Below are 114266 nucleotides of genomic sequence, written 5' to 3' on the forward strand. Positions count from 1 at the left end.
AGTCCCCGATTCCCGCAGGCTTTGGCCGGGGAGGAGGCAGCCCTGCTGCTGGCAAGATGTAACATGAGCCCTGCCAAAAATATAAAGCCGAGACGTCCCATTCATCCTGCTGGGCTCTTTCCATTTCTGAACTTACCCATCATGGGTGGTGCAGCTGAGACAGGCTGAAGACATGAGCCAGGCGTAAATAAGAGTTATAGGAAGAGGTGGTGGAGTAGCTGGGAAATGCAGAAGCAAGCCTTGGGTTCGTGAATCCTTCCGGAAGCACAGAGGGGATTTTTTGGGGTCAGCAAGCTGAAGATGAGGTTAGCGTGGGGCAGATCTTTTAAGCAGGAGCCGAGCAGTTGGATGTTGCAGGGTTGATGTTGCTCTTTCCCCTCCCTCAGCTTTGAAACCCAGAGGAACGGGCTAGTGTTCATCTATGACATGGCGGGCTCACAGTACACCAACTTTGAGCTGGACCTCAGCAAGAAGATCCTCAACCTGCTGAAGGTAATGGCCAGGGGTGACCCGGTGTCTGGGGATGTCACGCAGGCCACTTGCTCACCGACTACGTGAAGTCCTGTGGTTTTGGCATAAATTCTCGTGCCAGACCACACTGGCCACGTCTTGGCTGAGGAGCACCAGCTCCAGCCCCGTAGGACCTCAGGAAGGTGTTGGGAGCCTGCCAGGCCGGACCCGGCCGGGACTGTGGTGTCCCGCGGGTGGGAGGGGATCAGCTGTCCCTGCGCCGGATTTCTCTCGCAGCTGCTGGCAGTGCTTTTGGGAAAACAGATGCAAATTATTTTTTAATCGTGCTGGCATTTTGTGCCTCCTCCCTTCTCCGGAAAAAAGAAATAACAGTAAATATTGGCCGGGGTGTGTTCTCTGCCCAAATCCCAGCTCCCAGGCTTCACCTCTCCCCCGCAGAGCCAAACCCTCTGCCTACCTAATTCCAAGGAAATAATTTGTTTCCATATTGGAGGATAAAAATAAGCGTGGCCATGGGCCATGGGCTGTGTGTGAGGCACGCTTCAGATGCGGCATTGCAACCTCGGCGTCCCTTTGCTGGTCGTCACCTCTGCCGGGACGTGTCCCCGCCCCCAGCAGAGCACGGAGAGGGGCAGGTTCCTCCCCGGCAGCGTGGATCTGACTCCCTCCTGCCCGCAGGGTGCCTTCCCAGCTCGGCTCAAGAAGGTTTTCATCGTGGGAGCACCCATGTGGTTTCGCGTGCCCTACTCCATCATCAGCCTGCTGCTGAAGGAGAAGCTGCGGGAGCGGGTGAGCGTGGGCCCCGCCGGCATGGGACCATCGGTGGGGAGGGCTGAGGCTGTTTTCCCTTTGGGACGGGGTGGTGCAAGCAGCCTGTGCCCCTCAGCCCTGTCCGATGGAAGCTGCTGAGCCCAAATCTGTGGGAAACGGAGGTTTTCTCAGCCGGTTTCATAGGGGCCAAGCTGTTTCAGTATTTTCAGCAAATATCTTGAACCCCTTTTGAAATCGCCTGCAATTTCTTCCTCTGTGGTGAGGCTGCCAGCAGCAGCAATGGAGGCAATGGTAAATGATTAAAAGGAAAGGAAACCTGCTGAGCACACAGGAGAAAAGGGAAACTTAAATACCTGTGCTCGGGCCCTATCTGTCAAAGCTAAAAATACCTAAAACAGTATCCTCAGTATCAGCGGTGCCGCTGATAGAGCCAGTTTCCAGCCCAATGTCTCCCTGGGCTGGACTCTGCCCATGTGATTTTGGGAGGAGCTCAGAGCCGCTTGCAAATTCAGAGCTGGGTGTCAGTGTGGGCTCCCACCCCAGGTACATGAGGGAGCCTGCCCCACCGCTGGTGTCCCTCCCGGGGCAGGGGAGAAAGGGGGAAGACCCTGATGCTGTTGGGGGAAATCTCTGGGCTCCGTTGGGACCGTGCCAGACCATTGGCATCCCTGTTCCCATCCCCAGTGAACCCTCTCCATCCTTCTGGGAGTCACCCCTGCTCCTCCTCTTCCTCCCACAGGTGCAGATGGTGAAGATGTCAGAGCTGAAGGAGCACCTGCCCCGGGAGTGCCTCCCTGAGTACCTTGGAGGGTCCCTCAAACTGGACCCCCTGAGCTGGAACTGCCGGTTCCTGCCCCAGCAGAACGGGCACCCCGACCCCCTGGATGAGCTCATCCTGGTACCGCTGGTGACCCCCAAAGATAACGGCTCTGTCCACGTCCCTGGGCCCAAGTCCGTCACCCTCCAGGAGCTGCTGGATCACGTCAGCCACAAGCAGAAACGGGGCATCTATGAAGAGTATGAAGACATTCGGCGTAGGAGCCCAGCCGGCACCTTTGTCTGCTCTTTGTGAGTTGGGGGGAAAGAGACGGGTGTGGGCCAGTGTGGGGGTCGCCTCTCTTGCTCAAAAGCAGCTGGGTCCCCCCCACGCACACACTGCTGCCGCTCAGTGGCAGCCCCGCCACCTCTTTGGGTTGCCGTGCTTTGGGTTAGTAATGGAGACCCCCAGCGCAGTGATGCTGTGAGCCCCCTTTGCGGCTCTGGCAGCCCCCGAGGGTCGGCGGGAGCCACTCGGGGGACAGCAGGGACGAGGACCTGGCCGGGACTTTGCTTTCCGAGGCTTTGGCCAGGTGATGGCAGCAGAGCCCAGGCTATGGGTGCCTGAGGCTTGTGCAGAGGGAGGGATGCTGGCTTTCCCTTCCAGCTTGGAAAACATCCCTGCTTCCCTCTCCCCTGCCTCCCAGGGCACCTTACAACCAGGAGAAGAACCGGTACGGGGACGTGCCCTGCCTGGACCAAACCCGTGTCAAGCTGGCGAAGCCGTACAGCCGCCCGGAGGTGAGCCAGCCTGGGATGGAAGCTTGAGTCCCACCTGGAGCTGCTGCAGCCGTCCTGGCCACGGGGCTCTGCAGGGCTCATGCTGTGCGTGCTTTTCTCCCTCCAGCTGACCGACTACATCAATGCGAGCTTCATGGATGGCTACAAGCAGAGGAATGCTTACATCGGGACTCAGGGTACAGCCCCAAGCTCCTGTGGGAGCCACCAAGGGGGTTATTTTGCTCCTGATGCACACGGGCTTCACCTCCCTGCCCAGTATCAGGCACTGTCTGCACGGGGGGATAGCCTGGGAGGAGGGCACTGTCCAGCAAGTCCCCCTCCTCTCTGGGTGTATTTACTCCCCTCCTGGTCTCCAGCTAGGAGGGACCAGAGGTGCTCCTGGAAGAGGGTAAGTGGGTCCATCATCCTTCAGCCACCTCCCACAAGTTAGGTCCTGGGCAGACCAGACCCCTGCTATCAGTGGCGATGGCAGCCCCCTCCTCCTGCCCCGGCTTTGCCCTGTCTCCCTGGGGAGGGAGAAGCAGGGAGCAAAGATGGGGAATCGGTGCTGAGCCATAGGGATTCGGTGCTGGGGGCGGGGGCAATCGGTGGCAGCTCCAGGCAGGACTGGTGGATCTGCACTGGGGTCGGTCCCCACAGGAAGGGGCTGTGGTCCTCTGGGGAGGGCAAGGGGGGCTGGCAGAGGCTGCTGGGTGAAGGGCCTTGCCCAAACCCATCAGGTTTTGGGCTGATGTGCAGGCTGTCCCCGCAGGGCCTCTGGAAAACACCTATGGTGACTTCTGGCGCATGGTGTGGGAGCAAAACGTCCTGGTGATCGTGATGACGACCCGGTGAGTGCCCTGGGCAGGGCACAGCCCTGTTTTTCTTTGCAAAATGTTGGATGAGCAGCGCTGTGCTCTCTGCAGCAACCCTGCAGCCATGGTGCCAGCCAGAGCCCTGCGGGGTGGGGACACCACATCAGGGATGGACCATTTGGTCCCTGCAGGGTCCCCAAGGGACCAAGGCCGGGTGGCATGGGGCATGTCCCTAGCAGGGCAAGGAGAACATCACCAGCTTGTTCTTCTCCTGCTCCCAGGCTGGAGGAGGGAGGCAGGAGAAAGTGCGGCCAGTACTGGCCCCTGGAGAAGGATTTCCAGGTGTGCTTCGGGGCCCTGACCATCACCAACCTGGGCGTGGAGAACCTCAACCATTACAAGAAAACCATCCTGGAGATCCACAGCTCTGAGGTGTGTGGCTGCATTTGCCTGGCAGGGGATGGCACAGGGGCACTGGGGGTCCTCTGTGGCCAGGGGCAGAGGAGGGGAGAGGGTCTAACCCCACTGCTTTCCCCCAGACCAGGGAGCGGCGGCTGGTCTCCCATTTCCAGTACCTGAGCTGGCCAGATTACGGCGTCCCCTCCTCCGCGGCCACTCTCATCGACTTCTTGGGGGCCGTGAAGCAGCAGCAGAGGGTGGCAGTCAGCGCTCTGGGACCTCGCTTCAAGGGTCACCCTGGGGGACCCCCGGTTGTGGTGCACTGCAGCGCCGGCATCGGCAGGACAGGTAACGGGGTAACCCTGCTGCTGAGGCAGGGGTCTTGTGGTCGTGGGGCAAGTCCAGCCTCCCCCTGGGGCATTTCCATCCCTTGGACCCATGGTGCATCTGCAAGCCGGTTGACCAGGGATGATTGTCCCCAGGACTTTCTGCAGCTATCAGATCTGGGAGAAGACTCTGCCACGCTTCTGCCGATGCCCGTGGTCTTGTGCGGGAGGTTGGTGGGGGGCTGAGGACCACTGCTGCCCCACTCCGGTTCTCACAAGGGGCAGTGAGGCTCTTTGGTGGCTGACGCCATCCCCATCATTGTCCCCAGGTACCTTCTGCGCGTTGGACATCTGCCTGTCCCAGCTGCAGGACGTGGGCACGCTGAACATCTACCAGACGGTGCTGCGCATGCGGACCCAGCGCGCCTTCAGCATCCAGACCCCCGAGCAGTATTACTTCTGTTACACCGCCATCCTCGAGCACGCCCAGCGCGAGGGCCTGCTGCTCGCCAACCACAGCCGTGCCGGCCAGGAGAAGAGCTCACCAGGACACTGAGACCCGCCACCTCCCCGCAGACCCCTCCGCTTCCCATCCTCCCAGGGCTGTGAGCCACCTCCGCACCCACCGGGACTCGGCAGAGCCATCGGGGCGGCGGTGCCGGAGCATGGAGGTGGCTGCCCGTCAGTGGCAGGCAGCTGCCCATCCTCGACTATTAGCACTGCTATCGAACTGTGCCTTATTCAAACCAAATGGTGGCTGCCGCTCGCTGGGGGGTGGAGGACGGCGCGGGAAGAGGCTCTCGCTCCTCTCCGCGGTATTTCTGTTGGGGGTTTGGTTGTTTGGGGAGGTGGTTTTTCTTCTCTTCGAGTTGGTTTTTTTCTTTCTTTTTTCTTTTCTCTCTTTTTTTTTTTTTTTTTTTTTTTTTTTTTTTTTTTTTTTGTTGGGACCATCTGAAATGTATCTAGAGGAGGGGTTTTGCAAAGCCCTAGGAAATGTATTCCCAGTCCTGCCCTGGCCTGGGGCTTAGGAAGAGGCACCTACTTCAGTCTTACCTGCCACTAAGTCTGTGTGTCTGTATGTATGTGTGTATATAATATATCCTTGCTGTGCCCAACCCCGGCTATTATATAGATACATATATACAAGCACCCGTTTTAGCAGCTCCTGTGGGTCCCCACTGTGCTGCCGTCTCACCACTGTGATCCCTGGAGCGGTGAGTTTGGTCCTGGCTCTGTCTTGTCTTCCACACCCCCCCCTTTTTTTTTTTCCCCTTTCCTAACCCCCCTTGCCCCTCACGGGCAGCATTGGGACCTGGTACCCACTCCCGTGCCCATCCCATGGGAGACATGGCGATGCTCGGCAGCATCCCCTCGCCCCCCCCCCCTCCCCCTTTCCTTGTCTCCTCTTCCCCATCCTTGTCTCCTGCTGAGAGAGGGCAGCTCTGCTCCTAGGAGGAGGATCTGGAGGATTTTTGGCCATGGCAGGCGGATCAGCCAGGGGGGCGAGGAGCTTGCCCGCGTCCCCTGCCCCTTGGGGCGCAGCTGTGGGAGTCACTAGGTACGAGGTGATGGGGACGGATGGGGACCGACCGGCTCTCCGGGTTGCCCGGCTTTCCCAAGCCGGCAGCGGGAACCTGCAGGTCCAGCCCTGCCCCTGCGGTGAGTCACAGGCTGGAAAAGCGCTGAGCAAAAAAGCCAAAACCCTCAGGAGGCAGCGAGCTGACCTCTGGGGCAGCAGCACCTGCCGGGGACAGCTGCCCCGTCCCCTGCCACCACCCCGTCCCTGTGCCCCTCGGTGCTCCCCGGGGAGGTGGGACCAGCAGCACCTGGGCCTCGGTGACTTTATACTGTAATAAGCTCTTTGAATGTGTATATTCTTATTTTTTTATAATCTGGCAGGGGGGGTGTTTTGGTTTGGGTTGGGGTTTTTTTTTTTTTTTTTTTGGTATTTAACATTAACTTGATCCAAGCCAGAGCCAGAAGTATTTGTAAATGTTCCTATTTTGCTCTTGTTCAGAGAAACATTTTTGTTGTTGTTCTGTTTTGGGTTTTGTTTTGGTTTTATTTGTATCAACATATAAATATACTACCAGTGACAGGTCCTCAGCTCTTGTGGTGGAGTTGGTCAGGGGCAGGAGAGGAGAGGGAGGGAGTTTAGGGCTTTGCACAACCTGTGGTCCCCGCGAGTGAGCTGGCCCCATCCCTGGGGACACACTTCGGGGGCATAGGGCTGCATTTAGGGCTGCGCCGGGGAGCACGGGGTATGACTTGCACGGGGCTGGAGGGCTGAGGGCAGCAGCCGTAAGAGCTGGCCAGCCTGCTCCTGGGTGAGGCCCTGCGAGAGATAACCACGATGCAGGCAACTTTCCTGGGCAGGCAGGATAATGGCAGGAGGGAAGGCAGCAAGACGGGCTGTGCCGTACACAGCCCCATTAGCTGGCAGGGGATGAGCTGCCCCCCTCCGAGCTCCTGCCTCTTTTCCCAGGGCCTCGCTGAGCCCCAGAGCATCGGTCTCCTGTCCTGCTCCAAGCAATGGGCTCTTCAGAGCCTCTTCTTTGTATAGTCCCTTTCCCCAGCTGTCACTTTCTTCCTCTCTATTTGTATTAATAATAATTTAGAAAGTGCCCAGGGTGCATTGGGCACCCAGATGACCAGGTCAGGGAACCAAGCCTCTGCCTGCAAGGAGTCTCTGGGTCCCGGCTGGAGAGGCAGCGCTGTGCCCTGGATGGGGAGGCCGAGCAAGCGGGGCCGGCCGCGGGGTCTGCCTGCTGCCGCCCACACCTCACGAGGCACGGTGATTTTGGGGCGGCTGGGAGGGTTTGCCTCTAATGCAAATGCTGTCAACAGCAAAAGGATGGGCGGCTGCTAATTTGAACAAGACACACTTGATCCTATTGCTGCTACATGTAATGCTCAAGGGATGGAAGCGGAGATTAAAGGAATGGAGTTTGGGCACTTCTGGTGTTATTTCCCTGGCAGGTACAGCCATGGTTTGGGGAGTGTACACTGTCTTCCCCTGTTTTGGAGCTTTCTGCAAAACTGCCCCTGTAAAATGATGGCAAGCATTGGGGAAAGGCATTTTGCTGCTGGATTTGAGGGTGAGGGCATTGCTTCTGTGCTGCTGGACCTGCTCTGAGCAGGCATGTAGGGTACAAAAACATGTGGGCACAGCTGGGGGGAACATGGCTGGGCTGTCCGTGGGCTCCCAGGCTGACAGCCAGCCCCAGCACCTTCGGGTGCAAGCGATGCCAGTCCCAGAGCCGCAGCCCGAGGCTTCAGGGCGAGGGAAGAAAAGAAGCGGCTGGTGCAAATCAAGCCCTAGAGCCAGCGGGAGAGCACGTGCCCCAGAGCAGAGCAGCCGTCCCCAGCGAGGCTCCTGGGCAAGCGGAAACGCTGGCGGGTGGGAAGAGCAGCACCTGTGTTTGCTCAGCTGGAGTCTGAGAAAGCCAAGGAGGCCAGCGCCTTTCTGGGACTGGCAGAGGGGGAAGCTTTCCCCTGTGCTCGAGGCAGGGACAGGCTTGGCCGTGCCGAACTGGAGCCAGACGCATGGGCTGGGTGGCTGGAAAAGAAACGGAGGCAGCAGGGCATCCCTCTTCAAGGGACGCGTGCCCCAGCGCCCGTGGCTCTGTGGGAGGTGGGTGTTTTTAGCATCCCTGGAGCTGTGCATGTCCTGCCTGTGGAGCGGTTTTGTTTCAGCTGGAGCGTCCCGTTGTTCTAGGTACCACTTTCTGCCCTGCTGTGTTCCTCGAGCAGCATCAGCCCGCGCAGTCTGACCTGCAGAGCAGCTCCTCGGGCTCAGGCTGGCCTCGTTTCCCTCCCAGCACCCATTGCAGGGTGGCTCCAGCATCCGAGGGAGCCCCTCATCCTCAGGAGGAAGAATCCCGGGGCCTTCCCTCCTCCCTGCCAAACATGTTCTTCACCCCAGCTGAGCTTTCTTTTTGGCACACGTGCAGGAAGGGGGTGTTTGCAGCTTGTTTTCAAGCCTGTGCTGTTGGCAGTGGCTCTCCCTGGCTCAGCCGGGCTTTCAGCAAGGTGTCGGGTCCGGAGGCGAAGGCTGTAGGTGTGCCCAGCGTCCCGCATGGCCCCACAGCTGTGCCCGGGCCCTGTCTCCTTCCACAGGCTGCGAAACCCCAACCAAGCCCGCTCTGTGGGCCTGGGCAAAGGTGGTCACCCATTTTAGCTTAATTCCGTATGATGTGGGCACAGAGAACTGAAACATTTCCGAGGAGACCCATGTCCCGGATGTCTGTCAGTGTCACAGCAGGAATGCCAGGCAGTGTGGCACTGGAGGGTGTTTAATCAAAAGGCACTTCAGGTTCATATTAATATATTTTTTTTAAGCTTAATTTTTCTTTTTTGACTTTTAAAATAGTTTCCTTTTCAACTCTTCTTGTGCTAAGATCGGCTGTCAGTGGTTTCAAACTTTAAACTTGAGGTTTGGGGATTTTTAACCGGTTTGGTGGCCTTCAACAGACAAATGACAGCAGAAGATGGGACAGAGGATTTCTCCGGCTGCCTCTACCCATCGGGCTCACACTGGGGGGGCAGCATGGGGCGGGGGGGGGATTAACCCGGAGAAAACTGTGCTTGGGTGAAGAGGGGAGGGAGGGAGGGAGATCACCGGCTCTGAATGGGAACTGCTTGGATGTGCTGCTGTCGTAGACCTCGGCAGCTCCCTTCGAGGAGGGATGAAGGTCCCATCTGTGCCAGCAGCGGAGGAAAGGTTGTAAGCGTTTTCCATAGGAAAACAACCCAACGCTCACCCCCCACGACTATTTCCAGGGCTGTGTTTCTTGTCAAAGCCAGCGTTTTCAGTCCTTTTGCAAGGTTTTGATCCATCCTCTCCTCCCCCCGTACCAGCAGGTCCCGCTCGGCAGCAGAAATAGGATTTCTGTGGAAATGTCCGCTTCACACGGAGAGCCAACTGTTACTGAAAACTAAAACTTTGCGTTGGCTGGAGAGCGGCGGGAGAAATGGGCTGCTGAGTGCCAGCAGCAGGTTTGCCTTGCCCTGCCTGCAGCATCTCCCCTTCCCAAGTGCCCCAGGGCCAGGGGAAGGCTTGGAGGTATGGGGGTCAATTGCCACAGGCAAAATTCACAGCAGGGACATCCTAAAACAAAACAAGCCCAAGGATGAAATCCAAAGCGCTGGTCAAGGCTGGAAATGGGATTTAGAGCCATCACAGGAAAACCCCAATGTAGTGATGCCATCCCTGTGCCCACCCAGCTCATTTGGCTTTCTGGGTTTCTTGGCTGTGTGCACACCACCTTGCTAATTACGATTACTTTAATGCTTGTAATTTGCCCAGCACATGTTGAGCCCTGGGAATTTGGAAACAGGCTGGCTCCGGAGCACTTCATTTCTCAGCCCTCCTGCTTCCTTGCCACCAGCTTCCTAGACTCAGGCTCGATCCCCAGCAGCCCATGCAGGTTCAAACACCCCTGGCCAGAGGCCTTTTAGCAGCTAAACCAAGCTGCAGCTCCAAGCCAAAAAGGTGAGAGAGATCCTCCTCTGCTCTGCCCGCATGTCCTGGCCTCATTGCAGCACCCGGGGTCCGCCTGCTCCCTGCCCTGGCTAGAGGTTGGAGCTAAGAAAGGGAAAAGCAGCTGTAAAGAAAAAAACGCAAGAGGTTTAGACCTTGTTTGAGTGAAGATGCTCGAAATATACGTATTTTAATAGAACTTCAGAGTGGGTGCGTTTTTATTTTTCCTCCTCCTGCATGTGCTCAGGATGACCAGACGAGGAGCAGGCCCGCTGACAGCTCATCCGAGGCCAGGCCTTGATCTCGGGCAGGCAGGGGGCCGGTGCCTGCAGCGGAGGGGAAGCCAGCAACTCCCTCCGCAACTTTGTAAAACCCGGGAGAAAAACAAAACATAAAAACAAAAAAAACCGCAGCCGCCGCCCCACCTCCAGCTCGCGTTTTATCGACGGCAGAGGGGACTGGGTAGCGCTCGCCCACCCCGGCGGGGGCAGGGTCTGCCGCAGGGCCTGGGGTCAGCTCCCTCCCGCCCTCCACGCTGAGGCCTCTCCCTCAGCGCCCCCCTCCGCCCTCGCCGGTGGGCGGTCCGGCCGTGACGATCGCCATCGCGGGGCCAATCCGCCCCGGGGGGAGTTCCCCTCCATTCAGGGCTCCTCGCCTGCGCGTTGAGGGTATGTAACAGCTGCTCCCCCCCCCCCCACGCCTCCCGCCTCACGACAGACCGGGATTTGCTTCCCCGGGGGCGGGAGGAGGCCCGGGCGCCGCCGCCGTCGCCGTCGGGCTGAGGGAAGGAGCGACCCGCGCGCTTCAACGGCCGCCGGCGGGAAGCGCGCGGCGGGAAGCGCGCGGCGCTGGGGGTGTGGGGGCGGGGGGGGGGGGGGGGGAGTGAGCGAGTATTGGAGGGGGGGGGCGGCCGCCGCGCCGGCCCCGCCCCCCGCCCCCATTGGCTGCGAGGCAGCGGGCACGCCCCCAATGCGCGCGGGCTTCTCTCCCTCCCTCCCTCCCCCCCTCCTCATGCCCCCCCCCCCCCCCCCGCGGTGCGTGCGTGCGTGTGTGTGAGTGTGTCCCCCCCCACGTGCAACCGACCCGCCCCACGTGGGGCGCTGCCATCCCGGAAGTGAAGGGGTCGGGGACAAAAGGCAGCGTCGCGCCGTGTCCCACCCCCCCCGGGCCCCGCCGCCACCCCCCTCCCCCGCCGCCAACCGGCGGCGGGGGAGGGGGGTGGCGACGGGGCCCGGCGAGCACGTGGGCGCGCGCCGTGAGGGGGGAGGGGGCCCCGCGCGCGCGCGCGCGCGCGCGCGCGGGCCGCGGCCGATGTAAACATTCCACAAAAGGGCTCCCCGGAGAGGGGGCGGGGCCTCGTCGTCAGAGGCGGGGTCAGTCTCGCCGCGTGGGCGGGCTCCCCGCCGTGACGGTCGCGCTGCCCGCTCCCCGGTTGGCCGGCGCTTTTCGCCCCTCGCCAATGGGGCGGCGGAAGAGGCGGGACGGGGGCGGGGCGCGCTGCTTCTACGGACATTTTTCTTCGGCGGTCGCTCTCCCCCCCCCCCCCCCCCCGCCTTCCCTCCCTTCCTCTCCACATCCCCTTCCTGGGGGCCGCGGCCAATAGGGGCGGGCGAGGTGGGCGGGACCAAGGCGGCGATTGGCCGCGGAGCTGACGGGCGTGTGGCGCGTCCAATGGGCGTTCGGGGCTCCCCCCCTGCGCGGGGAGGGGCGGGATTTCCCGGGGAACAGAGAAGCGGGCAGCGCTCCGCCGCGGCGGCCGAGAGACGGTTACTCCATCTTACCCCCCCCCGCCCCGCCGAGCCCCCCCCCCCCTCCGCCCGGGGCCCCGGCGCCGCCCCCGCCCGCCCGCCCCCCCCCCTCCGGGAGGAGGGGTGCGGGGACCCCCCCCCCCCACCTCACCGCACCGGGGACAGCCCGCCCCCGCCGCCCGCCCGGGAGGGGCCCGCCGCGGCCCCGCCGCCCCCTGACCCTGAGGGAGACTCGGCCGCTGCCAGGGCCCGCTTCGAGGTAAGGGGGGTGGGGGGGCGGACGGGAGGGAGGGGGTCGCCAGGCCCGGTGCCGGCCCCCTCCGGCGATCCGTAGGGGGCGGGGCCTGGCGCCGGTGCCGCGCGCGGTGGCGGGGGGGCGGGAGGAGGAGGAGGGGGGCGGCGGGGGGGGGTGGGCCGGTGCCCGCGGCGCGGCTCCCCGGGGAGCCCCGGCCCGCGCGGACGGGCGCGCGTCCTCCCGCCCCGCCCCGCCGGGCGCGAGGGGGTGTCCCGGCCCCGGCATGGCGGGAGCGGCGGGCGGAGCGTGCGGCGGCCGCTGGGCGCGCTGCGAGGCGGGCGCCTCCCTCCGCCCCTCCTCCCGCCCTCCGCCCGGTGCCGCTCCCGGGCTGCGGCGGGACCGCCCCCCGCCAGCTCTCCCCCGCATTGCACGCCCCCGGTACCGGCCGCATTGCGCGTTGGATCCTCCGCCGGGCCCCCCCCCCCCCCCCCCAGCGGGGAGCTCCTCCCCACGCTGCCCGGCCGGGGCCCGGGGGGGAGGCCGCGGGGCTGCTCCGGTGTCCCCCGCCCGCCCCAACTTCCCGGCGAAGTTGCCGCTAGGAAGCGTTTCGCCGCTCCGTAGCCGCCCGGCGGGGGCCCGGCCCGCCGCCCCTCGTACCCCTCCAGGGGCTCGTACCCCGTCCAGTGCCTCCCGCTTCCCACGGGACCGATCCCCGCTCCCCGTGTTCCCTCCGGAGCAGCACCCGGGATCGCCGAGGCATCCGCCGTCGCTTCTCGGAGCCCCTGTTGCAATTTTTCAGCTCAATACCGCAGCGATCCGTAAGGACCTGTTGGAGCAACGCGTAGATCTATGGAAACCGGAGAGCTCCTCTTGCACGCGTTAATTTGGAAGCGTTTTTCATAGCGAGCTGGCATCCTTTTTCACGCGTCCTCGCTGCACGGTGTTGTGCCTTGAACTTGTCGGAGACTTGCGCTTGATGTTTCAGCCCCGGTTTTTAATTCTTCAGACTGCTGTAACATCCATAGAAACTACGTTAGGTTTTTTTTCCCAGGACTGCAGGAGGCCGGCTGTGGGGTTCGGATAGCGTTAAAAATACGAGCATGCTTGGTGTCGTCTACTTGGCTAAATACTGTCTTTTCTATGTTTTCTGGCCCAGGCTCAGAATGAGTTTTTATAGTCGTTGTTTCTGCAAATAACACGTGTGTTGGTGCACTGATGGAAAGGGTACATCCCAGAAGAAATGCATTTATTTGCACCGCTAAAACGATACAAAACTAAAAAAATAATTTGTTTAAAATAGCACTGGGACAAGTGATCGAAGGCACCTTGAGCTGTGCGTGGATTTTTAATCTCGCACGCTGTCCAGAGGAATCAAAACCTGGTTGGTGCGCCAACGTGTAGCTTAGGGATCACCTAACAGCTTACGTTTCTTTTCTAACTTGTTGCTTTTATATTCATCGGTCGTGCTAAAAGGTGTGGGGTCAGTAGTGGGGAATGCCCACCTTATTTCAGTACGGCTCTATCTGCACTTCAGTCTTCTGGTCCTAACTCGTAATTTTTTTTTTTTTTTTTAAATACAGTGTCAAAGAGGTACACATTGTTCTAAAATATTGTGCCATTAATACTATATAATAAAATGGCACCTTATGTTAACATAGTAATTTTAAAACACCGGTAGAATTCCTTCATCGCATGAAAGTGCCTGGACAGCCTAGTGTCAGCCTGTGCTGAACCTCTGGGAACAGAAAACCACTTTTAGAGTCTTTTCTTCCCTGCCCAGGTGAAGTTAGCAGTTTTCAGGCCAGTGCACTCTTTGCAAAAGGAAGCCGTGCTTTCTCACCTCGAAGTATCTCGCCCCTCGTCCCTTCCACCTTCACCTACATGGTCTTGGCGTGAACTTGTTTGAAAAGCTTCAACGTGGTAGTTCACCCAATAAAATGGCAGTAATTTGGTAAAGTTTGGGGAAACTCCGGGTGATTTAAACTGCTTTTGGAAGCAGGGTGGGAAGGGGGATGCTCTCCCCGCCCCAGCCCGGGGGAGCCCTCCACGCAGGCTCCTGGCACGTGTTGGCTTTGGAGCCGGGAGCATCGTGTTGGAATTGGCAGGCGGATCATCTACGTTTCCAGGATTTATGAATCGTTTTCTGTCCAGATTGCTGTTCTGGTCTTCTCCAGCATTGGAAAGCTTTTATGGCTGTTCAAGCTGGAACAGAAAAGAGAGTCCCGTAATAGCTGTCATTTCAGCCTGTTAGGTGGGGGGGTGCGCTTTTGGGGACGTGCTGCTTTTTTCCAACTCTTGTGAGGTCTTCTCTCTTTTGGGTTTGTTTTTTTTTTTAAATTAAAAAAAAAGTATTTTGATAATTCTCTCTGTGTGTGGGGAAAGTGTACTCAGGAAACTGGGCAAAACGATGCTAACCTCTGTATTGAGTGTAAAGCTCGGTTTGGATCGTCTCTTTGCAGGGGAGTTTAACACCCAGGCCGTTTGCTGCTTTGACAAAGCACAGATCATTGCCATACCAACTTGTTACCCATCTGAACGGAGATGAATGGGGTTTACTCTTGTCCCCTCTGCCTCGTGGTGGGTTCTGGCATGTAATCCGCAGGCTGTCACCGTGTCACCTTGCAGAAAACTCTCCTAACTGGTCCAAAAGCTTTGCATACTGCTTTTCCAGCACCTTTTTCTTTTGGATACTTCTCATTTCATTTTGGAATGACTCTCCAGTCATGGATGCGCCTCTCTGCACAGCACCCCTCTGCGGCGGGGCCAGGGGCTTATTCCCACGTTACAGGCAAGGGATCCGGGCTGTGTGGCACTGTGCGAAAAATATACCAGTGACTGCTGAACAAGCTGGGTCATGTTCTGGAAGTCGTGTGGCTGGGTTAGTGCACAGACAGCAGTGCTGCCGGAACCTGAGCCGGCTGCTTTCTAGCAGGCACCATGATACACGGTGTTGGAATCCTATGGGGGACTTGTCCCGCAGGACATCTGTGATGGCTCCAGGGTTGGAGCCACCCCTCTGGGGTCCAGAGCCATAGCAGAGACTTATGTTTGCTGCTCCTGAGTTTTGAGTCCTTTCTCCCTCAAAAGGAAACCTTTTAAAAAGCTCCCGCATGCATTAAGCATGTCATCGGCAGCTATGTGATTTCCCTGCCCTTTTTCAGAAGGGTCCTCAGTCTGCAGGGACCAAAATCCTCTCTAGTAGCACTTTCACAACTGGTTCGTGAAGACAGTGTTTATCTGCAGGCGTGTTGTGGTTCCAACAGGTGCCAAGGAAGCAGACCGTCCCGATTTGCTTTCTTCCTATTCTTTATTTGCCTTTTTCTTTTTGCTTTTGATTCTGACACCTGTTTAACAGCTGATCTCCAATGCCAGAAGACCCTGCTTATCTGATTGGAAAACCTGAAATACAAAAAATGCCAATTTTTGAGATCTTACTTGGTAAAAAGCTGGGGAGCAGAGCTGCCGCAGGAGAGGCAGTTGGGCGAGGGAAGAGGAGGGTACCTGGGCTCTCTTGCCTTCATTGCTCCTGTAGAGGAGTGAGCAGGCAGGAGGGGAGCCGGGTGTGAGGAGGGAGCTGTGCAGTGCTCTACCAGCTGAATCTAGCCTTGTCCCCGCTTTGTTCCTTCTCTTTCTGTGTCAGCGCTGCTGCTCCTCTCCCCTCTGTGATACCAGAGGGGAAGGGATGCGCTCCACTTATGTTTATCGGTCCCGGTGGCTTACGTGAGGCAGATGGATGGGAAAATCCTCTGACAAGGTTGGTGGGGTAGAATTTCATAATTCTGGTGGTGTTACTGAGATACAGCATACCTTTTTAAAATTTTTTTCTTGCTTTACCGGCCAACGATCCTGCGTGCATTTGTGGTATGTCTGCGTGATGCACTCTACCTGTAGCACTAAGCAAAGCTGGTGAGCTGAAAGGTGGCACGCGTGGAAGGATCAGAGGTGTGTTCCTCTGAGGAGGAACCTCGGAGGGGTGTCCTTTCCCTGAGAAGGGGAACACTAAAAACCTCTGAAAATTTAAAAAAAAAAAAGTATGTAGTTTTCATCCTCCTGTAGGCAGAATGTAGTGTACTCTAACTGAAGGTAAAAGATAGTTTGGGTAGAAATTATGCTAGGGAAAGGGGATGCAATTCTCCATGGACTGCATAGAGTGGGACTCAGTCTGTTCAGTTATTGCTAAGCTCTCCTACATGCCTTGGGTTAATGCTTTTAATGAAAGAAAGCACCTGAAGTTCGTGACTTGCTTTCAGTCTTGTGCAGTCCTTGTTGTATTTTTGGGGCTTTTTTTTTTCACCCCCAAATTAAGATTACAGATGATGCAATTTGAATTGGGCCTTTCTAAGTCTTAGCATCAAAGTTCTGTAAGGGGATGCCAGAGGTGTGTGCTACATTTGTGAGAAGGCAACATAAAATAAGCTTTGTACTGTTTGCAGTGTTGCCTCAGTGGAGGGTGGCTAGCTGATACAAGTCTGACACTGATAATTGCAATTGTGTATTTATCCTTGAAACACCTTTCCACGTTAGCTGGGTTTTGCCGTCAGCAAGGGTGCTGAGAGAAATCAGTTGTCACTGAGGGTGGAAGTGAGTGGAACTGCCCCTTTGAGCAGCAGACTTCAGCTAAATCAGTTTAAAATGACATGTCTAGTCTTGGGTTTCATCACAGCCTTTCTTCCTTATCGGCCGTCTGGCATGCTGTAGGAGGGGTAGGACTTGCTGTGCAACAGATCTCTCCAGCTTTTGAATGGGGAAGATACTTGGGAGAGGCCAGGTGAAGATCAGCAGGACTCAGTGAGGAAATGAATGCACTTTGGGAGCATTCAGCATCATATTTTCTTCTGCAAGATGCAGACCAGTTTCTGCTATGGTGCTGGTTTGCTTGCCCCTCAGTGCTTTTCCCCTCTCTGTAGAGTTCTGGTGCTGGTGGATGCACAGAGTTAACATCACTAGTCTTCATCTAGGTACAGCAGAGTATCGAGATCATCTCTCTGCTAGGATTAAAAAAGCCTGTGAATTAGTAATCTTTAAGTGGTGGTCTGCTGTGAGCCACTCTTACACGGCGGATGCAGACCCTAAGTAGGAGTTTAGCAAGGTGTTATCTAGGAAGATTGATTATTGCCTATAACATTGACTCTCTCTCTCTCTCTCGAATATAATATGAAATTTTAAAGTTGAAGCAGGTACAGTGGAAGCAGCATCCAAGCTCAGTTAGCGAAGGTGAGGGGAATTCAGAGGGAAAAAGAACCTAGAAAAGCTTTAATTTTCACTAAACAGAAGCTTTAATGTCGACCACACAGCAAACTAGGTTTCTGGAAGATTGTTCGCTTGGTCTGCAAGAATTGGGAGCTTCAAAAACTGATGTTCGTGCTGCTGGTGTGTATGTGGTAATGTATCCTCAGTGCTACAACGATTCCTATGGCCTCACAGGCTGAGATGTTTGGTGGCTCTACGGGGAAAAAAGCTTCTCAGTCAGCCTAAGGTGGCGTTTGAATCCTCATAAGGGCACGTGAGTCTTCCAGCCATCTTCTGTCCTCAAACAGCCTCTGCTTTAAAGGTTGGTTAGTCCATCCAAAGCAACAAGTGTGGAGTGTTGCTTTGGGTGGTGAGACAAAAGGGTGGGACACGTAACAGCCGCCACACCACATACACACCATGTATACATATTTGTATTTATATATATGTACACACACACACACACACACACCCCTTATCACAGACAGTGTGTTAAGCCTGCTGGAACCGTTTCACTTTTTTATAGCAAATCACATGTGAATTTTTCTTGAGAATATTCCTGATTTGTGGATATTACGTGTACATGTCTGCAAATCAGCAGCTCTTGGGTGTTCCTGTAGGGAGGGAAAGCTGTGGCACCATTGAGAGAGTAAGGGGTGAACCAACCTCAGAGATCAAAAGAAAGTGGAAGGACTGGCTGGGGTACCAGTGTTTAGAGCAGAAGGGTATCCAAATTTGTGAGTGGGTTATAAATAGATGCCACCAAAGCTTTGCCCAGACTTTACTCATGCAGTCAGCCATTGTCATGCAAAATCCTGGCTAGCATTGCTCGGTTTAGTCCCAGTCCTATTAGCATAAAACTGTACGTTTCTACAAAGCTAAATGCGGGCTGTGCTTGAAGGGAGTAGCTCGAAGTTAACCTGCCTAGCTCTTTATTTGTCAGCAGAGACCAGCTGAATGAAAAGACAACCAATGCAGGCACCATTAGCAAAATGAGCTCCTGGAGTGTGCTCCTCTGCTTTCTGAGTATATGCTGGAGGTCAGACCTACTTAGGATTTGTAACTTGTAAATAAGATCCAGTTAGCAAGCTTTCTCCTTTACTTGGGTTGAGGAGTCGTCCTCTGCCTCTGCCAGCTGTCTTCTACCTGCCGGGTGCTTTGGGGAACCTGATAAGGGACTCTCTTCTGCGAGGTTAACCTTGAAGAGCAACTCCAAAAAGAAATGAAGTCATCTTCCTTCTTGTCCTACCCCCTCCAAGTGAAAGGAGAGACTGGTAAAGAGGGACATGGAGGGGAAGACACTTTGTTGCACAAAGCCTGTGTTTTCGAGCCTGCGCTGATCTATTCTGAACCTCTGTGCTGCTGGTTCCTGTTTACATATTTGATGTGCACTGAGATATTGGTGAATGATCTTTGGGTTCTCTGGTTAATGATGGATTTAGACTGTGAAGAGCAGTCCTGACTTGGTAGATGAGAATTGGCTTAGTTGGCTCTTGTACCATTATTCCGGGGCAGCTTTGTTCCTTCTTGTTTATCTCTGTGTCCATGTTAGCAATGAATGTGTTTAACTGTGCTGGAACTGAAAAGGAATTGCTTTGGAGAGGTCCTGAGGAATTAGAGGCTGAAGCGGGTGGATTTCACATCAAACATCTTAATAAGTTGCATATGCTTTTGAGCATCCAGTGGTTTGATGAACAGCAGATAACATCTCAAGGATGACAATCGATGCATAGAAAACAGCATTGGAATTTGCTTGCAGAAAAGAGTAGGTGAGTATTTCAATCAGAGTGAAGAATTCATGACACTTTTAGGAGTGGGACAGTGGCAAAATGACCTGTCAGAGTTGAAGTGAAATGAATTTGCATAAAGACAACTTAGAGTATGGCAGGAACCCGCCTGCACGTTGGAGAAGAAAAATACAGCACAGTAAGTGGGAGAGGTGCTGATCAGTGCTTGCCTGCATCCCTGGCAGGCATGTAGGATGCCAGCCACGGTGCCTGCTAGCACTGTTCCGCTTTGCACTCTTCAGCTTGGTGCTGGTGAGTGGGGCCAGGATGCTGAGAGAACCATGGCTGTGTGGCATATGGTATCCAAAGTACTTCTGGTGTAGTGGGTTGATGGGTTTCACTGAGGTTATGCATGTCTTATGTGTATTAAATGGAGAACGCTTTACTTTGGGGTTTTGTAAGTGATTTCAAAATCTGACTATGCATCCTGCTTTTTGCCGCCTCCTTCCCCCCTTCCTCCCACATTTTTAAAGCATCTCTCACAGCTGGCTGTCATCCTACCTGCACTGTCCAGGAGGGGTTTTTTTCTGCTTTCAATGTAGGCAACTTTGTCCAGGCTGTGTGTAGGTAATGCACCCTCCCCCAGTCGTTTGTGTTCAAATACTGCATTCAATGAGCTTTGCATTGCTCAGGGTCTGCGTGTGCTTAAGATGCCCATGCTAGCACCATCCTTTAAGTGAGATTGAAGAAATCATTAACTTTTAAGCAGAGTATTTTATTTCCAACAATAAGGCTGTATTTTTTGTGATAAAACACAACTGCATATTTCATGCAGAAAGCTGAATCTCAATTCTACTTTCCTATCTTAAGATATCGGTAACCTAAATGAATAGACAGAAACTTGCCCTGCCCGCTCTTGGTGAACTTAGCGTCCATGGTGCTGGCAGAGAGCAATGAATCAATTGAGTTTGTTAATTGGTCTGTTTTTAACAGGTTTTGTAGTGCTTCCCGAGCATGAGTTCAGAATGAAGCGGCGATTGGATGAGCAGGAGTCACCCGTGTATGCGTCGCAGCAGAGACGTATCACCAGCAGCACCGAAGCTTTTCAACACCAGCACCGCGTGCTTGCCCCGGCACCTCCGGTCTATGAAGCGGTTTCGGAGACCATGCAGTCTGCCACGGGGATTCAGTACTCAGTAACTCCCAGCTACCAGGTGCGTGCGCTCGTCCCTTAGCTGCATCTCGGGGGATCAGCTGTGGTCCTTCTGTGTGACCAGCCAGCACTGTGTCATTTCACGGTAGAATTCTGTATTTGAGACAAGGTTTATTTTAGTAACCAGGGCTTCCTAAAGAAAAACCAACATTGGACAATGTGCTGATCATACCTCTCATTTTAAGCACTTGCTTTAAGGCTATCGGCTTCATTCCTGTTCAGAGCTACCTGAACAAGTGTGGTGTCATTTGGCTTTTTTGAACACGATTCCTGTAATGATTCTCTCAGATCATGGTCTCTGAATCCTAGAGGCAAATGTATGCAGGCCTTTTTCTCCATTTTTCTTTTCTTCACCGGGAAAAGTTTCTTCTTATGGTTGCTCTGTCACAGGCATATGATATCTTGGGTGATCTTAAGCTTAACAGACTGGATCGGATCAGCATTTAGATAGACGCTTTCAGAAAAATTGAGAAGTTTCAGAAAACATTACCCCAGAGTCATTAGGTGGCACTCTTCCCTCTCTTGCCTCCTTTGCAAAGAGCTGTCAGCTGGGGAGAGGAAAAAATGTGCTTTGAGTGCACTGGAGATACCTTGCAGTGAAAGACCAGGGAAAGTCTGTTCCTGCGTTACTTGTCTTTGCCATGTTTTTGGTGTGTTGCATCTTCCATGTTTGTGTTGCTGGTGAGCTGCTGTCCCTGTCTAGAACCTAATTTTACACACAGCTTCTTCCTTACTTCTGCAGAAGGGGTGTTCACGCTGGTAGTAGCAGCTGCAGAGCTGAAGAGCCTGCAGGCAGACACTTGCAGGGACTGGAAGAGAGTGTGTTTATGCTGGCAGTCCTTTCTAAAAAGAACTTGGATGGACCAGGAACCAAATAGTTTCTTGTTCATGAGAAGGATTAAAAAAGTATATCCCATCTAAAAGAGGCTTAAATGGAAAACTAAGTTTGTGTAAAATGAAAAGTAATTTACATTTAAAAAAAATTTTTAAAGGCTCTTTTAATGGATTTTCCAAATTGAAACCTTTCTGATTTAATGTATGAAGGAGACATGAAAAGTGCATGCCTTCTGTTCCTGTCCCTGTTTTTCTAGGGGAGATACCAAGTTGAGTTTTCCCCTGAGTGAGGTGGTGCCAGAGAGACACAATTTGACTTCTAGTACCCAAACTGAATGGCAAGAGCGTAGAAGCTCATAAAGATTCATTCATTCAGATTATTGCTTGTGACACGTAAGTGTCGTAGAGAAAAGAGAGAACCTTGACTCTGTCAGACTAAAAATCCCATTTTATGTCCCTTTTGCCAGTCTTTATGTTAATGTTAGTGACCAGACAGCCAGTGAGTCTGCAGGCTGGGGAGAGCCTGTGTTTGTAACATGTTTGCAGAGAGGGCTCTCTTATATTTGGAGTACAGGATGAGAGTTGTCTTGTTTCGTGTTTAGGTCTCTCTAGGTCATTGTTGAAGAAAACAAAAGATATTTTTTGAGTGAGGTTGTTAGCAGTCAAGGTTAAAGGTCAAACTGACTGTGTTCTGCTTCCTTAAAATTTTACTTGTATACCTGGGTCCGGGAAGACTGATCTTGCTCTCTGCCTGTGCAGCGAGCAGAGGTGGCCGCGAAGCTGTAGCCATATGTGATGTCCTCTTTGCCTTGCCAGGTGTCAGCCGTGCCGCAGAGCTCAGGCAGCCATGGGCCAGCCATCGCAGCTGTCCACAGCGGCCACCACCACACCGCACCGGTGCAGCCTCACGGGAGCCAGGTGGTGCAGAGCCACACTCACCCCACCCCGCCTGCCGTGCCTGTGCAGGGCCAGCAGCAGTTCCAGAGGCTCAAGGTAACGCTGAGCATTGCTGCCTTAAGTAAACTAACCTCTGCCTAAATCCTTGGGCAACTGGGGGCCTTTTTCTATTCGGTCTGTAGGGGAGGCCTCCCTGCGAAGCCAGCTGGTGACCTCCTAAAAGCTTTCTTGTCAAGGCTTAGATGCTTCTGTTTGGAAGACTATTGAATGCAGAAAGGGACTTCTCTTTCTGCTGAAACCCTGTTGTTTCAAATACCGTAATAAAAAATTGACTTGCTAAGAAGAGATTGGGGGCAGGGAGGAAAAGGAAGAAGTATTGCTCAGAGTATTTGTATGAATGGGTTAAATTACCAAAACATTTGGTGCTTTTCTGAACACATGTCATATGTGGGTGGTTGTGTGGGAGTAATTTGGGAGTAAGGAAGGCTCTATTCTCGGATTATGTGCTGTAAAATCCTTAAAAAAAGAGAAAACTCCACCAAAAATAACCCCTTTAAGTAGCTACATTTGGTTCAGCTCTAGCAAGAAGGCACATATAATATATGAACTGATGCCTGTTACTTGGTCTCTTCCAAATATGGTGCAAGTCTCTTCTAGTTTTGGTGGAACCTGTTGCCTTGTTGGGCAAGAGGCCCTTTCTTTTTGCTGAATGTAGGACACTTGATTTCTAGAGACCTCTGAAAATGGTTTCAAAATGTGTGGAAATTTCTCCCAGTGAAATCGATGGTAAATCCTCTGCTGATGTGAGATTGGGGCTACATGTAATAGTCTTTCTTCCTTTGCTGCTGTTTAATTTCAGACAAAAGAGAGATCCTGTGTGTAGCTCTTGCAGCTGATGAGCATGTGGCCTGCCTGTCAGAGGTGATAGGGACACAAAGAGCTCTCGCTTTAAGCTGTGGCTGTTCTTTCAATGCATCTGAAAATTGGATGTTGGTACATGAACAGTTCATAAACTTCTTGCTGTTTGAGGTGTAAAACAATTTACCGCCCACAGTTGCCATTTTCGAAATCCTTATATGTTGAACTGAAATGTCTGGCTTTTTGAAAAAAGTGCAAGCGCGTACCTGGCAGACATCTACTACACTGAATATGTCATTTCCACTTTCTGCTTATTCTTAGACTACCATAATAATTTCCACATATGAATGCAGGAAAAATACTCAGTCTAGTTCTGTTTATCCTAGCAGTCACTTCAGTGATGGTAAATTTGGAGTATGGGGTTTTTTTTCCCCTCTAATTTTGCTGATCCATGTTGCTTTTTTTCCTTTTTGTTTCTTTTTGGTACGGTTTTACCTTGTGAGCCAGGAGTGGGGAGTGAGTATTTCCTATTCAAATGGTGCTGGTAGTACACTAACCAGGCTCATGATCTTTTGCTTCTTAATCCCCTGCCCAGGCTCAGGGCTACCAGCTGTGTTTTCAAATAACGTGTGTTTTGCAGAACAATGGGAGGTGAAATAAACTCTTCTTTGCTAATATAACCTGTCTTCTGTCTCCAGGTGGAGGATGCATTGTCTTATCTTGACCAGGTGAAGCTGCAGTTTGGTAGCCAGCCACAGGTCTACAATGACTTCTTGGATATTATGAAGGAATTTAAATCTCAGAGGTAATAAGCTGCATTTTGCTTCTTCCTTCCAGGTTAGAAAGAGTGTATGTGGGCATGGGAACACAGAGCAGGAGCTGAATTCTGTCCTTCCACGTGCAGAGTAACACCTCTAGCAGTAGTGTAAAAGCAGTTGTGTGCTTTCTTTCCTGAAAGTTAAATGCATGCCTTCATTTTTACTAAATCTCTGCATAGAGTGGGAGTTCACAAGTTCAGCCTTGATAGCTGATTCATCTGGCTGTCTGGTTGTCTGCCCATTAATAATGGTCAGATTTAGGACTAGATCTCAGAGATATAAAATGCTGTCTGGGCTAACAAAATAATTCTAATGTCATTCTTAAGTTCAGTGGTGTATTTAGAGGAATCAGTTTTCATTGTTTCACAGGTTAGAGGTGTAAGGTAAAAATTCTAATGGAAAATTCTTGGGTGGAGAGCTTGGCGTACCACTGAAAGGGTCTTCAAGGATCATGATGTTTTGATCTTTTCCTTCTTCAGTATTGACACTCCAGGAGTGATCAGCCGTGTATCGCAGCTCTTCAAGGGCCACCCAGACTTGATCATGGGTTTCAATACCTTCTTGCCGCCTGGTTACAAGATTGAGGTGCAGACGAATGATATGGTGAATGTGACAACACCAGGGCAGGTTCACCAGATCCCCACTCACGGCTTGCAGCCACAGCCACAGCCCCAGCCGCAGCATCAGTCGCAGCCTTCAGCGCAATCAACCCCAACACCAGCACAGCCAGCGCCGCAGCCACCGCCTGCCAAAATCAGTAAGGTAAGAGACTTTGAATGACATACACTGATAACACGGGGATCCTGCTGCCTCCAGCTGAAACTGGTATGGAGCTAGAGAGCAAAAAAGGAGCTTCCACACTGCTTTTTCATAGTATTTGTGAACCTGCATGTGTTGTGCTTCTGCTGGATTAGTTTTTCCTTTTCAAACTTCAAGATGTGTCCTAGTTGACAATAATTCAAATAAGCCACATTAAGGGTTTGGAAAGGCCTTGTTGCAGTGGGGCCTGAAAGCAGTGGGGAACTGAAAGTTGCTCAGAGCGTCTGGTAAAATGTGCACGTGTTATTCAGGGTGTGATCCTGCAGCCCCAGGAAAAAGGCCCCTGAAATGCGTTTGACTTTGCAATAAGGGCTTCCTAGTTAAAGCACTGGGCACATGTTGAACTGCCTGCTTTTGTGTATATTGTCTCAGAATAACTGAAGTCCCAATAAATTCCCCATAAAACAGAAGCTGTGATAAAGATGTTGCTCTTGGTGTGAAAGGGTGCATGTGGTTTGAAATGCTTGGGGCAATTAAGTCTTTAGAAGAGCTTGATTATTAGTTATTTGGTAGATTCTGCATTGCTTGAAGTCTTGTTTTCAGATTGGATGTTTTTTGTACAAGAGGTCTAGTTCAGCCATCAGCTCGATGGGTGCAGGAGTTACTGGCAAAATGTAAAGTGCAAGAGTTCAGGCAAGATGACCATGATGTTGCCTTTAGGTATCGGTTCATGCGCCTGAAACTGAGACCTTTCAGTATCAAAGAATTCAACTTTCTGCTTTAGATATAATCCAGATGCTACTGTCCAACAGATGTATTGTATGTGATTCAAAACAGAATAGGATAATATAACAGGCACTCAGGGAGCTTACTCTAGATAAAATACTATGTATTTCAGACTCAAAATGTGGAAAGATTTGAGAGCCTTAAGGATGGAAAGAATCCCCAAAGTTTCAAGGGTTAATCTTTAAACTGTACAAATAGGCTGGAAAAGGGGGGGAAAAGAAAAAGAAAAAAAAAAAAGGAATATGCAGTTAGAAAGCAGCAGGATTTAAAATGTGGCAATAAGATGATCTCTAGACAAACATTGGGTGGGACTTGCAAACTCCTGCTCAGAAATGGCAAAGAAAAACGTGCTAAAAGATTTGCAAAGCTGAAAACTGCAAAGCTAAGGCATTCCGGAATTAGCTTACCTATGCCAGATTTCAAGGCTTTTTTCCGAAGTAGTAGTACATGCTCTCAGTGAAGAGGTAGCAGTCTCTCTCATCACTGTGGGCTAAGTGCTTTTCTCCCTGTGTCAACATCCTGCAAAGAGTTGAACTATTTTTACTGAAACTTTAAAATAAACCTGATAGATATTGAGGTGAAATTTCCTTACCAGACAGGTAAAGTTGTAGGTAAACAAGGCAGGATCTTGTAATAGGATGCTTCTGGCCATCCTAAGACAGTTATCTACACTGTCAGTAGTGAAAACTCTGTGTAATACTTGTTTTGAAGTTTGCAAGATGCCAGGAATGAATACTTCCACTTGCGTTTAAAATTGCCACCTCAAAACTGCTGCTAAATTTTCCTGTGGCTGTTAGGTGTCTATTAAGAGTTTTCAAAATAATTACTCTGAGAGCCCTATCTGCCTGCTCTTTGTCTCAATATTGAAAGAAATTCTAGTTTTCCCTTGCTGTTGCCTTACTTTATGCATCCGAGAATTCTTCACTAGGGGCAAAATAACTTGCAGTGTTGGAGCAAGCTATGCCTGTGCATTTCGGCTCTTAAATTTTTGAGATAGTATGTTTCTCTGTCAGATTCAGTCAAAAGCAATTAGCAAGGAAAAACAGCTGTTAATAGCAACAGCTTGAATAGTCTGGGTGTTTTGTCTTCCTGATGAATTGTAGTATCTACTGGCCCACTGAATATTTATATATTTATTTGCTTTGGATAATAGTTTTGTTCTGCGTAGTCTACCTGAATTTGTGCTTCTGTTAATCTTCAAAGCCCAGCCCTGACTATGCAATGGTACTTCTTAATTTTGACTCTTAACAGCAGTTTCTGCTTAGACAGCCACTAGGAAATGTTCAGTTTATAAAAAATATTGTTAAAATTCCCTAGACCTGTGAAGGGAATAATTGTTTAGTAGCAGTTTTAAAAGACCAGCCTTTTTTAAGGAAGTGCAGCAGAAGTCGTCCAGGGCCAGTGTATGGGAAGAGGTTGTTTAACTGGATGTGGTAGCAGGAGAATTCATCCAGTTGTGATATTCCAGCTCAGAGGTATCTCTATTGAATCCACATTGTTCCACTGTTGGCATCAGATACAGTTATATGTTGGGTTGTTTCCTCTGGATATGGTCCATATGTGTAATAAAAATGCCTTTATTCCAAACATAAAGGAATCTGCTAATTTCTAACATGGCTTCTTTTCTTCTTAGCCATCACAGTTGCAGGCACATACTCCCGCCAGCCAGCAAACTCCCCCAATTCCACCATATGCATCACCACGCTCGCCACCGGTCCAACCTCATACGCCTGTGACAATCTCTCTGGGAACCACACCATCCCTGCAGAACAATCAGCCTGTTGAGTTTAATCATGCCATCAACTATGTCAACAAGATCAAGAATCGGTTCCAAGGACAGCCAGACATCTACAAAGCCTTCCTGGAGATCCTCCATACATACCAGGTGAGTGTTAACAAGGCAGATTTGAGTATAGGTATGGTTATTTCCCTTTCTTTGCCATGGGAGCCAACTGTGCCTGTCCAAGACTTGCATTTGGGTCTTCTGCTGGATTAACATTGGCTAGCAAGCTAAACAGAGTTCTTACAAATTAGAAGATTATGTAGCAGCATGCAATAATAGGTTTCAGTCCATCGTCTTTATTTGCAAGGGTCTGAAATGCCTTTTTAAAAATCATATTTGGCGTTTTCCTGTGAGTGTGGGTCAGGAAGAGACAACATGGCAGGACTACTATGTTAAAAGTAAAGAAACTCCTTCCTTGATCAGTGTCCTACTAGTCCAGGGCCAGCTGGGCAATTAGTATATATTTATAGTATATATATGTATTTAGTGTATTTGTAAGAATCATACTATTAGTTATATATTATTAATATAGTATGATTCTTATATGTAAGATGCTGAGACCTTTGCTGTTTCAATTCTTTATATCAGTGAGAAATAGAAAATACATAATTTTTGGTTTTCTTTGTCACTTAAATAGTTTGTGTGTCCTTTCTTCTGATGCTTCTCCTCTTTCCTATGACAGAAAGAGCAGCGTAATGCCAAGGAGGCAGGAGGTAACTACACGCCGGCTTTGACAGAGCAGGAGGTGTACGCGCAGGTGGCTCGCCTCTTCAAGAACCAGGAGGATCTGCTCTCGGAGTTCGGGCAGTTCCTGCCTGATGCCAACAGCTCTGTGGTGAGTCTTCTTGGAGATAGACTGGAACTGAAATACCTAGTGGAAAACTGTCCTGTATGTAGCCAGAGTTCAGAAAATTATGCTTTTGCTGTTTGTTTCTTGGGGGGAGTGGGGGGGTGGTTGAGTGATCTTTTACTGAGTGTGGGAATGGGGTCAGGGTGATAGACTGTGTTTTCTGGCCATAACTTGTCTTTTAAATACAGTCCCTTAGCCTAAAAGGGCTGTTCCAAGACTGCAATAACTGCGGTAAAATACATTGGTCATCTAGAGCTAGGAGGAGCAGGCATATTTTTTTGCCTGGATGCATGGAACTCAGCTCTAATGGTCTTATGGGTTTGTCTCTAAATAAGCTGTTAAGTAAGACAACTGCAGAGAAAGTGGAATCGGTAAGAAATGATCACGGTGGCACTGTGAAGAAGCCACAGCTCAACAACAAACAGCAAAGACCCAACCAGAATGGCTGTCAGATCCGACGGCACTCAGGAACTGGAGCAACCCCTCCGGTGAAGGTAAGAGCGTGTGCTGCTCTGCTCGTTCAGCAGCCCTGTTTTTCCCAGGAGGCTGTGGCAGAGCGGGATGCGTTGTACAAGTCTGTGTGATTTTTTTGCAGCACGGGCTGCAGCTTGAGAAAACAAACTAATGTGTGTTTTTAAAGGAAGCTTTTTGAATTCCTTGTTTCTAAGCACAAGGCTTTGTCTCTGATTTTCACAAACTTACGGTGTTATCTGTACCTGAGAGTGGTAATAGTTACTTTACTGGCTTGGGAGAAATATGGTTTTCCCCACTTTATTAGGATGCTGCAGAACACGTGGGAGTAGTTTTATTGGTTAATAAAACAGTGTTTGGTGATGAGGGGGAGATGTGGGGTGTGGAGCCAAAAGTCTCAGTAAAGTCACAATATAAGTTTGTCTAAAATTTGTAGCTGTGTTTCTAAGGCATGTGGGAAGATAAGCTGAGGGAAAGCAAGCTGTGCCCGAAAGCTTCATTATAGTAGAACTTGGAGCAGATGCAGTGGAATCCTGTTTGCGCATCTTTCCTATGATAAACCTTAAAATACAGTGATGAATGATTATTCTCTTGGCAGAGTTTGCCCTTTTCAAATGACATATGTTTTGAGAGAGCAAGGCTTTATTAAGTTTTTATTTTTATTTTTTTTTTTACTTTTATTAAGTATTTATTAAGTGTAATAAAAATGGTCTTGTGGCCAGGTGGTTTAGTGTTTGTGCATTAGGGACAAGTTCACCTGCTTTATTTGAAGGTGGTGTATCTTGCTTTGTGATGAAAAGCATTAGCACACATAACTGTATCATTTAAATCCAGTGATTTACTTCCCCTTCTGCCCTTTCTCCTCCTCTTCAAATAAAGGGCAGCAAAATAAAACAAATTTTGGAGGCAGCTTTTGGCCTTTCTAAGGATGTGGAGTGCAGTGCTGGTATGGGGAAAACAAAGGGTCTTGCAGTCGAATGCAAGAAATAAAAAGGAATACAACAATTTTAGGGAGGTGTAAGACTTAAAAGAACTGGGTGAGTGATAGGAAGAAAACAGATTTATTTTGATAATTCTGCAGACTAGTCAGAAAAATGAGATACTCTACAACCAGTGACTTTCAATCAGCTACTTACAGAAAAGGATGCAACAGTGTATTAACAATATTTGGAGTTCTGTGCTACTGATTAACCTTTAATAGATTAACTTGTGACACCTACATGCAAGTTTCTTTCAAAAAAAGCCACTTTTCTTTTATTTGAAAGCAAATGGTGCAGTCAGGAAGCTGAAACCCTTGTGTGATAGATAATCAAAATACAGCAACTTGCTCTGCTGAACAGCCCTTTTTTTTTTTTCTTCCTTGCCTTTCTGTTTTTTGTTAACAGAAGAAACCGAAGCTGCTTGGTTTAAAAGACCAGTCTTTGGCAGAAGCCAGCAAACATGGTGTGGGGACAGAATCTCTCTTCTTTGAGAAGGTGAGAAGTGAGATTCAGAGAAAGCCGTCTCGCGTCATTGATTTATGTTCTTAGCATGTATACATCCGGATTTTTATCACAGTGAAGTTTGTGATATATATACCACCCTGATAACATTTGTCAGCTTGACCTCAGATGTATCGTGTGACCTCTAAGTCAGATCTATTGAATTTTTTAAAAGGCTAGTGATCTTTTTTTCGTGGATATTTGTGTCTTTTCCCCAAAGGTCATTTCTCCAGTTTTTCACCTGCTGCTGATGCAGTTTATTTGCAGGAATGGGAATTTTTTCCTGTAACACACACTCCAACTTTTCTTCACCGTTATGAAATCCCTGTACAACCGATGATGTGCATGGCATGTCTTGCTGTGTTGGCACAGCTTGCTGTACCCATCCGCAAGCAGCTGCCTGCAGTGTGGGAGCTCAGTTTACAAAGCCGCTGATTCATGTTGACATTGGGGTTTTTTGGTTGGGGGTTTGTGTTTTTTTTTTTTGTTTTGTTTTGTTTCCCTGAGAGATGAATCTAATTAATTGCACAGTTGTTACCTGTTGCTGGTTTACTGCACAGAACAAATGAAGGATATGTGGGATGTTTCCAAGTGGTACCTTGGTGTCTTCCCTAAGATGTCCATACATTTCCTTATGGCTCAGAGGGGAGTATATAGTGAATGTAAACAAGCCTTTTAAGTAATATTCATGTGTCGATGAAAGTCTTGGTTGCTCCCTGATGATGTGGTGCGTTTTGCAGCATGCTGTAGACCAGCTAATGGTAACTGGGAACCAATCTATTGCTCAGAGGATGTGTAGGTGTTAACATGAGTAAACCTAGAAATCCCTGCTGTAGAATTATAACTGTAGTGACGAATATCTTAATGATGATAGATCTCAGTCTGATGTGTAGATGCTAACTGTTCTCGTGGGAAAGGTAATAGTGTTGGGATGAATTGTTCGGTTTCCTCGTATTGTGAAGATAAGGGTTACAGAAGCTGGCTTATCTGTGATAACCCAAGCTGTAAAACGCAGACAGAGGCTGGAGCGATATTACTCAGGGCACAGGTCTCTTACCCCTGCTCCCTCCTTGCAATATTCTCTGGTGTTTAAAGGCAACCTGGGTGGGTTTGTGGTGCTGCAGTTATAACTGATGTCCACGATTTCAGCATTTTGTAATCCAGGTGTTAGGGTGTTCTTTGAGGGATTTAATTCTTCACTTGGAACTCCTTTCTTTAGAGTAATGCACCAGGTGCTGATGTTGCAGGGCATACCCAGCACAGAGATGGCTCATGTCGCTATCTGTTTGTCTGGCCCTGTGTACGGGATGAGTTACCCTCTGTTCAACTCGCTTAAATACTTGCGTTCTCATTCCACATGTAACCTCCGTGTATCAGTGGGAAGCACAGTGTTGAATCCAGGTCTCTTGGACAGCAGTACCCTACACAGCTTGATCTCACCCTGACAGAAACTGTTTTCCTCTTTTGTTCTCTCTATAAGGTCCGCAAAGCTCTGCGTAGCACAGAAGCATACGAAAACTTCCTTCGCTGCCTGGTTATTTTCAACCAGGAGGTGATCTCCCGTGCTGAGCTTGTGCAGCTCGTTTCTCCATTCCTGGGGTAAGTGGAGCCTGTTTCCTTACATGAGATGAGAAGTTTAATCCACTTAGTCCGTTTCTGTTGCAAAGCCAGGAAAGAAACACTAACCTTTGTGGCCATTCAGGGGGATGCATCTCGTGTTGTTGCGTGGCACAGAGGAGGAGGAGTGCCGCTCTGGGAGCCGGGTGGTGGTTTCCTGGGCCACAAAGTACATCTGAGATGAAGTCCCCCTCCGCCGCCCACTTTCTCTGCTGTTGGTTGGCTCAACTTTTATCTGGATAGCCTGCCACTACTTAATTGTCCACTAAAGGACTGCACGAGTTGCTTCTGTGGCAGTGCATTCTCTGATCTACTATTTCCTCCAGCTCAGCCTCAGTGTCACAAATGTTATGTGGTAAGGTGCCACGCGCTGTTGTATGGGCAGGAAGATACTGGTGATTCTTGGAAGTCCTTCAGTGGCTAATACTGTGCAGGTGCCATGTGCTTTAGGCTTTTGGACTTTTCCTTTATTGGAGCAGGACGATAAGTGCCGTGCTGCAGTTTTCCTTCCAACTTCATGCTCTTCTGCACTGCCCTTTTCTATTCCTTATCCGAGGCGAGGTGAGAGAGGGATTCCTAGCTATGTCTTGGCAGGCAGGCAGCATTCAAGAGCAGTGCTGGTACTGCTTGCTGTGTTTCTTCCTTTTTCAGAAGAGCAAACAGAATTATTTAGCAGCATGTTATTGCAGTCTCTTGCTCTGGAATCATGGATTATTTCACTCAAGAAAAGATTGGCTGTCTAATTACATAGGAAATGTCCCCTAAAAAAGAGTGCTGATACAAACTCACTAAAATTTAAAAAAAAAACAAAAAGCAGCTGCATTCTGTCCTGTAGCCAAAAATAATGAGGAGTACTATAGTTTAAACAGAAATTATGACTTCCATAATTGCCAGTAGTGTACAGAACAACTCTGTATTAATCAGCTAAAACCAACCGATATCTTCTCATCAACTTTGGGCAGCAAGATTGATGTTCCTTCTTCCTGTGAATTGAGTTCCTGGTTCTGAGGGAGGAGGCAATAGCAATGTAAATTGGGTTCAGGACCCCATTACACAAGCCACAGTGCAAAGAAACTGCCCCAGGGAGATTCCACTCCTTCTGTACCTCCACCAGAATTAGTCAGGCATCAGCAGGATGCTACCTTTAGCTAGGAAATGTGAAGTATTCAACCAAAAATTTGTGGATTTCTCTCGTCTACCATCTGTGCTCCTAGCTATATGGGTGAATATCTGTATTGGGAAAGGTATAATATAGTTTTCTTATTCTGGAGTTGGACATTATCTTCTGTCATGTAATGAAAAAGCAATAAATGAGCAGTGATTCAATTAGCCTCAATAACAGGCTCAATTCCTCATATTGCTGGAGCTTTGCATGAGATAAGGAGTTGGACAGATGCACTATTTTAGACTAATAAATTCTTCAGAAAACTTTTCTCTACAAGCAGGCAAACTTGGGCCCTGCAGGCAAAGGCTTCTTCGCAATTTGTGCTGGTCTCTGTAGTCTGGGGAGACGGCACTGGTTGAGGCAATTGCTCAGCACTGAAACCTTTTGCCATGTAGTTACAGAATCGCTTTTCAGTTTCTTCTTGCTGCTTTTGGAAAGGAAAGGTGTGTTTTAAGGTTAAGAACATTGGCAAACAACTAGGGATCTGGCCTGAGTTCACTATGAGGGTAGTGTGGGAGACCTAGATGTGACTGCAATGGGTGCTGCCCCTGCAGTGAAAGCTGTGGCTGCTGTTCTTTACTTGTCTTGTGGGGACTGTACCCACGAGGCATGTGAAGGATGTATTGGTGCTTGTCTGTGTATCCTTGGCAATATGGGAGGATAATACTAAAGCACCTTAGTTGTACTGAGGGAGCAATCCACCACCTGATCAACAAGCAGGTACTTGCTTCCTGTTTGATCGGGCTCTGTGGAAGTGGGATTGAGCAGGGAGGGTCCTCTCGCCAGACTGATAATTCAGAGGGTCGTCTTGGACACAGTCTGTCTGTAGCAATCAGTTCTAGCCTCAGCATCACAGCTCAGCAGTGTTTGATTTCTACTTAGCTAGTTTTTCACTTCATTCATTTTATTTTTAGGAAATTCCCAGAATTGTTCACTTGGTTTAAAAACTTTCTGGGGTATAAAGAGTCTGTTCACATGGAGACATATCCAAAGGAACGGGCTACGGAGGGGATTGCCATGGAGATAGACTATGCCTCCTGTAAAAGACTGGGCTCCAGCTACCGAGCCTTACCCAAGAGCTACCAGCAGCCCAAGTGCACGGGGCGGACTCCACTGTGTAAAGAGGTAAGATGCTCTTGGATGGGAATTGCATGGCAGAGGAAGGCTATTCCTGGCCTTCTCGGAGGGATGGAGCAAGGACGAGCGGAACAGAAGAACAGGATGCAGACTTTATTTTGTATCCCTGCGCTATGCTGAAAAGGTTTCCGGGGGTGTCAGGGCACGTCCACTCTCATGCGGCAGAGTTGTGCTGCTGCCTGTGCCCCAGAACTGGTGCTGGGCATGGAGCTGGGGCCAGGCAGCTGCCTGTTGTGGTGGATTTGGTTAGCACTGATCCGGCATGGAGCCATGCTGCTCCTGCACCCAGGCATGTGCAGGCATACCGTCCTGGCTCAGGATCATCGCGGTACGTGTCGGAGCCCAAGGTGAGCACACCCTGAGGTGTTCCTCATGGCAAGTGAACATTTGGCACTCCTGCAAACATCTGGACCATGTTCAGAAGCTATTGCACAGGGCGAGGCGTCAGTCTAGGAATGGGTTTTGCTGGAAGCTGGCTGGGAGATGCGATACCCACGTGGCTTTGATGGTTGGCATCAGCTCTTCTCCAGTGGTGCTTGTGAAAGGGTTGCATGAAGCGTTGCGGGGCAGCTGGAAAAAAACCCCACCAAATAGTTGTGATGTTTAACTAATTAACTAAAATGTAGGGGCATTAGATACCTATGATGTTTTACGTAGTATAACATGTGAAAAGAACGTTAAGATTACAAACTTAAAAACTCTGAGTAGGAAATGGCAGAACTAGTTTTCTGCACGGTCTTAATATGATCTTGGGGATCTTTTACAAGGCAGTACATAATTCAGGATTATTGCTACCTTTTTAACCAAATTCCTACTTAGTCTGCTTTCAGAGTTGTCTCTAGTTCAGTCTTAAAAGAAAATCACATTTTCTGTAGACAGATTTCTCCCACATATCTTTCACATGCTTCTTCCTTTTTACCTGAAATGCTAAGAAAACCTCTTGTCTTCAGAAATGGTGCATTGCTTCGGGAAATTGGCTCCCCACAGGGAAACAGACTTCTTGGTCAAGAGTCAAAGCTGGTCTCCCAACAAAGTCCTGCAGGATCAGATGTACTCATTGAGTCCTTTAATGAGTTGTAATAACCTTTTGATCAAAGTAGGAATGGTACTGGCTGATCCTGTTCCTTCACTGGTGTTGAAGATAATCTTTTGGAAGTGAGTGAGCAGGAATCTTGCTGAAGGCCAGTTAATAAACACGCCACTTAAGAGCATTCACTGGAGGAGGGGAGAGCCCCAGAAATCCCTTCCCTGAGTGACTGTAGTCAGCAGTGGCACCCGCAGCAAATAGTGAGGAGATTGCTATTTGGGAACATAACGGGTTTTGTGTTCTTACGCTCCTTGAGAGATGAGGAGGACGAATGTGGGTGACCAAGTCATGCAGTTAGCGGTGGTGATATGTGTTCAGCTGAAGTGGTGGCAAGATAGTGAAAACAACCTGAGCAAGAGACAATTGTAAGGTTTTTTTAACCTAAGTCCTGACATGTCTCTCAAAAGTGTCTTGTGTGATGCAGTTACAAACTTTTCTTCCTGTGAGAATCTAATGACTCAGTTGTTCAGGCTTCAGGTTTATGAAAACTGGGCCTGACTTTCAAGACTGCCTGCCAAAATCCTTGTTTCTTTGCCTTTGGCCTGTTTGAGGTTTTTTTGAACGTTCTGTTCCTGTTTTGGAGGTGGTGAAAGCTGCAGGTGCTCAGCTGCTTTGTCAGGAAAGGTGTTGCTGGGGTATGGATTTATATTCCCAATTAGCCTTATTTGGAGGTAGAAACCACATACTATCTAATAGTCATGTCTGATGTGATAACCACCCAGGGTTGTCGATGGTGAATCACACACATGATTTACCAGCTGGTTGCAGTTGACTAATCCAAAGTAACAGAAAAGCTCCTTTCACCTTTCTTTTTCTCTTCCCTTGCAAGTTTTTTCTCACAGCTCCAGCTAATGAATTTTTCAGACTGCCTGGATGTTTGATTTCTGGCTGTTTGGAGTTACCCCGTGAATGCTGGTCTTTGGAAGGGGCATACAATTTTTGCAACTGGGGAATTATATCCTTCCATCAGAAGGCTGGGCTCAGCCAGATGAGTCTGACTCCCTCAAAGACTGACCGTGAGTCTTGTCTCCCCCTGTCTCCCTCAAAGGTTTTGAATGACACCTGGGTCTCCTTCCCGTCTTGGTCCGAAGACTCCACATTTGTGAGTTCCAAGAAGACGCAATACGAAGAGCACATCTACAGGTGTGAGGATGAGCGTTTCGAGGTAAATTGTTTTTCCTTGATTCACGTCTCGGAAGCTTGGGGTTTTGTGAACAGTTAATTATCTTGATATAATTATACCTTTAATACTACTGCTTAGAATCTGGTTTTATTGTGTCTGTCACCTGTTTTTTTGCATAACATCTTGCATTCTCTTAATGCAAGACGCAGAGGCTGCATAACAACCTCTCGCTCCAAGCTATCACCCCTGCCCCTCACTTTTTGTGCAGAGCTCTTTGTTTGCACTGCTCCAGATGAAATTGTTCAATGGCCAGCATATAATCGATGCATCTTTTCTGTTCTTGTTGCCCACGTAGCACACGAGAACATGCATTCCCCTGTAATAATCTGAAAAGCGATACGTTCAGGATGTTAAATGATTGACATTTTGACTTGAAATGGAAGTTAGCTTGGCAATTACCTGAATACGCTCAGATTCAGCATGTCCTTTTGTAGAGTAACTGTCAATTGTGTTCTGTTCCCAGGTGGAAAATGTAATTTCCTAACAGTGTCGTTCTGGTAGCCTTTAAATTCTTATGCAGTATTATCTAGGTAGCAGAGAAAATATAATTGGATTATTTTAGAGCAGCCGAACATGGAAGCCACTGCTTGAGAACATCTTGTTAAACATGCATGGCTTCTTGTTTCATGTCACTTAAATGTTAGCCTCTATGAAGTATCATGTTTTATCTGTTCAACAATGGCTAACACACCGTTCACTTCAGCTGGATGTTGTCTTGGAGACCAACCTGGCAACGATCCGCGTCCTTGAGGCAATCCAAAAGAAACTCTCGCGCTTGTCTGCTGAGGAGCAGGCCAAATTCCGGCTGGACAACACTCTGGGTGGCACTTCAGAGGTGATCCACCGCAAGGCTCTCCAGAGGATATATGCTGACAAAGCAGCTGACATCATTGATGGACTTCGGAAGAACCCATCCGTGGCTGTTCCCATTGTACTGAAAAGGTACTGACTGCTCTAGCACCCTGCCTCGGGGGCTCTACCAAAGGATAATGCACCATACGTGATCTAGATTTATGTAAAAGTAGCTAATTTCTGCCCCTAAAGGGTGTGGCCTCCACAAGGCTGTAATTTAAGAAGTGCATTTTATGTTCTAGTCAGTTGCTGTATTTCATAATAATCGCCTAGGAAGAGGGAATTACCCTTCTGAAACAAAAACCTTACCAGCTCATCTAGAGGGCTGTAGAGCTTTTTAAACCTTATTTCTTCCCCCGTGTCAGCATCGTGTGTAAGGTGAGGAAACTGTATTGTGTGGATTGATCCAGAGCTAAATTTGATCCCTTTCCAAATCCCACAGCTGTATGTGTGACCGTGGGCTCAGATTGCGGTGGCTGTGGTACGCTCAGATTCCCAGTCCGGTTTCTGTTGTCAACCTCCCCTTCCTCGGTCAAGAAAAGGGAGTGGATCCTGCAGCTCCTTGAGGAAGCTCAAGGAGATGTGTAAGGAGGGGATACTCTTCCCCAGATGCTTCCCATCTCTGTCACTCCTGTGTCTCAGGGCTCTGAGAGCTGGGGGTAACAGCCTTACCCAGGATACCTGCAAGGTCACAGCTTCCCCACCCTGCTGCAAGGACACTTTTCCTGTGAGCTGGGTCTTGAGCTGCATCAGGTGCTTTGCTTGAGATAGTGAGTTGAGGTTCAGGAGTCCATTCCCAGGAAGCTCAGGTTGCTACAAGGCCGTCACGTTGTTAATCATCCAAATGAAGCTACTCCTTTTCAGCAGCTGGAGCTACACAACTTTCTGGGGATTTCTGAGAGAGCTGGGCCAGCTCTTGTGGCTTTCCCATCCCTTCAGCCTCTCTCCCTGCTGCAGACAGTGGGGCTACTCCTTTTCAGCAGCTGGAGCTACACAACTTTCTGGGGATTTCCGAGAGAGCTGGGCCAGCTCTTGTGGCTCTCCCATCCCTTCAGCCCTTCTCCCTGCTGCAGACAGTGGGGCTAGAGGGACACTAAACCCTCTAGCTGTCCTGGCATGCCATGGGAGAAAGCACAAGCCTTCAAGCTACTTTGTTTCTGAGCTGTGTTGCTTAGACATGAAAGAAGTCCAGAGGGGTTTATTCAGAAGAGTGTGTGCAGGGTGCCCCTCCTGTAAAGCCCCATTCTGTGGGACGGCTTTTGTTTATGCCCATTTCGTAAGGAGTTCAGTGCTTCGCAGCGCTGGCTGGGAACCACAGGCCTAGGTTTTCCTCATACGCTCAGAGTGGGACCTTTATGTCTCTTAGCTCACCCTTGTTTTCTTGATCCAAGGTTAAAAATGAAAGAGGAAGAGTGGCGAGAAGCCCAGAGAGGATTTAATAAAGTCTGGCGAGAGCAGAATGAGAAGTATTACCTGAAATCCTTGGACCACCAGGGCATCAACTTCAAGCAGAATGATACCAAGGTCCTGAGGTCAAAGAGTCTCCTCAATGAGATTGAAAGCATCTATGATGAGGTAAGACGGTCACCAATCGTTTCCTTCCCTCAAGCTTATGTAGTTTGCAAGTGCAGTTTCAGTTCCTGTTCCTCACCACTTGATGAGGGAGGAATTCTGTGCCGCTGGCAGAGCTTTTGGAAAGGCTCTGGGGTGGAGAGAAGTGTTTGGGACTAATTTTTATGCTGTGTTTCTCATTTGCAGAGGCAAGAGCAGGCTTCAGAAGACAATGCTGGAGTCCCCACAGGCCCACACCTATCACTAGCCTATGAAGACAAGCAGATTCTGGAAGACGCTGCCTCTCTCATCATCCACCACGTGAAGCGGCAGACAGGAATCCAGAAAGAGGACAAGTACAAAATCAAGCAGATCATGTATCACTTCATTCCAGACCTGCTGTTTGCTCAGCGAGGTGAACTCTCAGATGTGGAAGAGGAGGAAGAGGAGGAAATGGATGTGGACGAAGCTACCGGGGCTGCAAAAAAGCACAATGGTGTTGGGGGCAGTCCTCCCAAAACCAAGCTGATGTTCAACAACACAACAGCCCAGAAGCTGCGGGGCATGGATGAGGTCTACAATCTCTTCTACGTGAACAGCAACTGGTACATATTCATGCGGCTGCATCAGATCCTGTGCTTGCGGCTGCTGAGGATCTGCACCCAGGCTGAGCGGCAGATCGAAGAGGAGACACGGGAAAGGGAGTGGGAGAGGGAAGTGCTGGGCATAAAGCGAGACAAGAGCGACAGTCCTGCCATCCAGCTGCGACTGAAGGAGCCTAGTGAGTGACTTCTGGTGGGAGGCTGGGGAAGAAAGATGCTTCTATTCGTAGTGTGTTGACAAGGGCTTACTTGGTGTCTTCAGGCATGTTACAGCAGTGACCCTTTAAAACGGGACGATCTCTCTTATTATCGCTGGCCATCACTGAATTGAGGGAGGAGATGAGAAGGTGTGGGGTATGTGGGACTCGAATGGCAGAATGGTAGTATGCGGCAGTTATTTCATAAGAGCTTTCGTTTTACACTTGCATATCTAAAGTATCCTTGAGTTCCCTAACTAAAAGCTTTTTAAAAAGTCTTTCAGAAATAAAGACCTCATGGAGGAGGCTAAATCTAGAAAGCAAGAGGTTATGAAAGTACCTGTGGCTATATGTCTATAAAAGACCAACTTAAGTCTATTCCAGTAACTTTTCAGCTTGACTGCATAGTCTGAGGACCAAAACTCAAAGCAACCCTTCCTGGTATGTTCATCTCTCCCATTCTCTGTTGTTGCAGTGGACATCGATGTTGAGGATTATTACCCGGCCTTCCTGGACATGGTGCGCAATCTCCTGGATGGGAACATGGACTCGTCGCAGTACGAGGACTCCTTGCGTGAAATGTTCACGATTCACGCCTATATTGCCTTTACCATGGACAAGCTGATCCAGAGCATTGTTCGACAGGTGATTGCCAGCAAAAGCTGGAGGGTGGATGGTTCAGGGTAGAGAAAGCAGCCGGGTTGTTTGCTGCGGTGAGAGCCCAGGCCCACATTGGAGGGGGAGTGTTGTATGCCTAAATGGGGAATTTCAGGGGTGAGCAGGTAAGTTCTGGCTTTTTTTAACCCAGCTCTAACACTGATGTAAAGAAATGCGATAAAAGGTAATTTCTGATGTGTTTAAAGTATTGAGAATATCCTCTCTCTGCATATAGAGTTCTCCCTTTGTCTTGCAGAAGTTTTAGGATATAAGTATTCAACTTCAAAGTGTCTCCAGAGCTAATCTTGCTTTCACTTTGAAAAAAAGAATTAAATAGCATTTAAATAATTTCTTTCCTTTTCACTAGTGTTGTAGGAGCAGTACATGCCTTTTCTAAAAAGCTTTGTCTCTTTTATCTGGCTGTTTAAGTAGCTCATTTTGGCTGTTAAACTCAAGTCCTTTTATTGAGCTGGTAGGAAGAGTGTGTGACCAAGGGAAAAATTCTTCATGTGCCTTTTTGTAGTGTAAAGAACAAAAACAGACACAAGGGGCTGGAAGTGGAATGGCTTGAAAAGCCTTTCCTCTTTCAGAAGAGTAGAGCTGTTTTTCAGAAGCTCTGTACTTCAGTCCAGAGATTAACTGAATTCAAAAGACAGTCGAGCGACTTTTGATTTTTAAACTTGTACAAAACAAGGATTTCATACTAAATCTCCCACCCTTCTCCTCAGGCACAGCAGCAGCGCCTTGCTGTGGAGGGGTTATACTATGTCATGGTGCTCTAGCCCTTCCTCCCCTGCGGCTGATCAAGATATTCACTGCCCGTAGGTTTTCTCTGAGTGGCTATACTTTGCCACCTGCTAATTTTTTTGAAGATACTGTGGGGTTTTTTTACATAGCTGCAGAGATCATCTGCAAGTGGAAGAAGCTACTAAAAATGTAGCCTTAAACTTATGCTTTTTCAGCTTTTTTTTTTTTTTTTTGGTCTTGGGCTTAAACCCATGGTTACACCTTTGTTTCTTTCTGTTCTGTGCTGATGGGCATGCAGCAGACTCCCTGATGAACACCTTTCCCATGTTCTTCCTTTTTGCAGCTCCAGCACATAGTAAGCGATGAGATATGTGTGCAGGTAACAGACCTCTACCTGTCAGAGAATAACAACGGAGCAACAGGAGGTCTTCTCGCTTCGCAGTCTTCTCGTACTCTTCTGGAGGTCGCGTACCAACGCAAAGCTGAGCAGCTCATGTCAGAGGAGAACTGTTTCAAGGTAAAGCCAGGCTGCGAAGCATGGTGTAAAAGCAGCAAGCAGTGAGGGGGATGCCTTTTAAGAAGGGAGAGGCACCAGTCCTTTAAAAAAGGAGTCTTTTTTAGGTACCCAAGAGCCCTGAGGACTTTCTGTAGCTCTGAAAGTTGAAAGGAAAGTTTTGGTGGCGTGTCCCCAGCTTTTGGCACGTAGGGTGATGCTTCTATAAAGGGCCCCTCAGAGATTGAGATTTCAAGGAGAAATATATTTCCTGGAACAACAGTGAATGAACGTCTTTAGGTTGCATCATGTTGACTGCTTTGCTGTCACCAGTTTTAATTTGTTAGCTCAAACTCTCCCATTTCTCTTGTGTATCAGTCTTTGTCGACTATGGGGAGATCTGCTAATACTGACTGGGCATTAAATCATTGCTGACTGCATACATTGCTAAATAAACCTGGTGCACTGTGCTAATCAAATCCATGCTTCCTTTGCCTAAGATGCAGGAAGTGGTCAGGCCCTTTCTGAGCAAGTAAAGTACTTTGGATAAAAGCCTGTGTGTATAATCTCTCTTCCCTTGCCCTCAAACTTATTTTGGGGGCTCAGGAAGGACCCACTCCACTCCAAACACAACAACAAAAAGAAAGATTTTCAAAAAGCTTTACAATTCTTCTGTTCCTCAAAGATTGTGCAATTTGGCTACTGTTTTCCCTTTGCTGTCAGGCATGTGGGAAGCACAGGTTTTTTTCCCTTAAAACTATGCTAACTTGCTTCATTCTCACTTTGCCGCAGTGAGAAGTGAAGATTGTTTCTTCTATTTGAAACATCTTACTGAAATCCCTTCTACCTTTTCTTTATAGCTGATGTTCATTCAGAGCAGAGGTCAAGTTCAGTTAACCATTGAACTGCTGGACACAGAAGAGGAAAACTCTGATGACCCTGTAGAAGCAGAGGTAAGAGCAGCTTGTCCAGAGAGCTGACTGTGATGGTCAAGGGTGCACTGGACAAGGGTGTCCAGTTGACTGTTGTTGTGGTCCATTAGCACAAGATAAAGAAACATCAAGGACACGCTGTAGAGCTTTCAGTGATATGAGTAGGCAAATCCTTCTTGGTTTATTTTGTATTAGAAAATCCTCAAAACCATATAGAGAAACATACCTGCCCTTTTGGGGATAAGATGCACAGGGCCTTCAAAAGTGACCTTGTGTTCATCCATATAACTTCCAGCTTAGCTTCCTTAACCATCTCATGTTGTTTGGTGAGAGGGCAGTGGCTGATCTGTGCTCTGTACTCATTTCCAGCGCTGGTCGGACTACGTGGAGCGGTATGTCAACTCCGATTCTACCTCCCCTGAGCTCCGGGAGCACCTGGCCCAGAAACCGGTCTTCCTGCCAAGGTGAGTGGCCAGGCTGTGCTGTGAACCCTACCCAATGGGCTGCATCTGGCCATAGAGGACAGAGCGACTGCGCTCCATCACAGTGCTGGATGGTCAGTCTCCCCTGTATTTTAATGCTACGACAGAAGCCATTACCCAGGCAGTGTGGCATAGAGGTACAGTGCTGCTGTTCATCCTAAAAGTCTGTGGGTCCACCCCAGGCTCCTGCTCTCCCATGACAGAGATAGCATGGTCCACAGGTGGCAGAGAGGGCGAGGGCTGGTGAATTGCCAGATTGGGTTTTTTGGCAGTCCTGCCTTGGCTTATAGTAACCCTCTACCTGAAAACAGCGGGTGCCATGTTGGGGCTTTTCTTGAGCAGGGAGTTGATTGCACAATAGCTGTAATTTCAGAAATAAGATAAACCCAATGGTCTGACTTGTTGCAGGCATCTGAGCCTGAGTGACTGCAACAGGCAGTTGTGCTCCAAGCTGTTTGCCAGGCTTTTGAGGAGCCAGCACAGATCCACCAGCTATGTCCAGCCTAGTTGTGCTAGAGGGTGAGCACTAATTCCAAGAGGGGTTTTCTGGTTTGCAGGAATCTGAGGCGGATCCGTAAGTGTCAGCGTGGTCGGGAGCAGCAGGAGAAGGAAGGGAAGGAGGGAAACAGTAAGAAGTCCATGGAGAACGTGGAGAGCTTGGACAAGCTGGAGTGTAAATTCAAACTGAACTCCTATAAGATGGTGTACGTGATCAAATCGGAGGATTACATGTACAGGAGGACTGCTCTGCTGCGAGCTCAGCAGGTAGGAGCAAGCGGAAGGACTGGGGTTGGCAGCTGGTGTTTCCTGGGGCCCCCTGCTCCCAAAGGTCAGATGGGGAGAGTCAGATGAAACGTCCTTGGGGATCCCAATCAGTAACATTTAGCAGTCTTTGTGTTGCCAGGAGCATGGTGTGCTATTTTGTCTTCCCAAGGCACTAAAGATCTTCTGAATATTCCGAAGATGTAATCTTTTCTTCTTCCACCTCTAACTGTCATCGTCCTCCCACCTCTCCTCCCTTCTCTCCAGAGAGTTTTATTATGGTAGGGCAGTGGTTTTGACTGTAAGCTCTCAAATTTCCTCCAGGAGGTACTTTCCCATGGGTGGTGTTCCCCCTGTTTTAGGGAAGACCTGTCTTCTGCATGTTCTTGTGGTGATGTGTGAGAGTACCTGTTCTTCCAGGGCTTCCCCAAAGAGGAATCAATCAGAGTGCAGAGCATCAAATGCCTTCTGTCCCTGTGGATCCCTCTGGGTACCATCCCCTCATCTTTTCCTGTCCCCACAGTCACAGAGAGCGGGAGTCCTCAGGTCGTTCCTGCACAGCAGAGCATGGCCCACATGCGCAGCAGCTCTGGAGAAGCTGGTTTTGTGGCAAGGGTGGGAGCGGTGAGGTCACCCATACAGAAAAATCCGCATGGGTATTTTTCCAGGGCTTGGAAGTCCCGAACCCAAGGGTCTGCGACATCTCACATCTAGCAGTCAATGCTTATGATTGACGATTTAAATTGGAATTTGACTGTTTAAAGTTACTCAAACTTGCTTTTGGTTCTCTGTGCCAAAAGTAACTGTTGGGGCAGGGGGAGGAGGAGGTGACTGGGATAGGTGGGGAGGCAGGAGAGCGGAGATACAGGAGGGGAATGAAGTGTCAGCTCTCCAGCTGTTCTTGAGCTATAAAGGTTGGGGTTTATTCAAGATGAAAACAGCATGTGACTCCAGATCAGCCAAATTCAGAAGGGTTCAGTTGGAGAAAGCTGATTTGGTCTTCTGAACGCTTTGATACTCAGTTACTTATGGGAGTATTTCCATCCAACAGAGGAAACCAGGGAGCTTTAACAGCAAACTCCAGTTCTAGTCTGGCTATTTAGACTTGAGGTTTGAAATACTTCACTATAATTTTATTATAATCTGTTTGAAACAATGTTAAGCAGAATGCCATTGCATAGAATGTGGGGGGAAAAAAAAGTGAAACCTGCCAGATTCAGGCAAAAGTTACTGACTTAAGCAACTAGAAGCAGAGGTACACGAGAGGCTCTGTCAGCAGTAGTCTCTTCTGTAGCTGCAGAGATTGTTTTCGGTTTATTTAATTATTTGCTTTTCTGAGCAAACTACTGATCACTGAGAAAATTCACTGGGAGATGAGGGAGTGGGAGAGGTGCATGCTGCTTCCTGCCTAGTAAATCATCCTTCACAGCTCCATTTTAGTCATGTATTTGGACTTATAAAACAACTACTTACCATCTCTTCCTTGCTAATGAAATACGAACAATGGTTTTATTTCACTAGTCATGTTTGACAAAATTACTTTACATCAGATGAGAGCGTTTTATTTCAGTAGTGACTCTTTAAAATGCCAATACTGAGGAATCTGATTGAATTCTATTTATCCTATCCAACTGGCACAAATCTCAAGGCAAAGTTGTATCATAAACAGGATACTATGTTCCAGTGTTTGTCACAGAGAATCGGAACATAAGTCACATTACTGAACTTTTATAGCATGCATTATAGCCCCTCGGTTACTGAAGTACACCGAAGGAGTTGCAGAAGCTACATTGAACTACAAATCTGTTGGATTTACAGTTAACACTGAGAAGCAGTAAGTCTCTGGGAGAAGAGCAAAACAAATAATAAAATACGTAAGTTTTAATCTTGAGGCTTAATTATATTTGCTGTTTTCAATTATGACTGGTGATGGTTTTCAAGCCATGGTTTTAAACCATCTGTCCTGGATTTTACATTCCTTAAGCAGATGCTTTTACTCAAGATGTGTGCAGTTTTTCCTCTCCTGGTGCTTCTGTTAAGCCAGTGGTTCTCAGACCGTTTAGACCTGACCTGGTACTTAATTTTCTGTAGCAGTTGGGTCCCTCAACATGTGTAATTCATGTTGAGCTTGCTCTCTCCTGGGACCATGCCACTCCGCAGGAGGCGAAAGGCAGATCCCGAGGGCTAGGGAGAGGAGGGCTTTCCTGATCTGGGGTCTCTTGGCTGCTTGAGGAGGAGGAGGCAGCATCTTTTGGGTAATGCAGAAGGGATGTAGTGCTGATGAGTTTGTTTTGCCACCGTAATTGCCTTGGAGAGGAGACCCAGGGGCCTTTGTCAGAGCTTTTCCTCTGTTGTTAGCAAGGGCTGGTGTCTGTGTTACAAATTCCCTCTGGCTGTTGATCCCCTCAGTTGTGTCGACTGGCAGCCAAGATTTGCGTAACACTGTGGTTTGGGGGAATGAAGCTGCCTTTTTGTAACACCTCTTCCTATTTCTGTAGTCCCACGAAAGAGTGAGCAAGAGGCTGCACCAGCGGTTCCAGGCCTGGGTGGACAAATGGACCAAGGAGCACGTGTCCCGTGAAATGGCAGCCGAGACAAACAAGTGGCTAATGGGCGAAGGGTTGGAGGGCTTGGTGCCCTGCACCACCACCTGTGACACAGAGACCCTGCACTTTGTGAGCATTAACAAGTACCGCGTCAAATACGGCACAATATTCAAGACACCATAAAACTCCCCTGGGGCGAGGGAAGAGCCCGGGAGATGTGTGTGTGTGTGCGCGCATCAATGAAAGGAGGAAGATGCCTTTCTCCCCTCACTGTGTATCTCCGTAACATGGCCACTTGACTAGTGCGTGGCTGGTACAACCTGTCACCAGCGGGATTCCCTGTAGGGACGCGGATCTCTGCTGGGACCGCAGGCCGCCGGCCCTTTGACTTCAGCCCGTGTCCCCGGAGGGCGGGAAGGACCCTTCTCTGAACTGAGCCATCCCAGAGAAACACAACGAGCTCGTACACACCAGCAGTGTTGAGGCTTTGACTCCCCAGAGGCCCTGAGCGGCGAGGGAAGAGAACTGGAGGCTCTCCACAGCCGGACCGCTTGGATGTGTCCCGAAATCCCCAGGTGCCTGTCGCGACCGGATTCTCCTCCCTTCACGCTGCCGCCAGCCAGCGGGGCTCCTGCGCGGGGCCGTGGGGCAGCCCGCCGCCGCCTCACGGGAGCGGACCCTGGGTTCCTCTCACCGCCTCCTCCTCCCTCCCAGGCTGGACTCACCCCGTGCAGATCAGTCTGTCCTTTCTAGTGCCAGTGGAACTGTTTTTTTTGTTTGTTTGGTTTTTTTTTTGTACCTGCTTGTTTACTAGTCTCTCCTAGTGCCATGCACCAGCTTTTCACACACATGTACGTACACACACACAACAGAGAACAACACGATTTTAACATGTTCCCCTCCTTTTTTGTAAATAAATGTACAAATTGTCAATTTTTTTGGTTTATTTTTTGGTTTGGTTTGGTTTTTTTATTAAAGGAAGTATGCTTGATGTGCTAGCATAACTGTACTAGCTTCTTGTGTACCACAGTACCAGGTGGCTTGAGAATTAGTACCGACAGACAGACTGATGGAGACATTTATTACACTTTTTACCAAAGGGAGTTATCATTGTAGTGCTTTTGTGTGGAAACTTTTTTCTCCTTTTTTTGTAAATAAAAATAATGTCTTTGTTCTTAACTGGAGGAAGACACTCGCTCACCCACAGCCCTGTTCCTGGTCTGAAAGGCACCATGCAGCATGCAGTTTTTGGGGTGGGGAAGGGGGCGGGGGGAGGGGGCGCACATCCCACCATTTTATATGATTGGCTTCACAATCTGAGAGGAAAAAGCAGAGGCAGTGTGTGCGTTTTACGGTTAACACAACCGAGGTATAAGCAGTCTGTTAAGATATAGAAATATATATTACATAATTTTAATTTTTTTAAAATTTTTGTTTTTCCTGGTGGGTAATTTTTACCCACCTAGTCTTCCAGCTCCAAGGACCTTCACTTTTGGGAAGTGTTGCTGAGCTACTTAGCTAGGGTTGATTGTGCTGATGTATTTTTCCCTCTCAGTATTGGAGAAAACATCATTTGAAGTACCAAACCAGTATTTGACAGAGGTGCTCTGTGTGTGTGTTTGTGTGTGGTGCGTGTGTGCGTGCAAGAGAAAGGTGAGGGGGTGGGGTGGGTCTCGGTGCATTTCACTAGTGAAATCCACATATGGGATATATATTTTTTTAAGTATAGAAGTTTAGCACTGGCAGATATTTAAAACACAGGGGAAGATTCTGATTTTAAAAAGAGAAGTCAGTACGGACTTCGTAAGCCACGACAGACACAACTGCACTGTCTCTCCTCCTCAAAGGAGGCAGCTTTCCTTGCACAAACCCACGCTGCCAGTCCTAAGCACCCAAAACAGCTTCCGTTGCCCCTGGCTGGGGAGCTGTGAACAGGGCTTTGCTGCTGCTTAAACCTCTACCAGGGATTGATTTTTTTCAAGACAGCAGGTCGTCTCCTCCCGGCACCGGAGCTCCCCTCCCTTCCGCAGGCAGAGAGCTGGGGAGAGGCTGGGGAGCGGGTCTGGAGGGGGACGCGTGCCTCACCGGCCCCTCTGCAGCCGGGAGAGCCGGGGTGGAAGCGTGCAGCCCCGAGGGGCCACTAACTCATTGGCAGCCAATGTACAGCAGGCAGATCTTGAACGGGAGCCTCCTATGGAGAGAGGGAAAGAGAGGGAAGAGCCCAGCGGGGAATATTCACAGTTTGCCAGCAATAAGTTACCCGTCTCATTTCTCCTCCTTTGCTCTAACCAGGCGGGAAGGGGCTCTTGCATGTCCTTTTCCATTTCAAAGGTTTCATGCGTGCTCCCCCGCCCTCTATTTTCCCCTTATTTTTCCTGTTGTATGCTCAAGGTGATCTGGAATCAAAAATCTTGGGTGATTTAGACTTTTGACCAGCTTAGAAGTAACAGCTGCTGCTGCTGCTTGGTGGGTGTCTTGTCCCAGGAGTCTGTGCCTGCATGTCATTGAGCGCAAGGGGGGCTGGCGCGGATCCCCGGGATACGCCGCGGGGAGATCTCTGCCTTCCGCGGCCGGCCACCCTCCCTCCGTCTGACATCCCAGCTCTGCTCCCAGCCTGTACAATAGCAGAGGTTTGGGGTTTTTTTTCCTTTTTATTTGAACTTGCTTTTTGTATTCTGTAATGTGATCCTCGGCCCACAATCCATGTGATTTCTATACAAATGTTGTAAACTTGATTGTAGTGCAGTATTTCCATTAAAATATCAGGGCTAATCATTGTGTTACAGATTCTTCCTTCCTGATCATACACGATGTAATTTTGGGGTGCTTCTGAGGGAAAATGGGGATAGGGAGGACAAGAAGCGGGTGCAGGATTGCTTAGACTGAGAGACAAGACTCACACCTCTGCTCAGGTTCTGCCTCTGGTTTCCAGTTAGCTTACTAAAACACGCAGCGTTTCGCTGTGGCTGGAGGTAGTAATTAGCTGTTTATTCTCCTCCTGAAGCCGGGAGGGAGGGGAGTCAGCAGAGTGAGTAACGCCGTCCCCGGGAGCGCCTTTCCAGACCCACCGGGGGAAGGGGCGAACAAGGCCGTTCCTCAGGGGCACGGTGAGGGCCCGCCACCCGCGGACGCCTCGGTGCAGCCAGGCAGGCCCGGCCATTTCCCGGGACACGCCCTCAGCCCAGCGAAGCGTCCCAAGCCCCCCGGAGCGTTGCCCCGAGGCGGGCGGGGAGCCCCTGCCGCAGGCGGCCGCCTGGAAGCGGGGCTGCCGGGCACCGGGCACCGCCCCCCGCCCCGCCGCCGGCTCCCGCAGGCCGCAGCCTCCGTAGCGGGGCCGCCCCGCGCCCGCGCCGTGCGCCCGCGCTGTGCGCATGCGCCGCACACGGGAAGGGGGGGCGCGCACAGGGCCGCGCATGCGCAGAGCGCACGGGGCCAGCTATCATGGCCGCCGTGAAACACAGGCGCACGGCGCTGGAGCGGGTCGAGAAGTTCCTCTCCGAGACCTACTTCACCGACTGCAACCTGCGGGGCAGGTGGGCGGCGGGGCCGCCCCCCATCACCTCCCCGGGCCCTTCCCGGGGCGCTGGCAGCAGGCGGGGCGGGCCGCGCCGGGCCCGCTCTCTTGTGTGTGTCCCCCAGCTCCACCGCCGGCCCCTCCGGGGAGGTCGTTCCTCCCGGGTCGCTGCCGGCCAGGGCTGCGGGGGCTCGAGGGCCTCAGTGAACAAAGCACGCATACACCCTGGCCAGCCTGGAGCTTTGCTTCAGGGTGCCGCTGGCGCAGTCGCCTCTGCCTTCCAGCTCTCCTCGGTGGGGCTGCCCGCGGGGGGACGCTGCTGGAGGGACGGCTCCAACAGGCCCCTTCAACGGAGCAAATGATTACTCTGTACTTAAGTTAATACTGTGAGGGTATTAAGTGACGGCAGGGTGAAACAGCCATGCTGGGAAAGCACGGTGGTCCCTATCCCTGCCCCCACACTGGTCCCCGCAGGACTGGCTTTATTAATCATGTCCTGGCTGTCTCTGACTGCAGGCTCTTTGGGGATCGCTGTCCACCGGCATCTCTCTCCTGCTTCCAGACCCTGCAGCGCATCCCGTACGATGAGGCCGTCGGGCAGGAATTCACACCTGCTAAAGTGGGAGACTCCTTCGGGCCCACGTGAGTACCAGGTTTCGGTGGTACCCTGAGCGCGGTGGGGCTGGAGCTCACGTCTTCAGTGTTACTTGTGTGTGTGAATCCTCATGAGCGAAGAAATGAGATGATAATATAATAATAATCCTTCTCCCTGTTGGATGCTTTAGGTAGAAGGTGTCTACCCAGAAGCCCTTAGGGAGATTTTATGAGGAAACAGTCTGAGATGTGTCTGTTTCCAAGTAGAGTGAAGACCTGGGTTGATCGATCCTTTCTGCTGAGAGCTCGTGTTCATAGTCATAGTTGTGACCCTGATGCTTCTGCATGGAATCTGCATGCTTTGTCAGGGCTGGGAGATGACTGGAATTTTTTCCTAGCAGTGGTCAAAGACTTGATGCTACTGCCTGTTTCTCTGGGGTCCCAGAAGAGGCTGGGTTGGGGCCAGCACCACAAGGTTTGTGTGCTGCCTTCTGAGCTTCCTCACCTGCTGGGGCTGCCATGCCTCCTTGCAGCCTGGCCATGAGCCTGCCCTAGGGGTTAAGGGCCATGATAAGAAGGGCCACAGGTCCAGGCATATTGATAAACTGCCCTGCCCCAGGGCAGTTCAACTCCTAGTACCCTCTGATTTCACTGTCTTCTGGATCGCTGTAGGGGATAGAGGAACAGTTTTCCAGTCACTGTCAGCTTGAAAGAGTGCATCACTCCAGTCAGCTTGGCTTTTAACTTGCTGTCAGATCTCTAACCCTCAACAACGACTGAAAACAGTGGGTGCCACAAGTTAGAAGTTTCGCTTGGTGAAAGAGTGACCGGTCAGGCCAGCAGCTCATGGGGAAGGGAAAGCCCAGTACATTTAAATGGCACAGAACAAGGCTGGTGCGTGCAGGCATGGTGTGCTGCTTAAACTGAAGATGTGTCACAGCCAGCCACACAGGGAGCCAACTCCAGACTACGCCATGCCTGGGGGTGTAGGTTAAAGCACGTCTGTACAGACAGGTAGCATTATTACATGTGAATCACATTGAACTTGTGTGTTGTCCCCACTCTGCTTTTTCCATGGAGGCTCTGAGGAATTGTGGTTTCCCCTGGGAGGAGGTCTCACGGTGGGCTGAGGTTGCTGCCTGCTCTCTTCCAGGTGGGAGACATGCTGGTTTAAGGTGGAGCTGAGCATCCCCACGGCATGGGCAGGGCGGGAAGTGCACTTTATCTGGGAGAGCGACGGGGAGGGCATGGTGTGGCGAGATGCCCAGCCTGTCCAGGTAAGTAGGCGTGGATCAGGGGTGTGCCAGCTGTGCCAGGCGCTCTGCTATGTGCAGAGTGGTTATCTCCCTCACCCCTCTGCAATGGGGCAATAGAAGAAACCCCCCCTCACATTTGTTATGCGCTCTTCAGAGGAATGCCTACATGTGTTGGGGGGCATAAAATAACACGTGGACCAACAGGAGAGAACCAAGAACAACTGGAGGTCTAGACAGAGTGGTCACAAAGAAAAACAGAAGGAGGATATGTCGTTGTAGGGTTTTTTAGCCTTAAGTGGTAATCTCTGAGGCAATAGGAGACCTGTCTTTAAATACGAGAAAACCTGCTGTGCAGGGAGGGGTAGTGTTTGTGAAGAGTCTGGTACGTGGGGTGGGAGAGAAGGCTGTGCTCATGGTTAGCATGCTGTGCTGGCGGACTGCAGAGGGTCTGTGGGCTATTTCCAAAGTTCAACCCAGAAAGGCAAGCTTCCTGGTGGTGGGTTTGAGTCTGTTTTCTAGAGGTTGCCCCCCGCCAGGAGTTAAAATTCTGGTCTGCAAACCAGTAACAGCTGAAAATGCCCTGCTTAGGCATTAGCAAATCTGTCTTGGAAGAAGGATAAGCAAGCATTGGGCCTGAGATGTGAATCTCCACTGCTGTCAAGAGCAGTGAGACAGACTGTTGTCACACATGTCAACTTCAGTCCTGCTTTGGGGAGGTGGAATGGCTCAGGTGACCTTTTGCAGCCCTGCCCTGCTCTGTGGTGGTGTCCGCAGGATTTGTGTTACTGCTGGGGCAGCAGCGGTTTCCATGCTGGTGGTTCTTGTGAGAAGCATTGTCCCATGAGATGTGGGACCAGCTGGATGTGTCTTGTCCTGCCCATCCAGTCCACTGTCATGGGCCTCTGAAGACATGTGTTAAATGTGCTGTCTTCCCCTGTAGGGTTTGACTAAGGAAGGTGAGAAGACCAGTTACATCCTGACAAGAAGCCTGAAAGAAACAGAGCCCCACAGGTGGGTGGTCAGCCTGGCTGGAGCCCCAGGGAGCCCCCCACCGCTGGGGGAGCTTGGTGTTGTTTGAAGTCAGGAGGCCAGGCTGAGACGCCGCTGCCTGTGTCCAGGTGCTCTGGGAAGTATCCAGCTTTCAGGGTCTCTGTCCGTTGTTCAGGTCAGGCCCGTAGCACCACAGGGAGGGGAATGGACTTTCCTGGCCAATTGCTTGTGGCCTGCTCCCTGATGGTTTCCTTTTGCTCTCCAGTCTGACGCTGTACGTGGAGCTGGCCTGCAACGGTCTCTTCGGGGCCGGCAAGGGCAGTATGATCGCCCCTCCAGACCCTGATAGGAGATTCACCCTGAGCAAGGCTGAGCTGGTCATCTTCAACAGGGATGTCTATGAACTGCTGGTGGATCTGGAAATACTGCTGGAGATGGCCCAGGTCTGTGAGCTCATTCTCTTCTCTTCTCTCACCCTTTCCACCTCCTTCCACAGCTTCATTTTATCTTCTCCTTCTGCTATTCTGTGACCAGTCTCCTTCCACCAGGAGGCCCTGGAGGAGCAAATGTTTGTTCCTGCTGCTTTAGCACAATTGATGTTGTCTAGAGTAGGAGAAAACTGAACAGAGAGAAGCCACAGGTGTTTTTTTCATCCACTTTCTGCTCCAAGGCAGGATCTGTTAGACCAGAGCCCCCTGGGATGCGTGCATGTGTAACCTGACTTTAGAAGGCACATGAGCAAAGACATATGGTTCTGTCTGTGAAGCAGGAACATGGTGTTTACCTGGCACCACTGGCAGAGTCAGATATTGGAAGGAGGTAGCGGGCTTTCGCTGGGGCAGGTGACATCCGAGCTGGTACAGAGAGCTGCTCAGAGCCAGAGGATGTGCTGAGCTCCAAGTCAAGCTGTTATTACTCCCAACCCCAGCTCCTCGGGGAGGAAGACCAGAGGAGTTTCCAGGCACTGTACACTGCCAACCAGATGGTCAACGTGTGTGATGTTACGGACCCGTCCACCTTCCCTGCTGCCCGTGACCTGGCTGTGGCGATCTTCAGCCAGAGGAACGGCGAGAGCCAGCACACCATCCATGCCATGGGTCACTGCCACATTGACTCTGGTGAGAGCAGCACAGCACTCCCTCTCTGCTGACCTCCCTCTCTGCACACTGCCCAAGGGGGAGAGCTGGCTGTCCTTGGGCTCTGGGCACTGGTTACTGTGCCCCAAGGGAAGGGAAAGGGACATCTGTGCTGCCATACAACTGATCTGTCACTGAGGCAGCAGAACGTGTGTCTGGCTAGCTGTGCCGTTTGGAGCACTGATGGGGCTGCAGATGAGAGATGAATTACAGACTGCTATCTTCCTTCCACCTGTTGGACTTCACCCCTCAATTTCCAGTCCCTGCAGGGGTGTCAGTCTCAACAGAAAGGCAGCAGAAGAAGCGGGAGCTGGAGGCCCCAGGCTGTGTTGCTGTCGGGCACTTAGTCAAAGGAGAGCATTTTGCTCTAGCATTTTCCCCAGCTGATCCACAAAAGGCAGCACAGCCTCATTCCCAAAGGAGCTTGTGCCGAGTAATAACCACAGTGGGGCCATGTGTCTGTCCCTGCAGCCTGGCTGTGGCCATATGAGGAGACCATCCGTAAGTGCGCTCGGAGCTGGGTCACGGTGGTCCGTCTGATGGAGTGCAATCCAGAGCTCACCTTTGCCTGCTCCCAGGTGAGCAATCTCCCTCTGGGGAGCTCTCCTTCTGCTCGTGGCATGTTGCTTCTACAGCATGACTCAAAACAAGATGGAGGGGTGACCGGGAGTGTCTTGTGCAGTTGAAGAGAGGAGGGATATTGGTGTGGAGTGCTGTGGTGGGAGCTGAAGCTGATCTCTGTGCTCTGGCAGGCACAGCAGTTCGAGTGGGTGCGGAGCTGGTACCCTGGGCTCTATGCGCAGATTCAAGACTTTGTGGCGAAGGGGCAGTTCATTCCTGTCGGAGGCACCTGGGTAGAAATGGTGAGAAGCACGGTGAACCTGGCTCACCACTCCCTCCCTGCACCATCCCTCTGGGACTGGTCCTGACACTGGAGGTGGGGAGCAGAGCCTTTGCTAAGCCGGTCTGGTTGGTGGTAGTCTCTGGGCCCAGGAAACAGCAGCTGTCTGCAGTGTCTAGCCTCACAAAAATACCATCCCTCTCCCAAATCATCTCATTCCCCAAGAAAGGAGATTTGGTCTGGACTGGCTAAGCTCTGTTCTTCCTTTTGCCCTCTGCTGAGATCTGTTCGCACCCTCCCCATGATCTGCTGGGTCAGGATGACAGTGGGTGGGAATGGGGTTCTTGTAAGATCTCCCCTTCCCCGGTGTCTGGCTTGCCACATGGACTCCCTGTGCTTTCCCCCCAGGATGGGAACCTGCCCAGCGGGGAGTCCATGGTGCGGCAGTTCCTCCAGGGACAGCGGTTCTTCCAGGAGCAGTTTGGCCGGATCTGCTCAGAGGTACTTGCTCTTTTCCAGCACACCTTCCTTGCACACCGTCTCCTTCCGCCTCTTGCTATGCGTGAGGGTTTCTCTCTGTTTCTCCAGATATGGTGTTCAGGTGCCTCACGTTGGCCTGCTTTTTGCTGCTAAAGCCATGATGAGTAAGTATCATGGCAGTTAGCACAGTCCTAGGCCTTGGTTGTATTGCTTGTAGGTCCCTGGCAGGTCTCTAGAACTGCTCCTTGTCTAGCACATCTTCTGTCCCCTCTGCAAGAAGGGCTGAGAGACTGACTACCAAGAAATCCACCATGAGCTCAGACTGTGATTTGTGGCCAGTGTGACTCACATGTGTCTCTCTCCCTCTGCTGCTGTCACATCTGCTCCCAGTTCTGGCTGCCAGACACGTTTGGATACTCAGCCCAGCTGCCTCAGCTGATGCATGGCTGTGGGATCAGGCGGTTCCTCACGCAGAAGCTCAGTTGGAACCTGGTGAACACCTTCCCGGTGAGCTGTGCTTCCCATCTTGCCAGGGGATGGACTTGCGGTTGCTGGAGTCTGTCTGCAGGGCTGGACCTGTTGGTTCCACAGGTCGAGCCAGTCCTTCAGCTCAGCTGACACAGGCTCTTCTTCCAAAGCCAGCCATTTATGGTGGTAGCAATGTCCTGTCAGGCTTTAGGGGAGAGGAAGGACATGGTTAGACATCCCAGCTGGGCTCCAACCTACAAATTCCTTCTGCTTCCAGATGGGACACTGTGACCTGCGTGCAGGTCTAGCAGACAGCAAACTCAGCCACTCCTCTGCTGTCCCCTGCCCTTGTGGCATTCCCCATCCTTGTGCAACTGTCTCCTTGCACTGATCTGTCAGGGCATCCTGCAACCTCGTGCAGAGAAAGTGAAGGCCCAGTTTGAATCCTCAAGGGGCTCTGAAGTGCCTGTCCCCTGTGTACTTCCCTGGTGACAAAGGTGCTGGACTTTGTGTGTTTGACAGGGCTTGCGAGGAAGCTTGGGCTTTTAGTGCACAAGGTGTGTGCTGATGTGGTTGAAGTGTGCCCTCCATGCACATGTTTGTGTGGGATATGAGTTTGGGAGCCTTGAAACACTGACCTAAGGGTAAATCTTTCTGGTACTGGGATGACCAGAGATGTCCTTTTGGGAACTCCTAGGAACAATGGGGCTGTGCTTTAGCATTTCGGCATTGTGTGGTACAGGGGGGGGCTGTACAAGACACCACACTTTCCTTTGGCTCTCCTCCAGCATCACACCTTTTTCTGGGAAGGCATTGATGGTTCCCGAGTCCTGACCCATTTCCCCCCTGGTGACTCCTATGGGATGCACGGGCGAGTGGAGGAGGTGAGTGAGGTTGCCAGACCTGCATGTGACGTGCAGTGCCAGCCCCTCGGGGACAGATCTGAGGCTCCTAAGAGAGAGCACTGCCTGGGAAGGGAGTGGGATAGCTGGCAGCATTGCTGGACAAAGGGTGTTTGGGTGCTTGGCAGTCAACTGCCTGCCTCTGAGATGTGTCCGTGCCTGATTTTGGCAGTTTGGGCTGGGGAAGAAGGGCAGGACTGGGCTTTGCCCCCTAAAGGCTGACCCATCTTGTGCGGAGCTGTGGGAGCTGGGCTCCAGGAGATTGCAGCTATCCAAAAATCCCTCTAGATGCTGAAAACAGTGAAGAACAACAAGGACAAAGGACGTGTGAACCACAGCGCTCTCCTCTTTGGCTTTGGAGATGGAGGAGGGGGCCCCACGCAGAAGATGCTGGACAGGATGAAGAGAATGAGAGACACAGATGGGTTGCCAAGGTGAGAGGGGGGCTCCCTTCCTCCCTACTTGCAGGAGCACTTGTTTTGAGCTGGCCCTGGCCTTCAGCAGTGCCAAAAGAAAGGGTGTACAAAGGAGGGCAGGGAGCAAGCAGGGTGAGAAGAGGGCTAGGAAGGATTGTCAGGGAGACAGAGTCTCTCCATCATCAAGAGCTGTAAGAACAGGTACATGGGGCAGCCTTGGACTGTTTGCGAGTCCTCAGTAGAGCTGTGGCATGAGTGGCCAGCACAGCAGCGGTGCCTGGCAGTCAGTCCCTGCCTGGGGAATGTCCAGATCTCCATCGCAGGTGGAAAGACCAGCATGGAGTGGGAGAGGGGTGGGAGGAGGTTGAGGGGAACACTGTGTGTGGTTGTGTTGGGGTTTCTGAGGCCTCAGTTCTGGGGCTGTCACCTTTCTGGTCAGGATGCACCATTAGCCGTGTCACAGGCTTCTCCCCTGGCTCATCGCTGTTTGTGCGTCTCTCCTACAGGGTTCAGATCTCCACTCCTGACCGACTCTTTTCTGTCCTGGAGAAGGAGTCATCACAGCTGTGCACCTGGGTGGGAGAGCTCTTCCTTGAGCTGCACAATGGCACATACACCACCCAGGCCCAGGTGACTGTGCACACGGGATGGAGACAGTGGTCTCCCCCACCCCCAGGCAAGGCAGCCATTCTCAGTTCTCTTCGCTACTGCTCAGGCAGCTCCAGGGTTTGGACAGTGCCCTTTAGGTCTCAACAGCAGGAGCCACCTTGTAGCCAGGACTCCAAAAGGCAGATAGATCTATTGTCAGACTTTCTTCAAAGCGTGAGAAGAAAGCCTGGACACAACAGGGCCCCCTTAGTCAACAGCTGTCATGTCCTTCACTTTAGCAGATAGTTGCAGAGCTTGGGTGAAGAGTCAGAGGAAAGGGAGGAAGGTGAGAAGAGAGACAGGGGAAGCTGTGTCCTGTGCTGGGAGTTCCAGTTTGTTCTGTGGCAAAAAATAACTCACGGGTAATGGCAAACTTGTGACACCTACAAATAACCAACCTTCCTGCACTGGAGATGGGCTTTTGCTGCTGGTATGAGAGATCCACTCCAAGCTGCCAGTTTCCTAAGCATCTTCCTTCTCTCCTTGCTTTGACACCAGATAAAGAAGGGGAATCGGGAGTGCGAGCGAATACTCCACGACGTCGAAGTACTCAGCACCTTGGCTGTGGCACGGGGTGGTACGTTCCAGTATCCTGCCAGCCAGCTGCAGCGGCTCTGGAGGTGAGGGTATACGGGAGAACTGATGGTACCAGGGGAGGACGTGGTGAGAGCTGGGGACTTCAATGTGAGAGCTGGCTGTTCTTGGGGTACCAAGCCCCATCCCCTACAGCTCCTTGTCCCTGCCTGAGTCTAGGTAGAAATCTTTGCTATCAGTGCACCAAAATTAGCCTGGACCAGTCGGACCACACTGGTGTGGGCAGTTATTGGGAGCTCAGTGGGCTGATGGTGGGAGGTGGTCACTTATCTATCAGTCCTGTCCAGCTGGAGCCAGAAGGGTGACTGACCACAGCCTGCCTTCATTTGAACTGCCTCTTGAGTGAGTGGGAGAGCAGTGCATAGTTAGGATGTAGGGACCTTTGCGGATTCAGTCCTGCAGTGCTGTGTATACGCAACCCCTTCCACAAACTGATCAGGGCTTGTCCTGGTTTCAGCTGGGATAGAGTTAATTTTCTTCCTAGTAGCAGGCATAATGCTGTGTTTTGGATTTAGGATGAGAAGAATGTTGATAACACACTGATGTTTTAGTTGTTGCTAAGTACTGCTTATGCTAGTCAAGGACTTTTCAGCTTCCCATGCTCTGCCAGGTGCAGAAGAAACTGGGAGAGGGCACAGCCAGAATAGTTGATCCAAACTGACTGAAGGGCTATTCCATACCATATGACGTCATGCTCAGTATAGAAACTGGGGGGGGGGGGGGTTGGCTGGGGAGCAGTGATCGCTGCTGGGGAACTGTCTGGGTATCAGTCGGTGGGTGGTGAGCAATTGCATTGTGCATTGTATATTATTATTATTGTTACTATTATCATTGCTATTTTACTTTATTTCAATTATTAAAATGTTCTTATCTCAACCCAGGAGTATTTCTCACTCTTACTCCTCCGATTCTCTCCCCAATCCCACCGGGGCAGGGGGAGTGAGCGAGCGGCTGCATGGTGCTTAGTTGCTGGCTGGGGCTAAACCACGACAGGGCTCCACTTGGAAAGTGTTTCAGTGCTTTGCTTGATTCTCCCATTGGAAGATAGCTCCAAAGCCTCACTACTCTGCTGGCTGGAAACTTCATTTCCAACCTAAGCTTATTCCTTGCCAGTTTTGACTTGTCTGAACTCATGCAACAATATATCTGGTAGCCCTGAGGGATAAAAAAATAGCTCTTGCTCCCCATGTTTGTGGTTTACTAAGATGACAGTTGACAAGTCCTAACATAAAGGGACTTAAAGGATGCTATGGAAAGAATCTTTTCTCTCAAGTCTTTGCTAATGGGGGGATAAGGAACAGTTATTAAGTTTGTCCACCTTGCAAACAGGGCTCGGTAAGCCAGAACAAATCTGGTGCTCTCCCCTGCTTCCTCACCTGTTTTCTGTTCTCTGTTTTAGGTTATTGCTGCTCAACCAATTCCATGATGTTCTGCCAGGCAGCTGTATCCAGCTCGTGGTTGAGGATGCCCTGCAATATTACACAGGTGGGCAGGGAGTTTGGCTAGGAGGGCACTTATCCGTCGGAGCACACTAGGTCCTGCCTGGTGGGGCTGCAGATTTCAATCCTGGACTGCCAGGCACTATGGGTTGAACCTGTGCAGGCATGTGTCTGTAGTAGCGCTAACTCTACAGGGAATTAGCAGGGGAGCCAAGGGATTAAAAAACATCCCGAGTTACTGACTTCTCTGCTTGCTGCTGGCATGCCAGGATAGACCCCAGCAAAGGTGCCCACAGGCACTTGCTTTACTTTATTGTAGCACCATAATTTTCCAGTTGAGCTGGCATAGCTCATTGTAGTCTTGTAATAACAAAGTTAAGAATAATTATAAACTTTAATTACTAATAGATAATAATTAATATTAATGATAATTAGTAATTGTAGCTTGGAAGTAGCTAAAGTGTGTGTACATTGTACAGAAGTGCCAGAAACTCTCTCAGATGTGAGAAACGGCCTGGCTGGATCCAGCTCAGGCCTTTTTGTTGCTCAGAGATCCGCAGGGCTGGCGCTCAGCTGCAGGAGGAAGCTGTGCAGTCCTTATGCAGGGAACTGCTGCAGCCCAAGGCAGGGAGCAGCAAGGGCACCCTTGTGTTGAACACTTTGCCCTGGGAACGGACTGAGGTGATCTCCAGGACTGGGCCAGCCGGAGCAGAGAGTTTAGGTATGTCTAACTCAGGGGTAATTCATGTATCAGAATTTCTTACAGGGGCAGAGATGGTTAACAAAGAAATACTCTGCCTCTCCCTGCCCTGGGGAGAGTTTGCTGACTTATCAAATCACTCCTTGGGACTTTTTCCCACTTCAAGTTGTCCCTGAGCTATGGATGAAGAAGAGGAAGATATGAAAGGAGGTGGTAGGTCTGACGTGAGAGCAGCAGGGCAGCACGGTGTGACTTAGGGGTAGGTCTGGGGCAGATGTTGGAACAGAACCTCTTTCCTTTCCAGCTCTGGTGACAGTCCCCAGCATGGGCTATGCTATAGTGAGGGAGCTGTTGCTGCCCCCTCAGCCTGTGGCAGTGAGGAAACAGGTAAGCACAACGGCAGTTGTCCTCAGTTCGGTGTACCCTGTGTCAAAGGCTGACTGGGGGGAAATCTAGGGAATCCAGCACACAGCAAGTCCGCACACTGGATTTGCAACTGGGGCACTCAACTCCCGCAAGTGTGGGTCTGTGAAATCTGTTTCTGTCCTTTCCCCCAAGGAGGATGGCTCCGTTGCCATGGAGAATGGGGTGATTGCAGTCTGCCTGGACATGATGGGGCACCTGACCTCACTTCGGCTGGTGGACTCCAAGAGGTATGTCTATCACCCAGTTATGGAACCGGGCTCCTCAAACCTCTCTCAGGTCTTCTTACTGTATGCCCTTCTCCACTGCCAGTTCTTCTTAACACTGCTGTTTCTCTGTTTCCCTTTGCTCCAGAGAGTCAGTCCCAGATGGCTGCTATGCCAACCAGTTTGCACTCTTTGATGATGTTCCCCTGTACTGGGATGCCTGGGATGTGATGGATTATCACTTGGAAACCAGGTAGAGGAGCAGTGCATGCAGCACTTGTATTTTGACTTTGCTCTGAGGTTCTTGCCTCCCTGTCAGTCCTAGCTGTAACAAAAGCTGTAACAGAGCATTCACTCTGGAGAAGTGAGTGCCTGCTGTGTGGGAAGCTGAACTGGGATTTGGGAACCTGGATCTACCAGCCTCAGACCAGCTCTGCCTTTATCCCTTTCTCTAGGAAACCAGTGACAACGCTGCTGAAGCCTCTAGAAATCACCCTGGCTGGGGGCCTGCGGGGAAGTGCAAGCTTCTCTCTGCAAGTCGGGGAAAGCAGCATCTTAACCCAGGAGATCATCCTGGATGCCACGTGCCCGTACCTCCGCTTTCTGACCCAGGTTTGGCCAGCGGCTGCTGTGCGATACAAACACCTGTGCTGTGCAGGCAGAGCTCTGGGGAGCTGAACCTCACGTCTGAATTACGTTCCCCCTCCTGTTTCCTTCCCTGGAACCCCCTCACTGCCTGTCCTCCTCTGCCTTAGAGTAGGGCAGCCCGAGGGCAGGGGTCCTGAGGAACAAGGGTGGAAGAGAGGCCCACCGGTTTATCTGTGTTCAGACTCTAGTGCAGTTTTATTGTACCTGGTCTGGCCTGAGTGCGAGCTGGCTGCTGCGCACCAGGGAAGGATAAGTGCAGCATCCGCCTGTCAGCCCCCCGTGGTGATGTCCTTTTGCTACTGTGTTTAGGTTGAGTGGAAGGAGGCTCACAAGTTCCTGAAGGTGGAGTTCCCTGTGCAGGTCCGGAGCACAAATGCCACCTATGAGATCCAGTTTGGACACCTGCAGCGGCCAACACACTGGAACACGTCCTGGGACTGGGCTCGATTCGAGGTGAGAGGAAAGGTGCCCTGGTCCCGAGGCTGAGCTGCTCCTTCTGTGGTGGGGCTGCTTTTGCTCCCAGGCAGTAGCTCTGTGTGGTGAATATGTCCCTTGGCACCTCCTGCAGGTGTGGGCTCACAAGTGGCTGGATCTCTCCGAGCATGGCTTCGGGGTGGCACTGCTGAATGACTGCAAATACGGGGCATCAGCCCACCGGAACGTCCTCAGCCTCTCGCTGTGAGTAGGATTGGGGTGAGGGTGGAGCTGCAGCGGTCACTTTGCCTTCTGAGGTGTCTCCTGGAAGTTGAGGCAATCCCTGGTCCTAAGTGATCATCATTAATAAGGAAATAGTCTGCTATTAGTTTAAGTGGCTGGCTGTCATCTGAGAACTTTTGGCTGACTTAATTACAATTGACTAAAATAAAGTTATGCTTCTAGATAATTAGGAGATACCAGATCCACATTTGCACCAAGTAATTTTTCTGTTGCTGGCCAAAACATACCCCAGGAGGGGAGGCTTAAGGAGAGGGAAGGAACAGCAATGTTATGGGTGCATACAAAGCTAAGAGAAGCTGTAAGTATTTCAGTTTGACTCCATCAGCCACAAGTTTCACAGGAAAACACCCTTCAATTTTTTTAGCTTCTGGGACTGTCCAGAGTCTGTTTGCTGTTGCCAGAAACCAGCAGCATGTTGGCTTCTACCTCAGGGCACCGCTCGAGGTAGCGGGGGGAGGCAGTTGTCTTGTCACGGGGCTCCTCTGGCTCTGCACTGGGTGATGGAGGGTGCTGCCAAGACACCAGTCTCACCTACCTCTTGTTGCCTTAGGCTGAGAGCGCCGAAGTCTCCTGATGCCACAGCAGACATTGCGCACCACCAGTTCACCTACGCCGTGATGCCTCACCTGGGTGAGTGATGGGCAGAGCTGGGCCCTGTGGGGACACGCAGGGTGGAGGATGCTGCAGTGAGCCTTGGGGTGAGCGTGTCTCTGGCTGTGCACGTGTAGAGGCTGGCTGGAGGCTCTTGTGTTGCAGGTTCCTTCCAGGATGCTGATGTGATCCAGCATGCCTACAACTTGAATTTTCCCCTCCACGTGGTACCGACCGGCTCTGCCGAGTGCCTGGCCTGGAGCGCCTTTTCTGTCAGCTCACCTGCGGTCGTGTTGGAGACTGTCAAGCAGGCAAGTCCCTGGGGCAGAAGCGGGGAGGGCAGATGGGTTAAGTGTTGTTGTTAAGCGTGGCTTGCTCTTTGCCCCACGCTGGGTGGTGGGCAGGCTTAGCTGAGTGGAAACAGTGATCCCTCTGGTCTGCGTGTCCTGCTAGGTTAGGACAAGGGGGGTTAGCACCCCTCTCTGCCAGCCCGGGCAGGCACTCGCACCAGGGATCACAGTAGTACCCACATCTGTACGTGGGTACTGCAGCCTCAGTCATTGGTGCTGCACCACTGCAGGTCAGGAATGTATGTGCACACAGGCAGAGCCGCTCAGCCGCCATCCCTTGGGTCGGGCTGTACCCCGAGGTGTAGGATAGAATGCGCCTGTCTCATTTGTCTGAAATCCCGTGTGCACTGTCTCCCAAAGGCTGAGGACAGACCTGAAGCCGTGGTGGTTCGGCTGTATGAGGCACATGGCAGCACAGTTGTCGCCTGGCTCCAGACCTCCCTCCCCGTTAAGGAGGCGATGCTGTAAGTCCATGCTGGAGGGCTGGGTGCGTGTGGGGATGGAGATCGGTCGCTTCAGCCTCACGCGCTGCTTTCTTCCCCAGCTGTGACCTTCTGGAGCAGCCGGCTGCACGGGGCTGCCTGCCGCTGGAGCAGCGGGGCGTGAGGCTTTCCTTCACACCCTTCTGTGTGCTCTCCGTCCTCTTGGTCTTGGGGCAGTGACGCAGTCAGTGGCCCTTGTGATGCCGTGGCAACCTGGATCAACACTGTGAGCTCAAATTGCAGCCTGAGGCTTCCCCAATCCCAAGAGCTGTGCAAGGAGGTGGTGGTTCCAAGGGAAGGGTAGAGTCTCCCCCTTGCACCCCACCCAGCCATCGGAGAGCAGCGCTCAAGACCAAGCGTGTTCTTCAGGAAAGGACAGTTGCCCCCTGCCTAACCAGTGAAGGAGGGCCCGAGTGAGTTCCTAGCTAGCTGAAGCGTGGGTACGGTTGTGGGACAGGATGGCTGGCCCCACATGGGTTCTGCTCCAACCCCGGGGGGGTTGGGGAGCAGCAGCTTTCCACAGTGGCTCCTGTGTCTTGGCCTTCATCTTGTCCAAACCCTAGCAGCAAGTGAAAAGACACACTACAGTCGTTCCCCTCTCCCTTCACCTGCCTCTTGCACTGCCCTTGCAGAAGGGGAACACAAGTAAACCAGAGAATTACAGGAAAACAAGCTCCAGGCTGTTTTCTTAACGTAGTTCCAGATAACTGCACTGATCTGCCTCCTCCCAGGGGCTCTGTTGTAGCTGCTGCTCTCTTAGTGTCCTCCTCAGCAGGATCTCACTCCTGGGACTGGGGAGGCAGAGCTTACCTTTATTTTGGAGGGGGGGTGGTGAGGTTGAAGGGTGAGGGATGCTCCAGCCCATCTGGGGAAGAGGCTGGGCACAGGGGGGTTATCCTTAGCACAAAAAAGGCGTGCATAGTGATTTCTAGACAAAATACTTTATTAGTCAGCTAAAAACAGTGATGCAGGCAGCAGCCAGAAAGGGAAGAGGGGAAGGAAGAGGGAATCCACTTTTAGGCAGAGGGACGGGTCAGAGTCCAGCACAATGTGTGGTCCGTGGCCCTTATCCCCCTCAAATGCCTGGGGACAGCAGGAGGATGCTGGATCAATCAGCCCCACCACCAAGCCCAGCTTCTCCTTCCCACACTGGCAGGATGCAGTGGTAGCAAGCGGGCGTAAGCACAGGTACAAAGCGGCCTCTTTTCTCCCCAGCGCTAATCCAGGCCCCCAGCCAGGCCCTCCCTGAGCTCCTCCTGCAGCTGTTAAAATGCCCCTCAGGAGGAGGGCAGCATGCAGCACTCACACGGCCGGGGCTGCGCCTGGAAGATGGAGAGGGAAATGAGAAGTGAGGGGGTGCCTGGTTCTGCCCCAGGAAGCCCCGCTGGATTCCTGTCCTGCCCCTTGGCACCCCCTCAGTCCCTCTGATACAAGAGAGCGCTCCCACAGCCTCTGCCTGTGCATTTGAAAGCCACAGGGACTGCCAGCCTCACCTCTGCCCCTGCGCGCAGATGTCTGGCGGCTTCTTTTGGCTTTGACCGGCGCCTCAGGCTCAGACAAGGCCGAAGCAGCAGTCACTTTCCTCCTCCCGCGAGCACGTCCCTTCCTTGGCCCATCAGCCACCTCCTCCTCCTCAATTGACTTTGGGGATTTTGCTGCAGCCCTGGGGCGTCGTTTTGAGGCGCGTGTGGCGACCTGGGTGGACATCGGAGCCGGAGCTTAGCAGCAGAAGTGTGCTTGGACTGCCAGCTGATAAGAAGCTCCAGGTAGGAGCCCACCGTGAATTCGGGAGCAGCGTGAACGTGGCGTGGGGAACAGGACAGCCTCTAGACCCAGCAGGAGCCACAATCACAAAGCTTCTTACCTTGGGGGTCAGAGCCTCAGGATCTGCCTTCAGCTGAGTGCGCTTCTTGCGGGACGTCTGCCCTGCGCAAGAAGACGTGCCCAGGTTAGGCGGGGTGAGGAGATGGGGCAGAGCGCGCCCACACCTTGGGGGACAGGCTGCGGCACAGTGACCTTTCAGGGACGCTGTCCCCGGTGATGTGTGAGCAGAGCTGAGCCGCGGAATTGGCAGGAAGGGCTCAAGGGGGCTGCTCGCCCCTCCCACCAGGTTCCCTCCCCTGCCAAAACATTGCTCGGTTCAGGCTTGCACCCCCAGGGAGAGCACACCCTCTTGCTCCCATCCTGGCAGGCAAGGAAGGGGGGATGTAGGTGCTGGCCTGGAAAAGCACCCTGTGTGTGCAAATGCTGTGCCCAGGCAGGCGGGTGTGCTGGTAGGAAGCCTTGGGCACAGCAGGCTCCGTCCCCCAGTGCCACCAGCCGTCACAGGCCCGTCGGTGCCCCAGTGCTCCTGCCTTTGCCTCTGGGCTTCCCAGGCTCCAGTCTGCCCGGAGCAAGAGCAGGTCCCGCGGGGAGGAGAGAGGACACTCACCTTTGGGAGCCATGGGGCCAGGCTCTCCCTGCAAGGAAGGCGACAGAGCATTGACTGGGGCACAATCATTCTGCAGGTAGTGGCAGCAGAATCTGTGCCCCTTCTCCACCCCACAGCCAAGACAGTGATAGGGAAACAGCCATGTTTCCCCAGGAAGCTGGGGGAGTTGGACTTGCTCTGCCTGCCCCACGCCTCGGGGACTCTCCCGTCAGCCCCTGATCCTTCTGCAAGGCCCCACCACAGCACCTCACCCAGACACGGGGCACAGGAGGGAGGAACAGGGCTGCTAGACCGCCCAAGACCCCCATTCCCACCATCGGCCCCTCTGCCTCAGACTGCCTGCCATTCCTTGGCCAGCTGGCCACCTTATAAAGGGTCCTCATCACCTCCACGTCCAGCAGTCGTAGCAGTCTGTCGGAGAGGAAGACCCCCAGCGACACAGTGTAATGCTGGGGGGGGGGGGATGTCTCAGGAAGCAGAAAATGGGCTGGTGTCCCCTTGGAGGAGGGGTCAGAGGGCATCCAGCCCCAAGCAGTGACCCCAGACACCCACCTGGAACCATATGGTCCTGCCGTTGCGGTCACGCAGAGAGCTCATGCCAGGCACCAAGTAACACTGCAGCCAGTTCTTGAAAGCATCGTAGTTATCTGAGTGATCTGGGTCAAAGAGCTTTTTGTCTGGGAAGGGAGAGAGGGAAAGGACAGAAGTAGAGAGGAAGCAGTGACCACGGTGTCGGTGTGCCCTCCCAAGCCTCCTGCTGCTGGTAACACAAAGCCCAGGCCTCCTCGCCAGCCCCAGCTGTTCCTGTTCCCCTGCTCCTTGTCCCGTCACCTCACCCGCTGTGATGACCTCCATGGGCACCGTGTGGCACAGCTCCAGGAGATCTGGGTTCTCCCGCATCAGCTTCAGCTTCTTGCTCGGCCTCAGGGAAGGATCCTGCAGGGGTGGAGAAGGGGAGGGAAGTCACCTGCCAACGACCCCAGCCTCCTTGAGGTCTCTCTTCCCCAACACCAGACAAATTCCCCATCTCCTCTTGCTCTCCTGAGGATGAGCTGCCATGTTCCCCACCATGTGCCAGCCCTGAACTTCGAGCTGCACATTAGCACATTCCCCACAGCTACAAAGACCTGAAAGAGGCCTAGCACACAGGAAGACCAGCAGTTTGTAAAAACAGCCCTCAAGTCACGTTTTGTTTTCAGCCTCCTTTAAAATAGCCACCTCCTCTCCCCCGAGGCCACAAGATTGGCCGTGGGCTCTACTGCAGCCTTCCCCAGAGATTTTAAGCTTGCAAGGTGTTTATTTCCCATGCCCCTTCCTCTTCACCCACCCCGAATATACCCGGAGACTTCCTGACGGCAGAAGCCAGGCGCTGCTAGGCACCAGCGCAGCACGCAGGCACGTGCCAGGGGAGCTGTCACAGCTTGTCAGCCTGGCCACGTGTGAATGAACACCACACGCGTGAGGTTACAGAACTGCTGCGCCCCATTTGCCGCTCCGTTGGAGGGGCAGACATGCTCAGACACGGGTGTTTATGGCAAAGGACAGTAACACGCTTGAGGAGAAAGATCCCGAGCAGCAAGTGTTATAGTTGTGAAGGGAAAATGCCTGCCATCGGGTTGGGAAAGGCTCAGAGCAGCAAATACCTCCTGACAGCGGTGTGGGCAGAGGCTGTGCAAGCTCTGCAAGGGCCTCGTGACAATGTTCTGCCCCATCAGAGCAAGGAACCAAACACGAACTGAAACTGGCCCTGAACCCTGGGCTGGAACAAGCTAGAAACAGAGCAGACCTGAAACAGAGCTTCGTGCCCAGCGAGGCAGCCAGCTGAGCCCAGACTGGGGGCTGGAAGCAAACTGAACCACCTCTGCTGCTGCTGAGCCCAAACCCAAATCAGGGACACTTCTCAGCTCAGTCCGGCTCCCTGCACGGGAGGCGAGAAGCTCCCAGGACCCCAGGGTGCTGCTGAGACATCGCACAGAGCCACAGGCAAACAAATCCCTGGTATGGTGTCTGGCTGGAAACCTGCCCCTTTCTGAGCCTGTGAAAGCACCAGGTATTCCTCACCTTCTTCCTCCTCGCCTGGTTCTGATCCTTCAGGGCCTCTAGCACGGTCCGAGCCTTTTCAAAGGGAGGGATCTTCAACCTGAGAGAGTTACACACAAGCCCAGACTCTCAGTTCTGGCACTTGCCTATGTCCACCAGGCGAGGAGGCCCAGCCAGCTTTGCCGAGGAGTCATCAAGCTCTGGCAAACTCTTGGAGACCAAACCTCCCCAACAGGTCAGTGGGTGCGCAACCCACCTTACCTGTACAGGATCTCAGCACGGAGGTAATTCCCAATTCCATTGAAAAACTTCTGGTTTAAGAGGGCCTCACAGATGGGCTTGTCAAAAGCCTTGTCATCCAGGTTCTTCAGCACATTCTCCCTGCAACAGAGCACAGGGTGTCACCCAAAACAAAACGGGGGGCCTTCCCTCAGGCCGGGCCATGGCCGGCAGGGTGGTGGGATGCTCACCTGAAGGCCTGGTACTCGGAGAGGACGCAGGGCCCGCGGCCCAGCTGCCAGGCGTCACCCAGCCGCCATGAGCCAAAGCGGCGGGCGTCGACGAAGCAGAGGGCGCGCGGGGGGCTCTCGCGGGTGAGGAAGCGGAGGTGGGCATGGCGAGGGAGCTGCGCGGCAGGGCACAGCCGGAACGACCCCGACATGCCGAAGCGGAATACGAGGTCCTGGGGCGCGGCGGGGCCCAGCGGGGCCAGCGTCAGCCGCAGCTCCTTGCCCCGGGAGGCGGCCGAGATGCGGTAGGCCTCGCTGCAGAAGGGCACCTCCGGGCCCCTGCCCACCGCCGAGCGCTCCACGCCGCCCGAGAACACCACCCCGCCGCACACCTCGTTGATGTAGCGCCCGGCCAGGTGCAGCTCCGGGCACTCGGGCATGGCCGCGGCCGCCGCGGGACCGCACAGCCCGGCCCGGCCCGGCCCGCCCTGCCGCCGCACTGGGGCCGCCGCCGCCGGTCGCCCGCCCCGTTACCTGGAGACACGCCCAGGCCCCGCCCCGCCCGCCTCCCATTGGCTGCGCGCCCGACAGAGCACGCTGGGAGTTGTAGTCCGGCCGCGTGGCCACGGCGAGCGGCGCGACCACGGCGAGGGGCGCGGCCGCGCAGGAACAGGCGGACACGGCCGGGCTTTGCCACTGTTGCCTTTATTGCAGCCTCCCCCGCGGGGCAGCCTCACCGCGGGCGGCCCAGCGGGCCCCGGGCAGCCCGCAGGCGCGGGCAGGAGGGCAGGGACAGCTGCCCCTGGCTTCCCCCTCCCCAGTCGGGCAGCGCCGGGGCCCGGTCGGGCGCACTGGGCCCTGTCCTGAGATCCCGCGTCGGCGCCTCCTGCCATCGCCCCTTCTCGCAGCTCCTCAGAGAAGGGTGTTCATCAGGGCCTGGGCCTGCTTCAGCTCTGAGGAGGGAGGGAGGAGGCAGTGGGGGAGCCGCCGGCGCTGCAGCGTCCCCCCCAGTGCTGCTGGCAGGAGGAGCCCCGGCCCCCTGGGGACAGGGGTCCCTGCTGCCACCCATCCTCGGGCCTCACCTGCCAGCAGCACCCGGAACTTGTCAGCGGAGAGGGCCATGGGGATGGCCGCCGTCCTCCCGCGCTCCCCGTCCCGCAGGTTGAAAGTCAGGTGCACGAGGGGCTCTTTGACCTCCCGCAGCTCGCTGGAGCTGAGGGTGTAATCCACCCGCCAGCAGACCGAGCCCAGCTGGCTCACTAGGGTGGGTGGGCGGCATCAGCACCCCAGCACACTCAGGCAGGGTGACTGACCCCAACCCCCAAACCTCCCAGTGCCTCACTCACGTCTCAGGCTGCAGGCCCTGAGGCTGTCCTGGAGGGAGCTCTGCTTCTCCTCGTAGGACCGGCACAACCCGCTGGCGTGCTCTGCCCAGGGGGAGAGACAGGACAAGAAAACCACCCAGCTCCGCTGCAGCCAAACCCCGGTAACGCACCCAGAGGAGCCCCCAGGGACGGATGGCACAGAGGGGAGGTGATAGGGGAGCACGGCTGCCATCCCGCACTGGATCAGAGCATGGAGAAGGCAGTGCCGGGGGCTGCCAGCTCAGCCTTGGCACATCCCACCAGGTCTGGCCTGTGGTGACACCCGAGGGTCCCCCCTACCTTTGGGCAGTCCCAGCTGCTGCAGCTCGCTCGACAGGGACTCGCTGTCCACGTTGTGCTTGGCAGCACTGGAGAGGATGAAGCCGAGGACGGCGATGGTCGCCTTCACGTCCCCCGACTCTGTGGGCGGGATGGAGGGTCAGCTCTGCCGCCTCGGGAAGGCGTCCCCTGCGAGATCGCTGCGTGTTCCAGGAGCGCGGCTCCCCGGGGAACCCCGGTCAGGGCTGGGGCAGCAGTGCTTACCTAACTTGGCGTCCGAGGTCAGCTTCAAGATCTTCTCATACTGCGGGAGAGCAGAGCGTGGGGCCATCAGGGTAAATACCAGGTACCGCACGGCCGCGTAACACACTCACTACACTACCAACGTTAACGCTAGTAATTCTCACCTTAGCATCAACACTACTAATACTTAACATCTCTATTATTCCTACTAGTACTGGCTGGTAGCATTCTTAATCCTGAGGCTTGCAATAATAATACGAAAGTCAGTAATGTTGCTAATTATGCAATTACAGTGTTATAACACTCTGCCTCCATCACGGTAACCCCACGGAGGGGGGGGTCCCACTCACCTCGATGGCCTCCCCCAGCAGGTCCCGGAGCACCTGGGCGCAGATCAGCTTCAGCTTCACCGAGGACTGCGGGGGCAGAAGGAGGGTGACCACCGCGCCCGGGGCGGGCAGGGGGGCGGGCAGGGGGACAGGAGGGGGCGCGGACACTTAACGATTTTGGCCAGGGTGCTGATCTCGGCCAGGACCCAGTCGGGGCAGTCCAGATCCCCGCAGAAGCGGAACCGCTGCGGGGGGAAGGCGCGGTCAGAGCCCGCCGCGGACCCGCCGCCTCCCCCGCCCCGTCGCCGTCCCCCCCCGCCATCCCCCGCCCCACCATGTCGCCGCCGGTCGCCGGTGCCGCCGCAGACCCCGCCTCCGCGACCCGGAACCGCTCCTGGACGTGGAGCCCTGGGCGGGCGGGAGGCGCTGCGGCCGCTCCGCCCCCGCGGCGGGGCCCTGCCCCGTGTTGGTGGGGGCTGGCCCGGGGCGGTGCTGGGCTCCCCCGAGGGGCTCCGCGGCGGGGCAGGGGCTTGGGCGCCGGGACCCCGGGACCCCGGCCCCCGCGGCCCCGGGAGCGCTGCCCGCGCGGGGGTCGGGGCACCGAGTGCCCGGGGGTCCCGGGAGCTGGAGCCGGGGGGGGGCCGCTGCCCCGGGGAGGGGCCTCCTGGCCCCGCCCCTCACCGTGCCCCGCCCCTCGCTTCGCCCCGACCCTCCCCGTCCATTAAGGCGCCGCCCGCCCCCTCCCCGCCCTCGGGGCCGTTCCCGGCGTTGCCCCGGCTCCTCCCGGAGCGGCGGCCCCGGCTCCGCCCCGCTCCGCTCCCGCCCCTCCCTTCCCCTTCCCCTTCCCCTTCCCCTTCCCCTTCCCCTTCCCCTTCCCCTTCCCCTTCCCCTTCCCCTTCCCCTTCCCCTTCCCCTTCCCCTGGTCGCCTGCGGGCCCGCCCGGTGCTGAGCTCCGCCCGCCCGCAGGAGCCGCCCCTCGCTGCGCCGGGCCCGTCCCGTCCCGTCCCGCCCCGCCGCCAGCCCGGGGAGCCCTCGGGGCCGCCGCCCCCAGCCCCCGTCCCCGCCCTCCCGCGGGGAGGCGGCCCGGGCCCTAGGGCGGGGGGGCCCGCGGAGCTGCGGGCCGGGCGCGGGTTTCCGGCACCAGCTCGGGCGAGCCGCTCCGCCGGGTGCCGGGGCTGCCCCGGGCGCTCGGCTCCGGGGGCCGGCAGCCCTGCCCCTGCCTCCCTCCCGGGCACGGAGCCGGGGCCCGCCGGCGCGGCGCGGCGCGGCGCAGCGCAGCGAGGAGCCGGGAGCGGCTGAGCCGAGCCGAGCCGAGCCGAGCCGGGGGAGCCAGGCGGGGAGAGGCGCCCGGCGGGGCCGGACCCGCGGGCAGAGGCCGGGCTCCCCGCCCGCGGGAGGACGAGGCGAGCCTGGGCTCCTGCCCGGGACCGGCTCCTGGCTGGGGACGGCCCTGCCTGCCCCTGCCCGGCCCTGGGTCTCTGCCCGGCGGCGCTGGCCCTGCGGCCCAAGGACACCTCGCTACAGCCCCAGCTCACGCACGCTTCGCTGCAGCCCCCGCCTGTCCCAGCTCCGCTGATGGACGCTCCAGCTCGGCATCAGCTCCGGCCCCAGCCCCACGGCCGGTGGCTCAGCCCCAGCCCCAGGGGCTTTATTTCCCCTCCAGCGCTACAGCGTTTATTTCAGCTCCTGCTCCCGCCCCGGTATCTTTATTTTGGCTCCAGCTCTGCAGCGTTTCTTCTCCAGCCCCACGGTCGGTATTTCAGCTCCAGCCCCAGGGTTTTTCTTTCTGCTCCAGCCCTGCACCGTTTCAGCCCCTGCCCCGTGGTCTTTACTCCAGCCCCAGCTCCAGAGTCTATTGCAGCTCTCGCCCTACAGTCTTTATTTCAGCTTCAGCTCCGCCTCTCCCCGCTGCCTCGGGGTGAAAGCTGCTCCTGGTTCTCGCGGCAGCACCGGGGCTGTTGACGAGTCGTAAATCAGTCACTGTCATATCAGTATGAGCTGTCGTCGCTGTCCCAGTGTTGTCTCGATCGGCGCGTCCGGCTGCGAGCACCGAATAAAGCGCTGCCCCCCCCGCCCCTGCCGCCCGTCTCACGTGTTGAGGTTGAAGGCGCGGGCCGGGATTGGGCCGGGCGGAGATGGGCGGGGCGAGGCCGAGCGGGCCGGGATTGGGCCGGGCGGAGATGGGCGGGGCGAGGCTGGGCGGGTCGGGATTGGGCCGGGCGAGGCTGGGCGGGCCGGGATTGGGCCGGGCGGAGATGGGCGGGGCGAGGCCGGGCGGGCCGGGATTGGGCCGGGCGGAGATGGGCGGGGAGAGGCCGGGCGGGCCGGGATTGGGCCGGGCGGAGATGGGCGGGGCGAGGCCGGGCGGGCCGGGATTGGCGGGGCCGGGCGCTGCCTCGGCCGGGATTGGCGGGGCGGAGGCCGTGGGGCGCGGGGGGTGCCGCCGCTCCGCGGGTCGGGGAGCGCTGGGAGCGGGGCGGCGGGCAGAGCTGGCCGGCTGCGGGGCCGCTTCGTCTGGCCGGGCCGGAGCCTCCGTTCCCGCGGGCGGGCCCGCGCTCTGCTCCGGGCGGGAGGCGGTTCGGGGGAGACCCGGGCGGGCGGGGTGGCGGGGCGGGGGCTGCGGCTCCCGAGGCCGGTGCGGCGCCGAGCGGGTGCCGGGGCCCGCAGGGGCGGCGAAGGGCTCCAGCCCCCCAAGTGGGGACGAAGAGCTGCGTTTGGGGCTGAAAAACCCGGCTCGGTCGCGGGGTTCAGCAGCTCAAAAAAAAAAAAAAAAAAAAGACGAAGTGCTGCGTTTTCCGAGCTTGGAAATGGAGCCAAGCGCTGCGTTTCTGAGCCTGAAAACAGGCGGGGGGGAGTTGGGGCTTGGGGTCGGGGCTCAGGGCTGTGTTTCTGGGGCTCAGACCCAGCCCAAGTGCCACCTTTTGGGATGGGAACTGGAGGCCAAGCGGCCGTTCCCAGCTCCCCGACGCTGGCTCCGGGGATCTGTGGGCAGATGGGGGGCGGGGGGGGGGGGCGGGGCTGTGGGACCCTCACCGGAGATGGGGGTCCGGTCTCATCTGCTCCCCAAGTGCAGGATGCTGGCATGCACCAGGCCGAACTCAACACGTGAGAGAGTCTCCGGGCAAAAGGGGCTGGGGTGCAACACTTTATTTGGTGCTCGCACACGGACGCATGATCAAGACAATGTTGGGGCAGCGACGCCAGCTCATACTGATATGACAGTGACTGATTTATGACCTTGTCATCAGCCCTGGTGCTGCCATGAGAACCAGGAGCAGCTTTCACCCAGAGGCAGCGGGGAGAGGCAGAGCTAGAGCTGAAGCTGAAATAAAGACTGTAGGGCAGGGGCTGGGGCCAAGACAAACACCGCAGAGCTGGAGCTGAAATAAAATGTGTAAGGGTGGAGCTAGACCTGAAATAACGACTATGGGGCTGGAGCTGAAATACAGATCGTAGGGCTGGAGGTGAAAGAAATACAGCAGGCGGGCGCTGGGCCAAAATACAGACCCTGGGGCTGGGCTGAAATGATGCAGGCCTGGAGCTGAAATAAATAATACAGGACTAGATCTGAAATACATAGTGTGGGGCTGGAGCTGAAACGATGCAGAGCTGGAATAAAGACTGTAGGACAAGCGCTGAACTAAAACCTGTAGTGCTGGGGCAGAAATACAGGCCATGGGGCTGGAGCTGGAATAAAGATTGTAGGGCTGGGGCTAGAATAAAGGTTGTACAGGTGGAGCTGGAGCTGAAATAAAATCTGTAGGGCTGTGGCTGGGCTGAAATACAGACCATAGGGCTGGAGCTGAAACACCAGCTCTGGAGCCAGGGGCAAAATGATGCAGACCTGGAGGCAAAATATGTGTATACATATGTATGTATAATATATATAATAAATATGTATGTATATACACAGCTACAGAGCTGAAATACAGCCTGTAGGGGCAGATCGGGAGCTCAAATACAGGATGGGGATGGGGCTTAAATGACAGAGCTGGAGCTGAAATATCAGCTATATAGAAATAAAGACCCTGGGGCAGAGGCTGGGGCTGAAATAAATAATCACAGAATCGTTTAGGCTGGAAAAGACTTTTAAGATCATTGCATCCAACTGTAAGCCTAACACTGCCAAGTCCACAGCTAAACCATGTCCCTAAGTGCCAGGTCTACATGTCTTTTAGATACCTCCAGGGATGGTGACTCCACCACATCCCTGGGCAGCCTGTTCCAATGCTTGACCACTCAAAAAGGTCAAAAGCACTGAAATATTTCAGTGAAGAAATGGCGCCTAATAACCCCCTAAGCCTGCTCTGGTGCAACTTGAGGCTGTTTCCTCTTGGCCTATTGCTTGTTAATACCATGGGGCTGAAGCTCAACTAAATAATTTAGCGCTGGAGCCGAAACAAAGACCACAGGGCTAGAGCTGAAATAAAGACTGCAGGGCTGGAGCTGAAATGAACTCTGCAGGTCTGGGCTGGAACAAAGACCCTGGGGCTAGGCTGAAATACTGACCTGGCTGGAGCTGGAGATAAATACAGACAGCGTGGCTGGGGCTGAAACAGCGCAGCACTGGAGCTGAAATCATAGAATCATTTAGGTTGGAAAAGACCTTTAAGATCATCCAGTCCAAACATTGACCTAACACTACCAAGTCCACCACTAAACCAATTAAGGGTAGAGTCATAATTTCATGTTTCATGGCTTCATGGATGGATTATTTTTTAATGAAAGTAAAAACTAGGAATCACTAAGGTTGGAAAGGACCTCTAAGATCATCAGTCCAACCGTCAACCCAACACCACCATGCCTACTAAACCATGTCCCAAAGTGTCACATCTACCCATTTTTTTGAACACCTCCAGGGATGGTGACTCCACCACCTCTCTGGGCAGCCTGTTCCAATGGCTTGACCACTCTTTCTGTGAAGAAATTTTTCCTAATATCCAATCTAAACCTCACCTGACACAACTTCAGGCCATTTCCTCTCATCCTATCGCTAAATACTTCGGAAAAGAGACCAATGCCCACCTCACTACAACCTCCTTTCAAGTAGTTGTAGAGAGCGATAAGGTCTCCCCTCAGCCTCCTCTTCTCCAGACTAAACAACCCCAGTTCCCTCAGCTGCTCCTCATAAGGCCTGTGCTCCAGACCCGTCACCAGCCTTGTTGCCCTTCTCTGGACATGCTCCAGTACCTCAATGGCTGCCTTGTACTGAGGGGCCCAAAACTGGACACAGTATTCCAGGTGCGGCCTCACCAGGGAGTCCAGGGGGATGACCACTTCCCTAAGTCCTGCTGGCCACACTATTCCTGATACAAGCCAGGATGCTGTTGGCCTTCTTGGCCACCTGGGCACACCGCTGGCTCATGTTCAGCCGGCTGTCGACCAACACCCCCAGGTCCTTTCCGCCAGGCAGCGGAATACCATCTGAGGCGCTGGAGCTGAAATAAAGACTGTAGTGCAAGAGCTGAAATAAAACTCTGGAGCTGGGGCTGAAATAAAGCCCCTGGGGCTGGGGCTGAGCCACCGGCCGTGGGGCTGGGGCCGGAGCTGATGCCGAGCTGGAGCGTCCATCAGCGGAGCTGGGACAGGCGGGGGCTGCAGCGAAGCGTGCGTGAGCTGGGGCTGTAGCGAGGTGTCCTTGGGCCGCAGGGCCAGCGCCGCCGGGCAGAGGCCCAGGGCCGGGCAGGGGCAGGCAGGGCCGTCCCCAGCCAGGAGCCGGTCCCGGGCAGGAGCCCAGGCTCGCCTCGTCCTCCTGCGGGCGGGGAGCCCGGCCTCTGCCCGCGGGTGCGGCCCCGCCGGGCGCCTCTCCCCGCCTGGCTCCCCCGGCTCGGCTCGGCTCGGCTCGGCTCGGCTCGGCTCGGCCGCTCCCGGCTCCTCGCTGCGCCGCGCCGCGCCGCGCCGGCGGGCCCCGGCTCCGTGCCCGGGAGGGTCAGGGCGAAGCGAGGGGCGGGGCACGGTGAGGGGCGGGGCCAGGAGGCCCCTCCCCCCCGAGGCCCCGCCCCTTCTCGCTGCCCCGGGCCGCGCCAGTGCCCCCAGCGCTGGGAGGGCCCCGCACTGAGTGTCCCTCCCTCCTTGCCTGCCCCCGGTTTGGGTGCCCCGCCGCCCCTTCGCTCCCCATGGCTGCTGGGGATGGGCCTGGGCCAGGCTGGTGGCAGCTGGGGGGAAGCAGCCCGGCAAGGAGCTATTTGGTCCCCCCACCCCCGTGGGAGAGGGGGAGACCCCGACGCGGGGGGCAGGGGAGTCGGGCGACCACCACCGAATGATGCCTCAGCGGGGACCCTCCCCGGGAAATCTCGGTCCCTGCTGAGAGCTGCGCGGCTGGCAGACAGCACCCTGCTGCAGGATCCGGCCTCCCACACTGGCCCCCAAGGATTGGGGGGCACACAAGCTGCTCTGTCGCTCTGCTGCTCATCCCTGTGCCCCGGGAGCTGTGTGTCCCACCAGGGAAAGCCTGCTGAGGAGGAGGACGAGAACCATGTTAAAGTCGATGCCAACTTTCGGGGCTGGGTGGATGGAGGAGAAGGCGGGAGGCACAGGAAGGAGCTGGGCATCACGAGCTGGCCTGTGGCATGGCGAGGGCTTTCCTGGTGCTGGCTGGGTCACCCAGGAGCAAGGTGGCACGGCAGTGGCATCTGAGGTACCGGCAGTCAGCAAAACGCAGCGGGTCTCGGTGCCTGGCATGGGGCCGTGGCAGGCACCAGGCAAGGGGGACGCTGCTGGTGGGACCTCAGGGACACTGTGGGGTTCAAGGGCATCAGGCAGGGACCTAGCGGCTGACACAGACCTGGCAGAGCAAGGTCATTCACACCAGCGACCTCCCACCCACCATGTCATTTCTAGATGGACCAGGGTATTTTTGTTTTCTCCTGCCTTGTTTTTCTTCATTACAGTTTATTTTTTCCAGGCTGACCTTCACGCTCACTCAGCCCATTTGTTGGGATTCCTCCTTATTTGGTGCACTTGCTTTCATCACTGCCGGTTGGGTGGTTCCTGCCTGCGCCTTCAGGTAAGCATCACTTCTAGAAAACCAGCATCTAAAGACATTTCTATAGAATCGCTTCCTTTCTTCCTCCTAAATGAGGCAGACCTGGTCTGGTCAGACTTTGGGTTATGCTTATTACTCTTTGCTCACGTGCTGGGGGGTAGGTGACATCCAAGTGAGGAGGTGAGTCAATTCTGAGGAAGTTCTCAGCCCTTGATTTGCAAAGCCAACCCTACAGATTTGAGTTGACAAGCAGCAGTGGCAGCTGCTTCATGCCTTCAGGCGCCCGAGCTCTGATTTTCTCGAGGTTTGGGGACACAGCAGGTTTTTTTCTACCCGAGGAACTCGCTGCTTGTGGTCATTTCCAGGCAGGAGCTGGCAGGGGAAGGTGGGAGTTGAGGAGCACTAAGTGGGTTCCTTGTCTTGCAGAACACAGGGAAGGGCTGGTTTTAGCTCCTCTCCCCCTCGGAAAGGAGCAGGGGAGCTCAGCACTTCCTGCCAGCAGCATCCAGCCTACCTGTTCCCATGGGACCAGCCCTCACAGGGTACAAGCACCCCGAGAGCAGGATGGGGTCAGCCCTGCCCCTTGCCTGGGCTGCAGGGAGGCTCTTCCCTGCTTGCTTTGGAGAGCAGTTTTGGAGGACCATGGGACTGAATGACCTTTGATTATAGATTGAAAAAAGCAACTGAAATTCCTTTTTGAAGCGAGTGTCTTTATGTACAGCCTGCTTTCTGCCTCCACGCAGAGCCCGGTCCCATGCACTGGGGAAAAGCATGCAGCGAGAAGGGAAAAACAAGCTTTTGGGTAAAAAAACCCCTGCCTTGTAGTTAAGTAGCGAGCGATAATGGCCCCCATCATAGAGTGCTTTGCCTATTGAGGTGAAGGGAAGCACCCAGTGCAGAGCAGGAAGGGCAGCTTTACCCAGGGAGCAGCCCAAGGCTTGATTCCCCCAACCCAGCCCGAAGAGGGATGCATTTCCTTGGTCTTTTAACTGCCTAGCACTAGTGAGTAGTTAGTCAAGAGCTGGTGCAGTGGTGCAGCCCCCCCCCCGGGCCACCCTAAGATGCCAGGATAAGCCCTATTTTGCTGTTATCTTGGTCACAAGTGCAGTGGCTTGGGCATCAGGCACTCCCTGGCCACACCTGGGCTATCTGCTGCCTAAATGGTACATCAGGGCCATTCTGAGATCTCAGGATAAGCCCTGTTGTGCTGTTATCTTGGTCATAAGTGCAGTGGCTTGGGCATCAGACACTCCCTGGCCACACCTGGGCTATCTGCTGCCTGAAGGGTACATCATTGTACCGTTGGAATGTAAGCATTGGAACAGGCTGCCCAGAGAGGTGGTGGAGTCACCATCCCTGGAGGTGTTCAAAAACCAGTAGATGTGGTACTTTGGGACGTGGTTTAGTGGGCGTGGTGGTGTTGGGTTGACAGTTGGACTGATGATCTTAGAGGTCCTTTCCAACCTTAGTGAGTCTTAGTTTTACTTTCATTAAAAAATAATCCAGCCACCAAGCCAGGAAAAATGAAATTACTACTGTACAACTTAATTTAGTGGTGGATGTAGTAGTGTTAGGTTAATGTTTGGACTGGATGATCTTAAAGGTCTTTTCTAACCTGAACAATTCTATAATTCTATGATCAGGGTCACTCTGAGATCTCAGGATAAGCTCTATTGTGCTGTTACCTTGGTCATAAGTGCAGTGGCTTGGGCATCAGATACTCCCTGGCCACACCTGGGCTATCTGCTGCCTGAATTCTGTACCAGAATGACTCAGCATGAACTGTGGCCAGAATGTAAAATACTGACCAAAGCCAATCATCTTGAGATCCTATAAATAGTGATCCAAAAGGGAGACCTTTCAAGCTCTCAGCAACAGGCCTCTCAGGGTCAATTGCACAAGGATGGAACGATCATCTGTCAACCACTTTGCAAGGTTCACCAACCCTCCCTTGATGAATGCCAGCACATAGAAGTGAGTAATTCATGAAACTCACAAAAAGGGAAATTTTAATCACAGGTTAACCTCTCTGCATGTGCAATTTGATTCAGAACTGTTTGCCTGTCTGTGTGTGATTTGATTTAAACCCCATCTGTATGTGCAACCCTGCTCTAAGTCTTGGGTGACCCTCACCATTCTCCAACCTTTAACTAAGTCACCATTTTGATTGCAACAAATTCAACTGAATCACTCTGTTAAATTGGCTGATGCTTAAGTGCTGTTGAGAATTATATAACCCAATTTTGTGATACATCTCAAAAATATGAATAAATCCTAAATTGCTGTAAACCAAAGCTGTGTAAAAAAAAAATTATATTTGCAACAGCTGGAGAAGACCAAGCTCAGCTTAGTGATGTCAGCTAGATCAGCAGCACACAGCTTGGGCTGCTCAAAGCTAGGTCTGGCCAGGAGGAGCTTACAGCTCTTACACAAACCTGGGTGTAAAGCATAAGCCACACATCACCTGCCAGCTGCCCATTACATTGCCTACCCCCAGTAGCTGTACCTTGGTGGGTGGGAGCCCAGGGCAGGGCTGCCCTCCAAGGCCAGAGGGCTCAACATCACCCCTACAGCAAAAGCAGAGACCATTCACAGCTGGATTTAATAAACTGTTTATAGAATGTCAAAGTTCAACATACAAAGTCATTCTTTCATTCATCTGAGGCCCCATCCTTCTCAAGGAGCATTTGGCAGCTGCAGCCCAATGAGCAGAGATAGCTTCTCAGCATCTCTTCCACCACAACCCCTCTTTGGGCTGCCACCCATCAGCTGTATCTTCTCCCATCAGGCAGAGTCATTTTGCCAGTGTGTATGAGCATCCTCAGTGCTCTGCAAGTGAGAGGGGGAGAAGTCAACATGCCTGCCTCCAGCAAGGTCAGGGGGTGAGGTCTCCTTCCTCCCACACCCTCAAAGGGTTTCTCCAACTGCTGGCATTGCCTAGGACCATCACCAGGTACAACAGGGACCTGTGACTGCAGAAACACCAGCTGTGCCTCAAGGCTCCAGCTCCAAAACACAGAAACTAATTCCAGGGACTGTAAAGGCCACTTGCCTGTTCAGAGGATGCCCAGAAGCCTTGGTTATCCATTTCCAGGGTCTGAGTCCCTGCTTCAGGGTCTCTTCTGTCCCAGAAGACCACCATGTCCTGCCAGCCGAGCCTCTTGGCCCTCAGACACTAGGGAGGAGAGCATGAAGGCTGCAGCTCTGCCTGGCCCCATGCCAGCCCCTCTGCAATGTGCTCCCCTCACACAGGGGGCTGGGGCTGCTTTGCCCCAGCTTGTTTGTCTGCCCCAGCAGACAGACATCACCCTTACCACCAGCAAGATGATGGGAGCAGTAATGATGCAGAGGCCGCACACAACCATGATGGCCACGCCATACTTGGGAAAGTCTGGTTCAGGCATGGGGGGCTCCAGTATGTCCTCTGGAGCAGAGCACAGCAGTTAGCGCAGCCTGCAGGACACAGGGGCTCTACCCCATGAGGTTGCAGCCACCCACTCTCCTTCAGGGCACAGGAGGCAATAGGATGCCGATAACATCTATTTGACACCCTCCATGCCCTTTCCGCATAGCCCTTCCCTCCTGTCCTATGCCAGCCTGCAGCAGATGGGTCCCTGTCTCTAATCCTCCCCAGGCTGTGCAGAGGGATAGGGCATGGTTGTTATTAGAACTGTACTTTCAGCCCAACCATCACAAGCTGGTCACCTCACCAGACAAGACATCTCACCTCCCTCTGCATAAGAGGTCCGGATCTACTCTGCTCACACTGCATGCATGGAGCCACAAGCTGGTGAAGCTTGTGTACCCATACCCCAAAGAGAAGCTTACCTCCCACAGCAAGAGAGTACGGGTCCACCAGGAAGTCTGAACCAGCCAGAGACTTGTTTGGCCCAACTGAGAGCACAAGTGCCTCCAAAACATCCAGACTGGTCGGAGCAGGATGCTGGAAGACCACATCCCCATGGCAGATCAAGGAGCCAGGCCTGTGGAGGGGGTTGGGAAGAGCTCCAGCAGCTGCTAGCACCACCATGACCCTGCAGCTGCATGCTGGGCTGTGGGCATGGGCACAGCCAGACTCCCAGCTGGTTTTGCTCAGAGGGGCCCCGGGATGATGTCTCTGCACTCAGGGAGGCATTTGTTTTGCATCTGCTCTTTGGGATGGAAGGGACAGCCCTGGGGGTCTGGCAAGTCACTTTTGAGACAGTGGGTAAATGCTTAATCTCAGCTGCCTGCTACAAACACTTCTGTGGTTGAGACCATACACCTGACAGCCATGACCTGTTGGTTGATGTCTGCAGGGAGACCTCGCTGGCTCTGTAACACCCCTGCCCCTCCCTCCTGCCCCAGCAGACCCTCTGCTCCCACTCACAGGAATCCTCTTATCACCACTTGCAGGAAGCTCTTGTGGTCCCTCAGGGCTCTTGCCACCTGGAAGAGAGGGTTTTGCTCAGCTCCCCACTAGCCTTCAGGGTGTTTCACCCAGCCAGACCACCACTTCCACAGGCATGATGGAGCTGGGACAGCTGCTACAGCAGGGAAACAGGGTAGCTGCGGTCCTGCAGAACCTCCAGGTCCCTGGCTGCATTGTGGTGGCCTGAACCACTATCAGCAGAGAGAAAACATCCTGCCACTAAAGCCTCAGTGCCTGCCTTCAGCAGGTATCAGCCACAGCACTGGAGTTGAGGGTCTGGTTTGGACAGTCCCAAAGCAGTCCCTCCTCCTCCAGTGGTCCTCAGCCTCCTTTTCTCAGCACCCTGGGAGGACCCTGGCCCCCTCCCACCAGCCATGCCTACCACAACACCAAGGTCTCTGGTGAGCTCCTGGTGCTCTATAGCAAGTGGATTCAGAAGGTCCTCGCTGAAGTGTCTGTTGATGATTAGGAAGGAGACTGGGTAAACCTGCAGGTGAAGCCTGGCTCCTGAAGAGGCAAGACAAGAGTGCTAGGTAAGCAGAGCTGGCAGTGAGCCCTACCACACACAGGCACTGTCCTTACCCTCCACTGAGAGGGAGGTCAGGTCCACAGAGCAGGCTGCAAGAGCTGTCAAGGCCTGCAGAACCTCTGGAACAGCAACATGGATGATTGTATCAAGGTAGATGTCTCCAGTGATCTCCAGGTCCCCACTGAGGTTTCTAAGGGGAAAGAAGGGCTCTAAGCAAGGCAGGAGAGCAGGGTCCAGGCTCACCAAGCACACCCGTGCTGGTCTTTTTTCAGCAGCTCATGACTACTCAGCCCAGGGAAGGTGCTCAGTTACAGTATTTGCCACCAGCTGCACATCACCCTCCCAGGTTTCTTAGTGCAGCAAAATTCATCCTCTCCATCTTTGCAGCATAGCTAATTAGCTGCAAGAGTGCACAAGAGGTAGCAAAGGTAACTTAATGAAGAGCTTTGGAGGCGGGTAGTTATGTCCCATACCTGACCTGTGTGATAGAGAAGTTCCTCACATGGTAGAGGGTACTGAGAGACCAAGTCACCTAGATAAAGGGGAGACAACAGCTCACCCCCTGCCCCTGCTTTAGTGCACATTATCCCACCACGCAGGCAGTGCAGCAGCCAGCCTGTGCCCATTTTCCCTGCCATCATCCTTTGGAAGAGCCACCAAGGCTTGCCATACCTTGCTGATCAGCCTCTCCAGGAGGTCTGTCCCGCTCCTCCCAAGCTGCAGGACAGTGAGAGAGATGGACAGCTTCTCTGGGTCCAGGTTCTCCAGGCTGAAGCCTAGAAGAGTTCAGGAGACAGTTATGCCCTTACCTGTTCCTCTACCTTCCTTGGGAGATATCAGTCAGCCTTGAGCTCATCCTCTGCCACACACTGAAAGCGGAAGCCAGCGGGGCAGCTGAGTGAAGCTGAATACCTTTTGTGGTTGGAAGGGCTTGGGATGTACCACCTCCCAGGACAGGAGAAGCAGGTCAATGAGGGGAAGCCAGAGAGTTTAGCAGAAGCACTGGACCACACAGGTCCAACTGCTGCACATGTGGTCTCCAGCATCCTTAACGCTGAAGGGTTTTGCATTGGTCAGGAGAAGGGATGTCAAGTGAGGGTGAAGCCCAAAGTCCAAACTGGGCAGGTTTTGGCTTTGATAGAGGCATAGGGAGAACACTTGACAGCAGCAGCTCTGCTGTGGGAATATCTCCACGGCTTACCACTGGACTGGACAGACTGTGGCTCCAGTTGCCAACTGAAGATGCTCCTTCCCCTTCTCGCCTCTGTGATGACTGTCCGGATGAGGTGCGAGTTGGTGGGTGCAGGGGCATCCCCCCGGAACAGAGCCTCCCCTCGTACCACCACAGACCCATTCCTGGGAGGGAGATGAGATGATGGGCAGCCTGCCTCCCCTCTGGGAGCAGCTTTACAGCTGCATCATCCTCACATTAACATCCCACCCAAAGAGAGGTCTTGGATGGCTTTATCTGGAGCTTCAGACACTTTCAACCAGTGGTCCCTTGGGACAATGACCCTGGAGAGGGAGCATAGCCCCTCACAAGACCTGTCTGGAGCATTTTGCTGGGCAAACCCTTCCCTCCAAGCCAAATCCACCCCTCCCCATCTGTTGCCTCAGGGCAGAACTGCATACTCACATAAACTCAAGGACATTTGCCTGCAGGAAGGTCTCATAGGTGGACAGCATGTGGTTTAGCTGGAAGAAAGAAGCACCTGTTAATTGAGAAGCTTTTGCAAGCTCCCCCATGTGAAAGGAGCACATACCAGGAGGTGTGCAATAAATACAGAGTGAAGTCAGCTCAGTTTTCCAAGGTAGGGCATGCCAGTGTCCCAGGGTATGCCAGACCTCTGGGGATGGTCATGGCTGAGCTGGCATATCCAGGGCTCCCATCGGCCTAGAAACAGCACCCAGGAGGGAATACCCCAGCACCAACATGGTGTGCAATGGCCCTGTTAGCTACCAGAGGTGAGGGGAATCCAGTCCCACCTCAAAGCAAGCACCCCAGTCCAGCTCTGGTGGAGCAGTGCCAGGGATTTACTTGCTGCATCACACCGAGGTGGGCAATAGACCAAGCCAAGGCTGATGCAGCCTGCAGGCTCCTCACCCCAGCAGGGCTTGTTGCAGTAGCTTCTCAGCTGCACCCCCCCATGCCCAGAAGTACCAATATCTCCACCAACCAGCCCCTGTACTCACCATCAGCCTCACTTCTTCCTCCAGCTCCCTGTAGCTCCCCGAAGCCCTGCTGCTCAGAGCCTCAGTGTAAGCGATGCCCAACAGCCAGAACTGCAAGGGCAGCACATGCACAGGCAGAGGCTGTGCAGGAGAGGGGAGCCCAGGGGGGTGGGGTGCAGGGGTCTTCACCCCTGGCAAGCCAGGTTTCCCCATTGTCATCAGCTCATCTGGGGTGAAGGCCTCTCCTGCAGCTGCAGGGAGATGCTCTCTGTCTGTGGAGGGGTGCTGGGAAGTGACAGAGTGACTGGACATGGACTGAGCATCAAGGGTCACCCCTGCTGGTGCAGCCAGGGTCCAGGAGCTGAGCGGGGAGCTGGCTGCATGCACAGCTCCAGCAAAATTCAGGAGGTAGGATGGAGATGGCAAGCTTGTGGTGCCAGTGTGGTACGTAGCCTCAGAACAATGCTCTGGAGCAGGATTCTTGGAGCTCAGAGGCGGCACAGAGCCTGGGCTGGCATGGGTGGGCCCTGGAGGTCCTACCGGAGCAGGAGTGGGTCCTACCAATGCTGTCCTGAGCTCACTGTGCCCAGCTTCTGCTGCAGCCACATGTCCAGGCAGCACACCCATCTCTGCCACCTTCATGTCCTGGTGCTGCTCTGCAGTGGGTCCATCCTCAGATGCTGTTGTACAGAAGGTATCTGGGTGCAGAGATGGCCTCTGGGTAGGTGACTCCAGGGGAGAGCCATGTATCACACCTGCAGCTCTTGGAAAGGGGGAAGCCACCATCACAGCTCCATCCTTGTGGGGGGCTTTGGTTGCTCCAGGCTCTGGGATGGCAGCAGGGGCTGCCGAGCTCACCCCAATCACAGTGGGACCTGCAGCACTGGGAGCCCTGGTCAGAGTGGGGGAAGGGTGGGCTTCAGTGGATGTCAGCAGAGTCTGCTGTGCCAGGGGGGAAGGCAGGTCACTTAGTGTCCCTGAGGTGACAGCACATCCCCCAGGCTCTGCTGTAGGAAGGAAGGGAGCCAGCATTTGTAGGTGGTTGACATCATGAGCCAATGCAGCACTGGGAAGTGATGCCGAAACAGTGGCCAGAAGTCCAGACCCATTTCCAGGTACCTTGGCCAAGATCGTGTCCACCAGCAGGGCAGCTCTGCCATGCAGGAAGGTGCCAGCAGGCTGTGTGTCCCAGAGCATCTTGGGTGTCACAGCAGAGGGTACCCACACAGTGCCAGGATGCATTTTAGTCGAGCTGTATGTCCTTTCTGTTGGCAGAGCTGAGGGCACGCCTGGAAGGGGCACCAGGTGAGGAGCAGCAGTGTCATCCTCACCCGTTCCAAGGTCAGACAGGCCAGGACTTTGTCTCACCTCTTCCTTCTGCCCATTGCAGCTCCTTGTTGTGGCTCTGGCAACTGAAGCTCCATGCTGGACATCAGAGAAGCCACTGGCTGTAGATTGATGAGATGCAGGCACACTGCTGGTGGCCTGTGCTGCTGTCACAGCTCTGGCCCAAGAAGGCAAATTGCTGGCTGTGACCACAGTAGGAGGCTTAGTGCTCGCAGCTGGGCTGAGATCTGCTCTGCAGGGCAGGGTCTGACAGTCAGTCGATGCCCCAAGGGCTGGTGTCTGGTCACCTCTGGGCTGGTCTGCTGTACTGCGGCTCCAGGAGGGCATACCCATCAGTGTCCATGCTGACCCTGCATGTACTGGGGCATCAGATGGGACACGAGCCCCCCCAGCAGCCCCTTCAGGTGAGAGCAGCTGGGTGGGCACCACCTCCAACAAGGCAGCCCCTGCAGAAGGGCCAGAAGCAGCTGTGGGCAGGGAGGGAGCCTGCTGCTGCACTGGGGAGGCAGCATAGGCAGCCAGCTCACCCTGAGCATGGGGGGTGCCCTCAGAGCTCCCCCCTGCATTCTGGGGCTCTGCCATGCCCACTGGCTGCCCAAGGCCACAGGCTGAGGTCACTGCAGGCACCTGCACTGCATCATGCAAGCCTTGTCCTGTGCCATGGAGGTTCCCCAGAGCAAGGTGATGCCAGGAGCCAGGGCTGGGGCCACAGGTGGTCTGGAGGAATTGAGCTGTGGTAGCAGGCACATCTGTGCCAAGCCACTGTGCAGGGGACAGCATCACTGCCACTGTTGTGCCCAGCCCAAGCCCTTCCCCACGCCTGGATCCAGGCTGCCACTGTGGTGAGGCTTGAGCTGTCGAGGGAGAAGCAGTGGCTGCAGTCAGTGTCCCCAGGCTCCATCCCTCAGCATCTGTACCACGGGTCATGTCTCCTTTGACCCTTGGAAAGCAGCCTTGGGTGCCCACAGAGCCCATCATCACTCTTCCATGCTGTTGCATCACTGGGTAGTTGATCAGGTCCCCATGTGTTACCACCAGATCGTCACCTGTCCCTCCCTGGGGGGCTGGCAAGCCCAGCTGAGCATGGGAAGAAGGCAGGGAGCCCAGGGGGGCCCTGAGAGGAGCAGCCAGAGACCCTAGGCTGTCCAGGAGAGCAGCAGCAGACAGGCAGATGGCCAGCACCAGGAAGGCTTTGCACCACAGCCTGCTGGCAGCAGCAGCCACATTGGCAGCAGGACCCAGAGCCGTGGCCAAAGCCCCTTCCCTCTCACTACAGAAGATCATTTTTGGCTGTAGGGCAGTGATGTCTGTGGGGTCCGGTGGTCCTACCCCTTGACTCTGCTTGGGAGAGGCCATGGGGAGAGCCCAGCTGTGGAGAGGTACAGAAGGAGCTTTAGGCTGGGTCCCTCTAAGCCCCCTCCATCCCCCAGCAACAGTGGCTAGTCTGTCCCCAGAGCATCCCACACACCAGGGCCAGGAGGCCCCTTGTCAAAGCATCTCCCTGGTCTCCAGCAGCACTGAGCATCTTCTCCAGGTCAGGGAAGTTCATGCCAAGCCTTAGCATCTCCTAGGAGGAGCCAGGGAGGCTCCTGGTGCAGAGCAGGGGTGTAGCCAGCCTTGGGCTCAGACATTACCTCATTCCCTGCTCAAAGCACCCACCTTGCCTCAGACAGCCTCACTGGGGACAGCAAGACTTCAACCCACCAGCACCCCTTACCTGACAGCACCCAAAGAGAAGAGAGCACTAAACCCCCTCCCCAGCCCTGTGCTTTTATCTAATTTCCCAGGGGGGTGGGGGGGAGTGGGGGTGGGGTGGGTGGCTCCATGCCAGCTGGTCCCAATTAACACACAAACTAATTTGCACTCCCCCAGGTGAAGCTCCTTCTCTGCTGGAGGGGTCCCAGCTTCCCTCTGCTCCTCATTAAGCCCTTGGCAGAGGAAGGAGTGTGCGTGCCTGTTTCTCCAGGCAGGTTGTTTCCCAGGCACCAGCCCTAAATACCATGGATGGTCCTCAAAATGCCCTATTTGCAGGGAGTGGGTTGTGGCAGTGCTGTTCCCCTGCTGGATTTGAGTAATTTGGGCTGAAAAACGGGCTTGGGGTGTTTGGCTCTTGGGACCAGGCAGATTTTGTGCTTCTAACAGGGGCTCACAAGGGGTAGGGTGTCTTGGGGGTCCCTGCTGAATCAGCCCAGGGTGCATCATCCCAGCAGCAGGCAGAAGAGCACTGGAGGACCTGCTGCACCCCATGGCTCTCCTGCCCCATTTCTGATGCACAGACACCTCCATCAGCACCCTCCTCCTGGGCTGTCACCCAGGGGGCTCAGGACATACACCCTCATGGGCACTGGGATGCACTCCCTTACTGACGGGTGACCCCCAGGGCTTCCTGCACCCCCGGGCACCTGTGGCGGGTTGGACGCTGGATCCAGCCCTCCAGTGATGGGATGGAGGGGCTGGGCACATGGCTCATGGCTTGTTGCAAGCGTGTCACCAGCGGGGTTTGGTCTGCCCAGCCAGCTGGGAGATGCTGGGTGCCAATTTGGGACAGCAGAGACCAAAGCATGACATGTTTGAAAATGAGCCAAAACCTTTAATCAGGCGAGGCACCTCTTAAAATTCGTATTCTTACAAAATATTAAATAAAGTGAAGGAACTTTCTTCCCTGGAACCTTTTATATATATACATACACATATCTATGTGTGTGTGTGTGTATATATATATATATGTATAAAAAAATTACAGTATTATTAAACACTGCTTTCTGAATCGCTTTACAACACTATGCACAGACCCGGCATGGCAAGGGAGAGCAAGGAGAACAGCAGGCCCCTCTTACCCATCCCCCACATGGCTAGTACATCCCAGTGGAAAACCAGAAAGGCACCTGCAGGAAACACGGCAGCGGCAGCCGCTGCCTCTCCAGCTGGCAAACGCACCTTTTGGCTAAAAAAGAGTCTATGGGTTTTTTTCCTTTTTTCCCTCTGTTTTCTTAGTTTAAAATAAATATTTCCTGTAGTGAAATAAAAAAAAATAATAATCCTTATTTTGTTCCTCCATGCCCTGCATCAGCTGGAAAAAAACACCTGAGTGTCAAGTTTGTAAGGCCTCTGCTGTATCCTGCCACTGCAGACCAGGTGAGGGGGATTCTGTCCGTCCTTGGCTGCTGGGATCCCTCCCAGGATGCCCAGCAACCTTTCAGTGCCCGCAGGATGGAAACAATCTCTCCTTCCAAGGTCTCGCAGCATTGCTCCCTTCTCCTGCCCCTCCGGTCACGCTGGCGTTGCCACACCTCCATCGAGGTCGTCCCCAAATGTGCATCTCCCGCATTCTCCTTTGGGACAGCCGGGATCTGCCTTGTAAAGTGGTTTGGTTTTCTTTAAGAGTCTTTAAATCTTTCTTGCAGCCTTTTTCAGCTATGATCAGAACTGAAACTCTCAGCCCAAACAGCATCGCTCCTGCTGCCTTGGTCCAGCATCGTAAACAGGTGAAGCCGTGAGTTTAAATAAAAAGACAAATATAAATTACTATATTTAAAAAAAAAAAAAAACAAAAAACCACCACATAACCTGAAGGCAGCAGCTCCTTATAAAGGTAAATTTGTAACATTTTTAAAATGTCTTAATTTAAAACAACAAAAGAATCAGTTCTGTAACTACAGAAGTTGCAATTCCCTTGACCCTAATGTTGTGTTAAGTCTCTGTATAAAGATTAAAAACCAGGAAGAAGGTATGTTTATTAGGAATGATGTTATAAAGCAGGAGAGGCGAGTTAGAGGGGAGAGGAGGGGACGTGGTAAATCATCCCTGAAGTAGCTGGCCTTTCTCCAAGGCTGGGGATAGTGGCATGGCCATATCCACGCTCCTTTTGCAGGTACAAACACTGCTCCAGCCCTCCAGCTCCGCTGGGACTCCAGCCATTCCATCCCAGTTCACCAGCAGCAGCCTGGCTGGTCGTGGATGGAGGTGGGAGTGGGACAGCAGGGGCCAGGGTACCACCCAGCCATCCCTGCTCATGGCCCTGGAGCATCTCTGGGTTGTGCTTCCCTGCTGCCGTTCTCCAACCCAAGCATCGTCCTTGGAGGGTCCCCGCGGTGCCGGTGGCCTCCAGGCACCAGCATCCCGGGAGGACCTGTCACCATCCTTGGGCGCAGCTGCCCCACTGGTGGGAGCTGAGCATCTCTCTGCAGGTCTGCTGGTGATCGCCTGCTTTGTCTCGGCATCTGCGTCGCTGCCAGGAGGCGATCCCACTCTGGGGACGAGGGGGACTTTCCCTTTCCTGTCCTTGTGGGTGGGCGGCTTGGCTGTTGCCCTTAGTGCCTTTTTCTTCATGCTATCCATGGCTATCGCTTTGCCATCAGCTTTCCATGCCTCCACGCCAGGGCTACCTAGGAGAAGAAAGAGTGGTTAGGGACAGCAGGGTCTTCACCTCCCCATCCCAAATAATCCCCTCCAGCCACAAATGCCACCTCCAGCCCAGCCCAGGCAGCGGAGCCAGGAGCCACTCACCTGCGCCTCCCCAGCCAGCCCAAGCTCCCCATCATCGTGCCAAATACAAATACACATACACCTTCACATAACTATGTATAAATCCTATAAATACATATAAACACACACCCAAGAAGAGTTACCTACTTGGAGGGATGCTGGCCAGCCTGCGAGCTTGAACCTGTAAGAAATAAAGCTGTTGGCAATGGTCTCGAGCAGCAGCAAAAGGGTGTCTGTAGAGTGAGGGGTGGTGGGACTGTCACTGGTGGGATGGGACAGCCGCAGGTGGCAGGTCTGGCATGCAGCGTGAACGCTGCCACACTCCCAGAATATTCCTGAGCCATCCACTCCTGCTGCCCTTGGAGGGGGAGGAGTGGCCTGGAGGTGACTGATACCTCCTCGATATCCCCGGGATGACTTTTCTCACCCAGGCAGGCAGGGACAAACCCCCTGGCCCCACCGGCACCCCCAGCTCAAGCTTTCTCCCTCCACAACCCATGGACAAAAGCTAAATGTTCTGCTCCACAGAACCCTTGGTGGGACAAGGATGCTGAGGGACCATGCAAGTGATGGATGCTCCCACCAAACAGCAGCATCTGGGAGGCAGATGCAGCTGGATCTTCCCTGGAAGAGTCCCAGGGAGCCACTGGCATCACCAGTGCTCCATGGGAGATGCCGGGCTACCTACCGAGCTGCTGCCTAATGGAGTCATGCCAGTGGAGGTTCAGCAGGTCTGGGTAGATGTCAGGGAGCTGCTTGAGCGCCAGGAGCTTCAGCATGCGTGATGTGCAGCTCTTCAGCTCCAGGTCCCTCAAGTGCCTCTCCTCCGAGAGTGTGGTGGGGCGCAGCTCGACCTTGTGCTCCTGCAGCACTTGGTCAACGGAGGTCCCGGGGAGCTTGGGGAAGAGCTTCTCCTTCACCACATGGATGGGGATGAAGACAGCCCCTGCCCGGACTACGTGGGGGAAAGGACACTTGCGAGCGAACATGAAGGTCTCCAGCTGAGAGCGCAGGTTGGTGAGGAGAGTGGCCACGTCCTGGAAAGCCAGCCAGATCTCCTTGCCTTTGGTGGGCTTCTGAGGTTCAGGGATCTTGGAGCCATTCTTGGGCTTGGGGGGGGATTTGGGCATCTCTCCGAGTTCCTCCGCTGGCTCTGCCTTCTTCAGCCACTCCCATAGGAGCTCCGGGGAGGACCTGGACACTGAGCACGAAATAATGTCACAGAGCGAGGTGTGCAGGGTGGTGAAATATTGGCCAGCGGAGGTCTGAGGGGCAGGGGCCTCACACTGCCCAGGCAGCGAGACGCTCTCGTCTCCCGGCGCACGGGGGGCTTCGGGCAGTGTGGGCTGCTGCAGGTCCAGGCGAGCCCCCCGCAGAGCGGAGGTGCTGGGCTGGGGGCCAGGCTGCGGGGCCGGGGGGCTGCTGGCCAGTGGCGAGGCAGGGGGGGTCCGCAGCGGCGGTGTGGGGGTGCTGCCGGAGGGGGCTGGCGGCAGCGGGCTGGGCTGGGGTGCACAGGGGCTGCCAGCCTGCTGAGGGGGCGTGGTGCTGGGTGGGAGGGAGCGCAGGATCTTGTATTTTTTGAACATGAAGGTGGCCGAGCTCTGGAAGTTGCTCTTGTCCCCAGAGCCCACCTCAAGTAGCAAGGGCAGCGACTGGGGCTTGACCCCCTCTCCCACCTTCACCTTCCCCCCTGGACCCTCTTTCCCCTCCTCTGCATCCTCCCTGTCCAATGTCCCCTCTGTGCGCCCGATGGGTCCCTGGGTCTCCCCAGCTTTCACCAGTCTCTTCTTCACGCTGAGGTCCAGTGCCATGTCCTCAGGGGCTGGCTCCCTGCTCCCCACCCCGCCAGGGCTTTCCCCTTGAGACCCCGGGTCTTGGGGCACAAGCTTTGGCTTTTCGGCGGCCCTTCCATAACAGTTTTCCTCTTGACTCTGGACAACGCCGCTGCCTGCCTTCAGTGCCCGGCTGGCTGGCAGGCTGGACATCACCGAGACATCTCTGACGGCAGCGGGCTCACGGCTGCTCCCCGTGATTCGGGGTGGGGTGTCCCCCCGCAGATGCTCTCTGGAGAAGGGGACCCGGGCTGAGGCCTCAGTCCCCTCCAGGTAGTCTCGGTAAGGTGCCAGGCTGAAGACGTTGTTGATCACTGGCATGGGTGGGGAGGAAGGAGAAACCTCGCCATTCCTTGGGACTTTCAGCCCCTTTAGGGGGGAGGCAGCCGGAGAAGGGGGGACAAGGTCCTTGGCTGCATCCTTGACCTTGCAGGCATCTCCCTTCTCTACGATGATGGGAGCTGGTGGTTCCCCGTGAGGGGTCTCCTGGGGGGCCGGGCTGGCCCTCCTCCCTGGATAGGGGTGCTCCTGCTCCCCCTGGCTGGGCTTCACCCAGCCCTCTTCTCCTTTGGGAGACATCTCTGCAAGCCCACCGGAGCCTGCGGGCACCTTCTCTGGGACAAAGACAGGTTGGAAAGCACTGTTGTGCCTTGCTGCCACTCGCCGCCGGGGACTTTCTGCCTGGCGCTGCTGGCAGCCTGGCTCCGTGCTGGCAAATGAGGTGCCGAATACGGCCATGTCACTGGGGCTGAAGGCAAAGCCAGGGCTCGGCAAGTAGCCGGTTCGCCGTGGCAGCTCAGCATCTCTTGGCAGCGCCGCCGACTTGGCAGGTGGTGATGCCACCGCACTGGCACCAGCTGCCCTCGGCACATAGGTGTCCAAGGAGCCGGGAAAGTAGCTCCTTGGGGCTTGGGGCTTCATGTAAGCTCCGGGAAAGGGCTCCCTGCTTCCCACAAAGCCGAAGCCTTTGTAGGTGCTGGGCAGGGTGCTGGGCTGTGCCTCCACGGTGGGAGCTGGGGGGTGGCAGAGGAGGGCAGCCTTATGGAGGGGCAGCGGGTAGTGGGTGTGCGGGTAGCACACCGGCAGCCTCTCCCGGTACACTGGGCTGGTGGGGGGTGGCTGGAGCTTGAGCCAGGGGTCCGGGCTGAGGCTGGGAACCTCAGGCACCTTCCGCTGGCTGTGGGTAGCAGGGCAGCTGGCTTCCAGGAAGGGAGTACCAGGGGGCCCCCTGTATTTCTCAAAGGCAGTGTAGTAGGGGGAGAAGGCGACAGGGGAGCCCACCTTCTCCTTGGTGGGCAGCGTCAGGCTGGGGTGCAGCGGCGGGAGGCTGGGGTCAGAGTGGGGACCCCTCTTGTGCAGTCCGGTGCCGCCATGGGGTTCGCCAGGCTGGAGAGCGTGGCTGGCAGGGGTGGCGGTGGGCAGAGCCCAGTCTGCATCCCCCGGTCTCTGCTGCAGGCTCTCCGCCCGGGGTCCCAGTGGCAGAGCCATCCTGGGGTCCACAAAGCACGCTGGGGCTCTGTACACTGGCTTGGGGACAGCCAGGGGCACCGCCTTGTTCACTGCCACAGGCTTCTTCACCGGGCAGGGGTGTCCCAGGGTCATCGGTGGGCTAGTCCACTTCTCCCTCGCCATCAGCAGCTCCCGCATCAGGCCATCCTTGCACTTTTCAGCACCTGGGGGCTGCAGCCTGGTCCCCAGGCTCTCGGGTCGGTACAGCAGGCAGCTCACCAGCGGCCCCTCTGCTGGCATGGGCTGGCTGCCAGCACCGGTGCCATAGTGCAGGTAGGTGGCTGCCGGGCTCCAGCGTGCCAGGGGCTGCTCGGGGCCATCGGGGCTTTGCAGTGGGCAGGCGAAGTAGGAGCCCTTGTAGTTGAAATGGTTTTCGGAGCTGGGGTTGGGCACAGGGCTGGATTTGCAGAGGCCATCGGGGAAGCCAGTGGTGGGTTCTGTCTCCAGCCGAGGTAGCTTGTTGAAAATCACGGGGTCCAGAGACTCCAAGTGCCGTTTTGAGGCCATTTATATGTTGCTGTCGGCACCCCAACTGGGGTGTGCGACGGGAGAGGTGAGCTGGCCTTCCTGAACAGGAGAGAGAGAGAGAAAATTAATCATGAGCAAAGCAAGTCCCCATGGCAAGCACTCAGCCCGTGGTGGAACAGCACAGGGTGACAGGCTCCAACAGGAGCTCCCCAAAAGTCAGCTTGCCCACATTGGCTGGAGAAAGCATGTTGGTTTTCATGTGTGGCTTCTCCTTATTCATTTGCGATGCTTGACATCACACTGGAAGCCTAAAGGAGAGGAGGGGAGCCATGGAAAGCCCTGCTCGCCTTGCAGTCAGCCTCTGCCAACGGCAATGGGGGCTTGCTTCCCTTCTCCCATCCTCCTGGCACCTGGCAGAGATCCTAAAACAAAAAAAAAAAACCCACCCCAATTGAGGAGCAACGTTTGATCCTTGGTGTGGAAGCTAGGGATCCAGTCAGGGGCTCCCCTCCCTCAGTGTTCTCCAGGGCAGCCCTGCACGAGCCGGGGTGGGAGCCCGAAGCCAGTGGGGGGGTGGTCCTGGCAGGCTGGCTGAGTGTTTCTCCATCCGCCTCCTTGGAAAAGCCCTGAAAAGCTCTCACTGATTTTGTGTCAAAGCCTCAGTGAGCGTCTGTTGCAGGCAGTGGGGAGCAAAGCCAGTTCAGCTCAGGTGAAGAGCCAGCAGACTGTGGCAAGGCACAAACACAATTCCCCACCAATTACACTTTTCAAGCTAATCTGAGGCTTTTCCCCCAATGCAGCAGCCTGCAGCTCAGGGGGACCCTCTCCCTTACGGTATCTTCTGATTTTGGGCTGCTGCTGCTGTGGGGCCCAGGTGCTGGCCCGCAGTGTCAGGCGGTGCATGCCAGCAGGTGGAGCTGGCAGACCATCCCAGCATTGCCCGGCCTTCCCAGGCATTGCCCCACATCCCCTAAGTATCGCCAAGTATCCCCCCCAGTATCTCCTGGCATCACCCAGCATCCCCCCAAGTACTGCCCAGCATCTCCTGAGCATCCCGCTGAAACACCTGAGCATTGCTTGAGCCCCAAGAGCATCACTGAAGCATCACCCAGCATCCCCCAACATCAGCTGGCATCACCTGAGCATCGTGTACATCACCCAAGCAAGCCCCTAGATGCACCTGAGCATCGCTGGACCATGGCCCAGCATCCTCCCAGCATGCCCAAACATCACCCAGCATCTCCCAAGCATGGTCAAACATCACCAAGCATCTCCCAAGCATGGCCCAGCATCCCCCAAGCCCATGGATGGACTTACTACAGCAGGATCTTGTGTCTGTTCTTCACCTCCTGTGGGTTTTTTTGGTTTTGTGGCAAGAGTTAGCAGAGAAGCAAAGAAGGAAATGGAGGAAGAGAGCATGGAGATAAGGTAAAAGCCTTGTCCGCAGAAGGGGAAATGGAGCAGATAACTGGGGAGACTTGCGAGTGTAGATAAAGACCCGAGAGTGGTGACTGCTCTGCAGCGCAGCTGGAGTCCAGAGCCGAGCCGCACACAGCCTGCTCTGGCAAACCACAGGCTACACCCTGCCAGCTCTCCCTGCTGTGCAGGCAGAGCCCTGCCAGACCACTTACAAGCAGAAACAGGGGTCACAAGTCCACCAGACACCCAGCTGCGAGTGCGGGTGCCCCTGCCCAGCTGCAGCCCTGCCCCACGCAAGCCCAGCCTGGCCCAGGGGGACCAGGGGATGGCCCAATGCAGACCTGCCTCTTCCCAGCCCCAGCTCAAACCCAGCAAAATAGCAGCTCTGGCATGACTGAGCAGGCTGCACCCCTCTGCCATTCCTTCAGGTTGGGTTTCTTTTCCAGACTTCAACAATTTTTCACTTTCCAGGGAAGATGCTGCTTCCCTGGACTCCTCTGAAAACCTCTTTGGTGGGTCGATGCTTCCCTGCAGTTGAGAAGGAAGCTCATCTGCCCGCTTGCACCCTCAGAAGCAGCTCCCCAAAGAAAGGGGTTGTGGGGTGACCGCATCATTTCCAACAGCTTTATCCTCAGCAGCCTCAGGGTATTTCCAAGACATCCAGTACCAATTAAATTTGCCATCACTTGGATCCAGGGAAAACGCTCCCCTCAAATTGAAAAAGCTTGGGGAAAACCCCAAGAAACTCCAAACCCCTGCTTTCCACACAAGACCCTGGCCCGAGGCAGGAGGTGGACCCACCCAGGGGCATTGCTGCAGGCTCTTCCATCACTGAGATGTTCTGGGGGGCTGTGCCCAGGAGAAGTTGGCTGTGTTACCCCTTTCCCCCCCGCCCCCAACGAGCCATGGACTTTCCTTACACCCCAGCTGGGAGGATGTGAAGCGGGAAGGGGCTTGGCCGGGCAGGCAGTCCCAAACTGGGTTATTTTCCTTTCCAGCCGACCGCTCTCCCCACCCACCAGGGGCCAGAGAGGGATCTCTCGGGAGGGTGGTGTTTAAATCTGTCTCCCTGGGAGATGCTGCGTGGGAGGGAGATGGAGGTGTGGGATCCTTCCACACAGTGTTGGTGCTCAGGGTGGACAAGCTGAGACAGAAACCCAGGATCTTGTGACTTCCAACATTTCCCCACTGCTTTTTCCCCTTTCCCTGAAATGCACCAATCTACAAAACCCGCGGAGTCAGGGACATTGTGCAACCAGCCCTGCCGTCACTGTGGGACCGGGTTACGCCGCCAGGCACATTGGCAGTGCCGATGCAATCGCCCCGTTTCCAAATCGCCTGCAACCACAGCAGCGGAGACCTCTTTTTAGCAGGGGAGGAAGCAAAAGGCCTTGTAACCCTGTTACAAGGAGACCTTTCCCCTCAGGATTACCCCAACCCCTTCCCACCAATTCAGTAGGAAAGCAGGCAGCCAGCTCTGACTTCCAGCCTTGCTGGAAGGATGCAGAACAGAGCAAGTCATCCCAGAGCGGCAGCCGGAGCCAGCCACGTGGATTCTCTGATGTCTGATAGGGGCTGAGCTCATTAACCTCATTAGGAGGAGGGCACTAATGGGCTCCCTCTCTTCATGAAATACACTGGGGCTTTGCCCTGGACGGTGCCATCTCTACACCTGCGCCATTTGAGACCCAGGAAAACAGCTCTGCATTTGCTGTCACCGTCAGCCCTTCCCCTCTGGGACTATCCCCTTGCAGCCGGCACGGTGATGCCCCCCTTCCTTCCTTCTCCCCGGCCCCCTTTCCTTCCCCCCTGGCTGCAGGAGAGATGCTGGGGCCGGGGTCCGTGGGGAAGAGAGGGGCACCCGGGAATGGGGGCCGGGGAGGTGCCTGGGTGAGCGCTAACACGTGCAACCAGCGCCTGCAATACTGAAACTCCACGGCTGGGAAAAGCAGTGGGCGGATTAAACACAACTGATTTATTCCTCTTTTTTTAACTTAAAAAAAAAAAAAAACTTTTTCCCCCTCCCTCTTCTTTGCAAGGGTTTTTCCCAGAAGGGGCTGTTTGGCTGGGAGGGAGAAAAGTAAAACCAAATGAAAAGGAGCACGTGCTGCCTGGCTGTGTGCAGGCGAAACCTCCCCGATAAGCCCTCGTGGGCCACAGCCAGCTTTATCTGCCACATTTCAGTTGTCAAAAGGGCACGGGAGGGGTATGCAGGCTGCCGGGGAAGGCTCAGATGCCTCTTTTTGCTCCGGCAGCTCCGAACAAGCGCGGCCGTGTCTGTTACCGCCGGGGCGGTCAGGCGCAGCACACGGCTCCCCGGCATTTCCTCCCCAGGATGCGATGCCCTAACGCGGCAGCAATAAGCGGGAGCCTCTCATCGCTGCCTCCCGCCTCCTCCATCGCCACGTGATGCGAAGAAACAGCCACCAACTCCCAGCCAGCCCGCAGGAAGCGGCTATCAAGAAATAAACCCCAAAATCTCCTAAGCCCGCCGGCACCAGGCATCCCCGGCCATCCCGCAGCCCTCCCCCCTCCCCCCCCGAGACACCCCCCCGGGGTCCTGCGGCAGAAGCCCAGTAACGGAGGGGGGTTTCCCCGTGTCACCCCGAAGCCAGTGGACTTCTCCCCTGGTAAGAAGGCTGTTTCCCGTCTGGCTGCAATACCGGTTTCACAATCGCGGGGACCTTGGGTCCCTGCCGAGGTCACCTTTCCCATCTCCCTGGCGGGCTTGGATGTGATTACCGGCAAGGCTCCCCCCGCTGAGGCCATTTGGGGGAGCAAGCAAGAGGCCTCAGTGGTCCCAGTTCCCTCCTTTCACACCTCACCTCTCTTCAGAAAAGTTTGCAGCTCCCGAGCTTTTCCCAGGTAGGCAAAAGCCCAGCCGGAGCCTTCACTCGCACCAAGCCAGCTGCTTTTTAAGACAGCATCCTCACTGAACACACACAGCATGCCATTGCTTGCATTGCAAATTAGGCTGTTATTCCTGAAAAAGCCCCAGCAATATTCACTTTTCCAAAAAAAAAAAAACTTAATTAAGCGCGTAGCAGCCACCAGAAAGGCAGAGCGACTGCCTCCAGAGCCACAGCTGAACATTTAGGGGATTAAAACCCCTCCGATACACAGGTCCAAAGGCGTCGATCCAACTCCGACCCGCCGGTGTCACGTCCCCGCGGCCACGGTCAGGCAGGGCCAGCCCCGCGCTCGCAGACCCCGGGCACCGCAGCATCCCACGCCCCTGCCCGGCCACGAGGCACGGACCCGGCGAGGGCTGGCTGGCCGCCGTCCGTCTTTCTGTCCCCTCCGCAACACCCGCAGCCGCGGCATTTGCGCAGGCAATGCTGTAGTGACCACCAAAATAACCCTCGGCGCGTTTATGCTCTCGCAAGGGAGCTGAACGCGCCTTCTGCCCCGCGTACTCGTTGTGCACCAGCGGCGTGATCTAAACTGTCCATAAATGGGTAAAAACCCTGAAACTGGAGCCTGAAGCCCATTTTTCCCTGCATCGCCCAACGAGAAACAGATGATCTGGAGGAAGACGTTAATGCAGGGTACAGGAAAGTGAGGGGAAACCCTCCGGCAGTGTACGCGCCTGGCCGGGAGCTCTACCCCCCGAGGGGAGCTCAAAGGCAGGGCGGTGGGGGGCGAGGCAGCGGGCCAGGGGTCCCCGGCGCCCCCCGCCCTCCTGGGCAGGGGTCGGAGCCCCGGCTGCCGCCCCCGCACCCCCCCCCCCCCCCCGGCCCCGGCACGTACCCGCTGTCCTCCCGCAAGCCCACCGGGCAGCGGCGGCCGGCTCCGGCCCCGCACTCACCTGCGGCGACGACGCGGTGCCTCCCCCGGAGCATCTCTACGGGGCCGGGCAGGGGGCTCGGCGGCGGGGGGGGGCCCGCTGCCGCTGCCCCGCTCGGCCGGCAGCCTGCATTGTGCGGAGGAAGTGGGAGGAGGAGGAGGAGGAGGAGGAGGAGGAGGAGGAGGAGGAGGAGGAGGAGGAGGAGAGCGAGGGCTGGGTGTGCGTGTGGGCCGGCCGGAGGAGGGGAGGGGACGGGACGGGATGGGACGGGACAGCCCAGCCCAGCCCAGTCCGCCACATGTGCGCTGAGCTGGTCGGGGCTCTGCCCCCGCGCTCGGAGCGGGGACCCTCAGTACGGGGTAATTACGTTACGGGGAACCCCCGCAGCGGGCAGCCCCTGGTACGGAAGGGTCCTCGTTGCAGCAAGAGCCCCGTTATGGAGGAGCAGCCGTATAGCGAGCCTACGCTGGGGGGAAGCCCCATTAAGGGGAGCCCCCATTGTACGGAGCCCCCATTAGGGAGGAGCCCCCACTGCAGGCAGTCCCCATCAGGGAGGAGCCCCCATTAAGGGCAGCCCCCATCTCAGGCGGTTCCTGCATCGTGGGGAGCTCCTGTTAAAGACTAGCCCCCACTACAGGGAGACCCCCGCCCCTTGCAGAGGAGCCCTGGCACAGGGATGCCCCCCAAGCCTGCGCCCACCAGGATCGGGGGCTGGATGCAGGCATGGATGCAGCACCAGAGCCTGGGTTTGGCTGGCACGAGTCCGTCCATCTGCACACAAACGCTTTCCAAACTCATATGCAGGGACAGAGGGAAACTGAGGGATGCACTGACGGTCTGGGGTGGGCTGGGGATGGTTTCTCAGCCCCCCTCACGGTGACCCCCTACCCCAAAGAGAAGACTCTCCTCCTGGATTTAACAACCCCCTGCACAAGGGACCCCCACACAGCACAAAGAGTTGAGCCCCAAGTCTATTTGCTGGCATTAACATTTAGCGTTTATCCAAGGAGTCACGTATGAAAAGGTCCATGCAAACATTTCCCAACTAATAATTAACCCTCTTAAAAGGCCCGTAAATACGATTAACCCAGTGACATAGATGCTGTGAGATTAAGTGAGTTGCCCAAGGCCACAGAATGAAGCGGTGACAGAAGCTTGACACCCATCAGGAGAGAGAAATAAAGATTTCTAAGTGAGAAACAAAGATTTCTACTTTTCAGATAGACTTTTCTTCCAGTATAGTCCAAGTTGCTCCTTGTGCAGCATGGAGGTGCTTCAAAACACTGTCACCTGAGCACAGTTCTATTGGAAACCAAAACCTCCAAGCATCTTCAGATGGCAGATGGCAGGAGAAGGGGGAGGAAAATGGTTCACTTGAAGGTTTCTCAAGAGAACGAGCTTTACTTTTACTAAATGTAAAGGCAATGCGATGATTACTGATGGGGAGCGGGCTATATGGATTATTTTAGGAAGGGATCTACCCCAGCCCCGGCTCACTGAGATGTATGAAGCCACTCACACTCTTTTTGGCCCCAGTTCAGCCCAAGGCTTAGGAACATGTCTAAGTATTAATACAGGTGATTAAGGTCCTTATTAAACAAAGACTGAGAATACAGTGTTTGAATTCTCCTCTCTGTGGCCTCACAGCCATTATTTTTCCCTTACGGCTTTCTTTAATTTATAGCAGTTTTGTGGGAGCAGCAGTTGATTCCTGCAAAGAAAATAAGTAGCTGAGAGGAGCTGGCTCTGAATTTCCAGTCCCTTAGCTCTGATGTTTACACATGATTACTTTGTCTGGAGTTCATCGATCATGTGCTGCCGTAATATTTTCTTTGGTCAACTTGTAATGCAATTATATAATAATTATTATATATTTAATTTTTAGATGTTATATATTAGTATGTAATATATAATAGTTATTATATATTAAAATGAGTAAATGGGAGGATAGGAAATCTTATTATTTGGAGTTATGGTCATTAAAAAAATATCGATGTTAATTTTTACTTCACTGGACAGAATTGCAATTCACTCGACGTGGCAGATAATCCCTTTAAGCTCGAGCTGGTTAATACATTTGCTGAACTTTATGCCAGAAACACCCTTCCTCATCTGTATTTGCACACATCCCTGCTGCCAGTCATTCAGATGAACTCTTAAAACTAAATCTTGCCAAAATCTTCTCCCTGGTTTTCTGTCTGATGGGGCTAATTTTTTTAATCTGTAATTTCTGCAATATCCTTTTCCTCCTATAAAGAATTTTAAATGCTGTGACATGTGGCATGAGGTTTTCACAGCAGCCTCCTCTAATTTCTAGGGGATCTTTTGTTTTTATGATGACTTATTCTAAAACACACATTATTTCCCATACAATCTCCTTCTTGAAGTAACTCAGTCTTGTATTTCTCTAGAGCAGAAAGAGGGGTTTCTACCTGTCCTCTAAGCAAATACCTGCTCTGTTTTCTTCTTTTTGCTGTGAATTTCCTTCTTTCTTGACTTCCTGCGTGATTCATCTCTTCATTAGCAACTGAAATCGGCTGAGCAGTGACAAACCTGCTCCTTGCTGAGGCATCAAACCTGCTGGCACCATGAGCACAGCAGACACCAGCCTCAAAAGAAACCACTATTTTTTTTTTTTTTTTAAATATTATTATTTTTTAAAAAAAATTTTAAAGATATAAGCACTTGGGAAAAAGGCCTTTGGGGAAAGGTGGGTGGTGATTCCCAGCTCTGAAGCGCTCAGGGCATGGCTGAAACTCTTTGCCCCTCCAGCCCCCACCATCCTCCGTGGTGGGCGAGCACCCGGGGGGCTCAGGGACACGGCTGATGGGGAGCAGCACAGGCAGCCTTGCGGTGTTGATGTGAGCCTGGGGAGGTGAGGGTTTGACTGAATTAGTCAAACTTTGGCCCTGTGGTTTTCAATTTTCTTTTTGAGGCTTCTCAGCCTTGGCAGCGATGGTGTCTATCTTCAGGTTCATCGCTTGGGCGATTTGATCTGTGGTTTGCCGTGCTCGGGCTCCTTCCTGGTGCTCAGGAAACCTGCTGGCTTCAGATTGCCACTGCCTCCAGCGCGCCAGCTCCTGGGATGGGTCCCCAAATGCTGTGCCCGAGGTGGGGCACCCAATCCTGGGTTCACCCCTTGCAGGCACAGGGATGAGAGGGCTCAGGGTGGGAGCTTGAGCATCAGGCTCCCTCCTCCTGGCAGCGTTTTAAGTTCAAGTCATCGCTGCTCCCCAGCTGTGCCACTTCTCCTGTCCCCCAAAAAGGGTCATTTCTTGTCCCAGCTTGTGCTCCCCAATTTGTCCTGGTGCTAATTAAGCCCCTCAGGGGGAGTTAACTCCTTTTAGGAGGGCACTACCCAAGGTGACGCAGGCCAGCAGTTCAAGTGATGGGGAAGGGTGGGTGGGGGGTGGCTCTGGGGTACCTGGCACCTGGACTTAGCAAAGACGTGGCCGGGGGACAGATCGCTGCCTGTCTCCTCTTCCTGCGGCAGGTTGGTCCAGGAGCATCTTTCCTTTGTTCCTTTTCCCTCTTCTTTTTCCTCTTGTCTTTGATTTGTTTCCTTATAAAGTTCTGCTCTAGCTTCTGGAGCTGGTAAGCTTTAGCTGATCTCTTGGTGACAAGGAGAGGTGAGATTTAAAGGTCATCCACCACCCACAAACACCACAGCTACCAAGTTTTTAAATACAGCATCCTTCCGAAAAGGCCTTGAGTTTTCTCCTAGTACCTGGGCAGGCTTTGGAGCGGGGCTGGCTCCTTATGCAGTGATGAGAAAATCCCCTTCACCTCCTGAAATCATCTAGCAACCCCCAAACTAGCCAAACGAAGCCCAGGCGGAGAACAAGAGATGCCTGCCGGACCAGTGTCCCCATGGATGCTTTCATGGAGGATGCCAGGAAGCAGCCGTGGGGCCTGCAGAGGAGCTCACTGCCATTTTAGGGTCTCGGCAGCAGTTGTTCCTGGTTTTCTCCTGAGGAGGTTTCCTGGAAATTTCTTTGTTTTCTGCTTGGTGTCAACTGAAGCGAGCGTGGGAAGGCGGTGGGCGGTTTGCCCCTGTCTGGGTCTCTCCCACCAGCAGCTGCCTGCCCTGCCCATGGGCAGCCTGCCTGCCAGGAGCGGGGCTGCGGTAGCTTGAGAGGCTCCAGGGTGACGTTTCGGTTTGTGCAGCTGCACGGCCTCCCCCGCTGCAGGACGTGATGGCTTTTTTGGCTCAGGAGCCGTTTTCGAGGGGAGCAGGTGACAAGGTCCTCTTCTGCATCTGGAGCACGTCCCATATGGGATGAAGGACAATCCCCTGGGTGCCGTGGGGAATTTGGGACACCAGCACCCATCACTTTGTCCAAGCAGACAAGAGGTGGCTTTAACCCCGTCCCACCGCACCCAGGGCTCCCGCCGCGGACTTTCCAGCCTCGTTAGCAGCTCTCGCCTTGGAGACATCCTTGGAGACATGAAGGTCCTTGATGAGGCTCTAATTATTGAGCTAATTGGAATAAGAGAGCTGTACAGATGGTCTTAATTTACACTTTGCCTGTTCCCCATGCTCAGCCCTGCCGCTGGGTCTTGCGTCACACTGGCAAGAGAAGGAAAACAGGGATGAAGGGTGGTGGTGGAGCCAGAGGGAGGAGGATGGAGGGTTATGAGGGAGGGCTCCCAACAGCTTCCAAAGCACTTGAGTTTAAAACACACTTACAGAGAAAAGAGAAAGGTCAGGGTTTCCTCCTCCTGCACTTTTCTTTCAGTGCCAAGATGGGGTTGAAGGCTTGAGAGCTGCCAGCTCTCTCCAAGCCCCCAGCGAGCACTGGCTGTGCGGGGAGGAGACTCGAGCATCCTTCAAGGCACCTGCTCCCGCATCTCTCTCAGTTCTGGAAATCAGACCCCATGCTCTGAGGGCTGGGAGTTTTTGGAAATGCCCCGGGCGGGGGGGAGGGGAGGGGTTGTTTGGTGGCAGGGGACAGCTTTACAGCTTCTCCCACCCCTCCTTGTTCTTGAACTCCTTCCACCTAGGGTGACATGACCTTTTAGGATGATTTAAAGACAAAATAAGGCACAGGCAGGTCCAGTTCTTGCCCAACATTGTGCCAGCTTCATCTCCTTCGAAATTTTGATTTACATCACATCAGGGCCTCCAGTTATTTGTAAATAAAATAAAACAACCTGCACAACTCACTGTCCCAAGAAAGCAATGAAGACGAGACCCAGTAAACCACAGATGTAGGTATCTCATTATTTCTAGATAATTATCCGTAGATAATGAGATATCCAAACCCCAGCAACAGTGGAGTGGGTATAAATTCCCAAGGGACATCACCTTCCCACCCAGAAGATGGGCAAAACCTATGTGATGGCAGTGGAATTGCCATTGCTTCTCTGCCCCAGGCAGGGTGGCAGCAAACCCAACGGGCCAAGAGGGTTTTTCTCTTCTAAACCATATCCTCAGCAAGCTGCTCTCAAAGGGACTTTGAAAACAAAACAAATCCTGTTCTCCCAGGGGGAAGAAAACAAAAATAATCCTGTGGATGAATGAGCAGCACAAAGCAGACTGCTGAGGCGCGGGTACAGTCTGGGAGCTGAAAGCTCTCCAGCTCCATGTCCCTGCTTGAATTATTGCTTCTGCATTCACACGCCATTCCTCCACTTTAAAAAAAAAAAAAAAAAAGAAAAAAAAAAAAAAAGCCCTGGTGTTTCTTTTTGATTTTGTTTCCCAGCGCAGGATCGAAACCCTTGGGGAGGACACAGGGAGGGAGAAGCCAAGCAGCCCCCGGGGTGCCTGGTCCTGCTGCTGCCACCTTTCCCCAGATGACGGAGCTTGCAGTGGGATTATTTTATAGTCCTGCAAAACACAGCCTCTCCTCTGCTTTATTCTTTTCTTTCTTGAGTGCAAAAACAAAGCCACCATTTGGCAGTTGGGGAGGCGATGAATTAGGGCTCTTGACAGCTCCCTGCACCCTCAGTGGAGGGGAGGCTTCCTGGAGTGGGACTGGCAGGAGCCTGGCCGCATCCGTGATGGGGTGAGGCTGCCAAGCGCCCTGGTTCGAGGCTGTGCCCAAAATCCTCCCACTGGGATGTTCCCAGGCGAGTCCGAGGAGGCAGCTGGAGCAGCTGAGCTGCCGCTTACCCCTCGGAGCAGCTCACAAGCTGATGAAACCCATCCAAAGGCTTGTCAGGAGCAAAGGAAAATCACTCTTGCATCATGCTGTGGGCTTAAAAGCCTGTGGCTCCAGCACTGAAGCCTGACAGCTGGTCTTGCTTGGCCTCGCCATGTTTGGATGCTCTGACTGCAGGAAGTCCCAGGGCTGGGGCAGCCTTGGGGATGTTCCAGACACACTCCCTGCTCTTTTGGAGGGCAGGACGCAGGTGCTGGGGTGGCTCACCCGCTCCCTGCCTGCGGGAAGGAAACAACCCCAAACCCAACAACCCATTACATATCCAAGGCAGCCCCCTGACACAGCTTCTCCCCAGCATCAGGGCATGCATGGGAGCGGAGGAGCCTCCTGGGCCATGAGAAAAGGGCTTTCGCGAGAATCCCATGCCCAGGAGCAGAGATCCCCAGGCTGGGGTTCCCCGTGAGCTTCCCCTCCTTTTGCCACCTCCTCATCCTGCCCTTCCAGCCTGGAGGCGCAGCCCCCCGTCTGGGTTTGTTCCCTGGGCACCCAGCTCCTGTCACCTGCAGGGACACTCCCAGCATTCCCCAAAGGCTGTTTTGGAGGAAGAACAGGGGAGCAGGCAGGACAGGGAAACCACCTTTCTCAGTGCTTTGTGGTAAGGAATAGATCTGTGGTCTTGAAAAAGGCTTGGATGTGGCAACAAGTGAGCCCGGGGAAGCTGGCGAGCTGCCCTCTGCTCCAGCTAGCAGCGACCGTGCAGCTCTTGGCCAGGATGAGCACCCACATGTAGAAGACAGGCCCGTGCCCAAGCACCCCACACCTGCCTGGGCTCCAAAATCAAACCAGGTCCCTCTGCAGAACCTGCTCCCGCTGCTCTCCCATACACCCACAGTGTCACTCCAGGGATAGCACCAGAGCTTGCCTCCCAAAGACCCAGAGAGCAGGAGACGCCTCTCCTCCTCCCATAGCAGGGAGCAGCTTGGCCAGCACAGCTTCCCAAAGCCCTGAGCCCCGAGCCAGGGGGAATAAGCCCCTGCAGAGCTCAGTCCATCACCCTGCCCCTCCTCTGCTACACCCTGCAAGTCAATGGAACCTCCTCCCCCAGAGCTGTCCCCAGTACCGCTCCCCCTTATCACAGATTCCTAACATCATGCAGGTGGCACAGGGCAGGGCACCTCAGTAACCCTTCATCAGCTGGCATGGCATTGGGCTGCTCCTGCACCCAAGTTGGGCTGATTTAGGGCCACCTGGGATAGGCAGCTGTGGTCTGGGCAGGCATAACAGGTTGCAGGCTTTCCAGCTTTTTGGGAAGCTGGCATGGCTGTTCGCTTGCAGGAGCCTGCTGAGATTGGGATGCTATGCCCTCCTGGCCTGGCTGCTGGTCAGGGGGTCCCCACGTCCCCAGGGATGGTGCTGCCCAGCCCCTTCCCTCTACACCCTGGAGGGCTCTGGGGCTGTAGCTGCTGGGGAGGCTCTCAGCAGCGAGCTAAGAAGCTGCATCCTTTGAAGATGCAGACCTTCAAAGGCTCTTCCAGCTGCCATTCCTTATCCCACAGCACTCTCCATGTCAGTGGTTTAGGGTCATGGTGATGCTCGAGAGCTGCCCTGGTGCCAGGCTCTCCAACAGGGAGAGCGGTGCGGAGGCCTGCTGCATCCTCCCGCAGCAAACCCATCCCCAGGGTCGTGTGCTCCTGCAGGGGAAGGGGCTCATTTACCAGTGTACACCAGTGGCCAGGCTGTGTGGGGGCCATGGGGTGCTGTGATGGGGCTAAGGGGTGCTGTGCAGTGGCTATGGGGTGCTGTGCATGCCTCCCTGGGGCAAAGGAGCCAGGGGAGGTCTCTCTGTGGGATCGCCAAGGGATCAGGTGAGGACTGGTACCTATGGGATCCCCTGTGCAAGTCAGCTGTGGCTGCAGCCCCCCGAGGAGGCGAAACATGAGAGGCAGCAGGGAAAGCACCCCAGGAGGCTGGAGAGGTCCTGGGAGGGACCAGCTGCCGGCTGGGCTGGGACTGTGGGCTCCTGCTGCCAGTGCCTAATGAGCACCATGATGTAACTCTGGGTAAGCCTTGCAAGAGACCAGCCTGAGGAAGTTGCAGTTTCTTTGTCAGATTTGTTTACCTCTTTTTTTTTTTTTTTTCTTCTTTTTTTTCCGCTCTGGTTGAGGTCACCCGGTTTAAATCTCAGTAACACGTGGACCTTCCTCCCCTCCTCCTCCCGCCCGTGGCCACAGCATGCCCGCCCTGCTCGCTCCCAAAGAGAAACCCTTGACCTCTCTGACGCTTTCTGTGCTCTCAAGAGCAACTGGGGGTTGCATTTCTTGCTAAACTTGTGGTTTGGCTGCCTCAGAAATGCCACCTATAGCCACAAATGAACTTGATGTGATGACTAAGGAGGCAGCTCTGGCTTGCACAGCCCCTGGACTTTTTTTGCTGTTGAAGGAGCTGGGAGAGGATGGGTGGACCAAGGGACTGGCCTCTCTGTGGGGCTGATGGAGCAGAACATCATCCCTTTACCTGGACCAGACCCCACAACATGGCACAAAACATCCTCACCAAGAATGGAGACTCCTTTGTCCCAGGCAGGACTCCTGCCCAGTGCAAGGAGAAACAGTCTCGCAAGGGTCCAGGGCAAGCAGTCAGTTCCTTTCTCCATGGATGTGGAGGATGGAGGTGGCCTCTGCCAGCCAGGCTGGAGGCTTTTCAGCTCCTCAGCTGCCTTCAGGGCACTGGGGACGGTGATACCTCCTCCAGGAAGGCAGGTGGAGGAGCACAGAGGAGGTGGGAGCATCTCTGGCACTTCCCAACCAGCAGCAGGATCACAGGTGCCTTCTGCACCCCAGCAGCCTGGCTTACACAGCAGGGGCAAACAGGAGATGGCACCTCACATGGAGCCACTGAATGAGAACCACGGGACATGGGGATGGAGGCAGAAGTGATGAATCAGGCAGAATATGGCCCCTGGGGGCTGACCAACAGCCTGGGCATTATGGTCCCTCTCCCAGGAGCTACTCCCCAGTAGCTCCAGACCATTCCAGACCCATCTGCCCTGTTCACACCTCCAACCTGCCCTTGCCCATCTGTTCCTGCCCTTTCCCTTCCACTGGCAATAATTGGTGAGATTAGGGGGTGAAGATGCCCAGGAACTGATCTGGCTGAAAGATCAGCTGGCAAGAGGGAAAAAAAAGGGGCTGATTTCCAACACCACACCATTTCCAACTCTGGTGCAGTCTTCAGCCAGTGCAGCAGACCCACAAGGTGGGACTAGTTCACTGGGTTTGGTTTGGTTTGGAAGTGGTTTCCAGCAGCAAATGCTGAGGATGCTGAGTTGTGTCTGTACCACTGGGGTGGCACATATGCTGCTCCATATACCTAAAGCCCAGGAGTGGTTTATTGATTTATTTCTATGCCGTTCCCAGTGTGGGAATGGCTATGAGACTCTGTAACCTCTGGGCTCTGTTCTTTAGCAGTTATCTCTGGTATCTGTGTGCTTGGGTGCTCACTGGGGCCAGCCTGCAGCTATCAACCCATGAGCTGCCTCCTACCAGTCCAGCCTCCTCAGGCCTCCCAGGGATGCACCCAGATGTTCCCAAAGTCTTTAAACCATTTTTGGTTCCCTCCTGGCTGGGGTCAGAGGTGGGTTCACCTCTCCAGGGTGTTCGCATGGCATTGCTGTGGTGTCTCTGACCCTCCTTTACCCGGTGTGGGAGGACAGGCAGATGCATGGCTTCATGGTGGGTTCAGTCATTTTATTCTTCCCTTCTGCCTGCAGAAACTGCTGTCTCAGGAGAACTGGAAACCCTTCAAAGTCTTCTGCAAGGCTTCCTGGCTCTGGGCTGGCTTTGGTCCCACTCTGGACGTTGCTCTCTTTCCTCTAGGATGGTCCAGGGTGGTTTCCCCTCTTCCACTGGGAATCCTTAGCACGCGGCACTGATGGGGAAGAGGACACCAAGAGGGATGAAGGTTTCTTAGACAAAAGCCAAGCTTGGCTGCTGCCAGCAGCACTGAGCCACAGACCTGGAGGTCTCTCGAGAGCTCCTGCAGGAACCCTGAGGACAGGGGTGGAAGGTGTCAGGGTGCAGCATCCCATGGGACTCACGGCTGCAGTGGTGGGCACCAAGTCCCCAGAGATCAGAGATTTTTGCTGTGGTAGCAGGGAGGTCCCTCTCTTGCAAAGATCATCTCTTCTTCCTCCCAGCTGGTGCTGCGTCTCTTGGCTGGGGTCTTACCAGTTTGCTCCACCACCACCCCGCCCCAGAGCAAATCGTGAGCATTGCTTCTCTGGAGCGACCAAAACTGCTTGTGATACAGGCAATAAAAACATCAGAGCTGGTGGGAAGGGACTACCTTCCTCCTGGTGGCACATCTTCAAGGAGTTGCATGCAGGAGAGGATGTCACAGGAGACTGACTGGAGCTACATGTTTTTCCTCTACCGGGTGGTTTGGCTCGAGGTCTCACCAGAGGAGAGAGCAAGACCATCCCCTTTATCTGCTCGGGTTGATTAGGGCTCGTCTCCTCCAGCCTGCAGAAATGCAGCTTAATTGCTGAGGTGGGACCAGGAAGAGGAGGCTTCTCTGTTTACTCACATAGTTTTAAGGTGAATAACACACACACAGCCTAGCTCCGGCTTGACTTCAGTGGGGCTGTCAGAGAGCGAGACCTTCCCCTCCTACCTCACCCAGTCCTTGGGTTGTCAGGATGGGCAGAAGAAGCTCTTAAGTGGAGGGACATGGGGCTTCCAACCCCCTTCTGCACTGTCCCAGCTGGGGGCTGGTGGCCACAAAACCCTACTCGCCCGGCACAGCAGCTATTTGTTCTCTTTTCTTCTCCCTCCCCCTTCATTTTGGCATACAAGGGGCTGCTTTGATGCCCTCACGAGACAGATTTTTCCACTGATAACTGATCCTTGTGGTTGCTCCTGTGACTGGCTCCTACTGAGTCATTCCTCCTGCAGGGGCGAAATCCTGGTGGCTCCAGCTCCCTCCAGCCACTTTGGGAATGGGCAGATCCTCTTTCCCTCATCTTCGCCAGCAGCAAATAACCCTCCCCTGCTCCTGACCCTACTCAGGGCTGCAAGCCCGGCCCCAGGGCTTAGCCTACCCTTGGCCAACCTACCCCCAGGTCTTGGACCATGGTATCAGCACAGGTGAGCAGATGCACCCCAGCTGAGCCTCAAACCCCACCTTACTGGTGGGGTTTCTTGTTGCCCAACCATTGGTTGGAGCAGATGGCCAGGAGAAAACATAAGACCTTGGCGAACAGAAGTTACTTCTACACTCTTTGAGGCAGCCAGCAAACTGAGATGGTGATGCTCCTTGTGTCCTGGGTGGCTTTCTCTTCCAGGACTTACCTTCTGAAGCCATCCTCAGCCTTCTGCATCACGCTGCCCTATGGCAAAGGGCTCTGCAGCTTAATCGTATGGAGAAGCATCTCCTTTGGGTTGCTTTGAACCTGCCGGCTGCTGGATGCATTTGATGGCCCTAGTTTTTACACGTCAAGAGGCAGTGAGTAATCACCCCTTCATTTATCTTCTCTGGACTCATCGTGACATTACAAACCTCGGTCATGTCTGCCCCAGTGTCTCTTTCCCAGCCTGTTTCATCAACCATTGCACAAGAACTGGAGTTTTCACAGAGGTGGGCAGGGGACTTGTGGCTCTCCAAGGGCATTTGCAACAGGGAGCTACCAGGGCAAGGGTGCTCATGGGATTTGGGAAGCCTCCCTCATTTGCTGAGGCCATGCAGGGTGTGGGGAGGCTTGTCTGGGAACATGTCCTGCTCCCCAGCTGCTGGCAATGGGAGGTGGGAATGGCTCCTGATGGTTATTGCCGTACGGGTGAGGTAAGCTGGATTAGCGCAGGGAGGTTGGGAAATGGTCTGGACCCTCTTGCCCAGGCTGGGGCTATATTGCAGCAGGAGCATGAGCAGCTCCTCACAGCACCCCAGGGCCACAGGCAGGCAATTACCACCCTGGTATGCTGGAACACCTTATTGCCCTTGTACAAACCTCGTTTCACTCATCAAGCTAATGTGTTTTTTAGCTGGGGCAATTACAGTCTCATAAAGGGACTGCTCGCCACCTCCCTCCCACTGCCACATCCCCGCTGCCCCCAAACCTTCTGCACACTCTGCCCTCACCACAGCTTTTGGTGGGGCTTGGCTGCAAGAAGAGCCAAGTTTTTTCCTTCTCCTTTCCAATGCAGCCTCCGAGCCCATTTGCTCTTCAGTGAGAATGAAGAAAAAACAAAAAAAAAAGCCGCAAAAAGGCCATTTTTTCACCCCTTTTCTTCTTTCACCGAACCCACAGGCACAGGAAGCTGTTGAAGCAGGATAGCTCAGAGTTTTGGCACGGTGGCCACCCAGCAAAATGCAGCTGGCTCGTCCCATATATAGCGCAGGGGTGCCGCAGGATCCAGCCCTGGGGAGCCCACAGCCCACGTGGAGCCGAGGCACCCCTGCCTGCCAAGCTGCCGGGGAGCTGGAGATGAACCTGAAGCTGTTCCTTGACTTGGGAATTGGCCAAGCTGTGTTAGCCAAGTGTCGTCTTTATTCCCTTCCAGGCTTTTTCCGTGCCTGGGTGTATTTCCACAGCGCCGAGTTGGGTGGAAAATTACTGGCGATGCTGTGGTGCCAGCTCCCCGCCCTGGCAGAGGTGAGCTAAGGCTGTGCGTTCAGCTGGGGAACTCCTCGCCATGGGATGCAGCTAGACCATTTAGGAAAAGAAACAGAAAGATATTAAAAACAAATATATCTATTTTTGATTAGAAACACTTCTCTGGAGAGATCTGTACATCACAGCCCATGAGAGAGGGGTTTTTGCAGCCTGGGGCTTGCTCCTCAGAGGTAGTACAAGAAACTATAAATACATACCAAATGGCACAAAGCAACAGATGAACCAAGATAAATTGAGATAAACCATGTGCATCAACACCAACAGCCTGAAAACCCAACCAAGGGCCTTGCAAACAGCAACGGTAAAGAAATGTTTCGAAGCTGAGGAGCAAACAATCCGTCAAGTTTCAACCTGTGATCTCAGGTTTTGCAAGAGGCTTTCCAAGCAAGCACATGGCTGGTGTTGCTATAGGGAAGGGGATATATACGCTGGGAAATAAAAGCAAATACCTCACCCAGAGGGAGGACAGCAGCATTGGCAGAGAGCTCAGGGTGACAGAGACCACCCGGGTTTGGTGCAATGACTCGGGGATGGATGGATGGATGGATGGATTGTTACAGGAGCAGGGAGCGAGCCCTGAAGATCTCATTTGTGCTAACGGGGGCATGATTCATGGACAGCAAGGTCAGCCAGCTGAGATGCTGCTCCTCCAAGGATGCAGAGGGGAACATTGCAATCCTCCTGTTATGGGAACCCCCTGATTTCAACATGCAAACTGAAGAGCCGAGTCCTGGGCACTGCTCTCAGCTCAGGTGCAGCCTCCCCATGACCCGGGGGCATCCATCCCAGTACAGTTCCCCATGGGACTTGCACCCATGTCCCTTGATGCCTCCCAACACCTCTCTGCAGGTGTTTTCCTCATTAGGAGGTGCAGCAGGGAAGGTGTGGGACCCCCTTGGGCTCTTAGCAAGGGCTGAGCGGATGCCTCTGCACTCAGGGATGCTTGCCTGACCTGGTTCCCATGCCACTGGGCTCCAGGGCAGCTGAGCCAGGACCAGCAGGAGGAATGGAGCATGCCCTGATTACATCCAGGTCACTGGAAAATCCCCTTGGCTGGGACAGAAACAGCAGGTGGACATTACACACCTTGGAGGGCTGAGCCTGGCCCCTCCCCTCCACTCCCCTGGCTCTGCACCTTCAGCCTCCCCAGTTTTCTTCTGAAACTACTACTTTTTGCTGGTATTAGTGAACAGTTTTTGGGGAGTTTAACCTTCTAGCCAGGAAGGGCAAGCCCAGGTGTTTGGCGCCCATAAAAAGAAAACATCTGTTTGGCAAACTTGGCAAAGCCATTTATCAACTCCAAATCCCCTTCTTCCCACACAGCAATTTTCAGTGTCTGGAAAGGAAAAAAAAAAAAAAAAAAAAGAGTGAATTTGTTGGCTGTGCCCACCATGGCATTTCTGGATGCAGGCCTGAAGTTTGGTTGCGGGACCTTCTCCAGCCTGGTACAGGAGAGGAGGTCCCACCAGCCAACTGCTTTGAAGTTCAAGCTCTCCTTCTCCATTCCTCTGTTACTGGGATGGGGACTTTAGGGCTTACCTGCTGGTCTCCAGGTTCCCTCAGCAGGGCTTTGCTTGCGAAAGCCCCCCAAGGAAGATGGCTAGAAAGGAGGTGGTGGTGGGCTAAGCCATGCTCCTGGTGCCAGGATGGCTTTACTACCCTGGGTAGTGCAGAGGGATGGCTGCTCAGGGCTTAGGGCTGAAATGACCCTCTGCCCTGCATCTCCCCCTCCCAGTACGCACATCCTCATCATCTTACAGGTCATGGAAACCAGTTACAAGGAGGCTTACTCCCGGCTGAGCCCTCCTTCAGGGATACTTGCTGACATCTGATTTCCAGCATCTGGATCAGCCCTTCCCACCTGATACCATCAGGGAATCACACCTTGGCCCCTGCTCAGCATTTACGCCCCAGGCTGGGGGACTCCCCAGCCCCAGCTGGCAGCTGGTCTTGATGCCACCAAAGTCCCCCGGAGACTTCCCAGGGCTGGTCTGGATGCACCCAGACCCATGGGGGTCATGGCTGAGCAAGAGCAGCCAGCTGGGGCTGGGCAGCCTTTGAAAGGGCTCACGCTGCGTCGGCCAGGCTTGGAGAAGCTGCCCCGATGACATAGAATCATAGAATCGTTTAGGTTGGAAAAGACCTTAAGATCATCCAGTCCAACCATTAACCTACACTACCAAGTCCACGCTAAACCAACATTGAGGGATCCCCTCCTCCTTCTCTTAGAATCATAGAATAGAATCATAGAATCGTTTATGCTTGCCTCCTTATGAGCTTTTCCTGCTTTGCCTGTTCTCCTTTAGCCCTGTTCAGCACCCAGAAATGCAGGGACCATCCCAAACCTGTGTCCTCCAAGGTGCAGCTAAGCCAGCCTTGCAGCAGGGCAAGTGACGTGATTGCACCTGTAAAAGCTGGAGCCTGCCTGTGATGTTCCCCCCATCAAGGTGAGATCCACATGTTAAAAGTGCTCAAGAACATCTGATCTCTGATCACCTCCTCTATTTATTTATTCTCTC

The 114266-nt window shown here is 53.9% G+C and overlaps 6 protein-coding genes across 6 annotated transcripts in view; 3 read left to right on the forward strand and 3 right to left on the reverse strand.

Annotated features, from left to right (window-relative positions):
* The window catches only part of PTPN9 (protein tyrosine phosphatase non-receptor type 9), a 10908-nt gene extending 6034 nt beyond the window's left edge, over positions 1-4874 (forward strand). Inside the window, exons 5-13 of the mRNA XM_075714045.1 lie at positions 387-492; positions 1150-1260; positions 1982-2310; positions 2706-2799; positions 2906-2975; positions 3551-3629; positions 3875-4025; positions 4133-4340; positions 4648-4874. Coding sequence (XP_075570160.1) covers positions 387-492; positions 1150-1260; positions 1982-2310; positions 2706-2799; positions 2906-2975; positions 3551-3629; positions 3875-4025; positions 4133-4340; positions 4648-4874 — 1375 coding nt within the window. The remainder of the gene's footprint in view (positions 1-386; positions 493-1149; positions 1261-1981; positions 2311-2705; positions 2800-2905; positions 2976-3550; positions 3630-3874; positions 4026-4132; positions 4341-4647) is intronic.
* A 6906-nt stretch (positions 4875-11780) lies between these two features.
* On the forward strand, positions 11781-46094 carry SIN3A (SIN3 transcription regulator family member A). The gene is made up of 21 exons (XM_075713767.1): positions 11781-11807; positions 19733-19953; positions 21603-21779; positions 23240-23346; positions 23839-24121; positions 26538-26789; positions 27370-27522; positions 27873-28031; positions 29394-29483; positions 30970-31088; positions 33186-33396; positions 35544-35660; positions 36382-36620; positions 37922-38105; positions 38289-38862; positions 39356-39525; positions 40628-40801; positions 41638-41730; positions 42079-42173; positions 42749-42956; positions 45452-46094. Exons 2-21 carry the CDS (start codon positions 19765-19767, stop codon positions 45680-45682), a joined length of 3825 nt encoding a protein of 1274 aa, XP_075569882.1. The 5' UTR covers positions 11781-11807; positions 19733-19764; the 3' UTR covers positions 45683-46094.
* Positions 46095-48912: 2818 nt separating this feature from the next.
* On the forward strand, positions 48913-63074 carry MAN2C1 (mannosidase alpha class 2C member 1). Its single transcript, XM_075713766.1, is given in 27 exon segments — positions 48913-48933; positions 48935-49032; positions 49530-49655; positions 50761-50884; positions 51804-51874; positions 52119-52296; positions 52782-52971; positions 53461-53567; positions 53742-53852; positions 54239-54331; positions 54701-54817; positions 55567-55662; positions 55969-56114; positions 56603-56726; positions 57243-57364; positions 58738-58823; positions 59328-59498; positions 59782-59864; positions 60036-60130; positions 60255-60359; positions 60562-60718; positions 61064-61207; positions 61323-61432; positions 62022-62101; positions 62228-62373; positions 62773-62876; positions 62957-63074. Coding segments are annotated over 27 exon segments (3123 nt in total).
* Positions 63075-63848: 774 nt separating this feature from the next.
* Positions 63849-68254, reverse strand: NEIL1 (nei like DNA glycosylase 1). Its single transcript, XM_009478276.2, has 9 exons — positions 67836-68254; positions 67627-67746; positions 67402-67465; positions 66162-66261; positions 65878-66002; positions 65326-65353; positions 64759-64820; positions 64388-64589; positions 63849-64216 (listed from the first exon to the last, which is right to left on the reverse strand). The coding sequence occupies exons 1-9, from the start codon at positions 68252-68254 to the stop codon at positions 64197-64199; spliced, it is 1140 nt and encodes a 379-aa protein (XP_009476551.2). The 3' UTR covers positions 63849-64196.
* A 430-nt stretch (positions 68255-68684) lies between these two features.
* COMMD4 (COMM domain containing 4) lies at positions 68685-70381 on the reverse strand. The gene is made up of 8 exons (XM_075714282.1): positions 70364-70381; positions 70203-70274; positions 70051-70116; positions 69722-69761; positions 69479-69598; positions 69161-69241; positions 68897-69073; positions 68685-68767 (listed from the first exon to the last, which is right to left on the reverse strand). The coding sequence occupies exons 1-8, from the start codon at positions 70364-70366 to the stop codon at positions 68727-68729; spliced, it is 600 nt and encodes a 199-aa protein (XP_075570397.1). The 5' UTR covers positions 70367-70381; the 3' UTR covers positions 68685-68726.
* Positions 70382-89182: 18801 nt separating this feature from the next.
* Positions 89183-93899, reverse strand: C7H15orf39 (chromosome 7 C15orf39 homolog). Its single transcript, XM_075714044.1, has 3 exons — positions 90647-93899; positions 90102-90139; positions 89183-89854 (listed from the first exon to the last, which is right to left on the reverse strand). Exons 1-2 carry the CDS (start codon positions 93804-93806, stop codon positions 90102-90104), a joined length of 3198 nt encoding a protein of 1065 aa, XP_075570159.1. The 5' UTR covers positions 93807-93899; the 3' UTR covers positions 89183-89854.
* Positions 93900-114266: the final 20367 nt, after the last annotated feature.

This window comes from Pelecanus crispus, chromosome 7 (assembly GCF_030463565.1).
Source record: "Pelecanus crispus isolate bPelCri1 chromosome 7, bPelCri1.pri, whole genome shotgun sequence".
NCBI lineage: Eukaryota > Metazoa > Chordata > Aves > Pelecaniformes > Pelecanidae > Pelecanus > Pelecanus crispus.

Excerpts from the sequence above, each read along its gene's own strand:
- SIN3A (XM_075713767.1), top strand. The coding sequence starts at position 19,765 with ATGAAGCGGCGATTGGATGAGCAGGAGTCACCCGTGTATGCGTCGCAG. Across the intron at positions 21,780-23,239 it reads AGCAGTTCCAGAGGCTCAAG|GTGGAGGATGCATTGTCTTA; the intron begins GTAACGCTGAGC and ends TTCTGTCTCCAG. Across the intron at positions 38,863-39,355 it reads GCTGCGACTGAAGGAGCCTA|TGGACATCGATGTTGAGGAT; the intron begins GTGAGTGACTTC and ends CTGTTGTTGCAG.
- NEIL1 (XM_009478276.2), bottom strand. The coding sequence starts at position 68,254 with ATGCCCGAGTGCCCGGAGCTGCACCTGGCCGGGCGCTACATCAACGAG. Across the intron at positions 66,262-67,401 it reads CCCTGAAGGATCAGAACCAG|GATCCTTCCCTGAGGCCGAG; the intron begins GCGAGGAGGAAG and ends CCACCCCTGCAG. Across the intron at positions 66,003-66,161 it reads CATGGAGGTCATCACAGCGG|ACAAAAAGCTCTTTGACCCA; the intron begins GTGAGGTGACGG and ends CTCCCTTCCCAG.
- COMMD4 (XM_075714282.1), bottom strand. Across the intron at positions 69,599-69,721 it reads GACCTCGGACGCCAAGTTAG|AGTCGGGGGACGTGAAGGCG; the intron begins GTAAGCACTGCT and ends TCCCGCCCACAG. Across the intron at positions 69,074-69,160 it reads CAGGGCCTGCAGCCTGAGAC|TGAGCCAGCTGGGCTCGGTC; the intron begins GTGAGTGAGGCA and ends CACCCACCCTAG.
- C7H15orf39 (XM_075714044.1), bottom strand. The coding sequence starts at position 93,806 with ATGGCCTCAAAACGGCACTTGGAGTCTCTGGACCCCGTGATTTTCAAC. Across the intron at positions 90,140-90,646 it reads CTCCATTAGGCAGCAGCTCG|GTTCAAGCTCGCAGGCTGGC; the intron begins GTAGGTAGCCCG and ends TATTTCTTACAG.